At 36.6% G+C, this 107,750-nt stretch overlaps 9 protein-coding genes across 12 annotated transcripts in view; 7 read left to right on the forward strand and 2 right to left on the reverse strand.

The window, feature by feature from the left end:
• Positions 1-4,509: 4,509 nt before the first annotated feature.
• Positions 4,510-9,146, forward strand: LOC147870096 (alpha,alpha-trehalose-phosphate synthase [UDP-forming] 5-like). The gene is made up of 5 exons (XM_087336930.1): positions 4,510-4,839; positions 4,944-5,013; positions 5,101-7,377; positions 7,524-7,797; positions 8,389-9,146. Exons 3-5 carry the CDS (start codon positions 5,369-5,371, stop codon positions 8,686-8,688), a joined length of 2,583 nt encoding a protein of 860 aa, XP_087193056.1. The 5' UTR covers positions 4,510-4,839; positions 4,944-5,013; positions 5,101-5,368; the 3' UTR covers positions 8,689-9,146.
• A 4,022-nt stretch (positions 9,147-13,168) lies between these two features.
• Positions 13,169-17,612, forward strand: LOC147870097 (uncharacterized). Its single transcript, XM_087329424.1, has 8 exons — positions 13,169-13,420; positions 13,568-13,686; positions 14,083-14,248; positions 14,346-14,476; positions 14,589-14,704; positions 14,822-15,135; positions 15,561-16,120; positions 16,205-17,612. Exons 1-8 carry the CDS (start codon positions 13,275-13,277, stop codon positions 17,227-17,229), a joined length of 2,577 nt encoding a protein of 858 aa, XP_087185550.1. The 5' UTR covers positions 13,169-13,274; the 3' UTR covers positions 17,230-17,612.
• Positions 17,613-18,729: 1,117 nt separating this feature from the next.
• Positions 18,730-21,898, forward strand: LOC147870098 (mRNA splicing factor, thioredoxin-like U5 snRNP). 2 transcript variants are annotated; one of them, XM_087336949.1, is made up of 6 exons: positions 18,730-19,102; positions 19,225-19,277; positions 20,410-20,562; positions 20,689-20,846; positions 20,977-21,043; positions 21,448-21,898. In XM_087336949.1, exons 3-6 carry the CDS (start codon positions 20,431-20,433, stop codon positions 21,511-21,513), a joined length of 423 nt encoding a protein of 140 aa, XP_087193075.1. In that variant the 5' UTR covers positions 18,730-19,102; positions 19,225-19,277; positions 20,410-20,430; the 3' UTR covers positions 21,514-21,898. The 2 variants fall into 2 exon arrangements, with proteins under 2 accessions (XP_087193075.1, XP_087193067.1); XM_087336941.1 differs by having other exon boundaries at positions 18,740-19,102; positions 21,437-21,898.
• A 10,900-nt stretch (positions 21,899-32,798) lies between these two features.
• On the forward strand, positions 32,799-38,802 carry LOC147870099 (transcription factor HHO2-like). The gene is made up of 6 exons (XM_087336959.1): positions 32,799-34,344; positions 35,206-35,476; positions 35,916-36,175; positions 36,516-37,008; positions 37,525-37,601; positions 37,802-38,802. Exons 2-6 carry the CDS (start codon positions 35,227-35,229, stop codon positions 38,405-38,407), a joined length of 1,686 nt encoding a protein of 561 aa, XP_087193085.1. The 5' UTR covers positions 32,799-34,344; positions 35,206-35,226; the 3' UTR covers positions 38,408-38,802.
• A 2,011-nt stretch (positions 38,803-40,813) lies between these two features.
• LOC147870100 (uncharacterized) lies at positions 40,814-57,947 on the forward strand. Its single transcript, XM_087329541.1, has 22 exons — positions 40,814-41,565; positions 45,313-45,567; positions 45,651-45,775; positions 47,930-47,974; positions 48,067-48,148; positions 48,230-48,298; positions 48,375-48,545; positions 49,319-49,384; positions 50,408-50,476; positions 50,547-50,717; positions 50,857-50,924; positions 51,023-51,064; positions 51,183-51,390; positions 51,726-51,891; positions 51,984-52,087; positions 52,180-52,215; positions 53,131-53,220; positions 53,354-53,405; positions 55,823-55,893; positions 55,967-56,028; positions 57,366-57,417; positions 57,505-57,947. Exons 1-22 carry the CDS (start codon positions 41,368-41,370, stop codon positions 57,586-57,588), a joined length of 2,286 nt encoding a protein of 761 aa, XP_087185667.1. The 5' UTR covers positions 40,814-41,367; the 3' UTR covers positions 57,589-57,947.
• Positions 57,948-59,853: 1,906 nt separating this feature from the next.
• LOC147870101 (uncharacterized protein At5g01610-like) lies at positions 59,854-61,011 on the reverse strand. Its single transcript, XM_087336990.1, has 3 exons — positions 60,705-61,011; positions 60,452-60,506; positions 59,854-60,269 (listed from the first exon to the last, which is right to left on the reverse strand). The coding sequence occupies exons 1-3, from the start codon at positions 60,834-60,836 to the stop codon at positions 59,890-59,892; spliced, it is 567 nt and encodes a 188-aa protein (XP_087193116.1). The 5' UTR covers positions 60,837-61,011; the 3' UTR covers positions 59,854-59,889.
• Positions 61,012-63,429: 2,418 nt separating this feature from the next.
• On the reverse strand, positions 63,430-68,494 carry LOC147870102 (ATP-dependent caseinolytic (Clp) protease/crotonase family protein). Of its 2 annotated transcripts, XM_087336973.1 has the most exons (15): positions 68,358-68,494; positions 67,977-68,060; positions 67,777-67,845; positions 67,354-67,417; positions 67,178-67,254; positions 66,979-67,062; positions 66,217-66,301; positions 65,813-65,898; positions 65,604-65,725; positions 65,376-65,436; positions 64,399-64,497; positions 64,182-64,283; positions 63,979-64,020; positions 63,772-63,884; positions 63,430-63,650 (listed from the first exon to the last, which is right to left on the reverse strand). In XM_087336973.1, exons 1-15 carry the CDS (start codon positions 68,382-68,384, stop codon positions 63,623-63,625), a joined length of 1,143 nt encoding a protein of 380 aa, XP_087193099.1. In that variant the 5' UTR covers positions 68,385-68,494; the 3' UTR covers positions 63,430-63,622. The 2 variants fall into 2 exon arrangements, with proteins under 2 accessions (XP_087193099.1, XP_087193108.1); XM_087336982.1 differs by lacking the exons at positions 67,977-68,060; positions 68,358-68,494 and having other exon boundaries at positions 67,354-67,427; positions 67,777-67,842.
• A 1,826-nt stretch (positions 68,495-70,320) lies between these two features.
• On the forward strand, positions 70,321-87,811 carry TPP2 (tripeptidyl peptidase ii). 2 transcript variants are annotated; one of them, XM_087336992.1, is made up of 34 exons: positions 70,321-70,734; positions 72,294-72,372; positions 72,467-72,540; positions 72,755-72,864; positions 73,766-73,846; positions 74,199-74,285; positions 74,400-74,539; positions 74,890-75,040; positions 75,127-75,249; positions 75,359-75,442; positions 77,359-77,546; positions 77,704-77,878; positions 77,979-78,100; positions 79,048-79,127; positions 79,291-79,352; positions 80,925-81,079; positions 81,567-81,745; positions 81,823-81,935; positions 82,117-82,287; positions 82,390-82,518; positions 82,956-83,056; positions 83,142-83,259; positions 83,484-83,563; positions 83,633-83,705; positions 84,141-84,226; positions 84,608-84,659; positions 84,772-84,909; positions 85,028-85,096; positions 85,228-85,320; positions 85,396-85,491; positions 85,573-85,671; positions 85,769-85,864; positions 86,636-86,899; positions 87,395-87,811. In XM_087336992.1, exons 1-34 carry the CDS (start codon positions 70,338-70,340, stop codon positions 87,554-87,556), a joined length of 4,227 nt encoding a protein of 1,408 aa, XP_087193118.1. In that variant the 5' UTR covers positions 70,321-70,337; the 3' UTR covers positions 87,557-87,811. The 2 variants fall into 2 exon arrangements, with proteins under 2 accessions (XP_087193118.1, XP_087193121.1); XM_087336995.1 differs by having other exon boundaries at positions 79,294-79,352.
• Positions 87,812-105,612: 17,801 nt separating this feature from the next.
• The window catches only part of GHR1 (Leucine-rich receptor-like protein kinase family protein), a 5,363-nt gene continuing 3,225 nt past the window's right edge, over positions 105,613-107,750 (forward strand). Inside the window, exons 1-2 of the mRNA XM_087337002.1 lie at positions 105,613-106,813; positions 107,517-107,750. The exon at positions 107,517-107,750 is cut by the window's right edge and continues 1,392 nt beyond it. Coding sequence (XP_087193128.1) covers positions 105,817-106,813; positions 107,517-107,750 — 1,231 coding nt within the window. The 5' untranslated portion in view covers positions 105,613-105,816. The remainder of the gene's footprint in view (positions 106,814-107,516) is intronic.

Raw genomic sequence — 107,750 nt, forward strand, 5'->3', positions numbered from 1 at the left:
TCCTTGTCAGTAAACGGATATTAGGGTTGGACCAAAATCATCAAATGTTGAACATAAGGTGTTGAAACAAAGAGCCAACCATGTTAGTATTTTCCACTCATATGTATGCAAGATCACAGGTTGGGATAGATGCATGATGCTAGACTGAGCAGTATTTTGCCACCAACACAAATGCCCACAAGCTTCAACTAAGGTAGGAACTAAACAATATGCAACAAAAAAGAATGTTTATCAATAAATACACCTTGATAAAAACTCTCGTGGCTCACTATCCTCAATTGATGCAAGAGTCACTAGCAAGAGATGGTGCAAATAATTTCATTCTATTTTCAACTAAAACAAAACAATAGAATAAGATTATTATAATCATTGTTTTACTTTTACAAATTAAATTTACTATTTCAGTATTTTTTTTAAGGCTCACCAAAGCACACTTGGTAAAGTTCAAGGCTTGCCAAAATTCACTTGTAGAAATTGGGGCTTCATTGAAAATTTGGCTTCGCTACCGAAATCTTGGTTATGCCGAAGTTCAAGCTTCACCAAAATTCTGGCTTCGCCGAAGCTCGACCTTTGTTGTCGTATTGGCTTTGCTTCAAAGTGGAGATTGCCCTTCCCAAAAATTTAGGACTAGGTCCAAAATTTGAAAGTCAATATGTCTTAAATTCGATGAGGTGGATGTTGCCTCAAGGAACGTGTATTGGCGACTGTTTTGCAATTGAATTGGTCTTTAACTTTTTAACAAATACTCCAGTACTTTGTCAAGAATTGTTTTTTGGGGATTTACTCAACTAACTGCACAAGAGTTAATGAATAAATCAACACAAAAAACGAGAGAGAGAGAGAGAGAGAGAGAGAGAGAGAGAGAGAGAGAGAGAAATTAGAATATAATGGAGTAGATTTTTTTATCATCCATGAGGAGGCCAATTTTGACAAATAAACTTATCACCTTGGATGTGACTCTTTTATAACACAGGGGTTACTACACGGTAGTAAAAATTATCCATGTGAAAATAATTCACGTACGTATACGGTATGTGCTCAACTTTCTTAGTGGAAATTTGAGTATGACAAATATCATGCCCGTCTAACAAGTCATCATAGGGAGCGGGATAGAATTGACAATTTAAAGGAATAACTAAAAATCTAAAAACATTTCCTATTGATAATAAGAAAAAAGAAAAAGAAAAAATAGTGCATTACACATATAGTGTAAAAATTGTATATATGCTTCTTTCACTACCAGTGTTTTGTACATTGCATGAGCTTACAAAAAGAGCAATCATAAGTTTGTTAGCAACCATTGACTCCTTGGCAACGACACCAAATGTTAAGTTAATTATTGAAACCGCCCACTTGACATACGATAGGAATATACATCATTGGTTTAATGCTATAGGAATTGGGTGAGCAAACACCCTATTGTTGGCAAGAGAGCCAAAAAAGGGTGCTTTAGAATATGCCGACAAAGGGAGCTTGCTCAATGAGCCGTCATTCCTAACCCCACTCCATCAAATACAAATTAAAGTTAGAACACATGTGATCAAAGGCAGATGTGCACAAGAAATCAATAATGACAACATGCTCTTATTAAACAAGAGAAAAACATACCACACTAATTTTGGATTAAGTCATCGATTAAGACAAGGTCAATGTTTTTTGGGGGAGAGAATAGAGTAGAATGTTTATTGCCCACAAGAAGACCAATTTTGACCAATGGAACCAATCTCTATGGGAAAATAATGCAACAACTTATTTCCCCGCCCTTCTTGATGGAGATTTGAAGTATGCCATGGAAATTATCATGCTCGTCTAACAAGTCACCCCTCGTAAATTATCCTATATGTCGAGTATTCAAGAAATAAGTGACATTCATCATGTGCTAGGTTTTCATTACATTATGCATATTCTCATATTACTTGTAATTCCTCCTTTATATGGTAGATTTTGGGTGAATCTTTGTAAACTTTGAGGAATACTAATTCAGAATCCTAAATTTCAGCCATTTGGCAATAATCTCTCCTTGGTTATTTCCCAACAAGTAAGGGGACTTTTGCAAGCAGCAAGACACCCAAACAAATCCATAGTTTTTGCATTGACATCTATTTTCTCTACTTTATTTGTTAAATTTATGTTGTTTGTTTCCATCCATTATTTATAACTAAAATTGATAATAACATATGATATTTTCACGTTTCAAATGCATAATCACGAAATTAATGCTAACTCCAATATCGTTAAATTAATTAATTGTAGTATGACCATATGTCATCATAAACATGCCTATGTTTCCACGTAAAGCTCATGATCGAGCTATTATTCTCTTATATGCAATGCATATACACATGTCCAAGCATAACACTATAAATTTATAATGTGGAGATCCTAGTAAATGTGGCAAACGATAGCCACTCGTTAGTTATCGCCAAACAAACGATAGTTGCGTCATCAATGCTTATCTATTTAGAAAAACAAATTATCCATCTACACATTGGACAAACAAGTGCATGACCATCATACCAACCATATTATCATATACACTGTAGCTAATAATCGTGTCTGACCAATGGTTAAAGTATGTGTGTGTGTGAGTATAAATCTTAAGTCTTGAGTTGAAGGATATTCACCTAAAAACCACACACTTTTTAGTTGAGTTGAAATCTCGTGAATTCGTGAAGGAACAACATTTGGTAGTGTGTATGAGTTGGACACCCTAGATTTGACAATTTTGCGAACAAGATTACTTTGTAATTAGTAAGGATGCACCAACATTCCTTGAAGACGGTGATGCACAAGGAGTGAAGACGATGATCTTGTTGTACTTGTCAAAGATGGCTTTTTTCACTTATCCCCATTCCTTTTCACAACACCACAAATATATATTTCCAATGCCATTTCTAAATTACGAAAATGCGTCCTTTTCTTGAGCTCATCATTACGTGTAATAGAAAGTGTTTCATATTAAGGCTTCTGGCGCTTAAATTTGTTTCAAGAAATTGAAACTACCGTACCCTTTATCGATTACCATAAATTGCAACATCTATTGTACTTCTCAAGTTGAATTCCTATGTGACAACTTTGCGAACAAGCTGTATCCAGCAATGCATATGTGTGTCTATTGTTTGATACCCTTTTTACGATCAATGGTGTTGAGCAAGTGACAATCGTAGCATGATGAGATGTGTGTGTATGTGCAATATATTTTTCCTACGACTTTACTCCTCCTTTGAAAGCGTCAACTACCATTGTTGCCCTTCTAACTAAACAATGATGCGTCTGTTTAGCACAAATAATGGTTTGATTCCTTCACATAAAAAAGGCAACACTCAAACACATTCACGAGGCTTCTTAGTAGGTGATCAAGTTTAGAAGCGTAGCATGGATGCTCATGTGACAAGAAGCACATGGTGGTGGACGAGCTTGTTATGACCACAATTGAGATAAATTTAAGGAGCATCAAAGACTTACCATATATAAATGATACGACGAATTTATATTATACAAAACCACCAAAAATAGAAAAATTGGGACTATCTTCTAACTTTAGATAAACATTTAGCTTATTTTTGGTGAATCCCTCAACAAACTTGACAATTATAAATCATGAGAATATAGTCACACGAGAGTGAAATTCTCCCCATTGGTAACCACAATTTAACGAGGCTGCAAACAAACCCTAGGCCCATCTCAAGAACATGATGCATATGCTTCTATGTAGCTTCCAATTATTGGCACAATGAGAAATATTCACATTGGACAAGACGGCCACACTTTTGGAGATATATTCAGTTAGCGATGATGATTTGTCCTCGACCTTGCATGTATGAACATGTGTGGAATCCTGATCACATTCTAATGGCAATGTCTTTCTTATTGGGTCGTGTAGAAATTAGGTCCTCGCCTATTTTAAAAACAAACAACTGCCTTTCTCCACAAGATAGGGTAGGGAGGTCCCTGAATGCAAGGCGGACAACAAAGAACGGGGGTCGAAGGACATATAGGGCTAGCAATCAACCCATGGTCGCACTTTGGTTTTATAGGTAAAGGACCTTGTGTGTGTAATAACACTAGGATTTATGTATGAACACCTCATTGATGACTCCTCAATGACACCATTTCACAAAGTATAGACATTCAGGTATGTGTGGATAGAGGGAGCAAAAGATGATTCTCAGGAAAAAGGCATGTATGGAAGTGCATTGACTCTCCTTTGAATGATAGATAGGTAGACAAGATGGAGATGGATGGTTACCTCCTTCCTTCTTGATTTAGTATATAGTAGTAGAGAGTCAGTCAAATTGGTCATCATACATACATAGATACATAGATACATATGTTATAACTTATGTATGTATATGCCTTGTCAATCTATCTATCCTCCTGATGGCTTCTTTGCATCCATAATACATACATACATACATACATACATCCATATCACACATTTTGCTTCAGGGAAAATAAAAAACCTTCTCCTTTCTTCTTTTCCTTCATCTTTTTAATATTTCTTTTTAACTCTCACTTTCAGCTCAATCTTTTGCTTCCTCTGTTTCTCTTCTCTCTTCCATGTTTCTACCCTTTCTTTCTCTTCCTACCCTAATTCTCTCAAAACCCATTTGATTTTATCCCTGACTTTTGCTTCCTGACCTCATTCTTCCACTTCCTCTTTCATCATTGCTTGGGCTGCTTTTACAGCTTCCCTTCTATACTCTCATTTCTCCAAACCCCTCATGTTGTGCTAGTTATTTTTCTTGCTTCTTTTGTTTGCTGTCAATTGAAGAAAAATTTACCTCCAAATCGCCTTGGACTTTCTATGGAAAATTTCTAGATCAAGAAAAATTTCAGGTTAGCTCTTGCATTTTCTGTTCAATGTTCAGAAATGCATTCGAGATATGCTGGGTTTTTGGCTGAAATTGAGTAAGATTGATGATTTTTTATGCCTCTGCTAGGGTTTCCGAGCACTTGGTTAAGTAAGAGAGATGATATACAGAGTTAAAAAACAGATCAAACAAAATTCAGGTTAGTTCTACATTTTTTTGGTTCAGAAATGTATTCAAGTTTGTTAGTTTTTTTCGTCTAATTGAGTTTGGTTTTTGCGTCCTTTAGGGGTCGATGCACTTAAGTGAAAGAAGAGAGGGAAAGAGAAAGAGTTCAGATCAGCAAAATCTAGTTTTTGTTGCATTTCCCATTCACAAATGCCATCAATGCTGGGTTCTGTAATGAAATTGTTTATTTTCCATTTGATTGTTAAGATATTCTAGGGTTTTTGAAGCAATTGGTTAAGTAAGAAACAGAGATTTCTAGGGATACTCTAGGAGACAGATATTTTGAGGGTTGCAAAACACAGAGAGAGAGAGAGTGAGAGAGAGGAGCAATGGTCTCAAGATCATATGCTAATCTGCTAGACTTAACGGGTGACTACAACCCGCCTATGTTTTCTTCAACAACAAGAGGAGGAACAAGAAAGCTTCCTCGTTCGCTCACCGTCCCCGGAATTTTGTCCGATCTTCTTCATGATGATGAATATACCAACAGTGTAAATTCAGATGCTACCTCTTCGGTATGTCAAGAGAGATGCATCATAGTGGCCAACATCCTGCCACTCAACGTAGAGCGAAGGGCTGATGGGAATTCATGGTCTTTCAGCTGGGATGAAGAATCCTTGCTCTGGCAGCTGAAGGATGGTCTCCCTGATGACATGGAGGTAATCTACATCGGTTTCCTGAAGTGCGAAGTCGAGCCTGCAGAGCAAGAAGAGGTTGCCACCCATCTCCACGATATTTTCAACTGTGTTCCAGCGTTTATTCCTGAGGACATTCGGAGTAGATTCTATCATGGATTCTGCAAGAGGATGCTATGGCCTCTCTTTCATTACATGCTTCCACTCACATCAGATCATGGAAACCGATTTGATCGCCTTTTATGGCAAGCATATGTTTCGGTTAACAAGACATTTGCAGCTAAAGTCATGGAGGTGATAGTCCCCGAGGATGATTTCGTATGGGTTCATGATTATCACCTAATGCTTTTGCCTACTTTGCTTCGGAAGAAGTGCAACCGTGTACAGTTGGGCTTTTTCCTTCATAGCCCTTTTCCTTCATCAGAAATATACCGTACACTTCCAGTTCGAGATGAACTACTCCGAGGGCTTTTGAATGCTGATGTCATAGGTTTTCACACATTTGATTACGCAAGACATTTCTTGTCATGCTGTAGCCGGATGCTAGGTCTCGAGTATGAATCAAAAAGGGGATATATAGGTTTGGAATACTACGGTCGCAATGTGACTATCAAGATTATGCCGGTTGGTATTCATATGAAACAACTTCAGGTAGGATTGAACCTCCCTGAGACTGAAGATAAAATTGCTGAGCTGAACGAACAATTCAAAGGGAAGATTGTATTGTTGGGGCTTGACGACATGGATATATTCAAAGGCATTGGATTGAAGCTTCTCGCACTAGAGGAGTTATTGAAGGAACATCCTGGCCGAAGGGGAAAAGTAGTAATGGTGCAGATTGTTAATCCAGCTAGGGGCAAAGGGAAAGATGTGGAAGATGTTACAATGGAAGTTTATGGGGCGGTTGACAGAATAAATAAGCAGTTCAGAACTGAAGGGTATGAGCCAGTTGTCCTTCTAGAAAGGTCTTTGCCTTTCTATGAAAGACTTGCATATTATACTGTTGCTGAATGCTGTGTTGTGACAGCTGTCCGCGATGGGATGAACCTGATACCATATGAATATATAGTGAGTAGGCAGGGGTGTGAGAAGCTCGACTCTCGCTTTGCCTCTGTTGAAGATCCTCCAAAGAAAAGTTTGCTTGTCGTGTCAGAGTTTATCGGATGTTCGCCTTCTTTAAGTGGAGCTATCCGGATAAATCCTTGGAATATAGTAGCTGTGGCAGACGCATTGAATACGGCTATCACAATGAATGAGGCTGAAAAACAAATGAGGCACGACAAGCATTTCAAGTATGTAAGCACACATGATGTTGCATATTGGGCACGGAGCTTTATGCATGACTTAGAAAGGGCATGTAAAGACCACATTAAAACAAGGTGTTGGGGTATAGGCTTTGGGTTGAATTTCCGTGTGGTAGCTCTCGATCCGAACTTCAAGAAGCTATCACGAGAACATATTATATCAGCCTATAAAAGGACGAAAAGTCGAGCCATTCTACTGGATTATGATGGTACAATGGTGTCACAAACATCAATCAATAAAAGTCCTGGTTCACAGGTCCTGTCTATCTTGAATAGCCTGTGCGATGATACAAAAAATGTTACATTTATCGTAAGTGGACGCAGCCGGGAGGATCTTTCTGGTTGGTTCTCACCATGCAGGTCCCTTGGCATTGCAGCAGAGCATGGCTACTATCTGAGGTATGACACTTACTACACAGTTGTTTTAGTTACTGCACTAAGAAATGTAGCAGATGTGCCTACAAATTTGGTTAGATGTATATGCTCTTTGAAGCGATGTATAGTACGATGTTTGATGAAACACTGATTTTTCGGATCTTATGTAGATGGAACCAGGATGCAAATTGGGAAATCTGTGTACCAGCAGCAGAGTTTGAATGGAAACAAGTGGCAGAGCCAATCATGAAGTTGTATACAGAGAGCACTGATGGTTCGTTTATTGAGGCAAAAGAGAGTGCAATTGTGTGGCATCATCAACATGCAGACCCGGATTTTGGTGCTTGGCAATCAAAAGAATTGCTAGATCATCTCGAAAGCGTCCTAGGAAATGAGCCGGTGGCTGTAATGCGTGGTAAAAATATCGTGGAAGTGAAACCCCAGGTAATTGTTGTTAGCTTGTGTTAAACCGAAGTTGTTAATTCTTTCCAGCACATGCATTGGAGTCCCCTAATAGGGGTATGTATATACCCCATACTAGAAAAGCTTATCGTGATATAGTATGATGATATATAAGGCTGTTAGATGTGCAAACTTTGAATAGATACGTAGAAAATTGCAAATTGTAGCGTTTGCTTTTTACTAATTCGTATCCTCTACATCCTCATGCACTAAACTGTCTATCAAGCCCCTATTGTAGTACACAAATATTCCACTGGTACTTCTAGTGCTTCCTGGTGTGTTTTATTGAGGATGGAGTACTGACTCCCATCTATATCTGTGTACATTGGGGGAATCTGCGGCCAATGGACTGATGTGTCTCTGTAGACATACCAATATATGTATCCGTGAAGATATATTCAAAATACATGGTATTTGTCCCTAGTGACTCACTGTATTCCATAGTTATGCGAAGGATCTCAATAATTGGTCTTGCACAGAATTGGTGTATATATGATGAGGTTTCAAAGCATTAATTCTTCTTTTGGGTGGTTTTAGCAAACCTCATTTGGTAAACATTTCTTTTTTCGACAGGGTGTAAGTAAAGGTATGGTAACGAAGAAGCTTCTTGCATCGATGGGGGCCCAAGGCATGCCTCCGGATTTTGTTCTATGCATAGGTGATGACAAGTCAGACGAAGATATGTTCGAGAGCATTGTTGATGCCACTGTGGCTCCTAGCGTAGAGATATTTGCATGTACAGTGGGAAGAAAGCCAAGTAAAGCCAAATATTATCTCGAAGATATAGGGGATGTTATACACATGCTCGAAGGCCTAGCTGAAGCCTCTCAAACTTCTCAAACGTTGCATAATTTGTCATCCAAGAATCAGTAAGAAAACTGAGGTTTATGTGGTTCACATTCATTGGATTATTTCATCATGGGGAGAAAGGGGGATCGAAATGCAATATTGAATGCAGAAAAGTGGTCCATCCGAAGTGCAAATTCTCATCATTTTTTCGAGAGTTGGATCACAAAAATGTGGTTGGCAGTTCTTTAAACCACGGTCAGCAGACTCAAGTTCCCGTGGTAAATGTGGAAATAAAGGAAACACAATAAAAATTGTATTACAAGCATATATTGAACACTTAGCAGTTGTCCAGAGGTTTCAAGTGTTCAATAATTGTCCACATAGTGTAATATATAGTTAGATAGGTGCAGGAATAAGTTGAAGGTTCAAAATTTGTTTTACATTTTTTAATCTTTCATAATATCATCTTTCTAATGTGCTAAATCTAACTACATTGATCCTTAGCTTCCCATTCAAAAAGAGCGTTCTTCATTGTTTTGTAATGTAAGTGGTATGTGCGAAAGCTCTGCACAAAGGCACTCATGGCTAAATATGTATGTCATTCTTGATTCTCTTTATCAGAAGTGATGTTCGTGAACCATTTAAAAAGTTGAAGATTGTAGTGGAAATGCTTTGAGTAATGTTTTTCTTTATACTCCAAAACGAACTCATTAATGTATCACCATATTGGCTAGGCCTCTATTAACAATCGTGCATGATTAGATGTGTTTGATCTCTTCACTGCTGTAGATGATTAAAAGTCTATGATAGTCTTAGCCTTGGATACATATTAGGGGGCCATCATTGTTATTGTTGTGCTCATTGGAATGAAGACACCTAGTTGAATTGTAATTGTATGAAGAGGCTCCATATAATACAAAATGCTCATGTCAATTGCAATAGGGTCTACTATTTAGTTTACGGTTAATCATGGGAGGACTCATCACATTCATGTCAAGGCGTCATACCATTAAGTGTGATTTTTTGTTGAATATTTAAATGTGACAAATTTGGGGTACATTTTTATAAATACATAGGACATGATTGTCATTTTTAAATAAAGAAAAAATATCATCCCATCGCCATTGAATCACTTCATCGAATGCAAAAGCTCTTTTTAATTCGATATTTCTACAAATACAATTGGGTAATGATCTTCGAGCAGTTATATGTGGTACTTAATTACTTGTATGGTCCATCCATATCTTTTCTTCTACGTTGTAAGAGTTATTTGAGTAGTTATATGGTCTATTCATCTCTTTTTTCTCTTCTTTACACAATACTTGAGCAATTATACACTTTACTCATATGTTTGTTCTCTCTTTCGGGGAACTTATATAATTCTTTGATTTTTTTCCAAGCAATTAGAAGAAAAAAGGAAAAGGAACAGTTCAGATTTTGTTTGGCCTTGAGGTTTTTCTTTGTAGATTAGAAATGAAAATACAAGTTCATGCACTGTATTCTTCGTTTTCCAAATGCAAGGTTTTACTTATTTTTTGTTGTTTTTGTCTTTTGTTGATAATAATAAAACTTTACCTTCACCTCGTCAATGTATTTGTTTTTTTTTTTCACTTCTTTCGTAATAAGGAGGAAATAACACGTGAGTTTAGGCCTTACATTCGATGGAGAAATTTTTATTATTTCGTCTCTCGAAACAATTCGTCAAATACAAGTCCTCCTTGTTTTCACAATAATAGTGTAAAGAAATGAGTTAAGATGCAAACCATTTTTCTACAAATTATTATGAGGATAGAAACAACAAATCCCCTTGTAAAAACTGATTGAGGGTCGTGTCATTTCATATCCCTTGCAGTTTATTTGGTAATGAGTGTATTATTAAAAGTTGGTCAGCTATGGGCAATACAGTGATGCTTTCTTGGAATTCAATTAAAAACTAGCGTCACAAGCATTTTGTGTTCAGACCTTGTGTTCACCCAAATTTGCCAGTTCGAAAGTTTTGTCATTTAATTCCAAGAATTTTTTTTTGTGTATATTGTAACTTGCAAGTGAACATAAGTTAGGGACTTAAATATTTTCTTTAATATTACAAACCAAGGGCTTTCTTTTCTGTTTTTAAAATGCATTATGTCTCCATTTTTTCTTGGTTACATATGTTATTCGAGCAATTACACATTCTACACATGGGCATTTCGAGATGTAACAAAAGATTAGAGGGAAATTGGATGTTTCAAATACCGGAACCATATTTCAGAATATTACAATAAACTTTACTTATCCAAAATTGATCAATCATCAAAAGGTGCACTAGTTGTTTAATCATGCGTGAGTTATTGTTGGGGTGATGGAGACTCGAGAGTAAAAACACAAACTTTTTAAAGCTCTCCAACCATACGAAAGATACTTGCCGTTTGCAATACCAAGCTCGTTGCAAAAAATCATCCCCTTCATACTTGTTGAAGAGACAATGGTTGTTTGTAAAAAAAGGGGTGCATGGTTTGATTTTATTAAACCATATTTATTCATACTAAACCTATGTTGGATGTTCATCATTCGTGTGGAGTTTGCGCAAGCACATACGCGTGTGCATAGTTTTAATGCTTATATACATAAGTTGCTAGTTAATTTACTATACAAATGGATAAAGCACAACAAATGTCAAAGCTAGTACTTTTAATTTAATTTGTAGATGTTGAAAGCAAATGTACATGTCTCTATTCATTACGAATATAGTTCCTTTCCCAGTTCCAAATTTGACGGTTGACTACAACGAAATCAGTGTGGGGTTATGGTCGCAAAACACCTACGCATTGTACACTTCGTGCATTCACATTGTTTATGTAACTATAAATTTGTCACAATGAGGCTTTAACTTCTTGTCCTACTCTTGGAGAGTTTTAACTTCTTGTCATAAGCTGTAATGCTTCCTTTCAATTTAATCTTTACAAATAAAAGTTGTACTATTACTCCTTACTTACAAACATCTTGTTTTGTGGTAACAACCTCTTGATTCGATCATTAAACTGGAATAACACAATGTTGATGGTAACAAAAGGCCTCCTTTCACCTAGCTTTCAACAATTAATATCCTTGAAAACGGCACACATTACTAGTTTTTCTGTTGTATATTTGCATGCGCATCGTGGAGCGATCTCTAAACCTAGGTTTGTAACTTAGGAAGGACATGCACAATATAAATCCGATGTTACGGAGGAGGAGTTTGAAGCAATGTTGGAAAAAGCTTTTGCCGATTATTACTGTAGTTGGGCATAAAAAGGCATCCACAATTTCAACACGAGGCACACAAATGAATGCAAATGAAATGACTGAACGGAGGCACGATCACTACGCTACGGAAAGAGTGTTACGAAAACATCATAGACTTGTATGAACCAGTCTTGTTTTGATTGATTTGTCAAATGAATGAAAATACACATCCATCAATCCATACAAATGTGAAGGCAAAATAATACACACATGCATACAAAATGAAGGATCGGAAGTAGTACAATGGAAGAACGAGCACTCTCAATGTGTGTGTGTGTGTGCAGAAAATTCTTATCCCAACACAACACCCCCCCCCCCCCCCCCCCCCTCCTCCCTCCAAAATAAATAAATACAAATAAAAATAGATTATATTTATAGCATAATTATGCCTTCTAGCAACAAATGTAATGCCTCATAAACCAAATAACAAAATACAAATATTTGCTCCATTTTCTTTTATTTATTTACTTATTCGCTGCATATTTTATTTAACCAGAAAACGCTCAAAAAAAGGAATATATACATATTATATATATATATATATATAAAACAAACCAAACCAAAGTAGTGAAGAAAAGAAAAGCAAAGGAAAGGAAAGGAAAGAGGTCAACAAAATCAAATATATAAATAAATAAAACAAAAACAGAACAAAGTCGAAATAAATAAATTAAAACAAACGGACAACAAAATCAAATCCCCACTCAATATACATATTTAACAATAAATTAAATTAAATTAAATGAAGCATAAAAACAAAACAAAATTTTAAAAATGGGAGGCAAAAGCCTGGTTTTGTGTGGTGGTGGTTTTGAGGGGCGGTTTTAGGAGAGAGAGAGAGAGAGAGAGAGATTTTGAAAATCAGCGGTTTTGGATGTTTTATGTGTCTCAGGAAGGAATCCTGCCGGAGATTCATTCCGCCTCTGCAGATTCCGTCCTCTCTCTCTCTCTCTCTCTCTCTCTCTCTCTCTCAGAGAGAGCAGAAACCCAGACATATGTACATAAATACATACAGACAAAAGACGAAGAAGCTCCATAGCCAGGAGGACAAGACTTCTCTCTCTCTTTTCTCTCACATTTCTGAGCGAGCTCGCCATTACCAGTCTTAGTCTCCACCTTCCCTTTCATTCTCTTTCCCGCTCCACCATAAATATTTAAACCCTATCGACGCCGTGCAAGAACAACCCCCCCCCCCCCCCAAACCCTAAAACCCTGTCTAAACCCTCACGGATCAAGGTTCAATTGTGTAATCCTGAAACCCTAAAACCTTGCAAATGTTGTCTAAACCCTCAACCTTTAAGCCGTATCAAACCCCCAAACGCTTCAAACCTTAAACTCTATTCATCTACCTCTAGCCTTAAACCTCCCATTTCTCTTTCTCTTTTCAAACCCTAATATTTCATAAAGGCATGAATTCCGTTACAGAGATGGATGTTCGGTTTCCATTGACCGTGAAAAGGGATGAATTCGAAGCAGAAGAAGACGCTGCTTCTAGAAGAAACGGTGAACGTGGCCATGAAGTTTCTTTTCTTTGGTCTCAACTTCATCATCTAGGGTGAGTGACGATTCAAAAAAACTCGATAAATGCATCGATACCTCAATGAGCTAATTTTGTTTCGGTGTTTTTTTTTTCTGTGTCTTAACTTGTTAGTTGTCGTTTGTTTAGCTAAATGATTCTTGTTTTCTTCATCGAATGGTGTAGGAATCTGGGGTTTGATCCTGGACACTTCCGTATCGATCCTTATGGAAATGTTTTGTACTGGTTCGCAGACCCATCTTCTCCCCTTGCTTGGGAAGTGGACCATTGGTTCCCATCATCAAGTAAATATATTCTTAAGATTAATCAAAGGACTTAAACTCTTTTTCAAAGATAGATCTTAATTCAATACAAAAATGTCTTTAAATTTGGTGTAAGAATGTTTTATTTATCCTTAAATTATGATAAAGAAACACCTTGAGTTTGATAAAAGAAATACCCTTCAATCGGATTACTAATGACTTAACATTTGATTACACATGTCTTATCTTCGATTTCATTACAAAGCACCTTACATTTTATCATCAGATACATTACGTGTCTATCAAAAGCTACGGCATTTTTAAGAAATTCTTGAATTGATAAAAAAACTCCGGCCTTAGAGTAATCTAGTCGTTTTGTTTGTTTTCGTAGATACACGTTCTCATATTTTTTGTTGTTATTTTTCTCACGGTTCCTAGGAAGGGGAGACAAGAGAGTGATGGGAAACGTAAGGTTGATTCAATGGCAAGTAGCCCAGCTTAAACAGGAAAAGCTTGAATTTCTGATGCCTTCTTGGGATCTTCAAGTGGGCATATCAGTCAATCAGTTCCTTGTCATATACGCATCCAAGAATGCTGATTTCAGGTCATCTCGCGCTTTCTCTCAATCAAATTTTCTCATTTCTTTTTAAGCTTTCCATGGGTTTTGGTTCATATGTGAGCTGACAGTCAATGGTTTTCAGGAAGAGGGCCTTCTCATTGCTCTTCCTCACCAATGATGCGGATGATGCTCATCAACAATATATCTGGCCTCTCCACTTTAAACAGAGATATGGAAAGGAAACAGTAAAAGGAAGGGAAAACGACGATCAAGGTAATAACTATGTATATAAATTGAGTGAGAGAGACAATATACTTACCTATGAGTCACTATGAAAAATCGTAAGAGGGAATCTAGCTTAAAGCATACGTGGTCCTCTATCTAGGTGCCTCCTTGAAATGGCCGAACATTGAAAAAAAAGCATTGGTTGATCATGTCGAAAATGTGGTCGAGATTATGGGGAAGAAGCCAATCCGTAATCCTTATACATGTGAAATGAAGGTATTTCTTTAATCTCATTGTACTTACTTACAAAAAGGGACCTTATGTTATGGAGAAGACTTGTGTTGCATTGTATCATCAGTGAAATCCTTTTGTTGATGATCACCTCCACAATAGGATCGGATTCTGCACGAACTGGCAGAAGAGCTAGTACAAAGTTACACATTGCTAAGTTCATCCATAGAGCAACAAAGTGAAACTGGAAGGGAGCTGAGCCTAGAAGTGGAGCGAAAGAAAGAACAAGTTCTTTTGATGGAGAAAGAGTTAAAGAGAACGCGGCATCATAATGAGAGAGAAATGTTAGCTCTCCGAGAGCTCGAGAGCACTCTTGAAAAGCACAAGCAGCAGTTGGAGAAGCAACAGCATTGGTCAGAAATGCAGTCACAATATCGTGAATGCCTTGAACGCATTATCCGAGATACGTTACATCAGTAAGCATGTTTGCCCACATTTCTCAACAAGATTTTAGACTAGCAATATCATCAGTAAGAATATATTCTATTCGAATATCCTATCAACATCAGATGTACTTAATTTAACATATCATACATATGCTACTCAAGAAGTCTACCAGCATCATATATACTGTATTTGAAATGTGGAGTAGAAATATCATACATTTGCTACTCAAGAAGTCTACCAGCATCATATATACTTTATTCATATATTGCCAGGCATTTTTGAATGTCGAGTAATATCATATACTTTTTAAAAATGCTACTCAAAACGCCAGCAAAAACACGTGCACCATTCAAAATGCCTTGGCAATGTCAGCTACAGTGTTCAAAATGTGGTGATATCATATTCTCTAATTTGTAGATGTAATGCTAATCCATTTTTTTAACCTATGTTGTAGGAGTTTGATCTTTAGAGAGCAAGCGAGACTTAATGAGGCAGCTTGTGATTCCTTATTAGTCAAAATTCAGTCTCATAAAATGAGTTGTAAAAAAGCTGAACTAGATCTTATTGAACGCTTGAAACAAAGGCAGGACCTAGAGTTGGAGAGGGTTATACAAGAAGGATTCAGAAGTCTCAAACACAATCTGGATAAAAAGGAAAGTGTTATGAATGGACAGGAATTAGTTATGGATCAAGAGGAAGGTCTTATCGATGAAAATCAAAATATGGTTAGTGATAAAGTATTATGTATAGATGATGTAGGTTCAAATTCAACTTCAATGAAGGATGAAGAAAAACATGTACATGGGGATACAACACAAATGAGAACTAGTAGGAGTTACACAGATACTTTAGGGACTCAATTAAGGTCGTCATTGATGTGGATGGATACCATAATAGAAGAGGACGAGGATAGAGAAGCCAAAGAATCAGAATCAGAATCAGAATCAGAATCACAAAGATCTCCTACAAAGAGGCAATGTGCAGAAAAGATCATTTTACCAAATGGTAATAAATCTTTCATCTAAAATTTGTTTGAAATGATTTGTTAACAAGTGAATCTCATCGTTTGAATGGTTTGTTGTCATGAAATATTGAAAGGTGACTGTCACGATCGTCCTGGATACCAAGAACCAAAACCATTCACAGATGAAACAGATGAGGCAAATACGAAGACAAGTGAAGAAGAGAAACAACTCAATAAGCTTCTGCAGGAGGTTTTAACTCTTGAGGGACAGCCATATGATGCACCTCCTCACACATTCAATCCTCTGGAGAGCGAGGAAGACCGAAAGACTCGGTTGGGGAAGCTGAATGTAGATAAGTGGTTACAAAGATTGCTTCTAAACAGTGGATCTGATGCCGAAAAAAATGTTGGAAAGTTGGGGAATCATCATGATAAACAAAGTTCAAACAAGGCTCGATGTACCAATGAAAAGCAAGAAGTATCCAACAGTACGAATTTCACACGGAATGAGGATAAGTCGAGAAAGGTGCTAGATGGGCTCTTCAGGATGATGAGTTTTCGCCATGAAGAGAAGATGCTGAAAAGTGATGCTACACCGGCTTGTGAAGGCTTTGTAAAGAGAAGGAGAGAAGACATGAGAGATGGTGAGAAGAAGAGGAAACACAGAATCAAGCATTTGGTGTATTCACAGTCACAATTTCAATCTCAACCTCAATTGCCATCCCCATTGCAATCACAATCACAATGTCAATCGCAATCATATGACCATCATCACCAAGAGAAGGCTGATGCAAAGTTGAAAGTGGATGGAGAAGAGGAGACCTCCAATTGCTCCAATTCAATCGATAGCATCAGCGTTTCTTCAGGCATTATACCATCTTATTCTAATGAAGTAGTAAAAAGAAGCTACAGCATGAGTTCTACTAGTGATCCATGGATTCAAACCATGCAGAATGGTTCCGAATCTACCACTAGTATCTTTGTCTTTGAGGAAGGTGAATGTGTAAATGAAGGATTGGAGGCTATATTCCATGATGGATATAATACCAAAAACATGGCTGGTGGCACAGGTCTGAAAGCCTCTCTGAGAACCTCATGCAAAAAAGCATGGAACCGAGCTCGATCTCGAAGAGAAATCCGATCAACTACCAAACAGTAAAGGTGCAACGATTGTAACCTCTCTTGATAGGTGATAGAAGAGAAATCCGATCAGCTACCAAATAGTGAAGGTGCAACGATTGTAACCTTTCTTGATTGGTGATAGATACCAATCTTTGTAAAGTTGAGGTTATTCTTTAAAGGTTTTATTCAGCTACAATTGGGTAGTTTCCTTGTGGTTCTTGTTCTATTGATTAATGGAGTGATCAATTATTTGTGAAGGTGAGGTGAGATCACAGCACATAGAGGATCCAGAGTCACTTTGCCCAATTCTACAATCGGTTCTATTTAGCAATTATCTATGGCTACTCCCATTCCTGAATGCCAAGTTAATTCTTGTTGTAAGTGTTTGTAAGCTTTCGAAATACACGAGCTTTATACAAATGCCGGGTGTTTTGACACTTGGACCTTTGCTCCAGAAAGTTTTGCTCTTTGGTAGTAATATGAGAAATGCCACCACTCCTAAATGATGTGTTAGAAATATGGGTTGTAAAGGGCATTAATTTAAAATTACACGCGTTGCTTAGGAAAAACAATTCGATTAGGTCATCAAACAATTCTTATATCCAGACTATCACAAGAGTAATATAAATATGTCACTAACATTGATGATAACAAAAGATCATTAGATTAGTGAATTGGCTGTAGACTCTTCATATATATATATATATAGTACATTCTTATTATCTCCTATGACAAGGCAAATGAAGGCTCCTTTCAAAGAACAATCCAAATGTCCCAATTAATGCTCTATTCAGTTTTTTATTTCATCAAAAGAGTTGAAGCTTATGCAGTCCTCTATCCTTAGTTAGAACCATATATTAATGTAATAGAGTTTAAAGTTGATACAACCCTAGATCAACAAACGCTTCTATTGGTTACAACCCAAAATCAACTTCTTTATTGCATCATCTATTGTTACTATCCTCCTTGTTCTTTAGTATTGTTTATCTTGATCCAACCTTGAATTCTTTTCTTACATCTCCATAGTTTTCCAAGTTAAGTTTGCATTATTTAAATTCCCCCCTCCTCCACATATACCCCAACCGCTACTAATAAAGATCACAAACAATACGCTTTGAGGGAATCATAAAGTTCATTAATTGTATTTCATGTTGTGGATTGGGAGGCCTTGGAGCTTAGATGGTATAAAGTGCGTAGTGCATGCGCCTATACATCTACTTTGAGGTACATATATCCCCCCCCAAGGAGTCTATGTAGGAGACAAGCCACATTGGTACAATATGCAAGGCCGTACGGAAATGTATGTTGAATCTATACATATTTGTTTGTTTGTTTGTATCTTTGATTGGGTGTAGTTTTGGGAGTTTTCTTCATGTATACAGAAATATGTTCAAAGATGGAAAGCAGGATTTGAGCCCACGACCTTGGAGGTGTTGGTTGTACCCTGCTCAAGAGAGAGCAGGACCTTCACTTACCATCGGAATTACAATCGACAAAAGAAAAACAGAGACGCCGCCGGAGGGTCGATCTGTTTGTTGATACCTCAGCTTCTGAGACAGAGAGTCCATCGATCTGTTTGTCGATACCTCAGCTTCTGAGACAGAGAGTCCATCGATCTGTTTGTTGATTCCCCAGCTTCTGAGACAGAGAATCGATCGATCTGTTTGTTGATTCCTCAGCCTCTGAGACAGAGAATCGATCGATCTGTTTGTTGAGTCCTCAGCTTCTGAGACAGAGAATCGATCGATCTGTTTGTTGATTCCTCAGCCTCTGAGACTGAGAATCGATCGATCTGTTTGTTGATTCCTCAGCTTCTGAGACAGAGAATCGATCGATCTGTTTTGTCTCTGTGTGCGTGCGTGTCATGTGTTAGAGAGAGATGGAGAGATGAGAGACCATACGTTTTGCAGGTAATGCTCACTAAAATAACAACTCTGCTTTTTTAACCTCTCTCTCTATGTTTCCTTTTTAGTGTTCCTACTCGAAGCATCATTTTGATGGGAAATAATTAAAAAACGTTCCTTTCTTTCAGGTCCTGTGTTTTTGCAATCTAGGAAGAGTATAGCGTGACTACTCCTCATAGAAGTGAGTCTTTCTTTCCTTCATACAAGTTTGCTTCCTCTGTCTTTCATATTTGTTTTTGGTTCGAATTCTCTCAAAACCCATTGTTTTTACGTCTGTCTTTTTCCTGTGGAGCTCTTTTTGTTTTCCCTTTCTTCCGCTTATTTATTTTCAATATTTTCTCCTATATTTTTTCATCTTTTGTTTGCTGGAAGAGATGGTCCTTTAAATAGCCCAGATTTATTCTGATAAAACTAGAGCATAGCACAAGCACAAACATCTGCGTGAACATGAGGAGTAGAAGCACAAATGTGTGCATGACGATGACACGAAGCTGAGGATGGGGGATAAGGAGGAGTATCAAAAGCCCAACCATGAAGATGCGCATGAGAATGGGCATGATGATAAGGAGGAAGAGGATTCGTGCTCAATCTGGGGCAATCATATAATGTAACCTCCAATGCATTCTAAGTGATCATGTGCATATACTTCAATGCATAAATAAGTTGCCTCCTCAAGCAATATCCCTCTAAGAGGTGTTGGTTGTACTTCATCTGGAGGTGCCCTATATCTGCATATCTCTATATCCAACTGATGTGATGAGGTGCAGATATTTCTGCTTGTGTATCTCTATCTATGAGACAAATGGATATTTGTTTATCCAGGGCATAGGCTAAATTGATCCTCAGTGATGTGGATAAGATCATCTTCGTAAAATTTCTCCATAAGTTCAGTCCATGCCCTCTGATGACCTTGTTAATCTGTAAAGGAGTTTTTGCACAAAGTAGTATGGGAAGATGCTTTATCTATGCAGAAATGAAAGCAATGAAAACCATGATTTCACTTGGTCAATAGCAAAATAAAGCACGGTCCTTGCTTACTAATTGTCTCTGGGACTACAGAGCCAACCTCTATCAGAGCCTCAAGGAGGAGCATGAAGGCTTCATCCTGAATCATTCTGGAGATCATGAGTTCAAAGATATCAGCGTCAATCTTCACGCATGGGAAATGCCTCTAGATTTGCAATGATGGTTCAGACTAGGCTCTCAAATCTGGTCCCGAAACCCTCAGTGGAAGTCCACAAAGAGAGAGTAAAAGAATGCATGTCTCTGTGTATATGTGTGCCCCAAACCCTATTGTCTTTTCATTGTACCAGGAGGACATCTAGATTTAAACAATGAGCTATCTTCTCCCTAGCTTGTCGAGAAAGGAAGATGTGGACAAGGCTATCTGTGATACACTTGACAAAGTGCTTGTCTTGCGTTTTGGGAGATCATCCGATGTTGTTTGCATGCAAATGGATGAGATTGTAAAACTCTACAACCTCAGTTTTCCATTTTTTGTTATGTGGTTTCAGATCTCATGCATTATATTATGCAAACAAATATTATGTATACATAAGAGAATGACTATTATGAGATAAGAATATGTACAGCTCGCCAAATCAGCGAGGGATGTCTCCAAATTTGCCTCTGTTAAACTCGTGGATGTTGATGCGGAAGAAATACAAGCTTATGTGCAATACTTCGACATCACATGGATTCCAGCAACTGTATTCTTCTTTAACGCACAGCATATGAAGATGGATTCTGGGTAATAATTATAGACAGGTTGATTGTTGCAAATTTACTTTCATGGCACATTTTCTGTGATAGATCACTTGATCAAATGGCGAAGAGTTCATTTTAACTGCATATTATATGCTGTTTTACTGCTTCTACAGTTCACCTGATCATACAAAGTGGATAGGGGCATTTCATACCAAACAAGATTTTGTTGATGTTGTGGAGGTTCGATCTTCTACTCTCACAAGTGTAATATACGAATTTGAATGATGAATAGTCGGTTCATTGATGCAGAAGACTAATTACACACTACTTGTTAATTGTGATTAATTAGTTAATGAGATGCACTGGTCTGTACTATTTTATATATATATATTTAATGTATGTATATATATCTATAATATCGAAAATTTTGGAATTAATGATATTGTCTTCTTGATTTCCAAGGTTATAACAAAGGATATTAAATTGGGTAGAGAAAAGATTTATTAATATAAAAATATCCAGTTACCATATTAGTTACATAAAATGAATGACTTTATTTGTTGGTTGTAGCTGATTACCTTTTAGAATAACTTAAATAATATAGCATCTAATTACATTTCAACTTATTGATAGACTATCTTCAGAGGAGCTATGAAGGGGAAGATGATTGTTACTTGTCCACTGCCACCCGAAAGAGTGCCAAAGTATGAACTTCTCTATAAGGGAATATAAAATACACTTCTAGGTCATATGTTTTCATGACAGGCGAAGGTGTATGACGTGAGAATGATCTTGTAAAAAAAACCTTTTAGATCATACTTTTCCATCATATCAAAGTGTTGTAATGTTATACTTATGAAAGATGGTTAAATGTTGATTTTTAGACCACCATGCATGCTCTGTTGAGAGTTGAGCTAGTTTTTAAGGCAGAGGGTCCAAATCACTAGGCCAATGATGATTGCATGTTAAGCAATTTTGATGTGAATCAATTATATTCTTCCCTAATACATAAGATGATAATCAAGATGGAAGGCTCCAAACAAAGTTCTGTAAGGAGTAGCACTGTCTGCTTGGCTGACAAGGGCACTTTGTTTTGCCAGGAGTGTATTGATGATGGTGTTGCTATTATTTGTCATTGTAGAGGTGCTTGATTGGTGTTGTAGATGTGCTTGCAAATTATTTTTGGTATAACAATATCCAATGAAAAATGGTAATAGATGTTACATTTTATAGAGGATCATTCTGAAGTAAACTCCACGTATGGGTAGAATGCTGAGCAATAGGGATTAAGACTGAAAAGCAATGCACATTGTAGTGATGGGACCCAAAGCAATGAATCCTTGGAACACGCTATTGCCATTGATTCCTAATCATTTGGCATTCTATATTTTATTCCCGTATCATCTTTTAAAGAGTAGCTTTGCTTATAAGCTATAACAAACACATGAATATCTAGTTGTTTGTTATACGTGTAACTCTAGTTCTCTATGACAAGCTATATCTTATATAACAGCTAGGCCTCAATAATATATACAAGAATTCCTCAAGAAAATGTTAGAAATGAAATAATGAGATTTATATGAAATGCAAGAATGTCAAAGAAAGTATTTGTGGTGCTTGATGACAAAGGAACAAAAGGGAAGGTTACTTAAAATAGATATATAGCTTTGAGATCCTTGACAAATCATTTGTTGCAATGCTAAAAACAGGGTAACATATTGTTTGAGCGCTATAGGTGGACTTGAACTAACATGAAATATTAACTCCAAAAGTTATAATGACTTAGGTGCTCAAGAAGATTCAATTAGACTTGTTGGTTGCAAATCCAATAACTTGTTCAGAGGAACTATTTTTTTATGGAAGCTAGTTCTATATCATGTTGTGTAGATGGATAGCCAAGTTTTTCTTGGATGAAGTGATGCATGTTGGGCTCAAATGTGCATGTAATGGTCTCTAAGGTTGGATTCAATACAAGTGGAAGGAAAGACATCGTGAACTAAAAATCTGCGCACTCAATTCGTGTCACATGGAGGTTTTAATTGCTCATTACAAGCGGGATATTCTCCCCTTGTGTTTGTCTCCTCAACAACTTATTCAATATACCTACTCAAAATGTATCATGTCCTAATTTTCAGATTATCAGAGGATCCAACCCTTCATGCCCATGCTTAATCAATTGAGCCCACTCTTTAACATTTTCACTAGATTCTCCTTGTTGTAATGAGCAATTAAAACCTCCATGTTAAATGGTTTATAAATGTCCCTTCACCTCTAATAGATTCTTGTCTTGCTAAACCATTTTCATCTATTTGAAAACCTTTTAACTTTGCAACTCCTTCTGTCTTTCAAAAGTTCTTTCCATCTCTCTGACCTTTTTTTCGTTTCTCAAAATGCCCTCTTTGAAATCAATAGAATTTCATTATATTGTCCAATATTAGTATTTACTATGTAATAGTAAAACTGACAATAGAGGGAAACCTCAATCTCTCGTGAAAACCTCAAGAACCAAGTAAAGAATGTCCTTAAGTTGTAGACAATCGAATTGAAATTATATAAATGATGGGTTGAAAGAGTTTACTTCCTATAGTTGGTTTTGACAAAAAAAAACTTGTGATTTTGGGCCATCTTCCCAAAATCTTGACTATTGGAGGAGATAAACATTGGTTAATTTGCCATGCGGAATCTATCCAAATAACCAATTTATTTTCCCAAACCTTTCACCGGCAAATCTTGGTAAAGGTAATATATGTATTCTTTGTATAAATGGTTTGGTGAGTGAGTCCATACACAAATATGTGTGGCCAAATACAAAATTGTGCTTGAGATAATTTAGATCAGGCCCTTTGCATTAAAGTAAAATCACTATAAAAAAAATGAATGAATTATGATGTCATTTTTTAAGAGATGACACTTTTGAAGTGTACCTAAAAATCAGTCAATATTTGGTACCAACATAGTGCCAAACTCCTTTGCTCAAAATAAATTACGCTTGACAAACCTTCAATCCAAGGCCTTGAGGATAGTTCTAGAAGGTTTATACAAAGCTGAAATTTAGTTCAAATGGAAGTTGGACGAACCAGTCTCGTGTGAAAATGAATACTCTATGAACAAGGTTACTGTGGGACTTTTATTGGGTTTGAGATCTTTATTTGAACAAACAAACATGGAAATCTTGTGCGATTGATCATTAACAAACGATTGGTTTGCCCGCATGACCTAAGATCACCCGAGATTGATTTTAGGCACACACACACTATGCTTTTGGTGTGAGACATTAGATTCCCAACTTTATCTAATCTTAGTGTTCATGGTAGATTTTTGAGGACACTCCATATACTCTTGGGCATGAGGTGTACCAAAGATCACATAAGACCATTTTCGAACGGGATACCTAAATGCCATGAAGAAACACGAGCCATAAGATACTCGGGAGGTTAGAGCGATATGCGGAATTGAGATCCTGAGCCTTTTGTTCGAGAAATTACTGGCTAGGAGATGGGCACGAGTCGGTGACATAAGGTTTATGTCCACCCCGAGGAGGTGTGTGGGCACATGGAATGCCCCTTCCTTCACAAAATGTACGGTGGGGCCAAAAGAGAATTCAAGACCACGTTATGTTCGTCTCCAAAAGAATCCATGCCAAAAGTGTGTGCTGGTGATGATGATGATGATAAAAGTGCCACGTCCGCAATCCGAGATGCCTAGAATCAGGGGCCCGAATATTCGAGATTCCGGATCTGGAGCAGCTGCGCATATCCGCAGAGAATCCCAAGCAAAAATAAATAAAGTAAAAAAAAAATGGGGGCCTTATTCTTTTTAATTTTTGTTTTTTGTTTTCAAAAAGCGTGCGAATCTGCGTCGACGGGATCCGCATCTTTGACATGTGTGTACTGAATCCTCGAAGATTCCGCCCCACCCTCAATATTAAAGAACTATGTATGTATATCAATTTTGAAATTAAAAGGAAATTAGAAGACTCGTATCTGAATTTTTGGGCTTCCTACGTGTCACCAGGAGGGCCTTAGATCTTTGCACGTGTCAACATCTGCGCGCGTCGATTTTTTTCTTTCTACTAGTGGGTCCGTTTCACACTTGGGGCCCCGGCCGGCCGCCCCCCCCCCCCCCCCCACTTTGATTTCGTCAACAATACTTCACGTGGACATCCTTCTCTTTCTTGGGCCGCATCTCTTTTTTAACAAGAAAGTGCAAAAGCTTGGCTTTTCAACCACTCCACCTACATGTGTCTTTCAAGGAAACATACCCATCCCATACCTCATGCATTATGATCTATAGTGCATGCTCCCTCTCTCCTCCTCTTAATTATGTTCACCTAAATTATATACCATAAAATTTGGCTCACTCCATGCATTCAAAGTTGTGCTACATCTCACATTGATGTTCGTACAATTAGCAATGGCTCCTTGGATGCATCGCGCGAAGGGAGCAAACAATCTACTTTCCCATGCTTGAGGCCTTCGTTTTCCGAAGACAAAAGCACCTAGAATAAGCTCAACACAGTATGAAAAGTCAATGTGGAAGTAGCTACATTAGATGTATCCATATAGTCAAAAGCATTAGGCCCCACGAAGATCTTATTGAACCGGCACAAAGAAGTCTAAAGAAAAACATTGAACTTGGCTTAGAATTTATCCTTATTTTCATATTCAATGCCATGTGGGCTTGTTGCCAACGACTCTAACTAACACCTAGAGAAAAAAAAACATTCATAATTTGTAGTTGTCTAAAGTTAAGATGACATTGACTACATTGTACCATAATTACAAGGTAGATAGAAGACACCCCATCCCTTTCATGATTTTGGGCACATGTCGAGAAGGAAAAGAAGTTTTCCAATTGTTGTACAAAACTTAGCTAATGTATGGTCGAAGACAACATTACATTGTAGCATCTAGGCTCTTTGACAACATAGATTTGGAGTTTGATGTATGTCTCTAATTACAGGGTAGATAGAAGACATCCCCCATCCCTTTCATGAATTTGGGCACATGTCGAGAAGGAATAGAAGTTTTCGAATTGTTGTACAAAACTTAGCTAATGTATGGTCGAAGACAACATTACATTGTAGCATCTAGGCTCTTTGACAACATAGATTTGGAGTTTGGTGTATGTCTCTAATGTAGGGATTCAATACCAAGTAGTAGATGACAAGGAATTGAAACCAACCTCGTGCTACGTTACCATCTATAATGTCACCACACTTACGCGTGTTCAAAATAACGCCCATGAGTCACATACATTTCAACATTTTGATGCATGTGGGTCGTTGGGTCCATATATGTATGGGCAAAATACTTTCTTCTTCTTCTTTTTTCCAAAAAAAGATACTACATTAGTATTAGAAAACGCCATAAGGCTATACATACAATATATACCACATATCCCCAGTATTTTTCTAAATTCTAACCATTGGCTTAAATAAATACTTTGATCTTGAGTAAATACTAAAACCACTCCACCTTATCAACAATCCGTCTATAAAATATGCATATGTCCCACATGGCATGAAACTCCAAATGTTTAAGCTCCGCTTGGTGAGTATTACCTTTTATACTATCCAACAAGCCTCTGAGATTATGCACAATCTCTATCCAAATTCCCGAAATTATTTGGGAAGGTCTCTTAGTCACTTTTTCAAATACCTTCAAACATTGAGCCTTCCAAATATACCAAATTGTAACACTACTTACCAATTCCCATATTTGCGGTTTATGAGTTTGTATTTGTGGATTCAAAGGAATCAATTTATTTTCCATCAAACCATATCTCATCACATGGGCAACATACTTTCTTGTCTTGTTTTATAGTTTTAAAAGATAAATTTTGGAAGACCTCTCTTTGGAAGGTTCAATGACTATCCAGTCGGTGGATCGTAATCAACCAAGCAAAGCATGCTTGAACTAAGAGCTTTGGTTTCTCAAGAACCACCAAAATTATAGCACAGATACACATTGCTTTTCCAATTTCTATCATCAAGTTAATGAAAAGGCAATTGAACATACATTAATTTAACCGACAATCAAATTCCACCTTTTATGCATACCTAATACATTATTTTCACAAGCACACCTATATAATAAAATGCAAATACACGATCAAAACACGTCATCATTCATATCTGCTTATAAAAGCATCCATCATATTTATTCATTCAATTTAAACTCTAGAAATTATCAAAGCTTTTGTTGCAAGTACCACTAAGGGGACATATAAAAATCATTGTTATCAACAGGGGTACATAATACATCATATTCATTGATTTTTTTATCAATTCGAATAAATAATCAAATATAACATTGGAATTAATAATATTGGTGACCGGGCCCATGTAATATTGGTTTGAAACATTTCGGTGGTCTACCTTTCTAAAGCATAATGGATTCCACGATGCAAGGAAAATTTGTGGCTACTAATAGGCAAAACGTGTCATGAAGTATAGGCAACGTATTGGTATTGGTATTATTTCTAGTTCCTTATCTTAATTGCTACTGAGTGGTCTTCCATGGCAAACATTGCTTTGGTATGTGATCCAATGCACCAACACAAGTGATCTCTTGCACATTTTACTTTTCACCTTAGGTACTTGCTCCCTTTATTGTAAGTAATCAATACATGTGTCAAAACATTTGTATAACACGGAGCCTTCTCGTACTAGTAGTGGTCTCTCCAATGTTTGCACGCGTGTCAAAACATGAGTGCTTATGAGCTTGATAATGTTTTGCACATATGCTAGAGCTTGTGCGCTTTGGAGCTCGACAATGTTTGCACACATGTCAAAATTGTGTGCCTTGAATCTTGACAAAGATTGAGAGTGCCTCCGAATGGTATGTTTTTAACTATAGATGATGTTTAATTTAAGTGCTCATAAAATAATGATGCACATAACCATTCCACTTCTCTACTTAGGAACATTCAACATACTCAAACATATAAGCATTACTAGCAATGAGATTCTCTTCTCTTGTCTTGTGCACTAAATGATAGAACGTTCAGGGAGAGTTCATTGATGTAGAAGGAAAACTAGATTTTATTTAAGAAAGTCTAGAACACGAGGTTTTTGTAAGTATGACTTGATTGCAATGGATGTAGAGAGATTACATAGGGAGATTTTTATTATGAAAATTCAAAACATGCGGGGTTTTCTAAGTAGGAGTTGATTGCAATGGATTTAGTCGTTCACACATGAATGTGATCAGTGGAAATTATCAAAATGTAGTCCTATTGGAATGAGGGAGTAATATAAAAAACTAAAGTTGAATGACTCTAACAATGTTAACTGAGGATATATTAATCATAAAAGAAGAAGTTATCCCAATCCAATTCATTCCAACAAACTTCATTTGTTGTTAATGAATGAGATGTACATTTTGCATCAAATGTTTAATAATGATTAAGTTTTTCATGAAAAGTGCGATACATCAATGTATGTATTATATATATGTCCAAAAACAAAACTTCTTGCATTAGTCATAAAATTTTATAGATCAATATATTGCGCAAATCAACGTGATAAGTATGACAAGAGCATGTCGTGCAATGTTGATTAACAATATAAATTCTAATCACATCAAGAAATAAGTTATATACCTTTAAAGCAATATTATAAGTTGTATACTTTACGTTATTATACTTGGTTTGTAGTTGTATTTCTAAAATTATGACGTGTATACTTCAATTTTTCTTCTAAAATTAAGAAACCATGGAGAGCAAGACTTTTGTGTCAATAACCACGTTGCAACGGAGCACATGTCGTAGTTATAGACCATTGCATGTCACTTTTGCAAGACGAGGAGAATAAAGAGTAAGGATAAATATGTCGGTTGTATATGTATTGATTATTTATTAAGCATGCACATCATTGCTAAAAAATGGGCACACTATAATATTACTCATGGGCAGACCTATGAATCATCAAATTCGATTTAGTATTGAGCTACATATATCATATATACAATTTTACAAAAGTTGGAGCTCCAATAAACTCAAACTCAAGGCAAATGACCACCTTGAACCCCTCCCCTCGCTAAGAACGATGAATTTGGTCGAAATACATGTTTTGTGCTCAACATTATAGATCCATTCAAAGCATTGTAATAAAGGTACATACCATCGCCCTTCATTCAATCACATATGATAACATATACCTTAATTATTATAGACTATTTCATAAAAGACATACAAAATCTTTATTGATTTTAATGATCTATAAAGGTCTCCAAAAAAGCAAACACTCCATACAAGGTATAGAAAATGTACCTTCCAGTTAGTTAGTAAAGAAATATAAAATAAATAAGGGGTAATTGGGGGTTTTAATGCCATATACTTCCATAAAGAATACAAATGACTAAATCAGAGCTTGAATGCACTAAAATTGTGGGTTAAAGAAAGAAATGTTAAGAGGAACACCACTTTAGTTGAGGACCATTCAAGAATGAAAATAGAAGGTGTCCTTCTTGAATTTTATTGCAAGGTGTCATTCGTTGTGGATGCCACACATTTTTCAAATGTTTCTTTGAATCACGTCGTTTGTATGAGTAATGTGAATACTGGAAATGTGAACTAGCTTTATCCAAAGGATAGTGCGATTTATATGGTAGGAGAGTACTTGCGAGCATTTTCAAATTTGTGTATTGTTTAGCTTAGACTATAGATAATCAATACAATTGTCAATGACAATGGGAGGTGAAAACTCCTCCAAGTATGCACTTATCAATGATTAAAGAATCCTACTTCAAGTTGATTACATGAACTCAAGGATGTTAGAAATACATATGTTGATCCCATAATGATGCAATTGAATCATAAGGAACTTTTAATGATGAAGATGGTGAATAGTGGAATGGGATCATGAATGTATTATTCGATGGAGCATGTGTGACATTAAGAAACAGAGTTTTATTCGTAAAACAAGTGACTAAAAAATTATACAGATGCTATGGATTAACATAATTAAAATAGGGGCATTTTCAATTGAGTTTGATCAATGAGAATGAAGATGTTATGAAAGTGATGAATATTGAGATGCGAACGATGATAAATAATACAATATAATAGTGAATTTCATATTGCTCCATAAAACAATATAATTCAACCTCAAAATTTCAAGCACTATTAGACTCAATCATGCGATGCTTTTGCGTTCTTGATCCGTATATAATTCACTTTTACAAAATAAGCGAGGATTATCAATAGAGTAGTATGCGTAGACATTGAGTTTCTCTTTAGGGGTTTTTGGAAACCCACTTTTTACACATTGCTTGCACACGAAAGCATGCAATAATAACGTAGCTTTGGACCATGTAAGAAAAGGATGCCTCTACTTGTAAAATAAACAGGTTTTATCTAGGCCTTGAGTTCACATGATACGATGGGTTTGTGCGAGGTGCCATTATCTCCCCTTCAATTTGAGCATTTGAATAGATATATAATATACAATTAGTCATGTTCATGCAATGTACCTTGCAATTTACAATGTGTTTGTTCCTCCATATGTCCTCCTTTTTTGTAAAGATATACATACATGAGATAGAAAAAAGTGTGATTTGACTTCTACTAGACATACATATGCTGAAATATCTTAGCTATTCACATTCACATGTTCAAGATATGTATGCCAACAACCTTTGTTGACCTTTCGATAGTCTTGATGGGAATAAAGCAACACTTATCACTAGTAAATTCAATCCCACCCAAAATATATCCTTGCTTAATGTGAATGGAAGGTTCATTTTTTTTGTTCGTGTCACTACTGGTAAAGGTTTCATGATGGACACGAATCCTTCGTTGAAAAGAGATATCCGATTATTTGTAGGAAATATACCTCAAGGAAGTTGCGTGGAAGATAAAAACAACATTGCCAGCGACATGTTACTAAGAAGCAAGGGGACCTATGTGAAAGTAATGTCACGTTCATTTTGCAAGTGATTAACTAATATAATCTGGTAACATGTGTTGGATATTAGAGTATGTTGACCTACGAAGCACCATCTAAGTGATAGAAATATGCATGGTGCATTATGATCACATAAAGGCTTAACATTCCACATCATTGTAACCTATTGACAATGCTAATATTGTCGGCACTCGTGCTCTTGGGTTTTTGCACCTTTACCACTGGTTGTTCAATGTCTAAGAGTTGTACGAACAAGATCTAATTATGATGTGGAGTTTTCCATGCATAATTATATTTGTGTCACGTTCATTTATGCATCATGGTTACAACGATATTTTGTGCACAAATTTGGTTTAACACATTAAACTTAATATGAGTGACTTGGTGAGTGTTGAATTATGGTTTGGAATAGGTATAAAGTAGAGCAATGTCGGTATGTATGCATTGAGCAACATTATTCTTTTGGATTGTAAGAAACCGGAGGATGTGGAAATAAAAGAAAAAGGCAACTTCTCTAGCAGTGTAGCCCGATTGCCGAGTCTTGACTAATCGACATATCGTAGAAGGAACCGATATTTGACTTGTTGGCATATTGTAGAAGGACTAATGTTTGGGGCAGAGGAGATAGTTGCGGGTGTCCACGAAAGAAAACTCTTTGTTCGAAGTTTTTTTCGGAGGTTGCATAATGGCTAGAAAGCGTAAAGCATATATATAGATGAAGAAGGGAACGGAAATGTGCAGAATCGGCGTTAGATGCTGGTGTACGTAATTGTTCTCGCAATTTCGTTAGTAATTGTCATGGGCAGGAAGATGGACGGACACAAGGGGACCGGGCGGAAGAGGGATGAGAGAAGCAAGAAAAAGGTAATGGATTGGGTGGTAAACAAGAAGAGGGGGCAGGGTGTGATTATGTATGTATGGATTGGAGAGGTATTTTAACATAAAAACAAAGGAAACACAGAAAGAAAGGGGGTGGTGGAAGAAGCGTGTGAAAGGCCTCTTAGGAGGGAGGCGCCACGTCAGCACTTGTGCAGTTCATATCTCAACAGGATATATATGATTTTTATGCGGAGGACCGACGAGACCCCCCCCCCCCTTTTAAAATAATAATAATTTGTCATTATTATTAATATAATCAAACTGCTCAGGAATAAAATAAAAAACCAATCAATAAATATGAAAAGAAATAAAAAAAAAACCTCACTTTTTAAATTTTTTTATCCATCCGAAAAAATTCAGAGTATCTCAACAATATAAAAGAAAATCGAATTTATTGTTTTGCTTTTTTATTTTTATTGGGGTTCATTTTTCCGTGGTTAAAAGAAAAAGCAAAAAGCAAAAAAAAATAAAAAATGAAGGAGCGTCTGATTTCCAATTCCGTAAAATTTGAACGATTAAAAAGAGTGTGAAAAGACGAAAGAAATAAAATAACAAAGAAAAAAAAAACAAACAAACAAACAAAAAGAAACCAAAATTTGAAAGAGAAAATTAGATATTTTGTTTTATAATCTTTAGGTGCGAATTACGTGAAAATTACAGGATATCCGCAGATTTACATTTCTTTTAATTCCTTTTCAGCGTCGATTTTATTTATTTAATTTCTAGTTTCTTCTTCTTCTTCTTCTTTCTTATGTAATTTGAAATCCTTTCGTTTTGCTCCATTTTTCTTGAGAGGTGTAATAAATTGTAATCTTCTTCTCTGCGAAGAGACTGAATCAGGAAGAAGAAAAAACATTTTTTTCTGCAGACACATGATGGATCCAGCACCTCAGTCAGACGCAGAGTTTAATAATGAAGTGACTGTGAAGACAGAGAGAGAAGAAGAAGAAGAACCGAAATCCAAACATGTGCACAAAAAAACCCTACTGTTGTAGCCTCATTCATCTCTCCTTTTGGTTTAATAACCCCCCTCATAGCAACAACCATCAGCACACCAACATCAGAATTTGAAGATCTCCATGGAACCTCGCTGCCTTTGAACTGTAGCAGATGTAGCTCCCAAAACACCACATTTACTTGGCCTTTTTCTAAAGAAGCATGAAGAGCTTCTTTTTTTGAAGGTTTGATTTTTGGTTCCCACTGTAGCAGATGCACCAGAAAGGTTCAGAACTTGAAGATCTCAGTAGCTTTTTTCATAACTGTGCAGGAAAAGCCGGAAGAAATCTCAGAAGACATTAAAAGAAAAAGGATGTGATGAGACTATTTGTCAGAATTGGAAGATCTCCGTAGCGTTTGAACTTTCGCAACCAGAAGAAGAAGAAGAAGAAACAAGAGAAGTAACATTAAAGCAGACGAACGTATATGTATAATTTTCAGAAGAATTTGAAGATCCCAATAGTTTTGTTTTGTAACTTTAGTTGATGTAGCAGAAACATCATTAAAGGAGGAGGTTTTCAATGTATTTGTTGAGAATTTGAAGGTCTTCATAGCACCAACATTAAAATTGACGTGAACTAAAGAAGATATCCATTGCAGCTGATTTCAACTGTAGCAGAGGTGATTGTCGTAGCAGCAAACTACATTAGAAGAATAGAAAGTATCAATATATATGGTCAGGGGAATCGGATCAAGTTGTCTATAGCTAGATTTAACTGTAGCAGCAAATACAGCATTAAAACCGAGTTTGAGATTCGCTCAGTAGAATTTGAGGAATTCCATGGCATCTAACTGTAGTTGATGTATTTGGCAAAACTACATTAAAATAGAAGGAGAGGATCTGCATAGCTTTTTATCTGTAGAAGACGTACCAGCACAAACAACGACTACAACAGAGATGGTAGAGATCGTTATCAAAGTAAAGAGGTTTCTATAGCGTGTTTTTTATGACTGTGGCAGAAATTGTAGCGGATGGCGTAAGCAACCGCCACTAAAGGAAAACACGATCTAAATCTCCATTGATGCTTATACTTACTGTAAAGGAATGGAACTGGGATTGAGTTGCAGTAGGAGTGGTTAAAAAGCAAACAGCAAGAGAAGGAGAAAGAGAAATACAGGAGATCTTATAATAATTCAAAGAAAAATGACTTTCCATGGCTTCTTCTTTCAGACGAAACCAGAAGGAACGGGGGCAATCTGTTCGATCAGAAGAAAATCTCCATCGCTGATTTAGCTTCAATCTCTTTCTTACATAGCAGAAGCGGCCAAGAAACCAGGAGTTGCAGTAAGAAGGGGGGGCTTATCTTGCTAATTGAATCATTTAAACTGTAACAGTGTACTAATAGGCGACAAGGAATTGCTGTCAGAAGGGAAAATTTTCCATTGCTAAGAGTATCAGAAGGAAAACTGGTTTACATATGTAAAGAAGGAAGGTGGCCTCTGTCGCAACGAATACATTCAAAGTAATTATAAGCCAAGCTTCGTCAGGTGTCCCCATAGCCAAACTCATTATCGGAATGAGCAAGGCAGAGAAAACAAGATAGCAAGAACTAGGCACAGAAAACAAAGCGCCGAAGGCAAGACAGAGAAGATAAGACAGACGAATGCGGAGAGGAGAAAAAATTTGTTAATGCATATCTACCTCCATCCATATATTCTCTGATCCGGTATTACGGACATGGCCAATTCAATTCTGAGATGAGGCAGGCAGACTAAATTCGAGCTTTGAAAAACAGAAAAGAAAGCTTGGTTCTCTGTGAGTTTTCATCTCTCTCTCTCTCTCTCTCTCCCCCTCTCTCTCTCTGCTTTTAACACTTGTTCCTCTCTCTGTGGATCTATATTCTGTTCTCTCTCTCTCTCTCTCTCTCTCTCTCTCTCTATCCCCCCTAGCCCCTCCTTTATCTCCTTCATACGCTTCTTGTGAAAATTCTTGCTCTCCTTTTTCACTCCATCTCTTTCTCTTTCTCTCTCTCTCTCAGCACTGTGACAAAATATTCCAAACTTTATTCCTTCCTTCGTCTTGTTAACTTCTTTTTCTGCTGCTGCTTCTTGACTTGGACTGATCTTCAGGACATATATAGTTAGCTTCTCTCATTGTTTATTCTAATTTCGTGAGAAGCAGGCATTAATTCAGCAGAAATTAACATCAGACAGTGTGGAAATGATGGTGGGCAGATGAAAATTCTCATTAGTGCCATCGTTATTCTTAGTTTTCTCCTTCTTCTTCACTTTCATTAGTAATCTTAGACTTCTTTTTTCTCCTCATTACTTCCACCAGAAATCGTAGTGTTCTTATTCTTCTTCATTACTTACACCATTCATTAATCTAAGTGTTCGTATTCTTCCATTTTACTTCTACCATTCTCTTCTTCTTCTTCCTTATTCCTATTAATATTAATTTCTTCTAGGTAATCCTTTCACATTCATCATCACTATCTTTTTCTTCACATCCACCGTTATCCTTTGTCACTTTCACCTTCATCTGTTGGTGCTCTTCTTACCCCGATGTACAGCCAACCTTTTCTGATCCAAGCTGAAAGTTTGTGTATCTGGGAGGAGAAGAGCGAGCGCTGACCCTATTATAACAAGTTAATATATCTTCTTCCTCCTCCTGAAGGAACTGACGATTACGAGGGCAATGGGATCTCCCACAACCTTAGTTCTGGAATGCAGGAGGCCATCTGCTGCTTATACTGCTACTACTTCCACAACTAATTCTGGCTGCAGATCATCAAACTTTACTTATGATCACCATAACATTGACGATGATGATCAAGGCAAACAAATTCACAGAATTGAAGAGTATTTAAATGCTCTGGAAGAAGAGCGAAGAAAGATCGAAGTTTTTAAGCGAGAGCTTCCCTTATGTATGCAGCTATTGCAAGATGGTAATGAGCTAGTATGCTTAAATTTGAAAAATCAAAGTGATTTAAATGCTTATTTTCTTGTTGGTTATCTAGTAGTGTATATGCGTATTTTACTTGCTTAAGTAAATAAAGGTAAACACACAGACACACATATTTTATTAGAAATGAGAATGGTGCTTAAAATCGAGCTATCGGAGTTCCAGATTTTTCCAGTTTGGCAGTTAAATGATGGTTATCTAGTAATGTGTGTAAACACACACATATGTGTGTGTGTGTATATGTATATATATATACACACGCCTATATTCCTCACGGTGAATATGTTTTAATTTGGTTAGAAATAGGAAGGCGTGTTTTTAAAATGGGTATAATTATAGCGATCTATGTGTGTTCAATGATTTGATTGGAAATGGGAGTGTCTGATTCACTGCACGTCTTTGATTTCTATTTACTTCTGCAGCTATTCAATCTTACAAAGAAAGGCTTTGTTTCTATAAGCCTGCTGGGCCTATCACAAAGGCCAAGGAACCTAACCACCATGATCAGAGTGTGATTAAGGATGCTATCGTGCTTGAAGAGTGCACACAGATGAAGATTATTAAGCCTGCTGATGGTTCTTACACAGATCAAACTGCAGAAGAGAAGAACATTTGCAAGCCAACCATTAGCTGGATGAAAGTAGATTGTATTGATATGCAAAGAGAAGTCAATAGCAAAGAAGTAAGTATATCAGTGTTTATTTGCAAATATATGGTTCTTCTTGTGCAACTCTATGATGCCCAAAATACGAAAAAATTACAAATTTGAGATTGTTTTATGCTCTATTTATATTGTTGATCGATTATGGTTACTCTTTTGCTCAATTGTTGTAATTTTAACCTTGTGCTAATCTTCCTCAGTAACTAGTTTTAATTAGGATTTAATAATCATATGTCAGTTGAAGAGGCTTCATTGGAATTAGTGGCATTTTCAGAATCAGGTTAAACTAGAGGGGAAGGAGTTTTCCTTTTTGATGATGTGCCCTATAAAACAATGTTCATTCTTCTCGTTTATCATGCAGATGTGTAAATCAGATTTAACAATAAGAAAGAATTATGGGCTACAATGTGTGCAAGAACAAGCCTTTAGCACTTCCTCAAAGCCATTTTTCCACTCCAAGAACAAGTCAGGGGGAGCATTTATGCCTTTTAATAGAGACAAGTTGCAAGCTGTTGTGCAACCGAGGGCAAGACCTGGAGCACTCAATCCATCAGATCTCGCATTCACACCATCAGACGCCAAAGTTTATTGTAATAGCTCCACTAATAGCAATTGCAATAATTTGTCGCTCTCTGAGAGCCCTCCTCCTCCCTCATCATCATTGCTCAAACTGATGAAAATCAAGCCAAAAGTAGAGAATAACGTTAAGGAGTTGATTGAGTTTAAGCAGACAAGTATGAAAGGAACTGATGGCTCAAATGGTACCTCAATCCCTCGAAAAGCTCGGCGATGTTGGTCGCCAGAGCTGCATCATCGCTTTGTGAATGCATTGCATCAACTTGGAGGCCCTCAAGGTATGCCAATTGATGATGATGAATTTGTAATGTCTTTACGAAGGTCTTTGCCTATGAATTTTCTGCATTGATTGTAGGGATAAACATTGAAATATTCAAGTTTTCAAAACTTACCTGTCTATCCCCTGTAGTGAAAAATTTAATTGTACAGGGGTATCCCCACTGCCATGTTGTCAATGCATTGCATCAGATTGGTGGCCCTCGGGTACGATTATGAAACATTCGGTCTACAGGATGTATGTATAGATATGTCTCTGGCAAACAGCAAAATACGCCACCCCTAACTTGCATATTTACCAGAATACCTGTTAGGGTGTGATGATATGATGCCTTCTATTTGGTACATACGTTCTTTCACATTTTTGCATTGATTATTGCATCCATTTAGATGTCCTGAGTATATGATGATGATATGATCCCTGCAATCCGATTCATGATGTGCACATTTTCTTCACCTTTCCGTTTGCATAGATTGTATAATGGTTTTTCATGTAATTGGGTCTTTGTTCTTCACAGTGGCAACTCCGAAGCAGATCAGGGAATTGATGAAGGTGGAGGGGCTTACAAATGATGAAGTGAAGAGTCATCTTCAGGTAAAAAAAACACTATACTGAATAGTTTTTGAAAACTTTTTAAAACAAAAAAAAATGTCTCTTTGGAAACAATATTCTGATATACTGGACATGTAAATCAATATGTTTCATGGGCGGATAGAAATCTAATGGGTTCGAACGCCTCCGGAGTATCAGGAATGCTAAATTATGCCTTGTTCTCCCATTTGTGAAAATTACAGAAATACAGATTGCATACAAGGAGGCCTAGTCCATCCCCGGCTGTATCTGCCCACACACCGCAAGTGGTCTTGGTAGGAGGAATATGGGTGCCTCCAGAGTATGCTTTACACAATTCTACACATAATTCAATACAGAATGCAATAGATCAATCCCCTGCTTTGTATAGTGTTTCACGACCAAATGCATATCAAACTCCAGCTACTTCAACATCTCAAGAGATGTGTTCGCAGCTTGAGTCACCGGAACAAATCAATCTACAATACTGTTCCTCAGCTCCAGCTCATTCGCAAAACTCTCTGAGAGGCCCTACTATGAGAAACAATGGTCAATCTTCTTTAGTAGTATATGCACATTCGGACGATGTTGTTGGTAGAGAAGAAAGTGTTGGTGATGATGATGATGAAAATTCTAGCTATAAGGGTTTATATATTAATGAAGCTACTAGAGTTCGGCAGAATGGGGCACATGTGGATATGGAGAATGAGGATAGAAGCCACACCGAGAGCATCAATGCGAATCGATCACATTGCACGAGTGACGATGACTCAGATACAGAAATTGAAGATAGACGGGATTGTGACGGAACAAGTTTGGAGTTATCTTAACATTTTGGAAAAGTTATGTGTTCACCACTCTATCCATATGCAATTCACTGCAAGAACAACTCGATCTTTGGGAATCAAGGAAAAATGTAGCCACATAGTTTTGGGAAAGATGACAAAGTTGCAAAACATGAGATGAGATAATCTGAAGTTTGGACTTAGCTTTGAAGCCAACCTTTGGCTAAGGATGATTGGTTCTACATTTTGTTTCTAAAAATTCTTATATAAGAGATAGGTACCTGACACTGTTATATCAAATTGTATATTTGTTTTCTTGGGGTGGTGGGGGTTGCTGGGGGCAGGATTGTAAAATGACCATCGTCTCTAAAAGATGAAAAGGGAAATGAGTATCCAATAATGTATTTTACATCGAATAGAGGTTTAAATTTTTGTTAAAACATCATAGTTAAAGAAGTGTGTTATGTCCTAATGTTGTCTGTAAATGGTCCATAACTAGAAGCCAACTAGGCTGGAACAGCTAAGGCTTGTCACAATGAACAGAAAGGAAGCCTTTCTTCAATGAGTTGCTCAAGACGTGGAGTGTGAAGCCTATTATTATTTTGTTTTTTGATGGAGGAACTACAAATTATGAACAACTTAGGGAACATATGAAGTTTAAAATTGAAACATGAAGAGACATGACATTTACAAATTTAGTATCTACCTCATTTCAAGCTGCAACACTCTTGTTATCACTTTTAGGTTTTTGTTAACAAAATTGTTTCTATGTATTGCTAGTTTGAGATCATGCACGCTAATATTTCAATAACACTATTCTAGTTAAAATGAGGCTTTACAAAAGACTGAGAATAATCAAGAATGATATTTTACAAATTCAATTTCCACAACCCAAGAATTGAAATCACCTAGTTTGTTCATCGATCCAACATTTGATATATGTCCATGGCATTGATTGTGGACCTATCATCAATTCCACATTATATGAGTGAAAAGTGAAGACGAGAACACCATGTTTTGTACCATATCTCGTCTAACATACTTTGTGGATGACTACAAGTCAATTGTTTGCCTTGCACATTACATGTGTGAGAACAAATACAAAATCATCATTTCAATCAAACTTTACACTTGGAAAGATGACTTTAAAAATTTAGTGTTTCATTTTATAAAACATCCATCCTTCTTGTAAGAGATCATGTGCACATATATTTCAATATTATACTTACCTTAAATAGTGCATGTTCAATTGATTGAAAATGACAAGTTGAGCTTGTGCTAAGGTATGGGTATAAACAATGATTAATGATAATGTATGGTTTTATATCTCTACTTGAGCATATTATATATATATGTTCATCAATATTATAGTCGAGCATATTATATATATATGTTCATCAATATTATAGTCGAGCATATTATATATATATGTTCATCAATAGTATAGTCACTAGTGGATTATGATAATAATGAAGACATTATGTGGCAAACCACAATATGAAAATGTTGCATTTAAATTTTTATCTTACTTGCATTCTAAGCTTTCATAAAAATGCAACCTTTTGATGCAATCATCCAATGATGCTTCTTCGAGGGCAACAATGGATGATACCCCAACTACTATGACCCTTTGTTTATCGTAGAAACTAGCTTCTGCTTTTGTTTGGCTTATGGTAGACACCCTCCACAGAATCACAATGGACAAACTTATGCATGATAGGAGAGAGTTTAGGTGGCTTGATCCACATGATTTAGTTTTGTTCTATGGGCAAATTTGCATTTCGTAACCTTAAGCTCATGGTGTTGAATGTTGAATAAATGGACTAATTGTTATAAACCCTTTTGTAATTTAGCTTAAAATCATGCACACTTCTTGTTTGCTCCTTAAAAAATAAATGGTGTTCCGTTCCAAGGTTGTAGCCCAAGGTTTCAAGTCCTTACATCATGACATCACAACAAATGCTTTGTGTATCCATAGCAGTAGAGGAAAAAATGAAAAAATGAAAAAAGAAGAAAAAATGAAAAAATGAGAAAAATGAGAAAAAAGAAGAAAAAAGAGAAAAAATGAGAAAAAGAGAAAAAATGAGAAAAAAGAGAAAAAATGAGAAAAAAGAGAAAAAAAGGAAAAAACAAGAGAAAAAAAGGAAAAAAGAAGAAGCAGAACTTAAGAATGCACACAAATATATATGTATGTATGTAATGTAGTCTCTCTGTCTGTCTCTGTCTCTGTCTCTGTCTCTGCGATTCTCAACAATAGCAGTAGCAGTAGCAGTAGCAGGCAGTAAGTACGTACACGCAGAAAAGAGGAGAACCCATTTCCTCTTTGCCCGTCTCTGATGATCGGTGGTGGGTCTGGTCTCCCTTCTCCTGCTTTTCTTCTCTCCATGGCTTTGCCGCCGATCCATCCAACCTTCAAATTTCAACCCATTTCTTCATCCCTGCCCCATCCCAGTCTATTTCCTCCTTTCCCGCTCTTTCTCTTCCTCACTCGATAGTATTGCTCCCCATCCTCTTTGTGATTGATTACACTCCATCTTCATCGCCATCTTTTTGAATTTTGAATTTAGAGTCGGGTTACTGATTCTCTCGTATGGCAATTTTCGAAGCATAAAAATATAGAAAAATGCTGATGCGATTGATCGGAATTGGGATTCATTGAAAAGAAGTGGAAGCTTGATTATGATATGTTACGTAGGATTTCAAGCAAAAGCGCTCCTTCCGTTTCCAGTTTCTTACGGATGTTAATACTTTTTTGGCGAAGTTAAATTAATTTCTTCTTCTTCTTGTGTTTGTACATAAAGCTCTTGAAAGACACAAAATGTCAAGGCATGGAAGAGATTGAAGAGAGAAATTGCATAGATTTACATCCATTTTGAAGATGTATCAACCCAGAAATTATTCTTTGAAACTTTCAATTGTGATGTATCAACCTTGAAGTTATTCATTGAAAACCAGTTTCATGATGAATTGAGTGGAGCGAATTATTCATAGAAACAAATTCATTCATGGAGAGGAAACCCTCCGCTGTGGCTGATCCGAGGATCAGCAAAAAGAGCTATTCGCTGTCAGCTTCAGATTATAAACTTCTCGAAGAAATTGGCAAAGGAGTTAGTGCATTTGTTTATAGAGCTAGATGTATACCCCTCAACGAGTTCATTGCAATCAAAGCCCTTAGTTTAGATGGATGCGATAGCAACAACTTGGTAAGTCTTGTAATGGTCTATTAAAAGCTCAATTAACTTTGTGATTTTAATATTTAGATAGAAAACGTGTTTCGTGTTAAGTTTTTGAAACTCAAGATGAAACTTGAAAACAGGGTTGTGAGTCACATTAAGTAAAAGTAGATAATTTTTTCTAAAATTTTGAAATTGAATGCGAATAAAGAAGGTCAACATGATGATGAAACCTGGTTGCAAGTCATATTAGCTAAAACTAGACAAAAAATCTGTCTAGATATGGGAAATGAAACTTTCGAAGGGGTAGAGTGGTCACCTTAGGTATACAAAGTTGATTGCATCTGATGAGTTTTCTAACAATAGTTTAATTATGAGGTTGGTTGTATCACGTCTAGCAGTGTGATAAGGAAGATCATTTATACATCAATTTCAGTTTCCAATTGTCTGCTAGCTCTATCTTGCAAAGCTAACATGTGCCCAATGCCGAAGTTGTAATCTTTTGATGATGCCTACGTAAGGCTTATTTCAGTTTCCTATGTATCTGGGCATGTGTCTTTGCTCAGTATTCTTCTGAACATAATTCCTTTCTTTCAAGGAATTTCTCTTAGGAATTTCTTCTGAACATCATTTATACATCAATTTCAGTTTCCAATTGTCTGCTAGCTCTATCTTGCAAAGCTAACATGTACCCAATGCCGAAGTTGTAATCTTAAGGCTTATTTCAGTTTCCTATGTATCTGGGCATGTGTCTTTGCTCAGTATTCTTCTAAACATAATTCCTTGCTTTCAAGGAATTTCTCTTAGAAGTGTTGGAAGATGCAAAGTCAAAGGAGGTTTGAAGATATAAAGAAAGAGATAAAACAGAGTGAGATGGAAGTAGGGGCCGAGTTTTGGCATATACTTATTTTGCTGCAAATAACATTGGAAATTACTTAGCCCTATTAAGACTACCTTAGAAATTTATCCATTACCAGGAAATTACAGTATTGGGTATAACCATGAGGGATACTATAATAAGAAAGAGGAAAACGAAAATATGAAGTAGATTCAGATGAAGAGAAAGAAAGAAAGCTATAATAATGTCTTTTGAAAGCCCAAAATGGCCTATAAGACTGAACAAGAGATTGTTATATTTTTAAATGTTTTCTCGTCTTTGAGAATGACAAACAAAAATAATTATAACTAAAAATAGTTTGCTAAAGAATCTAGATATCCAAGTGCGTAAGGTTCTGAACTTAGATAAACATGGGCCACTCCAAGATGGAGAGATCACTGAAGTGAGTGAAGCGCCCTTATTGCTGGGTGATAATGGCCTTTATTTGTTGATGGCAAGGATGATGAGGCTGTGGTCAAGACCTCACTTGTGTAGTTCTTGATTGACTTGTAGCATGAGGAGTAATGTAGCTCAAGAAAGTCATGTTTGTTTTCTGTCACTGAGGTGTTATGGTTGTATTATTGTTCTTCTGAGCATTGTTGGTCTCCATATTGATTCATCCCATGATGGCACAATTGGCAGACATATTCATTCATAGATTTTAAACATACCTGCCTATGTCAATTTCTTGCATATGTCAAGATGTCGTGAGCTGCCCTATCAAACTGTGCGGGGCACATGAGATAATGTGTATCCATGTAAGAGGGCCCAAACATAAATCCATCTGTCAATGTTTATAAAAGAATGCTCTATAGTGACTCATCTTCCTACCAAGAGATGTTGTGGGGCTGATCCACATGCTTTCATCATTCAATTTAGTGATATGAATTAATCACTCTATATTCATCCACTTTAGTCATGTTCAAGTGTGGTCAAGCCAAGCCATATCGGAATAGGGGTGGTGTGTTGATACTTATGCCTTATGACTCGAACCATTCTTTCATTTCAGCATACCAACAATGATTATCTCCAAGTTCAGCAAGAAACTTTGATAGCATAGGTGCCAATCTTGAGTACCTTCGCTTAGGGAGCTCTCAAATCAATTGAATTTCAGTCATTGGTTGGAATATGGCCTTGGTCACTACTGGCCTGCCGCCATCGTTGCCATGAACACCCATCCTTTGCTTCTTATTCTGCTGGCCTCTTCAGATCTGTCCCATTATGGGGCCTACGAAGGCTTGGACCCCATTTTCATCTGTAGAGAAGAGTTGGTGTTACAAGTATAACCACCACAAATTAGTTTGGTTCATGGAACTATATACATGCACATTGTCTTTCAAGGGCACCAAAGGCTTCATATCCATGAGTAAGTCGAGCAGAAATAGCCTCCCATAGGTAGAACCGTCCTATGAATGTTGCTCTTAGATATGTATAGGATTGTGTGTATGCTACCTCTTCCTCTCCCAAGAGCAATTCTACTTTTGATCCCGTTACTGATGGTTGAGTGGTGTTAAACAACATCACTTTAGTTTTGTCAAGGTTGACGAAAAAATCACTATCAATGCAAATGATTTTAAAGCATTTAGATGTCCGTTTTGCCCTTTTGGAGATTAATACAATGTCCGAAACATATTGTAATGTCAGTATAGCACCGTTGTGGAGCATGCTCCTGAACCACCCAATCTCTTTATGTAATTAGATACCTCAACTTAATTAAGACCGAAGAGTGCGGATGATAGTGGGCATCCTTGTTTTGCTTTAATCATGCTAGCCAACCTCCAACAACCCAATGGCAGTTGCACTTTTTTTCTTGATACTGATTCATATAGTGCATGGGTTTCCCATTGCATATCTACTGGGATTCCAAGGGTTTCTGGTTGGTGGACGAGTTGAGTAGGTTACACAATGTTGAAAGGTTTCTAGTGATCCACAAAGTAACAGTAGATTCTCCTTTTATGGGCCTTTCCCTCCTCAATAAGGACTTGGAGCATCAATATGTTATTGAATGTTCGTTTCAGAAACCTACCTTTCTGTCTGAACAGAAATCATTTCTCTCTTGTCAATAACTATGCCTCCTTCATCCTTATCATTGACAAATAAAGGCTGTTATCATCCAGTACTGAAGGTGCTTGCTCACTTTGGAGATCACTTCATCTTGGAGCAGCTCATGTTGGAAGTTTTTCAAATGCAGAAGTTTCAGTATATCTAAATTCATGGTTTGTTCTTAAAGATGAGACAATATTTTATGATGTAATCTCTTGTTCGCTCTTAAAGAGAGAGAGAGAGAGAGAGAGAGAGAGAGAGAGAGAGAGATGGTAGACATGGAGTAAAGCATATCTACAAAAGTTGAAGGGAGTACTAATGTGGCAATTTTCTTTATTGGAGCAAGTGGAAATTCTTTCCTCGGTCGAGTGTTCGTCTTGCCTAGTGGCAATTCAACATGTTCCACTACCCATGTAGTGTAGTGTAGTTAGTGGGTGACCATAATCCATTGTCACACCTATTGTAAGTAGTGTTTTTTACACACATTTATTAATATAATTGTTTGTTTTTGCCAAAAAAGAGGAAAGAATTTCCACTTGCTCCAATAAAGAAAATTGCCACATTAGTACTCCCTTCAACTTTTGTAGATATGCTTTCACTCCATGTCTACTGTCGCTCTCTCTCTCTCTCAAGGCTGCTCTTGCTTGCTCATGTGCACAAATCCCCCCAATCACTTATTGTTGCAAGCGTAAAATGACGTTCTTCATCATATCAACTATTTTATGGGGCCTTACCTCGTGGACAATATGGCAATATATTTCTGAAAATATTACTTGTTTCCCTCTGCTCTTTGGAATGTCATGTTTATGTCCTCAGACTGCTTTGAAGTAGTCACTAATGTCTGGGAGATTGTTTAGGATAATATCCGAAGGGAAGTGCAAACTATGAGCTTGATCAGCCATCCTAATGTTGTCAAAGCTTACTGCTCTTTTATGGTGGAGAAATCTCTGTGGGTTGTCATGCCATTCATGGCAGGTGGTTCATGTTTACACATCATGAAAGCAGCATATCCTGATGGCTTTGAAGAACCTATTATTGCCTCTTTCTTAAAAGAGACATTGAAGGCTTTGGAGTATCTACATCACCAGGGTTATATCCATAGAGATGTGAAGGTTAGTTCTTTGCTTTTGCTATTTGTTGAACGAATTTGTATAAGCTAAGGTGTCATAGAGATTATCTTTTAGCTGCATTGCAGGCAGGAAATATATTGGTTGATGGAAATGGTGCTATCAAACTTGGAGACTTTGGTGTGTCAGCATGTATGTTCAACACATGGGATAGGCAAAGGTCGAGGAATACTTTTGCAGGAACTCCATGCTGGTGGTTTTCTAGCCAACTCTATGCATTAAATCTTTGGTTGTTGCACGTTTCTACAAAAGAAATTAACCCTTTTCTATTGATATACATTGTTTTTCAAAATAAGAAATAGGTTTTCATTGACTTCTTCTGCATTATGTCTAGTTTATTGTTCACAAGCTGTTAGAATATTAACTTGAGTTTTCCTATACCAAACTCAATTATGTCTAGTTAGGCCCCTGCTCCATGGACCACGATGTCACCACCATTGTTGTCGACAGGTAAAAGCCATTATCTCCTACCATCGCAAAAGCTTCCATTGCTTCGGAGACCACGCCATTCTGGATCAACCTATGCTAGAGACATTTCGAAAACAAAAATTATAATATATCTGAGTTGTAAATCTTACATGTGCCGATAATAAGATTCTTTAGTCTCTTTTTATCTTATTTACTTTTTTTACTTAGTAACATTTATTTACTTTGATTTGTTGTTCTCAAAGATGAGACAACACTTAAGATGTAATCTCTTGTTTAGTCTTATAGGCCACTTTGGCCTCTTAAAAAATGTTAATATATCTTCATTTCTTTCTTTCTTTCTCAAAGATATATAGATTTTAATATCAAATATGACCCATGAACCAAAGTTTTTTTTTGAAACATTGTCATATAATGGAAAATGACTCTTGATGCTGAAAAATGTGTCAGGGGAGATATGCTCCTCCAAGTAGGGGGAGATGCAGCCTATTATGATGGAAAAGAATAATAGCATTCAAGCACACATGTAAACTATCAATGGGAGGAGAAAAGTCATGTGAGGCTGTCACGAGGAACAAAAGGCTAATGAAACCAAAGAATAGGATAGCGATAGCAAACAAGTATAGTGACATCAGCTTCTACCATCTACAATTCGACCTTAGAAGATGAACAAAGGAGAAGGATGGGATCACTTCATATTTGAGTCATGGGCATTAAAGAACATAACAATGTGGAAGAGAATGTGAAAGAAATGCATGCTTTTATGGAATGGAGCCCAAACATTTAAAATCATGGAGAGCAGGCAAGAAGGGGAATGATCCAGAGGCTTAAAGAACAGGACCCTTATCCTCTGCGTTCCCACTTTGGAAGCTAAGAACTTCTTGGTGAAACATGTTTCTCTCAAGAACATGGGTATCTTCCTTGGGGATGACATCACATTATCTCAGATTTGCATGGGAGTGCACACCAGACATAAGAGTAGATATAAAGAAAGAAAAATATATTACACAAATCTTGTAGAATGTCTGATAAAATAAAGCAAATTAAATTGTGCATAAACTAGGTAGCAGCTGTTATGTAACTAGGTTGCTTTCAAATTACAATGATATAGAGACCATAGAGAGATACCACCATGAGAGCTGGACCAGACCACATATCCCTATTCAAGAACATATCATTTACTTTAGAGACAGCACTCTGGAAGACTTGAGGTCAGCACAACAGCCTGTTCCATCTCTGCAACGTTCTGCTTGATGGAACCTTCTTGATAATGTTTTTCAGTTCAGTCACTCTCAACACTCTCGGATGTGCGTCTCTTCACATTATCGGTGGTAATTGCATCAATGGATCCAGATAAACAAAGTATGTCACCAAACCACTCTGGACTAGGTACCTAACGCAGATGATATTTGATGTTATGCACGGAAACCCATGTGCAATCTTCTGGGATAATTTTGATTGGGTGTAACTTATTTGATCTCATAGGTCTCGTTGGCAGATCTCAGTGGATATAACTTATTACAGAAAATTTTGTTTTTATTTCTTCTTATCACATCTTACCAGATTTAACTTATTTGGTCTCATAGGTATATTGTCTTTTTGAAGACTTTAATGCAACATATCATTTCCTTTCTGGTCCAGGCTACAAGTGATATTCTGGATAAGTTGTAAGACTAATTTTTTTATTAGCAGCTAGCCTAAAAAATTTCTGTATTAATTACAATGCTCTCTGTATATATCCATCACTGACTAAAGGTTCTAAAATTCACAACTAAGAGATAAAATTCTGTGCCATGATACTTACTGTCTAGAACCAAGCATGATATCGTGGTACTACACTTCTTATTTAGACTGTAGTGTTAACACTTTGACTTAGTGAATGTTACTGATTCTTGTGTTTGTCTCCATTTTGGCATTCTAGGATGGCACCTGAAGTTATGGAGCAAGTTCATGGTTATGACTTTAAGTGAGTAAAGCTTATTTGAAATTATTATCACGTCGATTGGTATCAGGAGTTCAGTTGATCATAAAACCTTTACTGGTTGCATGATGTTACAGGGCAGATATATGGTCTTTTGGGATCACGGCATTGGAGCTTGCTCATGGACATGCACCCTTCTCCAAGTATCCTCCTGTGAAGGTCGTTTCTGTACGATGGCATTTTTCTGTTTTTAACGATCTGTTTGGTTGTGTATTAATACTTTGTTATTCATTGTTATAGGTACTTCTAATGACTCTTCAAAATGCACCACCTAGCTTTGATTATGAAAGGGACAAAAGATTCTCAAAGGTAAAAAACATTCTGTCTTAACACGTTTTACCTATGACCTATGTAAGGTAACCATAGAAAAGATTTTGGTATGCAGTCATTTAAAGAGATGGTAGCAATGTGTCTGGTAAAAGACCCATCCAAGCGTCCAAGTGCTGAAAAGCTGCTAAAGCATTCGTTTTTTAAGCATGCAAAGACTGCTGATTACATTGCCCGGACAATTCTGGATCCTCTTCCACCGCTATGGGAGCGTGTTCAGGATGTGAAGGTAATTTATATATCAAATTCACATTTTTGTAAGCATTAATATCTGTGCACATTTCTTGTGTTGCAATGATCAATAGTTTTGTATCGTACTCAATGGAACAGATAAAAAAAATTGGCTCTTGAGTACCTGCTTCTCTCTTGTATGCTGAACTTGCATCTTGATGTATTATTTGGCCAAATGCATTTCAAATTTCTTCTCTTCATAGTGTATCTATCTTCTCCCTCTCCATGGTTTCTTCAAATGAATGGGCTTGATGTAATTTAAGTTCTCACAAACAAAAAGAGGGACATGATTTCATAAGTGACAGGCTTCAATCTTATAGCATCAGATACAACAAAGAAATGTAAGAGTGTCAGTGTAAACCTAGATGCTTCCAGGCAGCCTGTTGCAAAACATCATGAGTATGTAGAAATTTTGGATCCATGTACATACAACAAATTATGTAAGCCCTTGTAAGCTGTCAACTGGTCAAATAAACTGAGCCTCCATTTTTCAATATATTTGTTGTCAGTACAACCTCTATATGCATTGATGTTTCTACATCTAAGCAGATATGTGTTTTCTTGTTTCTTTGTTGTAGTTTGTAACGTTAAACCTCTTATTTAATTCTTATATATAATATCCTTTATTTCATATCCATGCACAAACATCCACACACATTTGTGTTCATGTACACACATGCATGCACACCATGCTTTATCTTTTATCCTTGATTTTGTATATACTTTTCTCATGAAATACTGAAACATGAAGTAATGTGAACTCTTGGACAGATGAGAGATGAAGCAAGGCTTGCCGAGAAAAAGATGCCTTATGGTGAGCAGGAAGCAAGATCGCAGGTATGTATCTCGTTAAACAAACATCTTTCTATATTCTATGTAAGTGTTATAATTTCGATAAACATTGGTTTTTTCATGGATATGAAGAGGTATTAAAAGATTCCCTTTTGCCATTGAAATTTTTATAGAAGCAATATTCATAGACAGGGTTTGCAATTCCTTTTCCTTGTTAATTGTGCTTATTATGAGCCACATTTATAGTCATTGACTCTGATAACACAAGTAATGATGCGTAACACATTGTTTGCGAAAGAGATATGCTTGCAATTATTCAGACTTTCTTTCAACAGACAATGGCACCTCTACTTTATTGCCTTGTTGTAATCGCATTCAACATCTTAAACAAACGTGTGCCTGAAAATTTTCATCTTTCTATCTTGTTTTCTTTAGCTTTTCTTGACAGTGTGGTGAAAACTAGACCTTGATACCTCTTGCCTCAAGGTTCTGAGTCGCTTCTTCTGTAATAGGTCTTTTTGGTAAAATCTGTACTTCTTACTATTTGATTTTGGGTGGTTTGATTCTCAAACCAGTGCAAGGGCTGTCTTGCCTTTTGAAATCATCATGATTTACGTTGCTAGACAAGAATAGGAATTTTTAGCAATATTTATATGGGATGTTGGTGTGCAGACCTAGAACTAGTTACTAATGTTAGATATAAGTCTACCTTTAGTCCTGTTCCTGAAGTATTTGAGAGTAAAATTTGGAGATGTCTGTTTCTTGAGGTAAATTTCTTAAAATTATATGGTTGCAATCCCACTATTTTTATCCTCATAACTGTTTCAGTGTAGGATGTGATCTCTCTCTCAGTCACATATTGTCCTCTTAAAAGATGTCTTTCTTTCTTTCTTGGATTGATCTCTGTTTCTTTTATTTTAATATTTAGTGTTATTTGTATTCATTATGTATGTGGCGAATTGTATTGTGAGTGCTTCTCTGTTTGCGTTTGTCTATATTGATAATCTCAGAATATCATCGTTATATAATAAAAGAAGCCACTCTGATTATATTATCTTCTGCAATTAGAATGAATACAAGCGGGGAGTGAGCTCTTGGAATTTTGATTTGGAAGACTTGAAAACCCAGGCAGCTTTGGTAAGATAGCCACATCGAGAATTCTAAGATGCAATTTTAGTGTGAGAAACTAATGTTTGTTATATGTCAGAATGAAGTTGAACCCGCAATCAAGGATTATATTAACAAAGACAGGGATATTTCTGATATATATTCTGCTTCATCACCACCATTTGTGCCATCACTAAGAACAGTGGTAGAGAGCAATAGTTGCCAATCAACAGGAGGGGTTTACCTCACAGAGGCAGAAATTGCAAATTCTGTAAGTTAATTTAGCTCTCCATTGTGTCAGCTTTCTTTTTACTTCTGTCAGATGGGGAATACCAGAAAATTTATCTGCCTACCTCCTGAACTTTTTTTGTTATTTCATTTTGATGGGATTTTATTGCTTTGCTTATCAGGCATGTGAGCATGCTAATTGTGTATGGTCAGGACCTATGCCTCCTTCTAAACCTTGCAATGATTCCAAGTAAACCTTCCACATCTTTAATTAGCTAAATCCAATCAGTAGGAACATTGTTTTCTTTAAACATGTGGAATAAATTGGAGTTGTATTTATTGTAATAGACCCTGGCATCCTCTAACAGGAAAGAAGGAACCCAAACACTTGTGAGTATTATGATCCTTTACTTGTTTATCTGTACCTTTAATTAATGACCAAGTGAGATAGAATTACAACAATGGCCTATGATTGGGTGTTTTTTATTGTTTGTATGGATGTAAGCAGTGGTCGTTTTGATGTATTCGATGATGATCCTGAACAAGATATTCTAGAGTCATGTAATGGTAATGCCGATTTGCATAATGATGTGGAAAAAGAGAATGTGAGCATTGTTTCAGTTACAGATCAAAGCATAGAGTTCAATCATGCTGAAGAGAGGGTTGATGAACAAGATAATGCTAATCAAAAGTATAATCACAGGTCAACAAGAAAGGTCTGAATGATACGCAGAAAGGCAGGTATGATTCTGAAATACAATGTAGTATGTACTTACTTTTGATATAAAGTAGAGAATTGTTAACTGGGAGTCAGAGAATGAAATACATGTTGGATAATGAAGGATTGTTTAATTTTCCATTGAAAAGGTCACACTTCATATAAGACTATATGATTAATTTGCAATACTGCTCAAGTTCTTTATGATGGAAATGGAATGACATGATTGAAACGTGCTTTGCTTATGTTTAAAAGGCAATTTCAAACATTTAAACATGCATTTGCTATAGAAAAGCAGATACCAGCGATGATCTAAACTGCTAAAACTGATTGTTTGTGAGCAGAGGACTTCAACCTATTGGAAAATCTATAGATGATGATGTTGGCCTTCCACAACCATCAAACCCAGCAAAGGTCTCTACTGGGCCTTCAATATTCTCTGTGACATGCTTTGAAAGTCACTGCCCAAATGGAATAGTAGTAACTACAAAACTTGGAGGTACATGATAAAAATGGACTGGAACTTAAACTGAATCTGTAGTAAATTCAGAACGCTTGTTTTATCCCCTAAATATATAATAATGATTTCAGATCATAAATCTCAGAAGGAGCCCTCAGAGGAGAAGCTAAAAGGCCAGGCCGTTTTCCAAAAGGGTCGGTTTTCTGTCACTTCTCAAGATGAAGATATACAAGAGGCAAGAAAATTGGATTTCATATGGGTTACCCTCATAGTCTCGCTTCTTTAATGGGAAATTCATTTCCATCATCAATTTTGAAAATTCTGCAGCATGGACCTAATTCTCGGAAAAATGCAAGTACACAAGTAAGACGAAAGGGTCAATGAAACTAATTAAGTGTCTCTGGCAATTCTGAATCTTTCTGTACCACGTCTTATGTAGACTTCTGTTCAGACATCTATAGTTCACAAGACAGCTAGTCTGAATGATGGGCTTTTAGAACAGAAACATGCTGTATGTCACCTACCTTCTCTATTTCTTGAAAACAGAAATATTCAAATTTTGGTTTCAAACTGTTAGCTTTGGATACCTATAGTTTTTATCAATTTCAATGCTAGTAATTATCTTCAATTGCCAGCTAAAGAGAATCAAGTTGCCTATTTTAGCATTCGGCCATATTTTGTTCCTGTCATGAATTGATTATTTGCTTGATATGAGGAAAAATCCAACACCTATTCATCTCCCCATTCTATTTACTCTTCTCATTATCTTCATTCTGGACCCAAACCTTACCTATCCATTCTGCCATTAAACTAGTAAGAACTACATTTATGTCCAAATACCTCAGTCATTCACTTAATATTCACTCTGCATTGTTTCATATCACAGTCTTTCACCATTCAGGCACTAGAATGAATTGAGAATCTTAAGTGTTTCACTAATGAGAGTCTTTGGTACCTTATATTTAGTTCTACTTATTTATTTTGGCTTGTTATTCTCAATGACAAGACAACATTTTGAGATATAATCTCATATCCGGACTTAAGAGGCCATTTTTGCCTCTTAAAAGATGTTAATATTTCTTCTTTAATTGAGAGGAGAAATGAATGTAAGGTATGATAGGCCATTTTGGCTTCTTCGACATGCTAATTCATCTTTTTCAGTGGAAAGTCTAAAACATGAATCGATATTTTCCATTGTCTTTATCAAAATTTTAACATCAATGAAATATTATGTATATTTCATCAAAACCTTTTTCTCATAGGTGATCCTTTTTATAGGGACCACCCACAGCTGCAACAAGTGTGCTGAATGCAACAACATTGATCCAAACACTACAAACCCTTTTGAGTCAAACAGGTCTGCAACAGGTTGGTAGCATTATTTTAAAAAAGCTAATTGTCAAATGGATATTCACTGCATATATATTTTCTTTATATGCTTGCAGTTTTTGGAACTATTTTTTCCATCCTATTGTTCAATTCTTGTGCTTTATCATTTCAGGAGTTGATTGTAAATTTGTTGAACAGCGTCAACCCTTCAGAACAGCCTTTATGTGAGTTTATCTGTACTTCTAGTTGACCTAACCTGATGGAATTTAGCTTATGAAACTGAGTCCCTAAGTTGTGACTCCATCAGTTAGAAGAATTCAATTTCTTAAATATATTAGTCTGCATTCAGAGTGGGCTCTGGTAGAAAGAAGATGTGGGGATTGATCTTACTTGTAGTTTCTTCTATAAAGAAAAGGAAAAAGTTATGGGCTCATGAAAAGAATGTACATTGGCACTTATATCATCAAAATTGTTAGCAGGACATGAGATGATCATTGCTGGTATGCTGGAATGTAGGAATAGTCCCAATCACATGCTATAAGTATAAATGCAGAACTCTCATTCCAATATAGGTTGGATTGTCTACAATTGGCCCAAAAAGGAAGAGAGTAGAGTGATCCAAATTGATATCATTAAATTGTAATGGAAGATTGGGATACGCCCCATGTTGTTGCATTGTGGGCTCTCATTTGAGAGTTTTTTTTGGTTTTATCATCAAACCTTCTTATATAGATACACATCTCTCTCATGTTCTCCATAGCGTGATAGGCTAACACAGAACCTTCACATCAGTTTGAGATTGAAATATAGGTTATGTCATGTTATCCATATTGAAAAAACTATAAGTTCTTGGTTTCCTAAAGATCTATGAGAATGATCTTCATGGATGTAGTGGAATGATTTGGGGATGGTTTACGTATGAGTATTGGTGAGGGGACATCGTAACTGAGGTTGGTTGGTGCCTGGTTATGGCAATAATGGTAATCAAATACTAATGATACGCAATGAAGGTTTAGATTAAGAAAAGAAATATTTGAGGGTTCTTACCCACTCCAACCACCCCAAGCCAAGGACAAGAGATGAACACAAAACGCCATTAGTGTCCCATACCACCAAATATAACCTTATGCTATACCTTGGAAGAGAGCTTTACCTCACCAATAGAGTCTTGGCATTGTCTCTGCATGCCACAATGACGGGGGTAGTTAGTCCCCCTTATAAAGCTCAACTCCTTAGGCTCCCAGACCACCACATGTTCACATGTGTTGTTGATCCTTATGGGTTTGTCCCAAGTCGTAGGATAACTGATTTCCCAATCATCCTATTCTTAAACCATTGAAATTAGCTTTAGAATTGATCCCTCAGCTTATGCCGATAAGGTTAAGTCCATGTGAGCAATGATCCCCATGATCCAACAATTGTATGACCCATATGCCTTGTATTATGATACCCAGAGTCTCCATTAATGTCTCATTCTTTTACCTGCTCTCTGTTGATGCCTCAGCATGTTGTTTGTGGAGATATCGGCCTCTTCGAGAAATCAGTATGTGCAATTGCAGTGCATCCCGTGTGGTAAAAGAAAGGTTGATTCCCGATGCATTTGAAACTCATGGAAGCTTTGGCCAAGGTGCTATGGGTTAGCCCTCTCGATCATTTGTCAAATGGTGGCAATTTGTTGACAGAGGGGGACATACTTCTCTCTGATGTGCTTTGTAAGCTGGGCACTTGCACACAAAATGCTCTTCACACTCAACCTCTCTTTCACATCATTTGCAAAAATATTTGGCTCTAGATATGGAAGTGCTAGTCCTACTTTGCTAGTGGGAGGAAAACAAGCACTATGGAGGCATGTAGACATCCATATATATATATACCTCAGTCATTGAATGAATCCATCATGTGAGAAGCTCATGAAATGATCATTGTAGTAGGCAATCTTTTGCATATAGAATTGACATAGTTCTTACTGCAATATCTTGTTCTATTCATCATTTTGGAGAGGTATATGGTATCAGAAGAGTGGCAAGTTCTCGACGATGAGGACATTGATATTGAACCACTGCATCACCTATGAGTATCATGATCCTTCTCGCTATTCTGTTGTCACCATTTCCTTTGATGCTTCAAACACAAACATCCTACATGTAATTCTTTAAAATGGCATTGTTCAGATCCAGTTGATGAGGTTAGACTAGCTAGGGTTTTGAGATGATGTTGTAGACCTGCATGAAGATTCATAGATGAGGATTGCGTCATCAATGAAAAGAAGAATGTGGACCAAATCTGAGATTTCCTTGGTTAGGTAGGTCTCATGACCTATAGAGAGCTCAAATGGTCCTTGTGCTAGAAAGGCCACCTATGAAAGTCATGTTGAACATGTGTGCATGGCCAGGGGAAAGTGTGCTTACAACATATATGAAATGTCTCTTTGCAACCCTGTGTGGTCAGATGACCTTCCATGTTGAGGGTTGTATGAAGTGAAGAAAGTGGAGATGGTAGGGAGAGACGCTGATGATTGTGGTATTGTAAAATCTGAAGTAAAATTTACATGTGAAATGCCCATCCTCTTAATATTAGTATCTGTTTTTAGTAACCTTTAACTAAATTTTGCGTTTTTGAATACCTTTGCTACTCAATGCAGCTCAAAAATCGAGCAGCCACACTGCAAAAAACATTTCAAGAAATGTGCGATTGATCTCTTTGGAATCCAAAGTAAGTTTTGTGATTGCTAGTGTACAGTCAAGAGGGAATGAACAAGTTGCTAATCATAGAGCTGCAAAAGCAGATGGAGATGATATCTGAGAGAGAGAGGAACCTTTTATCACTAGTTGGGGAGTTGCAATGCAGGTAACAATGATGTGTCAGACATTTGTATTATATGAAATCTTTAATCTTGGCAAATTTGATATCATATGATCAGAATGAAAGAACAAAACATATAATCATTGTATCCTTTTTTATTAACATATTTTAAGAGGCTGAAATGGCCTATGAAACTGAACAGGAATTCACTTTTTTAAATGTTGTCTCATCTTTGAGAACACCAACCGGATAATCTTGTTATCGAAGCTCTTATTAGCATTCTGAACTTGGATGGACTGAAAGTTTTGCCTTCAAAAGATCGACAGTGTGAGCTGGAAGATGGATAGATCTCCAAAGTGAGGGAAGCGCAGTAAGTCTTGGGTGAAAATGGCCTTAATTTGTCAATAACTGGGGCTATGGTTCATATGGACATGGCCTACATGCACAGAAAATAACTATCTTCAGATCTATTATAACCCTATTTGTTTAGCCCTTGATTGAACAATAGCGTGGGACGCACAGGTGATGGTGTTAAAGAAGGTTGTATTTGTACAACTTTTGTGTCTCTTGATTTTTAATGACAACATTCTCACATCCGATTCCTTCTTCAAGAAGAAAATATTGTCTTCCTCTGAACTCTTATAGACTGGGCAATGACATACACAATATTCCTTGGATTCAACTTCTTGATTGCAATGCTGGCAGATATCCTCTAAAGCTATATGTGGATATCCTCCGATCTCTATCCTTAGTTGATGGGAGGATGTCCAGACCTCCAATATTTCTGTGCAAAGGGCATGTGAGATTTGTATCTTGAATGATGAAACTATTGAGGGATATATGTAAGAAAGGAAATTATAGGCAGTGATCTCTCTACCTAGGTTACACTTTTCGTGTGCACATGATCACTGGAATGGAGGACTATTTTGCCAACAGTTGTGCTTAGGGTACTCTTTGTTTTTATATGATCATCACAACGAAAGACTATAATTTCCAACATTAGCTTCCCAATAGTTTCATAATCACAACTAGACAAAAAATGTATTGTTTCATGTTAGCATGTTCGCGTTAGCACAGTCATGATGCCAGTTCTGTTTGGCTACTTAATTGCACTGCCAGAGACCATTATTAAAAGGAGGGAAGAAGAAGAAATAAAAAAGAGTAGAAGAATAGAGCAGAGGAAAAAGAGGTGGCAAGAAGAGAGTGTGAGCCCTGACATTTTTTAATCACTTTTTGGTGTGGAGAATAGTTTAGGCTTTGCATGATCCTATGGAGTCTTAGTACTGTGTTCAGTTCTAGAATAATGGTGTTTCTTTTACAACAAAGTTATGCTATAAGTAACTCTATGTATTGTGACCATTTCTTTCTTTTGCCTCATACAGTGTCACTGTACTGGTGGAAGAACTTCAAGTTGTGAAGTTGCGAAATGTACAGGTATTTATGATGACAAAAGCTCAACAAATCCCATTTGTGATGCTATATTCTATCATGAATATATGTGTATGTTTATGATTAGCACAGCTTGAGCGTCAATTAAATGCAATCTTCAATAAAGAGGAGGAAGAGAGAATAAGGAAAGAAGAGGCAGCAAATGATGATGACTGAAAAATAGCAGTGCAACTGATGATGATGACTGCATCCTTCGTTAATATACAAGTATACATCCTTGTTATATAATGGATATTTGCCTCTTCAAGCTTTTATAGTTTTATAAAGAAGTCATAGATATGGAGAACTGAATTAAGGTTTGTTTTCTGTCTTTAGAGAGTTTTATTTTTCTTCTTATATTCGTCAAAGCAATTGAGTTATTCATTGAGCCATATTCAAAAACAAATGTGCTCTTGACAATAAAAAGAAAAAGCTGGGTTCGATGAATTTGTAACCATGCTTAAAAGCTCATTTACAAGTATTCTTTGGTCTCTTTATAAAACGGCTATCAATCTAAATCATAAATCCGTTTTTTGCCTTCTGATGTATAGTACTCAATATATTACTACATGTTTTGTTTATCTGCAATAAGTGATTCCAGAATATCTACGAATTATTGTTTCATATTTGTAATTTAGAGAGATAAGGAAAAAAAAAATTTAACCTCAATGATTGAATTCCTTGCATTCTTTTGATATAGTGCCAACCTTTGGGATGGTTGTATATGATGAATGCTAATTGATTTGAGATTGTGATGGATTATGTGATAAATTAGCTTACCTTAGAAGGTTAAATTAAGTTCTTTTAGATAACAAGTACAACGTATGATGGTGTTTAACAGTGAACTGAGATATATCTTGAAAGAATGGTTCAGTTTTGTAAGTTTAATGATTATGAGAGTTCGATTTGTCTTTTCTGTATCCGCTTACTTTCCACTGAGCTGGACCATTTTGTTTGTATATACAGAATTAGGATGTGCTAATAACTTGGCTTGCCAGTCAAGTTTGTTGTTCGGGTCGTATAACATGTTCAGAATTTCTATAAAATTAAAACCTAAAATAAAACTAGATTTAATACAGCTGCGACAACGCCATATTTGGATTTCACTATATGCATCTCATTTTCTTAAAAAGATTCTCCCCCATCATAATGCCATAAAATGCCCATTAACACATAGCCAACCTTTTTCGGACATTATTATTTATGCATGGTTTTAACAAACTTTGACAAATGATGTCGCTAGACTCCTGTGATGGAATGCTTAAAGTTTCTTTGGAAAGATGTCATGAGTTTATGATCATTGTTTGGCGGAGCCCTTAAGCCAATGTAATTATGCCTTTCCACGGGTTGGATTTTGTCTCATTGGGTATTTTCTGACTGGACTTTAAAAGTTCTATATTTTTACTCTAAAAAATCGAAATCCTGTCACTTCTTCCTCATCTCTTGCAAGATTGCAGGTCGTGAGCTCTGGCCCTACTACAACCTATGAAGCACAACTCTAGGTGCCCCATTCTTCTCCTCACCTAGACTCTCTCAGGGTAGACCTAGCGTCTCCCTCAACTTTCTTTTTCATATAGAGGGAAGCTCTTGTCATCAAGGTCTAGATGGTTGGCAAATATCCATGTTTGATGGGCAATTAAATAGTGACTAAACCAATGATACCGCTTCTAATTTTTCATTTAGAAATACATTTGAACAATATCTGTTTTGCAATGTGTTACATGGTACAGCATCTATTAAATTTTACTTTGAAAAGAGTTCAAAACAATTGATTCCTTGTTATGGATGACACGAACAGTGGTAAATGTTCAACACGAATTCTAGAAATATGACTAAGTTGAGGAGCAAGACGATTTCCTATAAAGGTCAAAAAGCTTACCCAACATTACAAATTAGAATGGCATATACAATCTCAGCATTGGTATGGTATACAAATTGTGTACCTAGCATGAAAAAACTGGCTCCATCTGTTTAGGATTTACAGTCTCTTTAGCTACATCATAAGATGGCGAAAGAACGTGTATAGCATTTGTGACATAAAAATGTGCACCAAGCTACTATCATAAAATGAACTATGACCACGAGGGTTTGAGTACACAGGCGCTCACCTGCAAGAAATGATGTTGATTGAATATTTAGGTTATTTGTACAAAAAGAATTAAACCAGTTGTTTGAGATCACCTTGGAATACATGATCAATAAATCTGGTTAGTTGCATTTACCAATAAATATTGGTCAAACAATTGCTCCATGAATGAGCAGCCTACTAACAAGGCATCCAAATTGTAGTCATCTTAGAATCTTCACGTTTGTGTGACCTTTATGGTTTACAGTTTATAGTCTCCAGAACAATTGTACATTGCAAGGATTAGGAATTGGGGTACAATCATTTATGCAAGGATTTGAGGTTATTGAACAATCATACACTAGAAACATTAGCAATTTAGGAAGCAATTCAGGGTTTGATCATCCATTGCATTAGAAAACCTCTCCTTCAATCCCATCTCTTACCACATCATAAGCATCCCAAGGCCTAGATTTCCTCATACCTGCCATGAAACACACTTTTTTTGCATTTGAATCCTCTATCGTTATGGAAGTCACCTTCACCCACACTAAGATCTTTGTTTTCATTCCTTCAATATTCATAAATTTTCCCTGTGAAAGGGTTCCTGACACTTTCATTGCATATCTCACGATAGATGAGTCTTTGAATCCCATTTCCAAAATTGAAGGCAAAAAGACAGTTAATTTTGATGAATTTTCCTCCCACTCATAGTGCGTAGCATTCTTTGGGAAAATTCCTTTGGGAAGCCCATATGATGACAATAATTCCGACAATGGCTTTTGCATCTTGCCTATGTCAACACGATACATTTTAGCCTTTAAGTTCACAAATCAATGGAATTATGAAAGGGAACAAGAAACAAAAATAAAAAAGCATTTGGTTTCGGAGCAAAAGATTAGATCAATTATCAAAACACGTAGTAAATGCACCTTGACAAATATTTGCGAAAGGAAAAGGTTTGATTATATTTACCTCTCAATCGATTAAATAAGCGTTTCGCACCTTCTTCAACACTATTCAACACTGTCTGCAAGGGCAATTCGAAAATGCAAAATCAAATTTGAGTCCATATAGCTATTATCTCTGAAAGTTGTGTCCATTGAATCTCTCTCTCTCTCTCTCTCTCTCCAAAATTTGGAGAGGATACAGAGGCACATATTCATAGCGGATACAGAAAAGGCCGGAGAAGATAATGCTTCATGATTATATAGCAATACAAACTTACATCATCGTCACCTGTTGCTGCTGCTGCTGCGGATGATGATGATGATGATGATGATGATGATGATGAGAACAGCTCTAGTTTTGTTCGTCGAGAGACAAGGAGGCTGCCTGCTCTGACGAGGATACTGTCCATTTCTTCTGGTCTGTGTGGGAGAGCGAGTTCATATGGTTGAAGGAAGGCAGAGATGGCAATTGAGCTCGCGTTCCCTCATTGCCAACTAGTGATGACGATGACACTGATGAGGACATCTCAACTGACACTGCTTCAAAAAGAGAAAGGAAAGGAGATGGAGATGATATGGAGATGATGGAGATGAAGATTCGCCCACAAAATGCCCCTCGGACCATTTTTTCTGCCGGTGCCAAATTTCGCATGTTTCCCACAAAATGTCTTTCGATTTTCATGATTTCACCGCGAAATGGTCTTCAGTTTTCATGATTTCACCGCGAAATGCCCTTCGATTTTTGTACTTCCCTACGGCTGCAAGGATTTGACCAATGGGCATTTCGGGAAAATAACAAAAACCATGGGTGGATGGGTGTCCATTTCGAACCACCGGAAAAGATAACATAACAATTGACAAGTAATAGTTGGCTTAGTAGATCTTGTAGGTCTACCCATTCTGGGTCCCACCCATGTGTGCTTGGGAAACATGTTCTTGGGTGCTCGATTTTCCTAGCAAGTTGTCATGCATGAAATGTTAAAAAATTGTGGGAGACACAACAAATCTTTAGGTAATATAGAGCATGCTTGTTATCCTTTCGAGACTTGGTTCTCTTGTATAAATATTTCCGAGAACATCACCTCACTGAATGAGGGCATCTTTTTCTCGAAAGAGAGTTCCCAATTGTATTGATGTAAACCAATATTGGTCTTCTATTCTCATTTTGCACCGAAGTTCTTTGTAGTTCCTCAACCAATACTCTTTTTTCAAAGATTGAGTCTTCGTTCAAACTAAAAGAGAAAGTCTACCTTTGAACCCATACCACATCAAATATGATCAAGGGAATTATTTTATCTACTCCTTATCCTCATTGTGTAGATGATTTTCATATCAATTCTAATTGAGGGCACTCTCTCAAGGTTTGTTTCTTGTTGGAGAGTGATCTATTATGAGTGAACTTGTAACTACGTTACTATGACTTTATTCAAGCTATAGTAGGCCCATATATATCGGCAAAGGAACATGTGCCGTTACACTCAATTTAATTGACAAACAAGGCATAGCTAAGGAAGAAGTTCTAACATCAGAATAGGTAGAACATTTATTTGAGTATCAATTGATTCAAGAAGGTTGTTTGACCACATTTTATGGCTAGATAAAAGTGTGTAACCTACATAAGAAATGGAGCAATAGAGAAAGTTGTGGCCATTCACGTGGGTGAGGTGTTCCAGAATAAGCTTGAAGCATAAAAAATGTTAATCAATCAACCGTGTAATCTAGGAGTATACTTTAGGTTGAATGTTTGTTAATGTTCAATATCAAGTTAAATCTATTGTTTTCCTCATTGTGGATTATGCTACCATGTTGTCAACCTTTACCCAATCATGTAGGTTGAGTTAAAACATTAGCCATTTGGGCAACCTTTTGATGGTCTCAAAGCTTTGTGACCACAAACCATCATGTATAGGAATAACATTCCTTCATCTCTTGTACAATCTTATTTACTCTATAATGTGTATAACTTGAGGTTTAGATTATTCATCTCACAACTATCTCTACTATGACTAGAATTGAGAGGTCACCAACACACCTATATTACCCATGCGGTTTTCACTCTCTGAGTTGCCACTTTATTACAATGCAAGTGTTGAGATATCAAGCTCAACTAGGTTTAGTCATTTGGTCAACCATGTAACTTAGTAATTACATAACTAGAATCTAGTTAGAAGTTTTCACTATAAAGCCTTAAAAAGGATTCTGAACTTGAATGGGATACATTCTAGATCCTCCACTACCAAATTCATTTAATATAGGACTTATATTCTTGTACCTATATTCTCCACCCTTGCACATGAGATCTATATATACCTCGTTGTGGGTATTTTTGTAACTTTATGCTTATAAATATAAAAAAGTCTTTAAGCTAGACTTGTGTCAATCATCCCCCATTGTGGCGTTCATAAGTGTATCTCTCTCTCTCTCTCTCTCTCTCTCTCTCTCTCTCTCTCTCTCTCTCACACACACACACACACACACACTCACTCACATATCACATAGTCTTCTATTGCTTAATCACATACGTGATTAACTACTCACATAATTAGATAATAATTAACCCTTAGTTAATTACCTAATTATTAACAATAAGTGAAAGAACATTGTTCGTTAAAACCTTATTCTGTTAATTCATGATGCTTGTGTAGTGTTGTGACACCATTTCAAGTTGAAAAGAAAATACACCCATGCCTCTTAAGTTCGTGGTAGCTTAGTCAAGATGATTGTTTTTGTCATTATTCTTTTTATTACATTGCTAAAATTTCATTGGAGTATAGTTTGAAATTAAAGGCATTATATTTTCATAATTCATACCATAGTCAAACTTTTATTCATGAGAAAATTATGTAAGTTGACATTAAAGAACATATTTTCATAATTTGTGTGATGTTTACTTATGAGAGAATGATGTAAGATTTCGTCTTCATGGTATGGTGAAAGAGGTAAGAGGAATGAATGTATTGCGAAAAAAGTTTGCATTTAAATACATGAGTCAAAAAAGCCTCTCAAATCTTGTAAAAATTAACAGAAGCTATTGCTGCCATCAATCATTTAGTCCATGAATAACTTGTGATGCTGATATAAAATCTTTGGGTTTCAACTTCCACGTTATACTCATTATACTGATGGTCAACACAGAAACTTCAGATTTTGATTCCCATGTTATTAGACTCCAACAGTGGCACAATGCATAATATTGCTAAACTCGTTCATATTTTCCTCCCCATCTAGATAACACAAGGGGAAAATAAGTTGTAAGCAGCATTTCTTTCATTCTGTTATGAGTTTCAATCGTAAAGAGGCAACAGAGTAAAGGTAAGGAAATGTGAGGCCATGTAGTTGGTTTACCTTGGTATATTTTCTCCATCAGGAAGTTGAAGCTCTTCTAAAGGATTCTCAAAACTTTTAAAAACAGGGTCAAGCTTCTCTTCCGTGACATCTATGAAGGATACAGGATCCCACTAACGATATAGAAAACCCAAAAATATTAAAATATTATTTATTAACAAGTAGTTGCCCATGTGAATGTAAAAAATATTGATTAGAGAATCAAACCTTTGGAGCATTGTCTTTCTCAATTACAACAGCACGTATGCCCTGCATCCAAATTCAAGGTTCCTCCCTCAAAAAACAAAGCTAATTGAATATGGTTATGTGCTATATACCTCTTATAAAAATTAATAGTTGTTTAGAGACCAAGGGTTCGAGGGATAGAAATATATCTGTAAATATATGTATATTAGAGAGTTGAAGCATACCTCATACAGATCATTTGAAGCTAAACAGCCTAGTGCATTCATCGTAAGTCTGTATTCTTTGCGCACAGCATCAGCAAAAGATTGAGTTCTTCCCTCTCGAGCCTGAAGGCATGCAGAAAAATATGAGGTACTTAGTAACAATCGCAGGAAATAGGAAGAAAGAAAACAAAGCATTCTCAGCATTTTATTGAGTTCGAGAAGAGAGTGAGATCATTACAGATCGAAAGGTCATCTTAACACCAATTGGTGAAGACCTTTTCAGAACTTTGATCGACTCTTTTATCCATTCCGCGTCAGACTTCAAGCTCTCTGCAATCTGTTTGGCATCCAACGACACTCCATGACTATCAACCAACCCTAGGCATTTTATAAACAATCCTTGGCACTTCAAAATATTTTTTCCATGCATCAAAAACAGGAAAAAAAATTCAATAAACAACAATGGAAACTATTTTTCACGTTGCTTTAACTCTCCCACAAGACTGTTAATTATAACATAGTACTAGCCCCTCCCTTTTCCACTCTCAAAACTTTCAATTCGTTACAGTATAATCAGGAAATTAAAAGTTAATGTCAACACTTTCATGGACACGCATCACATGAATTTGTAAGAGAATATGAGAAGATGGAAAGTGGTGTTCATGTAGCAAAGAATGTAGAGAGAAAATGCATGATAGACAAATAAAGATATGGTGTCCACCAGCGTGATCACAAAGTAGATTTTAGATGGAGATCTGGACGACTAAAAGCTTTTCCAAAAAAGTGCTACTAGTATGTTTATACTCGACTCAAGATTCCTCCCTCGATCATCGTGTAATAGGTGGTTTGGTGGGTAGGTAAGTGTTTCCTAATATTTGGCAGATAGGTACATAAGTGCCACTACCTATGAACTCAGTTCATCCCACTGCCATAGTAGTAACGAGGAAATAGTATAAAACAGCTTCTCAGAGGCAGAGCCCCTGAGGGGAGCGCAATGCCCCAGACCCACAAATATGGTAGGGATTAGCTCACAACTATCTACAGCTGCACCAATCTCATTGGCATTCAAGCCACGATGCACCGATAGCTTCTCCTCATATGGAGGCCATTCAAAGTGCAATACATCATGTTATGTTAGCTAGTTACTAGAGGTTATCAATGAGTATATTCTAACAGCATTCACATCAGTCAAAATGTGTAAAAGCAAATACTCACAAGGGCCTCAAGAATGTCTTCTACACTGCCCTTTGAGAAGATGCCATTCAAAGTATCCAGGCTGTAACACCAACAAAGTATACCCAAGTGAGAATATGTCTTTCGCTTGGTATCAAAATCATTTGCCTCAGTAGTATTCATATTGATTAACATGAATATATAGTTTACCAATGAGTAGAACAAAGATCATCAAATGCCTAGATAACACAATAGTTTGAAGGACCATACTTGTGAAGCGCACTCTTTTCTCCGATCTTGGCAGTTGACGCAAACTTGGCAATCACTTCTGAAATACTAGACTCATCTGAGGTGTTGATATTTACAAGTGATTCTTCAAGTTCTTGTAGTTTCTAGATCAATGACCATGGTGTCATAGTTATTGAAAGGAAAAACGCATGGAATCAACGGTTCACTTCATATAATGAGCATTATGATACCTCGGAATGGACAAAGTGAGTTGCAAGGCCACAAGAGATCATATCTGCTCCATCAATGCGTGCACCCGTTATTGCCAAATAATCACCTAAAATGGAATACAAACTAAAATTAACCAATACTACACCAAGGCTGGCAAAAAAGAGGATTTCTCGTTGTGTATACATACACACAAACATAAATACATAAATACAGTTATAAGACCAGAATTCTTAAGCTTACAGGTTAAATAAAGTAAAAGTGTCAGAGAGAATGAAAGATGCATGATAATAAATAAATAAATAGAGAACCAAAGTCAACAACTACAAAAATATGTTGAGTGCATATCTATACAACATGATAAGTTCATCTCAAGGAGCACAAATATTATGCATAGCATGAAGTAGAGTCTCTTTCATCAACTTACCAACATAACCCGGCAAATGCGAAAGAAAGAATGAGGCACCGACATCTGTATGAAATCCTATGGCAGCCTCTGGCATTGAAAAGACCTGATGGAAAATTTATGATATAGTTTGATGGTCACTAATTTATGGCAATAATCTGCTTTTTCATCATCCAAATGGCCCAAAAATGCCAGTTGATTCCATTTAATAGAAATGTTTGATCACAAAGTTTGCATAGGCTAAACTAGGAAACATTGAAGAAACATCAATGACAGGGTCTCATGTAGCATTAACAGTTTGAAGAACTTTGAAATTAGAAATAAAATCAGTTAAAAGACAGAGAGCATGACATAAACCAAATAGGTTGTAGTAGTTTCATACACAACTGGAATCCTGGTGTCACGTTAAACTTGTGAAAGTTTTTAAGTTTCAGGATTTCTTGATCCTGAGGTTACAAGCCAGTTTGGATCATTTCTACCCTAGTTAACTCCATTAAGGTATGTGATTCCCAAACTAATTATCAGTCTTTAATCGATTCCATTAATGCACAACACCAGCTCTGGTCACAAATATACAGAGGAAATCAGAGAAGTAAACCATCAACTTTCAAGCATTTTGATGATTACTCTAACCAACATGAACCTTTACGATGCCATCATCAATCAATAATCAAATAAAAAAGTAAAAGAAAATAACCAACAAACATTCCCTTTTACCATTATAGTCTATCTACCTAAACCTTACACATGTGTCTATAGAGCGTATATAAACAAATTACTCACAGTTTTCTCTGTAACAACTCTAAATCGACAAGGTATACTCAATCCCGCACCTCCACCCATGACAAGCCCATTTAGCAACGCCACCTATGGAAATGTTAAGAAAAGAAAAATGGGCAGAGAAAGAAAAACCAATATAAATAGCCTAAAAAGAATCGCTGACCATGAATATTAATGACCCAAGTTAAAGAAAGATCATTACCACTGGCTTCTTATATGAGTGAAGATGAAAATCCAGCCAATATTTTTTGTAAACCACTTCTCGGCACATTCCATCATCTAGAAAGTTTACAGTAAATAAATAAGTATATATATTTATATATCAAGCATATTGTTTTTTATTGAAATTTCTACTAAAGATAGCACCAAACATCACACCTTCTCTTCCATGTTTATAGAACATACGGAGGTCACCTCCAGCACAAAATGCTCGTCCAGTACCCTGTTGATTGCTTCATTAAGACCCATCATTATACTACCTGATTGATTGCTATACACAAATACTTAAAGAATTCAACAATTAAACCATCCCACATTGAGAGACCTATTATGGCTTTCGTTCCAATGATGCACCAAAATGTGCATGTTTACGCTAATAATGGATTGATATATGAGAATTCTTAAAGAATTAAACAATTAGATATAAACTTCATATCGCTTTCCTTTCAATGGTGCATCAAACCTCACGTTTATCATTTAAAGCCAGATGATATACTATACTTATTTGCCCCACTATCCTAATCCTGGAGTATTTTTGAAAGTTCAACATTAACAATGAGCATGTTGATATAACTTAAATACCTTCAAGATTATCAGCTTCACATCATCATCCGCCTCCCACTTCTCATAAACCTCAATCAACCTTCTCACCTAAAAACACATGAAACTGACTATTTGAAGTTTGAACTAATCCACATCATTTTTTAGTGTACAATTACATGAGTGGAATATATGCCTTCAACAAAAAGAAGGTATATTTAACATATATTCTTTATACATACCATAGGAAGGGTGATGCAATTGAGCTTGTGAGGCCTGTTTAAAGTTAAGATTCTGGTTCCATTCCTCTCTTCTTCGATGAGACCCTGGTGTGGCCGATCCAGCTCATCAGTCAATAAGAAACATTATAGATAGCAAAACCTATATAGAAATCCAAATTGCTGCTGCCGAACTACCTAAACCAAACCCATACAGATATACACTTTCTTTGGTGAAACATAGGTATTTTTACATATACATACACGTTCATAAGGCATACATACACACGCACACGTTCGAGACAGACGTACATCAGTGTCTATAAATGTATATGTCGATATGAATGTACATAATATCCCGATTAATTCCTAAATGGAGTGAACGGAAGAAGGGGGGGAGCGTACCACTTCCACCAGGTAATCAGACGACATTGCAGCAACCGTCCGAATGTCTGTGTGTGTGTGTTAGAGAGAGATGTAGTGTTGTGTGAGAATGGCAATAATTGTTCTGTTCGGGGCCTTTTTATCCAATGGAGGGGACGAGAGAGAGAGAGAGAGAAAGAGAGGGAGAGGGAGAGGGTAGAGCGCGTGTATTGTAATAATTACCCGCCCGTGGGAGGAAGAAAGAAGATCACGAGATTTCTTCTTCTGCTTCTTCTTCTTCTTTTGCTGCTTCTCCGCGAGTCATTCATTTAACACACAACACACATACATACATACTCTGTTTTGGAGAGTGTCTACGTTTTCTTACTCTGTTTTGGATAAATCCATACTCTGTTTCTTACTCTGTTTTGGATAAATACTGAAATCTTGTCCTCCTTCCTCCTTTTTCTTCATGGAAAATGTAGGTTCTTCATGACCATAGACTGCCATCCAAGTTCCTTGTTTAGTTGATATTGCACTTTAGGAATACGTATATGCAATGTTTCAGCAAGCAGCTTATTCTTTCGTGTGACACCTCCTATGTCCATAGCTCTAACTTCGACATCCCGAGTTCATTTGCTAACCATGAAAAGTGTTTTGATGCTTGGAAGGATGTGACGAGATAAAGAATTGGACCATTTTACAACAACAATACATTGATCAATGTAATCGATGGAAATGATATGATATGCGCATAGAAATATAAACGAAGTGTTAGTCGTCTTCTAGCTCTTCTAGTTGAGGAAGCGAAATGTAGGCCTTTGCATGGGTACCACGGGAAGCATGTTTTTAGTCTGATTTCCTTTGAGATGTGTGAAGTAAAAATATAATTTTGGACAAAGAGTTCTATTTCTTTTCGATATGATTCAGGGTGACCAACCTTCGACAACTTTGGTAGCTTATTGTATTGAGAAGGTTGGGGTAAATTTTGGAAAAATAAACGTATGATCAGCATGTGACATATTATAGATCAATGGTAGCCAATATATATGTTGACTTCTTGCAAAGGTATACTAATGTAGTGTGACATCCTTTGTCATGTAAAGAGGTTTAATTTTTTATGCAAAGGGGGGTATCTTGGACATCAAGTGAGCGAATACTCCTTCGAAAAATTGTTCCATTGTATAGCAAGTGATGGATTGATTTCAATGCAAAACAATGTTTATTAACAAATTATTGGCAATGGCATGAGGTAGTGAATACATGGAGCATACAAGAGTATTGTTGTTCTCGAATTTCATTACCTTGTTCATCTTTTATGACAAAAGGCTAAATATTATGAGACAAATATCTCTTGTGATAAACTAATTAGCTCATTCCTTGTAGGGTTCAACAGGTCAGGGATGAGCACATAATAGCCAATGATAGATAAAGAAAACGATATACAAAGCATAACGAGTGCATTTTGTCTCGAGGTGAATGTACATCTACTTTTCAAGAGAATGAATCAGTATGCACCAAAAATAACGGCAATAAGTTGATCTTATGTACTAGTGTCCTCGATGGATGTCATCCATATATACATACATATATGAGATGCTTTTGACGGGAAGCTACTATGGCATCTCTCTTAGAGAGGCCAAACTATAACCACAAAGGGTATACCAACAATACACATAAAAAAAGTCCACGATTTGGTTAGAAAGAGACATTCACTCCACTGATATACTTATTATATATACACACAAGGGCCAAAACAGTATCCACAGAGGGGCTACGAAGAGGGGGTCGGCAACACGAGCAAGAACAAAGCCGATAAACGTGTTCATGAGAGTGTCTCGCATCAAGGGTTTCAAACCTTATCGGTGTCGGTCGGATCAGATCGGATGGGTGTGGCTAGAAGTGGCCAGAGAAATAGGAAGAGATGTTGTTATATTGTCCCCCAACATTGTGCATTGTGTGTGTGTGTGTGTGTTTGGGGGAGGAGACCGAGCCATTATCACTCTTTAAGGCCATTTCTAAATGAATCCAACATTAACCTGGCCTTGCTTAAGGTCCCTCCATCACCATTACCACCAAACCTCCTCCACTTTCAACTTGAGCAAACACAGGTTCAGGTCTGTGCTTGGCAGAACAGGGGAAGCAAGTTCAAGAACAGGTGGAGGGAGAACAAGAACAGGGGAAGGAATAAGAGGAAACTTCTCGGTAGTAATGGGAGGTCCTTCTTCTTCTTCTGTCTCCAATGAAGGAGATCTCACCCTCGACAATAGCAACATCAATATAAGTGACAGTGATAATAGAAGCATTGGCGCGCATGCATTTCTTTCTGGAGTCATGCCAAAGAAAGAGATAGGAGTGGAGCGATTCCTAGCTGCCCATCCCGAGTATGATGGAAGAGGCATACTCATTGCTATTTTTGGTATGATCTATCTCTTTCTCTCTGTTTGTACGTGTCCATATGCATAGACGTGAATGTGTGGTATGGAAGTAATGTGATTTGATAGATCAATGCAAGCCTGTGCCGTCAAATGTGCTTCTTTATATATCAACAGAAAGCTATCTATTTGCAAATATGTACATGCATGAATGTATGGTATGGAAATAATGTGATTTGATAGATCAATGCAAATTGTGTGGAATCAAATGTGCTTCTATAGATATATCAACAGAGAGTTGTCTATTTGCATATATGTATATGCATGAATGTGACCATATGGGGCTTCAATAGATCACTATATTTGGATTGTGTACATCCCTGAATGTATAAGGCCCAGTGCTTCAAACGGATACCATATTTAAGATGATGGAAATTGCAAGGACCATGGACATATGGCGTACAAATAGAGGACAATGTTCCTATCCAAGAAGTGGGGGTATGCATATATTCCTGAATTGTGGAGGCACAGTTATTTGAAAGTTTACCATGTCTATGATAGAAATTGTACTGATCATGGTCATAACACGTACAAGTATGGGTTTGATGATGGGACAATGTTCCTATCCAAGCAATGGAGATGCTTGACTAAGTACAAGAGGTCCTGGGGTCAAGTCTCAGTAAAATTCCATGTGCCCTATAGTAAAATTCTCGTTATAATGAAACTGGTATTTATGGCAGATTACTACGATGGGTTTAGGTTTCAGGGATGAGCATAGCTTCCATGAAAAATATCAACTTTTTGTCATTGGTAAAATTGATTAATCATTTCCGGCCATTTCTAGTGTTGCGGGGTCATATTGCACATTTCCAGTCAGCAAAAAAATAAAATAATTTGATATTTTTTTGAATTCCCTTAGGTGGATGCTAGTGACAATTGTTAGGCAAAGTGCTGAATAAGAAGGATGTAAGACTCCAACCCTGTGTGTAAGATAGATTGTATCACTCAATACAGAGGCTATGATGTAGGATATTCCTATATTTCCTCCTTTTCTATTCCAAAAACCCAGGTGGCCAATATGTGGGTGATCTAGGTGGTGAGAATGGCAAGGTGTCAACTAGGTGGCCAACCTATGCGGTGCAAATGACACTAGCTAATAGGCTCATTATAGCTGGAGTACCTAGGTACATCTAGAACTGTGTTTCTTGCTCTGGACATGCTTAGTAGGTCTATGGTAAGGTGGCAAATCAACATCTACTTTTCCTGGTTTTCTTACAAGAAACTGCGTATCAGAGTGTGGGATTCAGGAATCATAGCTCAGCTTCATCATTATGGTATCTAAACTGTTAACCAACACAATGATAGGGCACTTGTTGGCAGAAACTGCAACTCACTTTGAAGCAAATGCCACTTCGGCCCAATATTTCTCTCCAAGAGCTGAGGCATATGTCGCTAGTTGCGTTGATTCCACTAAGGTGCCACTAGCAATGTAGTGTTGACATGAAGCTGAAATTTGTTTTGGAAAGTGCTTTCTTATTGCATTCCCCTTTTTCTTTGTTTATGAAATTCTTCTTATTCTTTTATTTATTTATTTCTATATCAGACTCTGGAGTAGATCCAGCTGCAGCTGGGCTACAAATAACATCGGATGGTAAACCAAAATTCGTAGATATTTTGGACTGGTATGTTCCTAGATTGCTATTAGTTCAAATCTGATCTATATATCATTTAAAATAGGGTTAATTATATGTATGTATATCTTCTGTTAATTTACAGCACAGGTAGTGGGGATGTTGATACTTCTACTGTAGTGAAAGCAGATGATGATGGATACATCAAAGGTGCCTCAGGTATTGAAAAAGTTATTGCACATGCTAGTCTCCTTCTTATTATTTTAATATGCTTCAAATTATTCTGTTTGTAGTTTGCTAAAACATAATACTCTTATTGTGAGCTTCAGCTATGATATTAGTAATCATAACTGCTTGTAGGTACATTATATAGGCATCATGGTATTTTTTGTTGGTGTTGATGCTCATTGTGAGAGATTTCATTGTATTGTAGGTGCTCGTTTACAATTAAATCCCACATGGAAAAATCCTACAGGGGAATGGCATATTGGATATAAGCTAGCTTATGAACTGTTCACTGAGACACTCGTGTCTCGTTTAAAGGTGACAATCTCATCTCTGCTATATTAATTCGTGTGGTTGTGCATGAGTAATGCAATCAAATTTGAGATGTATTTCAGTATTGATTGTTCTCGTTAGCTGCAAAATTTACAGTTACCTCTTTGGAGACTTAACACCTGCAAAATAATAGTTTTGCATCGTCAGTCGAATGTGCTATCGGAATAACTCAAAGGGCTCCTCCCTCCTATACTATAGGAAAATGCATCTCTATGTCTATGGATGGCACTTTGATAATGTTTTCTTTTTGCCCCAGCATGAAGGCTTCTTCTTATCAACTCAAAATGGAATCTTTTACCTAGTTGTATTTCCACAACCATAATTTCAAGACAGATTTAACAAAAAATGGAAAATCATGAACTGTGATGAAGACTTGTGAGACATTCTATGCAAGGTGTTTGGTACCCACAGCCCCAGATCTACACTATTGTCACCATTCAGTCAACATCCTCTGAATAGGAGATGATTGTAGAAGTTTGGGAATCCTAAATTACCTTTAGCATTTACCTTTAGCAACCGTTACAAATGAAAATGGAAAACTTCCTAACGTCCTTATGTTTGAAATGTAAAGGTATATATGTTTCTGAATCAAAGAGAAAAACTATTGTGACTTGTGTTTTCTAGATTTTGGTCTCAATGGACAATCTAAAGAAAGTTTTTAATGATGTAAAGCTTCATAAATCAAATTAAGCATGCATCTGAATGTGGTGAGAAACATTTTGGTTCATAGCTTGTTGAGCTTGATCTGCTAGGCCTGTAACTGGCTGTTTTTAATGGCATTGGTTTGTTCCAGATCTAATAAAATGTGTACAATCAGATTGTTAAGAAGGAAATTGGAAGAAAACTAAAATTTGTTAAATTTTTTATTTATATTTTCATTCCACAGCAAGAGCGAAAGAAGAAATGGGATGAGAAACATATGGACGCTGTTACAGAAGCACTGAGACGATTGTCAACATTTGACCAGGTAAACAGGCATAAAAGATTTGAAGTGTATAGTTTCTTACATTATTAATTTTGTAAACCAGATCAACCAATAAAAAGAACTTGTAGAGGACTGAAATGTCTAATTTTTAAATTGATTAAAAGATTCTTGATGCTGTAACCTCGTGGGTTGTTCTTTATGCTCGTGGCTTTTCTGGCATCCTTATATCATTATCTTATTTTGTGTTTAGCTGTTTGCTTAAGTCTTCTATTGCGCTTCATTGTTCTTCTGTATTGTGTCTTCCTGGAGGCATGATTCAAATTTCTTAAATACCTACATGCACATAATATGTTATATAACTTATAAATAGCTGTGTGCATAATTTGATTTGCAGCACAATCCAAAACCTACAGATAGCACTTTGAAGAAGGAACGCGAGGATTTGCAGAATCAGCTTGATCTCCTCCAGAAGTTATCAGAGGTATAAACCAAACTGTCATCTGCTATCTATAATTAAACACTAACTGTGATAATGTAGTGAGCCAGTTCTTGCTGTGAATTATGTAGATAATACATCTATTCTGATGCATTGCAGAATTATGATGACAAGGGGCCCATAATTGATGCAGTTGTTTGGAATGATGGTGATGCCTGGAGAGTAGCTCTTGATACACAAGAGATGGATGATTGTGGGCGTGGAAAGTTGGCTGATTTCATTCCTTTAACTAATTACAGGTAAGTATGTTATCTTCTTCTTATTAGAAGGTTTTTGGATTGGTATTTCATTTGCTTGGCTCACAACATTTCTCACATTTGCTCACGTTGAGAACATTTTATTTGTGTGTATGTGTATGCATGCATGCATGTGTGTGTGTGTATGTACGTATGTGTATATGTATGTGTATATGTATGTATGTATGCATGTTGGTATGCATCTCTTGATATATATTCAAGAATATAGCAAGGTGGTTTTCAAGTTTCAAGAATCAAGGTTGTTTTTTTATTTAGAACACTGGAAAATGATTAAATTCTTCAGTTCAACTGAGATATAGTCCACTGACAACGAGAACCTGATTTCTTTACAGGATTGAAAGGAAGTACGGGGTATTCAGCAATATTGATGCATGCTCATTTGTGACGAATATTTATGAGAATGGAAATATTCTGAGCATTGTCACTGATAGCTCTCCTCATGGAACACATGTAGCTGGGATTACAGCTGCTTATCATCCAGAGGTCTTTATTCTCATACATGGCAAATTCCACTGATTCTTTTGTTGTAATCGTTAATAGTTTATTTTCATTGGGAAACTGCAAAACAGGAACCTTTACTGTGTGGAGTTGCTCCGGGTGCCCAATTGATATCATGCAAAATAGGGGATTCACGATTAGGCTCCATGGAGACAGGGACTGGCCTGATCCGAGGCCTAATCTCTGTTGTTGAGGTGATGAACTTTTCTAACTTACCATCAAATCTTGGGAAGACATGCATTTGCATATAATGTTTGTTTCCACTTTTAACTTCCTGAGCATGTGTTTCACTGTGGAATACAGAATAAATGCCATTTAATCAACATGAGCTATGGAGAACCAACTTCTTCACCTGATTATGGGCGGTTTGTGGAGCTTGCAAATGAAGTAAGAATCATACATCCTGCAATTGTGGGACTGCTTTTTATGGGATGCTAAGTAGGAAGGGTACTGTAGTAGTGTGAAGTATACAAACCTAATCTATAAGATGTAGTACCTGTAGAACAATCAATGCAACATATACCAAATAGGGATATGAAGAATTAATGTGATGTTAATGTGTGTGAAAAGGTGTGCAAAGCTTAGTGTGAGCATGGTTATTTCCCCTGTTTCCCACTGTCAGAACTATGAGAACATATAAGAAAATGTGCCAATCTCCCTCTTTGCCATAAACATATGCATTCTGTGCATATAACCTTCCTGCTTTTACCTAGTTCTCTCCATTTAAAACCTGTCTCAACTTCTTTGATGCAGGATTCGTATCTCAAACCATCCATGACTAGCTGTCATCCAACTAACAATAACTGACATTATGCTTGAGAAGAGATTAAGAGTGCAGAACATTTGACACAGTAAACCAGTTGACCCCAAAACTTGGTGTCACCCTGTTTCTTTATCCTTCCAACCAAAATTAAAGGTTTAGAAAAAGAATAGGTGTCACCCTGTTTCTTTATCCTTCCAACCAAAATTAAAGGTTTAGAAAAAGAATAGTGTTTTGGCAAGCGAAAGATAAGTCTCAAGAAACAGGAAACCAAAGGAGAATCCCAACCGACATGTGCTGTTGAAAATTCTACTATGAAAATAATGCAGGTTTTTAGGAGATTTTCAGGAAGCCACCATATAGTCTTGTACATTTACAAATCAAGCAGCGAGCAGATCTTAAACTTGCTTCTCAAATTCCTTATTTCAATACCCTGATGTCTGAAATGTAAATATAGCAGATCAGCCCTAATCACGGATCAGCAAAATGCAGTCCAGAAACCCAAAATTCTGATGTAAAAACAGCAAATCAGCAAATCAGCAAAAACCATAATTTCTGCTAAAAAGGAATTTCACATCATAAACCCTATCTGAGTAGCCAATAGTGGTCTAAAATCCTAATTTGTTTGATCGAGAAGGAGAATCAGGAAGAGGTTAGCGCTCTCTTTGTGAGACATTTTCTTATTCAAGCCAAAACTCTTCCTTATAGCAGTTTTTCTAGCATGAGCTAGCCTCTATTTGATGATCTGTATCCATTTCAGAACTATTAATGCAAACAACTAATTACTCATCAGAGAAAAGCAGACCAGAAACTCAGACTTTTGATATTATAGCAGCAAATCAGAAACCAAAATATCAGCTGGAAAATAATCACAGAGCATAAAACCTAATTTCTGATTACCCAACAATGGAGAAAATTCCTAATTTTTATGATCTAGAAGGAGATCCATGGAAGAGGTTAGTACTCTTTGTGAGAAATTTTTCTCCTTCAACCCAATTCTCTTGCACAAATAGCAGTTTATCTAGCATGATCTAGCCGCTATACCAAGAATTTATACATTTCATCATTATTTGTGTTCATACCCTTATATTAATGTCCACATTGAAAATGATCATTAAATCCAGAGTTTAAACACATCATACCACTGTGACAGGCATCATCACTTCCGACATTTGCTCAAGTAAATATTCGGGTTGAACTCGGGCTTACATGACTGAAACTCAGAGTGGATGAACCCATGTAATTAATCTTTGGCAAAAAACAATAGTTGTATGACAGCATCATTCTCCCCACATACTTTCAGAGGGGTATCCTATAGACAAGTGTAAATAATTATGTTTGTTTTAGCAAAATGAAAAGAACTCCTGAAACCTCTTGCCCCATGGATACGATTGCCATCAGTTTATTATATCAATGGATGCAGATATGATTGAGACAGAGCTAAATCTAGCAATGCATGTAATTTCTGCAAAGAATTTTGGTTTAATTAGTTGATGATCCCAGTGGTAGTAATTGCATGAATGTTTTTGCCATTCTATTGCAGGTGGTTAACAAGCATGGTGTCATCTTTGTAAGCAGTGCTGGTAATGCAGGTCCTTCACTGAATACAGTAGGTGCACCCGGAGGAACCTCTTCAAGCATCATAGGCATTGGAGCATATGTGTCACCTAGTATGGCTATTTCAGCCCATTCAATAGTTGAGCCACCTCTTGAGGGCCTCCAATACACCTGGTAAATGATAAATCAAAGAGCAAGTTCATCAAGTTCATCTTTACGAAATTAATAGATATATTACATGTATACAACATGTTATTGCATCATCAACAACCTGGCGTTGTCTTATATGGTGATCACACGAGTATATCTTCTTAATCATAGCTAGTTTCAGGTCAAGCAGAGGCCCAACAGCAGATGGAGATATTGGGGTGTGCCTGAGTGCTCCTGGTGCAGCTATTGCACCCGTACCTCAATGGACCCTGCAACGCCGCATGCTGATGAATGGAACATCCATGTCTTCTCCATGTGCCTGTGGTGGCATCGCACTTATACTGAGTGCCCTAAAGGTGGATACTACCTTTGGGACCTATAACTAAGCATTGACATCTATGGAAAATGCTTATGCATGAAACATGTTTCATGGAAATCCTCATTTACCTTTTATAGGCTGAAGGGCAACCAATCAGTCCATGGGTAGTACGCAAGGCCTTGGAAAATACTGCTGCATCTATAGGGAATGCTCCTGAAGATGTCTTAACAACTGGTTTTGGTCTCCTACAGGTTGACAGGTGCCTATCCCTTTATTTATAAACTCTAATGGTTCATTCATAAGCAATCATGTATATCATGTTATTTGTATATATGCTAGTCCACAATGTGTACAAATAGACTGCAATACTGCTGGGATATAAAAGGCCCAAATAGACAGGAAACAGAAGCAGAAAACAGCAAACTACTACAAGTAGGAGAAAATTATATCATGGCTGGTTCTGCTGAAAAATGCTTTAGATTAAAAGCTATAAGATCTACTAGTGATTGTCAATGTACACCATGTAGAAAGAGTTGAATTGGATGTTGGAGGAATGATTGACTCTATGAGCATGCCAATGACACACACAGGCATGCATGCATGCGAAACATGCATAGACAGTTTAAGAATAGTTATGTTCAGTAACGGGTGAAATACATATGATATATGGATTTTTAGAGTGTAAGATTTAATATCCAGAAGAATTTAAATAGATAGGTAGGTCTGCACCTTGTTAATATGGTGGAGAGATGCTGAGACTTATAGATGTTGGCAGAGTACCAATCACCGTCTCTTGTCAGAATCTTACATGTATAGATGACGAGATTCTTTAGTCATATCTTATTTTATTTCTATTTACTTTCTTTCCTTAATTACGTTTATTTTTTTGTGCTTGTTCTCAAATACAAGATAACATTTTAAGATGAAATCTCTTGTTTAGTCTTATAAATCATTTTGGCCTCTTAAGAGAGTTTAATATATATTTCTTTCAGCCATTGGAATATGCATATGTGAGACAGCACCCTTGATCATGTATAAATTTTTTGTCTAAAGGAAACATTACCTGACTTGCTTTATCATATCCTGTTTTTCTCATCGTAAGATGTTATTTATTATTCAGTTCATAGGCAATTTTGGCCACATAAAAGATGCTAATATGTATATATATATGTACATTTCACTGTCTTCTTCGTTTATATGTATCAGGGCCTATGAATATCTACAGAAGTACAAGGGGAGGCCTCCTGTTTGGTATCAAGTTCAGGTTTCTCGAAATGGGAATTCAGGTAACCTTTCGTAAGCTGGAGAGCCAACTCAAATAAGTTATCGTTTTCGAATCATTAAGCCTTTTCTGACTTAGGTTTCCTTTTTGTGTTATGTTTTTATGTCTTATCCTTCTGGTTTTGTTGCACCTATAATTCCTCTAATAATCCATCCAACTTTATACAGCAGATAAATCGGTACGAGGAATTTATCTTCGAGAACCTTCTGAATGCAGTCAATCTAGTGAGGTGAGAGTTTTTCCACTGCTTATTTGAGTAGAGATGCAATATACTTGCTGGAAAAGTTAAGAACGTTTTCATGTTTCCCACAATGATGTGCTGCTGTTAAATAATAGGCATGATTTAGAGCTAAAGGATGTGGCTATTCATCTATCATAAAATGTGATGCACAAGAGCTTTACATATCATACAAGAATAATCTAGCATGTTGCAACCTATCAACCTTTGTTTAGTAAGACTGAGAGAGTTATACCTCATGTCACATTAATCTTATCTACATTTTCTAATACCTTTGTTGCGTATACAAAGTATTTATGAGTACAACTGTTGTACAAGTTGGTTGGTGTAGTTGTTACATGCTTGGATGTGAAGAGTCCAAATCCTTTTTTCTTGGGTTTGTTTCTTCAACGCTTTCTCCAACATATTAGCATCTTTCTATGAAACAGATAATGCATTTATCAGGACTTGTTAACAAATTAATACTTCATTGATGGTAGAAATATGCATCATGTGGAGATGCTAAAAATTGTAACTATTATGTACAAGTTGGATTTTGCAAGTATGAGAAATACACACCAAAGTTCTGGAAACATTGCTCAATTTACACAAAATGTCCAATGCCTGATGAATAACATACATAGAGAAGACAAGGTCATAGTCGAACTGCAAACTGAAATGTGTCAATGTAAGGAGCTTCATTTACAACCATGGTCATCATCATATTTATCGAAGACAATTTGAGTGAAAGTGACGGCTGGCTAGTACCTCTGTGTGGTGCTTAAAAAAATACTTACTAATCTCACAAATTATTTGTAGTTGCACTATTGTTCCCTATCACAGATGTGACGATGGCGATTTTTGTTTTGAAACGCATTTGCTTCGTAGAAAGTAAATTGTTGTTTACCTTAGTTTTAAAATACCAATAAGAAACAAGGTAAACATAAATACTTTCCAAAAATCAGAATCACAATTAATTTGCATGAAATGGCTAGAAATGCAAACCAAAAAATGATAAAAAAGACTGATACATAGAAACACGCTTCCAGGAAACAACTTATGATTTTCTTCAGATTCATGAAGGAAATATGCTTTCTTCCACTGCTTTTGAGCTTGATATGCATAATGAAGTTTGTTTCATTTTTGGTTTATCGTCATATTCGAATTTACCTATTTCAGGGTTTTCTATTTAGTTGGTTTCCTCTCCTTTTCAATAATCAGAAGAGATTATTATCTCTGTCATGCGATAATAATATTATAACTTCCTATTTCTGTTAGTTACATTGATATCTAGCATAAAATTATGATGCCTGATACTAGCCAGGATTTCTCAATTCATTTTTAAAAATTTGTGTCTCTCTCATAGATTGCGAGCATACCTTATTGCTCACTCTAGAGTTGGATACCTCTCCTAGTTTGCAATTTGCAAAAATCTCTTTATTATGTCTGTGTACTCTTGTCTAATAGCTCACGAGGCCATGGTTTATTGACAGTAATATATAGTTTCATTCGTTTCATAAGTTGATGCATGGCATGTTGTTTCTTGGTGTTTACTGAGTAATGTTATGTATGTTGGTGAAATAGTGGTTGGTGCAAGTCAAGCCAAAGTTTCATGAAGATACAGACAAGATAAATATTATCATCCCTTTTGAGGAGAAGATACAGCTTGAAAGTCGCGATCCAAGTTGGTTAAAATGCCCTGAATATGTTTTGCTGACACACAATGGGCGCTCTTTCAAGTATATATTCTCTTCACTCTTGAACTTACTGGAATTTGAGATTTATTTATTCATTATTATTTGATGGGGACTCTCAATCCAAAGGAATCTGTATTATAAGGTCATTATGACCTGTACATAATAGTTTTCTATTGAGTGTAAGGAGAACTACAAATCATTGTTGACATGGGAATACATCTAATGAAGGATTGTGGTATAGGGGAAGAATAGAATCATTGTGACAGTAACAGGATAACAGATAAGCAGCTGCAAATTAATTAATTAAACTTAAAAGGGAAATAGTAGTAAGATGCTAGATGTTAGCCATGAAGGTTCGTAGCAATTTAGCCCACAAGATTTTTTGGTTGATATGTTGATCAGAGATAGAAATCTGTTGGTAGTAGCATAACTTCACATGTCCATACTGAATTCTCTGAAAGTTTGTCTTTTGCTTGCTGGAAAGAAGTTTCCTATCTTTTTCCTTGAACTAATTCATTTGTGAATAAAGTGTACTTGTAGATCCTACACAGTTGACTCCTGGTCTCCATTACTCGGAAGTATATGGAATTGATTGTGATGCCCCTTGGAGAGGACCAGTATTTCGAATCCCTATCACCGTCCTTAAGCCATTTGAACTAACAAACAAACCTCCAATTATTAAATTTTCTGGGTTAACCTTCATTCCTGGTAAATCTCTATACCTGCTTTCTTGTCCTGGAGAGCATTTTATAGAATAATGAGATTTTGAGGACTCTACAAAACAGGGCATATCGAACGGAGATTTATCGTGGTGCCTGCTGGGGCGACCTGGGCAGAAGCTGCAATGAAAGTCTCTGGCTTCGATACTCCACGCCGATTTTATCTTAATGTAGTTCAGGTATGAAATAAGCCTTGCTTGCTTTCAAAAAATCTGAGCTTCACATGGTCCAGCATAATGCTAATAAAATCTGATTCCATTTGCTGGATCCATGGAAGAAGTTAATTCTAAGTTTATTTTTTGAGACACAGGTAGCTTTTTTGTTCCATACTCACCCCCCTGCCTCTTTGTTTTTTTATAGCTTTTTCCACAAAAGCGACCTGGTGTATTAGATAGGATATTCCTCCTTTCTGGGCCATCTGTTAAGAACCTGAATTTTGAAGTTCAGGGAGGAGTGACAATGGAACTTACCATTGCCCAATTCTGGTCTAGTGGACATGGAAGTCAAACTCCTGCCATTGCTGATGTAGAGGTTTGTAGAAATTGCCATATTTAGTATGGTGACGTGAGAAATTTCCATTTGAATGTGTTTGCAAATGCCTAATTTGTTTCTGGTTTTATCTACATCAACCAGATTATGTTTCATGGACTTGTGCCAAGCAAAACTGAAATATGTTTAAATGGTAGTGATATAGTTACAAGAGTTGACATCAGTTCTCTTCTAGGTGTTGAAATTCTGTCTCCAAAAGCCACATTGCACAAGGTAAAAAACATTTATGCTCATTTTTTTTCTCTTAAGAAGATTTGATGAGTTAAAGCATAATGTCTGTGATATTATTTATATATTTTATAAAAGCCACATTGATTTTGTATGAAAGAATGTTTTTCTCTGAAATCAATATATACACTATTTCATGAAATGATGGCTTCTAGCATAAGGTTGCTCAACTCCTTTGTAGTATAATAATGGGATATACATGCATTTATGTTAAATTATAGTTAACTTTATTACGAAATATCCTTCCAATTCACAATAAATTGTCAATGAATCAGTTCCACAGGAATATATCTCATTTACTTTACAAATGTGGGGAAATCAAGTAATTATCTAATAAATGTCTGTAGGATTATCTTGTAATTATTTGCATGTGCAGACAGACATTGATTTTTTATGGAACTGTTAATTGATTTTGCTTTCAGGTCAGGATTCCTTACAGACCCATTGAGAGTAAGCTTCAACCTTTGCCATCAGACCGAGATAAGCTGCCCAATGGACACCAAATCTTGTCGTTAATATTGACGTAGGAAGTGTGGATTCTATTTTGTTATTACTTGAATGAGATTCACAAACTGACAGAATGCATTTATATGATTAACTGCATACAGGTATAAATTCAATCTCTCAGAGGCTTGTAAAGTCACTCCAAGGTTCCCCATTCTCAATAGACGGATTTATGATAATGAGTTTGAGTGCCAATTTTATATGATATCAGATGTTAATAAGGTTATAAAGTCTTTATTGTGTCAATACTTTTATAAAATTGTCCATAACAATATCTTTTAGTTTATTTAGAAAACAAGCACTAAGATTTAAACCTATCAAATTCAAGCCCTTATTCAAATGGGTTGTTAATGTAGAATAGGAAATAACATTTTACTCTCAACCTAGATTGTCTTTGGAATAAATTGAACGAGGTATACTTAAAGATTTTTCATATGAATTTACAGAGGGTTCATTCGATGGGTGATGTATATCCCAAAGGAATCAAGCTTCCTAAAGGAGATTACACTTTGCGTTTGCATTTGAGGTTGGTGTCATTTAACTTAATTATTAATTATGGCTCTAGAACTGAGGTATTAATATATCTGAAATACAGGCACGACAATATGACATATCTGGAGAAATTAAAAAAGAGTGTGATTTTCATTGATAAAAGCTTAGAGGAGAAGGTAAGCAACTTTCTGCTATTTTTATCTTGAAGAAAAACATTCAAAATGCTTCGGCTGTATTTGGTCACTTTCATTGTGATTCTAGGCAATGGAATGCCCACGAAGAAAGAGTAGACAGATGCAAATCATGAATTTCCAATTGCGAGTTATGAGCCAAGTTTGAACCAAGAAGGATGATCTTTACAATATTGATAAAATTTACACTCCCTATCAAGGAGAAGTTGCAATTGAAAGCTAAAGTGGAGATTGGTCATTTTCCAGGGAATCTATTACTAGGTCTATTGACGACGTTAGCTTGGCAGAATTTTAATTCTAAAGATGGATTTGATATATGATTTTGCGAAATTCAACTAATATAGCACAGATCTAAATTTTATTATTTTTCAAGACATCCACTGCTCATCACAACTAATGCGTGAAGATGTTTTTCTTCAGAACTGGATTCAGTTGCCTTTATTTTCACGTATTGATGGGGGAATAACAGGTGGTTTTAACTTCAAATCAACAACTTTAATGTGTGGGTATGTTTGTTTGGTTTTGTTCTTGTAGTTCTCTAGCTACATGTAATGGTAATGTCTTGTTTTATTTTCCATTACTCATGGTTTACGATCATATATAGTGAAGATAACCTTCTTGTGGCCATTGTTACCTCATTCCTCAGGTGGATAATTATGTGATATTCATATGATTTGCTGAAAGTAGCTTGCATCTATATACGTAGTTAAAGTGTACAACTTACATGAGACCATTATGGAATAAATACAAATATAAATATGAAGCATGTGAGAAATTGTGATTCTCACAATGAAACAATATTTATAAATTATGTTAAAGAAGTTATTTACCTTCGTTTATATGTGGTTAGATGCAGCAATTTTAAGTTGTTTGTACTTATTGAACAGTGAAACTCAAGTGCTCCATATTGCATCTCCGCCAGAGGATAAACTACCAAAGGTATTCCAAATTAGCATGACTCCCTAATATGGATTTTATTAAATTGCATAAAACTATTATTATATTTAACATCACGCCTTAAATATATTATATATGTATGTATATTTTACAGGATGTGCCTCTGGGCAGTGTGCTTATTGGGAAGATAATATATGGAAAAATTTCATCAGGCAATGGCAAGGGGACAAAGAACAATGAAGGTTGTCCAGCTTCTTATCAAATTGTGTGTGTAGTTCCACCACCAGTGAAGGTAATATTTATTCCTTGTTACTTATGTATAGTTCAATGTGGTTTTTTAGTCCCTTAGACTAAGTTAGTTGAAATTCAAGTTGTAAGAAGGATGCTTAATGCAAAAGTGGAAACTACAGAATGAAGACAAACCAAAAGAGAAAGATGCATCAGTAAAGAAATCTTGCGAGAAAATCTGTAATGAACAGGTGAGCTGTAGATGAGATGATTGTTGCATCTACTTGTATTGTTTCTGAACAATGCATTAGATAGCCCTTCACTTATATCTAAAATTGTTTATAGCAATGATCTCATATGCCCACATGATTTTCATGCTTAGATTAGAGATGCAAAACTAAAAGTCCTATCAAGTCTTCCACGAGGGACACTAGAGGAGCGGAAAGTATGGAATGAATTAGCATCAACTCTCAAGGTATTCCTTGGTTATGTTATACTGCATCTGCTGGATATTCAAGAAGAAAACTCTAGTTTGCTTCTGGGTTTACAGGTAGAATATCCTAATGAGTTAAAGTTACTCCATGAGATATTGTCAAAAGTATCAGCAACTCAGAAGAAAGAAGATGGAAAGAATGGCATCAATGAGGTATTTGCCAGGAAAAAATTCTGGTTCTTGTATACACACGTTCTTCAAGATTGATGACCCTTTCGTCATACTCCAATGTAGGTGATTCAGGCTGCAGATGACATCATCAATGTTGTAGACAAAGAAGCGTTAGCAAAGTTTTATGGGGTGAATTCTGCATCCGATGAACCAGAGGCCATGGTTAGATTTGCGTTGTGCTGTATTTTGGAAGTAATTCATTTTACGTGTTAACTTTTTGCTTTTTTTCAACTCACATTTCACTCTGCTGACTTTTCAGCAACTACAGCAAGAGATGGAAAAACAACGTGATGCATTGGTTGATGCTCTTTACAAAAAAGGCTTAGCGATAGCTGAACTAGAGGATGAATCGTTGGTAACTTCTTGAGCTAAACATTTTTCAATATTTTGGACCAGTGTTTAGGGTTTTAACTGTTAATTTGCATTGTGGAAGGTTTTTGACCCTTTTGAAAGGCGTAGCTCTCCATAAAGTCATCTCATGTGGCTTAGGGACTGTTTTGAAACATGTTTGTGTGTGATATAAACTCATGGCTAGGCATGTATAGTGTGAGTAAATAGATGATGGATTAGTCATAATTAGATATAGGATGGTTCCTTTTTAAGAGTCATTGATGTCATTGGGTCATCCGCTGGTTCATCCTGAGTCCCTGTTCAAGAACCTTACGACAATAGAACCATAGTGCTACCAAAGACCATCAAGGTGGTAGATGGCATTAAGATGCAGTATAGTATTATGCGGGTACATCAAAACAGCAGCAGAGCCAAGGGAATATCTTGAAAAGCATCTGGGCTATTCCTTCCTATTGAGCACTCCTTTTTCTTGAAGAATGGAAAGAGAGGTTGTCCCCCCATTCATTCTTGAAGAAGTGGAAGCCTTGGGGCACCAGGCAATTTCATGCGATAATGCAACTTACATGGGAGTTGCTAGATACAGATACTCATTATTACTACATTTATATGGGTGTTCAAAGTTCATCTTAAGAGATGGTTTACAAGCTTTTGGGAAAACTCCTTTTTTATGTTTGAATTTTTATCCACGAATGTTTTAAATAGCAATTCTATCGTACATCACACATGAATGCCTTGACAAACCATCACGCATGTTTAAAAATAATAATAATTTCAGGTTGATATAGAGCTTGTAGAAGAAGGCGACAACAAGACGGAAGAGGTCAATGAGAGTGTAGATCCACCTGATGCTAAAGCTGGTGAATCCGTTTCCAAAGAAGAAAAGGTTCCATCAAATGAAACAAGTGATAATGGCCAAACTGGGAAGTTTGACGATACATACAATGAGCTTCGGAAATGGGTGGACATAACATCGACAAAATACAGCTTGTTGAACGTAATATACGAGAAGAGATCCGGGCGTATAGGCACTGCTATTAAGGTCAGAAACTACTTGGAAAACATGGAACACCATATCAAATAATTGGGGGAAACAGTAAAATAGATCCTTCTAATGTTACCAGAATAGCCTTACGTTCTGAAAAATAACCAGAATACCCCTCTGTACTACAAAGTTTATTACCATTGGAGGGGTATTCTGATAGGTGCATTAAAATAGTTCAATAACAACATATTATTGGAAAGATATCAAAATTAGTGAATGCTTCAACTATCATGTCTATGATTAAATACTCAAGATATATGCTCAAACCAAGGTCAACAATTCCGTTCCATGCCCGTGCCCAAATTAGTGGTATCCTCCCAATTGATCTAGTAAGATTGATTTTAAATATATGTATCAGCAAATTTATTTCCAGTTAAGGAAATTCTGAAAATCATTATGCATCAATGACATTAATGCTTATGTGGGGACAATCTAATCTAGTAATAGTATTTGAAACCAATTCAGATTGATGAAAGTTCTTTTGCTTAATAGGTCTTGAATGAGTTGATACAAGATGAGGCAAAGCCACCACCTAAGAAGAGTCTCTATGAATTACAAATAAAACTGATCGAGCTGAAAGGTTGGCTGCATTGGGCTGCATATGCGAGGAAATGGATGGGGGTTAGATATCCAGAAAAGCTACCACCCTTCTAAAAAACTATGTCAGTAGTCAATCTCTCTCTATATATCTATACATTGATTGAGATTGATTTTTTGTACAAGTGGAAGATGCATTAAGAGTTTTCTTGATATTCATATATACAGCAAATGCTTGAAGGAAACTCTCAAATTGAACATTTTGTGAGAACCTATTTACATGAATTATGTTATTTTCTCACAATGCATCAAAAATTGATTTATAATAAAATTCCAGAAGTTGTTAAACCAAAGTAACTATTTTTTATGTTTTGTTTGTGTAAGAGAGGGGGCAAGAGTTTTTATGCTTTTGTGAAGCAGAGAAAATTGTGTAATCCATGCCCATGCCCTTCCCTTGGTCAACACCCACCTCAGGCATTATACACTACTTGCATCATTGCATAGTTATCTCCATTTTTCTCAATTATATTTTTGGATTTAAGCCAAAGTTTGATCAATTCATCTGGCATTTTTTTGGAAAAGAAAATAAAAATAAAAATAAAAATTCATCTGGCATATTTTCAGAGATTACAGAAAAGTTTGTGTTTTATAGATTTCTCAAAATTCGTTAAAGCCAGTTTTGTTTTGAATATATATATACATATTTAAGTATTTATTGTGCTATTTGATCATTGGTAGTTTCATCTGCATCATAAATTATTCAGGTTGAAATAAATTTACCTTATATTTATGCATTTGTAGACAGATATGAGCCAGTTATAAATGGAATGTACAAAACACATATTAGACAGATATGGTCCCAACATATCATGTAGAACATCCAAAGTTGGATTTTGGTGAAGCTTCACAGACTTTGTACCTTGTGCGTCATTGCAATGTCTTTACACATGGAGATGTTAGAGACATACACTAAATGCTAAAGGACTACATAAAATATTACTTAAATCACTAAATATAATAATTGTCTGAGCTCAGTAAGGAAAATAGGTAAGAGGTGAAACCAAATTATCATGACATATGGAACCAGAATGGAAAAGCAGTACATGACATTGCTCTTTCACGAGAAGCATGCATATGTGTTTATTTGTGATGTGTTCATCCCCATGGTTCATGATTGTGAGCCTTTATAATGTGTGCATTTTACACGAGCTTAGTCTCTTGGTTAGAAAAGAAAATTGCAGATACCACAACATTTAACAATTTTAAAGGAATTAACAGTTGTGAGATTGTGAACCATATCATATGTTTTCCTAGGTCAATTGATTACAAAAGCCTTGAGCATAAACATTCATGACCAAACCATAGATTTCACTTCCACATGTTGTTGAGGTATACTAGTTTGGCATGTTATATTTATGTACTAGTTTTCCTAGGTCAATTGATTACGAAAGCCTTGAGCATAAACATGTACTCATGACCAAACCATAGATTTCACTTACACATTTTGTTGAGGTAGACTAGTTTGGCATATTAAGTTACTATACTCTTTTATTCTATGGGCATAACCTTAATTATGGTATTGTTGCGTCTCTCCATGTTGATTATCCCTTGCATGTATGTGGAACACTAGTAGCATTTTTGTGTCAAATATGTGACATTGGATGTTGGTTAATATGCATAGAATGCATAGTTTTTTTATAATAATGAAGTCAAAATGCACAATGTTTTATGCACCAATCACGTCATAGTTTTTCAATGATGTTTACCTCAATTTCCATAGGTAAATTCAGTAGTTTGGACAATATGCCTCCAAGGATAACTTTGTCTCTCACAAGTACATAGAAATCACATTCTCATGCATCACGTCTTTCCTTGGTGAAATAATGTAATTGGAAAGGTCTATATGTCCTTTCAGCAAAAGAAGAATTTTCAATCTAGTGCAAGAACAAAGAGATTTTAGATCATTTCATTAATGTAATTGTAAATAGATTTTTTGATATAGTTGGTGCTCTTAGAAACAACTAAATGTGCGATGTTTAAGGTTTACTGATTAGGAAAATTGGCTTACATATCTATTTGCCTAAGTTGACAATGGGGATACAAAGAGATCTGCATAGTTGTCTGTGCAGATATGACAATAATCTCAAAAGATTGGACAAGTTTGGGCCATTATTACCACATCCTTCATGTCTCATATATGAACTTACAAGTTACATGCAATCATTTCTCATTGTTTAATGTGTGCATATTCTTAGTTCTAGATATGCATTGTTAATAGTTATGTACAAGATGGTGATATCTTGAAGTCAACACAATGCATACATGTTTACTACTACTTGCATTATATCAAGAGACACTAGTATGTGTCTTATTCTATAATACCCCCTCCCATGTAAGAAAAAGTCAAAAAACCTTATATTTATCAAATTTTGGCCAATGCCACATACACTAGGTGTGAGGACTCAGGAGGTCTCCTTTAGGTTTTCAAACAATGTCCTTGTATTTGACAAGACAAGAGCCTAAAGTAGTTTCTGATGTCAAATAATACTTCAAATACAAAGCTCTATTATTTGAAATTTACTACCTAGACATAAAAAGGCTCGTATTTGTGATAACAAGGGAGACCATTCAAGTAGAAAGAATCCATTTTCCATAAAGAGTATTCACCGTTTGAAAATATAGGCTTGTAAAATCCATCTTATAAAAATTGATGCAATGGTAATTCTTTTCATAATTGACATTAAAGTTTTGGGTTCAAATCTCAATTCTTGCGGTTGATGCTACCATTATTTTGGTAATTGTTCATAATTTTACGTCAAGATCATGTGTACAATTACTTTCGTCCTAATCAAATTGGCTTTATAACAATGGATGTTGGCATTTTTTCATGAGCGTTGAAAGTAAAAACGATAGCGTTCTATTTAAAAGGCAAAGCTAAGAAAACTATTACTATGGCACAATTTATTGTTTATCTACTATAAATATGCCATGTACAAGTGTAATTTAATATGGCAATGCTGTTAAGCCTTGTTTGTATTTTCATTCGGTGTAAAAACTTTGCATAAGTTTACTTTGAGGTGGCGCATACTATTACGTTTTAACAAATGGTTTTATGCCATGGATGGGCATTGCCATTTTTCCTAATAATTGCGTCAAGCATTAGATAGCAAAGTCATGAAAGCTACAAGTATATCCTAATTTATTGTTTCCGAGTTGTGTATGTATATGATAAATGAAATCAACAATTTCGTATCCGAGTTTTCCCAGACTTTACCAGTACAACGAAGTGGTATTTTATGTGAAAATGCACTTGGAATTACTTTTCGTGACATTCGTATTTCATAATATTTAATAACTTTGTGCTTGCCAATTATTTCCTTGTCTATGCCAAAACACTTCTATTGAAAAACACATGTAACCACATGGTTGTTTGAAGTATCATGTCTTTTCATCGTTCATAACATATTATAATCATTTGTGGAAGCAATTGTTAACTTATTTTACATCAAACAATTTTATTTAGATAGTGCCATGTTAACACCTCAATAATAAGAGATCCTAGATGAGGATAACTAAGGTTTGTTACATCGTTGATGGAAATGCGGAACTTGAGCTTTTAACAACAAGGGAGTCAACATCAAAATGTATGCGTTTAGCAATCCCATGTTCATGATTCTAATTAAAAAGTTTGTTTTATTGAAATGGAGTTCATTGAAGTTTAACTAAACCACTTTCTCATATCTTTCAAATTAAAAACACACCTTTGTATTATACATACATATATGAAAAAATAATTTGTCTATTGGGTTTACACGCACAAGGAAGGCCTTTCAATGTAGAAGTATTAAAACTTGATAATGTAGCTAAACACCACTTGAACACTAAGGTACGATGCAGTTACTATAGTACTCAAATAGAGGTAAATCCACTGAATTTTTTAAATCTTTTTCCTTTCATAGATTTAAAAAATGCATGGGAGTTATATCCATCTTTACAATTTTAGAAATGCCAAACTTTGATGTAAGTACAAATTACTAGGTTGATATCCTCAAGTTCCATGTGCACAAATTCAGATGGCCAATTTTTTTATTACCAATGTTGATAAGATTCTACTAAAAGAAATCCATCATGCCTTTACCATACATTAATCGAAAAAGATGCAAGTGCTTTAATTTGCACTTATCGTGGTCGTAATGTTATTAAAACTTTAAGTACTTGAGATTTATGATCTCTCCACAGTAAGAATCATTATCTAACAAACTCGGATGTTAACCAAAGTTAGTTTAGAAACATGGTTATGTTAGTGGTATAGTTTTCTATTCACAACTTAATCATTTGATTGAATAATTACCATGTATCTTTACCCACAAACCGTTGATATATACATCCACTTTAAATTGTCTATCCATCTAATTCACCCTAAATGTGTATTTGAGCAATGCATGGATGTTATTCCAATCGTTTTTCATTACCGATGTTGATAAGATTCTATTAAAAAGAAACCCTCATGCCTTTACCATACATTAATAAAAAAAGATGTAAGTACTTTAATTTGCACTTATCGTGGACGTAGTATTATTAAAGCTTTAAATACTTGGATTCATGATCTCTCCACGATGAGAATCATTTATCTAATAAACTTGGACGTTAACCAAAGTTAGTTTTGAAACATGGTTAGGTTAGTGGTATAGTCTTCTATTCACAACTAAAACATTTGACAAACCTGGAGATTTCAGCCAATAACATGGAATGGATCTCGAGTTCCATAACCAATAGGGCAAACAAGTACTTTAACAATTTGCCCATCACTTCGAATGGAGATAACTGGAGAGTGATGTGGATGAATGCTAAAATGATCTGTGGGAGGATCAATGATTCATGCATTAAAAAACAGTTGCCACTAAGCATAGAAGAGAGGGTAGATTGCCTCCATGAGGAGGAAATAGAGGATGCAATGCGACAGGATGTTGTGTTGGGATGGGAGAGGCTCAGTAAGGGCGGTTGGGCGTGGACTCAAGGGGAGGGGCTATGTCTGTCATGGGAGACTTCACTCATGTTTTGATGAAATTACTCACATGGAACATACAAGGTCTAGGGGGTAGCAAATGTATGTTGGAGAGGAAGAACTTCCGATAGGAGTTCAAATACCCAAGTTTCAAGGGGGGCCCGAATATATTGTTGCTGCAAGAGCACCATCTAAGTGCGCACAGGATCTTGAATATTGGCAATCCTCTTGAGGGGGATTGACAGACGTTCTGGTCCCCAGCTCAAGGTGAGCACGGTAGGAAAGGGGGTGTCTGTACATCTATAAGGAAATCTTCAGGTGTCGTTGTGGTGGGTCAGGACACCATAGTGGAGGGGCGTGCCATCTATGTGACTATTAGATGGGCCCAATGTATAATTGGCATAATAAATGTGTATGCGCCCAATTCGTCAACGAACTGGGCCCTTTTTTGGAGGCAATTGGCCGATGGTTTGCCGATGGCAGATGCATGGATCCTTGTTGGGTATTTTAACATGACTTTGTACAAAGAGGACAAAGTAGGGGGAATGTCAATGGTGGTGCAAGGGGTTGAGCTAGTTGCGTTTGATTTGCTGATGGGTCAAATGGGGGTGAAAGATGCCTAGCATGTAATAAAAAAGTCTCGAAGTTCGTTAAGTTTTTCGAGAGCAAGTTGCAGTATGCATGGCTTTTGCATGTCTCGCATAGACGGAATATACATCAGTCCGGAACTAGAAAAATTTGGAACCAATGTTGAAATCATTGCAGGTTCAGCCTACTCCGATCATATGCCGGTTAAGATGACGCTAGAAATGCAGAGGAGACCAACAAGGGACTGCAATGTGAGGATCAACAAAAAACTTTTTGATGATGCGAAGGTGAGTAGAAACATAAGGCGTATATGGGAAAGCAATTTGGCTAGGTGTGGCACACTTGATAAACTTCGAGGGAAGATTATCGAAACGTCAACTTATCTCCATAGGACGACAAAAATTAGAATTGTGAGGTCTAAGGAGGAAGAAATGTGTTTAAGGAGATCAATGACGGCTACCCAAAGGCTTCTACATAAAGATCCCCCATGCCAATGGTCTAGGGCAGGCCTCAAGGCTGCCAGAGAAACGTTGCAATGCTTGATTGCAACAAAAAATACGATGCTATTTAGGAGTTCGGAGGCATGGTGGAGCAAAAATGGGGATAAGGTGAATAAACAATTTTTCATGCATAAACAACCTAGAACAAACTATAGCTACAATCTGAAGCTGGTTAAGGAAGATGGCTCTATGTCAGAGGATATTTCAGAGATCTTGGAGGCGATCACCTCACACTATCATGAGTTGCTTTCGGATAGTTACGATAGCCCCGAACAACCTGCTATGATAGAATATGTGCTAGAGGGAATGCAACACAAAATTTCAGATGCGGCACAAGCTAATTTGGCGAGGCCTCTCTTGGAGGAGGAGGTGGCTGATGCTTTGGCAAGTATTTGTAGAATGTCCTGTCCAGCCTCCGATGGATTATCAAGAGGATTTTTCGAAAAATTTTGGGACGTGATCAAGGTAGATTTCGTTGATGGGCTAAAAGAGGCATGGGATGTTGGGTACTTACCTGAGCAATTTCAGGCAAATACATGGTGGTTGTTCAGTTCAGCTCTAAAGTTGAAAGAACTGGCTAGCATGGAGGATAGGGTGGTTCGTGCCATAATGAAGGCATGGTCAAGTTTAAGAGAAGGGTTGGTCTTAATGCAACCGAAAACACTAGATGAACAACTACGACAACCGTTGTTTTAGAACCCTAGGATTAGAAGTGAAGATGGTATGATGCTTGAACAACAAAAGTACTTGCCTTGGGGGAGGATGCTAGGGTACAAGATTCGGTCAGTACAGGATTGGGAAGTCTTCAACATGAAGAGGCAGGCGGGTCAAGCCGTTACTTATAGGATTACTGGAAAACTAGAGAAGGTAAGCCAACTGATAGATGGGGTTGTTGATGGATTGGATAAGTTGAGGGTGATGGTCGGGCTGGTTTGTAGGTGAGGGTGATGCACAACTTATCCGTGGTAGGTGCTCAACTAGCGGGGATCGTTTCTGGGGTAAACTAAGTTCTTTGACAGATGATGGTAGGTGCATGGCAGTGCGGGTGGCAGTGTTGGCAGGTAAGTGGTGGCAATTGAACCCAGACCCTAAGACACTTAAGACACTAGATCATGATTGTAAATTAGGGTTTTACGATAACAAGCCCTTATATGATTTGGAGTGGGATCCATTGGAGGTTTGGTGGCAGACTCCAGGAACAAAAATCTTGAAAAAGTTTTTTGAATACAATACCAAGCTAGGAAGACGACTCATTGGCTCAAAAACCGTGGGTGCTGGAATGATTCGCAATAGTTGGAAGGATAAAGGCATTTCAGACACCGATTTGAAGTCGTTTTGGAGGAGACTATGGCATTGGATATGCCAGAAAAAATTAAGGCTTGGTTGTGGCTTCTTAGCCACAAGGCGGTACCTATAGGCGAGTGGTTGAGCTCCCATGGTGGTGAGGCTAGTTGTAAGTTATGTGGACAAGCTTTGGAATCAATCTCTCACTATTTTTGGAATTGTACAAAGGCGATTAGCATTTGGAGTAGAAGCCTTTGAATCGTAGCAGCCTGTGGTGTGAAAGGGAACGTTGTGTGGGGCTCAATACAAGGATTGTCCCTAAAAGGGGAAAGCTGAGGTGAACGGTTAAACCCACAAGGGCATGGATTTATAGTGCAGGGTGGTAGCGTGTTCCAATGTGATGGGATGAGACCAGCCACAAATTCTTAATCTTTTGAGGAGATTTGGCTTATGGTGGCGTGTTTGACGGCCTGGCACATTTGGATCAAGCGTTGTAAGTTTGTTTTTCAGCAGCAAAAGCTCTCATGTTGGGAGATGATGTTAAATATCTGGTTTGATCTTGTGGCTTGGTTGCGTGGTCGGTATGATTCGATTCAAGGGGATTCAGAAGAAGCAGAAAGGGCAAGGTCCAAGTTCTTATTGAAATGGAGTAGCTCTCCCATACTAGTCAAATCTTCATCGCGGCCTAAGTGGAATTACCATGCACCTAGGTGGTTGTTTCCACCGATGGCTCCCAATATTGTACATGGGTTGTATTTATGTATGTATAGCTGACACAAGCGTGCGTTAGTATAGTCATGTTACCCGGATAATGTTGTTAGAAAAGAGTTAGTTGGGAGTTGTAGAATCGGGGTAAAATAGGGTTTGATTCAATTTTATATGAGTTAAGGATCGGTTGAGTTTTGTTGTTGTTTTTGTTTGATAGTTTTGGAGTTGTTTCTCCAAGTTGTATATGTTGATCCCATTGTGGATTTGGACAAACTCTGTTGTATTCTATTTGCTAACTAATGCAAAGTAGTGGTTTTTGGAAAAAAAAAAAAAAAACATTTGATTGATTAATTACCATGCATCGCTACCCACAAACCATTTATATATACGTCCACTTTAAATTGTCTATCCATCTAATTCATCCGAAATGTGTATTTGAACAATGCATGGATGTTATCCCAATTGTTTTTAATTATGCTTAGGGAGCTATTTGACACTACTCTCCTCTTCATAGAGCTCTTCATCACCAAAATCTAGTATAAAAACGTCAAAGTAGGTGTAGCTAGAACGTATTTCAATTCCAAATCTATTTGTACAAAAAATGTGGGTACATGCAGAATTGTTTATAGTTAAATGTATATATTGTTGAGTTTGTACTTGTGAACTCTTTCATCAAGACATTAGCATTGATATGTAGCATTATATCTGAATAACAATTTTATTTGAATATATGGAAAATTGCAAGTCATAATACCATTTTAACTACCACCTTGACACGGAAAGGATTATTAAGTAGAAATAGCTATCTCATGAGGTCTAAAGAACACAAAAAAGATTCACAACAAGGTTTAAAGAATACCAAAATATTTTGGTATGTATAAGTACTTACGTTTTGAACCTTAGGATGAAAATATCAAATCTATCAATTACATTCTTTGATCAAAAAATAAATTTAAATGTTGAATTTCACAATAAATAAGAGGTGCAACAACAATGTATGACAATTTTGAGAAACTAGACTGCAATTGGGGTCCTTGCACAGGAAGACATCAAGAGATATGTCTAACATATTTGTGCTAACATGCAACTAAACGCGCATGAAGTTGTCGTTTTAATGTCACAATAGACCAATTGTGATCGATGAGGTAGATCCCATGGCAAGGATCAAAGTTGGGTTCTCTCAAAATAGTGATTTTGATGTTGCGATGTAATCCACTAAGCCAACCACCAATCTAAGGCTATATGGTTTTTCCTATTTGCAAGTTTTGTACAATTTTCCTAAGGTGAAGGTTTTGTTTTTTCAAGAAAGATGCACCTTAATATATTACTTGAGAACTCTACATAGAGAAAACAAAAGGAGACATTTCATCTCACTTCTATTGCGATACAAAGGCTAGTATAAGCATCTAATCAAACAAAGGATGTCATATATGAAACAAGTAGAGCAATAACTACGAGCTATTCAACAGAAAAGAAGGTATGGTATAATTCCACCTCAGACCAAAAGTTGTGTCCGAAAATAAATGAAGCCCTTGCCATTGTTTCTTAAAGGTCACTTGACGTTGCCATGGAACGTCAGTCGAACCCTGCAAATCATCATATTGACCACGTATTGTGTGGACAAATAACATCCAAAATTCAATAAGCATGGTGCAGAGATGTATGTGAGCATTGTTCAAAACAACATCACATCTCGCTTTCCATGTTATCCAAAGAGCCAACGACGTAATAGTACGCCAAATAACCAGATTTTCAATTCTGAACCGTTGAATAGAAGATGGAAATGAGGTGAGATAGAGGTGTCCATGGGAAAAGTGAAAGACATGAGAAGTGTGCAAACTTTCATACCTCATAAAATCTTCATAAAAGACACCCCATAATATTGCACCCCATGAGAAAATAGAACGAGAATAATGTTGTCTCAGCAATAAAAACAACTTACTCCAAAATTGCTTGATCTTGGAACGTAACCAAAACACATGTAGAATAGATTCCACATGTGCACCACAATGCATTCCACAAGCATATTGTTGATTTTGCCTCAACCAATCACCAATAAGAAGACTGTAATGCATCAACAGCCAACGAAAACAAATAACTTTTTTCGGCAATTGCATACGCCACAACCATTTCCAAAATTTTGCAAGTTGCAATGCATGCACAATATTCACAATCCAATGCTTCATGGCAACAGGGCATTTGTATTTTGATTGCAACAACAAATTTCTACTTAGCTTAACCAAATATTGAAAAAACTCCAAATGTTTACCATTTCCACCAACACTCGGCTTTTTCCATTGATAATCAGCGGAACCCAGTCCAAATTGTGAAGAGGTTTTTTTTTTTAAAACCCACAATGAGCAACACAACAAGCATTCTTGAAAGGGTGGATCCAAAAATCATTTTTTTCGAAATCATGCAACTACTCGAATAGTTGAAACATTGGCGATGCAGAAAATACATGCCACAACCTACCGTCATCATCCACATTAAAGTATATAGCATCACCCGCAGTGTTAGTTACTTTAGCTCCGAAAATAATTTTTAAAGGAGAGAAATAATCAAACCAAATCTGATTACTAGAGGGGGACCATGAAGCCATAATTTGTCATAATGCCACTTGCATATCATTGCACATAATAGAACCTCCTCGAACTAAATGCATCGACAAAGATTGTAACGCGTGATTCATAACATAGCAACCCCTACAACTAATGCATGAAAGTAGGAATATGCCACAAATCAATAACTTCATATTTGAAAATTAGTTTCTCCCACCTACGCAATTCCAAACCCAAGATAGTAACAGAAGAACCACCTAATCTATCAATTGGGCTTTCAATCATGTTCCAATCACCACACATACACCAATGTTGTGCCAAAAGAAGATCTTGCAATAACATATTCCACAAACAAATTCTTCCGGTACAAAATTCAGAGCATAGACATTCAAAATACCAATCAATTTTCCATAAATAAGAATAAACATATATTGAACTCTCCAACCATGCAAGACTCCTTTAGCTTGCACATGAGACTGCCATAGCATTCTACGTGCAATACTGACTACCTTGAGTACCAAAGGGTCCAAAAGCCGGAACCCAATCATAAATCCAACTACCACGTAGTAAATTATTTCTAATCAATGTGATCCTTCTCGAATTAAGATGGTATTCTTGAAAGCATTGCATATCAAGTCTACCTATAGAAGATAAAGGTACAGAATTCAGAGCATAGACATTCAAAATACCAATCAATTTTCCATAAATAAGAATAAACATATATTGAACTCTCCAACCATGCAAGACTCCTTTAGCTTGCACATGAGACTGCCATAGCATTCTACGTGCAATACTGACTACCTTGAGTACCAAAGGGTCCAAAAGCCGGAACCCAATCATAAATCCAACTACCACGTAGTAAATTATTTCTAATCAATGTGATCCTTCTCGAATTAAGATGGTATTCTTGAAAGCATTGCATATCAAGTCTACCTATAGAAGATAAAGGTAGTTCTTGATTCAAGTAACATTTTACTCTATTACAACGACTCGCACCTAATCCTTGAAGGTTCCAAGATAAAAGGTTAAAATAATCCATATCAAGATTGATATGGAGAATACTCTTATCAGTCAAAACTCATTGTCTCTCCTTTTGAGAAGATGTTATTGCTCTTGTTATTCTTTTTTCCATATAGGAATCCTTGAACAAAACACGATGGTTTTTATGCACTCTATTTTTGCTACTCCCAAGCGCTTCTATAGCATCCTTCGCAGATGTAAAAACATAAGGCAACTACCCGACCTCCAAATGCAAAATAGCCGAATATGATCGAGCATCTACCTTTGGATCTTTATGCTCAAAAAAGGTTATCATTTCCTAAACTGACATTTTAACTTTCGTTAGAACTTGTTTTGGCACTGGGTCAATGACTGGAACAATTACCAAAGAGGAAGCACAAACCAACATATCTATATCTTTCCACAAAGCGTCCATACTACATTCAGGCAATGCAAAGGGAGAGGGAATAACTGAAATAATCTCCATAGATGGAGCGGAAACCGACATTCCTATATCTTGTCTCAAAGTGTCCCTACTACATTCAGGCAATGCAAATTGAGGGGGATTGGAGCAAAGCATATCAACACTTTTCCCCTTCCCCACTTTATTTGAAGATGTATCAAAAGCCTTCTTTTGTTGAATTTCATGAGGCAACATGGTAGTGACACCCATATTACTTTGATCATTCATAGCAGTTATAGGCTTAACATGGGCAGCAAAACAATCTATTGCCAAATGGCTGATTTTTTTACAAGAAAAACACTCGGTGGGCAAACCAAAATAAATCACTTTCTAAATTTTCTAAAACATATTACCTTTAAGCTTCAGAAGACGAATCCAATTAGGTAAGTCTGCATCCTTTTTTGCAGAGAAACTTGACAAATAGAGCTCCTCCTTTTTCGATAGTGTCCCTAAACGTAGATGTGTTAACATGTAGAACTCTTCCTATTGCTACCCCAATTTTGTGAAACACCTCCCTCCACTCCTTATCTAGGCCTGGAAAAACAGTCGTACATGTAAAGTATCATGTTGCATCCGCCTATAGAACTGTTGTATCAAAATCGTGGGTCCATGGGACAAAAAGAACCCATGCACCTAACATGTATACCGAGTGAATGGAAAGGAGATTGTGAACAAAAGAATGGACCTCTGCAAACTCCAATTGATAGCAACCTCGGTCCATAAGATGTATATCAATAATCTTCTCGAATTTCTCCTGTAACGTTGCCTGAAGAAGATGACAGATATCCTCTCTACACGGTCGTTTTCCCAAGACTTGGGCAACAACCGAGCACTGCTCAAATCACTTAACTTAATTGAAGACAACGAGGTCATCCTCCGGGGCCAACTGAACATCGATAGTACCCTCGATCGTAGGATAAGCAGGAGCCGATTCACTGGATCACTCTCGTTGACGATGACAGTGTAGACATAAAATATCTTCTTGTCATGTATACGTAAGTTTGAATCCCTATTTCCTAGTTAAATCGTTCTCTTGCTCTTTCTCGTTCTCTTTTCCCTTCCATGTCCTTCTCCTTCCTCCTCCCCAACCACCGCCACCACTAAGTTTTCTACTTCTACTTCTTTGCCTGAGCTGTGACGGGAAAAAAAAAACAATTTGGAAAGAAAGCAAACTTGTTGGAACAAATGGTCTACAACTATTGTGCAACAGAGCAACGGAATGAACTTCTCTCCCAATGGTTGCTTTCCTTCTTATCCTGCGTATATAGTGAGGCTTAGGGAAGGGATGGTGAGGAGTTACTTTGTAGGGAGCGCAACCATGACAGAGGATCCTATACATGAGAGATTGTACGTGCTAATAATTGATAATCAAGACCATATATTTGACTTTGAGTGTAAGGTGTACAATGTTTGATTATGTATATTTGAATTCTCTACCATATCACAATTTTAAGACATATTCCTTTGCACCAAGGGTTTTTTTTTTTCCAAAACAAAATATCCTTCCATTTCTTTTCAAAAAACCTATCAGGTACAACCTACAAAATAGATGGAAAAGAAGAGAAAAAAGACTATCCCAATGGCTAGCCATGGATCCTTCATTTAACCACAAAATCGTTTAAGATTATAGAATCTTAGTGCATGTGTTGTGTGGACTCTATCGTAAATGTGGCTAGAACTAATCGGGTAAGATGGGATGTTTAGGGCTTTGATGGTTTGGGTGATGAACATTTTGAGGGAGAAAGAAGAAGATAATACACAAACATACAACTCGCAATGATTTGCCACAATCTGTGCTCCCTTTGAGAGCAAAGATGGTACACAAATCAATATATAATACACAAATATTATAGATTGATGGGGGGGGGGGGATGCCTAGGTATATCTATCTTATTACTACATTGAGAAATAGAAATGTGACACTGCGATCCACCTAAATGTAGGAATAAACATACCTTGTGGTCTCAAAGACTTGCCTAAATTAACTTCAAGAGACCATGTCCAAATTGGTGAGAACTATTCTTAATTATGGGTATATTATTCAAGTCATATATATGAAAAAAGGATGAAGTTTAATCATTAAAATCAATGATGCAACACACTATGATATCAATTAGCAAAGGTGATGTTGCGTTAGGAAATAATCCTAAATTGCAAACACCAAGCTTAGACATTTCTTTATAAATCTCAAGTTGGAGGTGCCTCTAGAGCGGAAATATAGCAAGTAGATGTTTAATGCAACACCTTTTATCTTTCTCGACCAAAAGATATTTACAACGATTTAATAAGAAGCAATAACGTGGGTGGAAGATGGTTAGTATTTTGAAAGACAAGTTGCAAAGGAAAGACAATGTCCACGTTTTGGGGTAACATGTAATTGTCAACCTAATGTACACACTGATTAAACTTAGTTACTTTCTTTCTATCGTCCTACCATCACTTTGAATTACACATGTAATGAGGTGAGAGCATGTAACACATCTTTCACTATTTTCGAGCATCATAATTCAATCATACCAACATGTTCATATGATGACAAGTTAATTTATTTGAAGTTCTACACACTATAACTTTTATCTCCAACTCACCACTACAAGGTTTATGAAAAAAATGCCCAAAATAGTGAACTCAACGATGAAGAGTAAAGGTGTATTTATTTAGGAAAAGAGGTAAATTTTCTCAAGAATACCCGGTGTTACATTTATGTACGAATAAAGTGCATATAAGTTGAAGCTACCGTTGTATCAAATCCCATGGTGTAATCATGTTTCAATGTTCTACTATAGTATATACTTTGTTTTCTCAAATGTGCTCTCTCTGTTTAATATTGATCTATGCATTCTCAAATTACCTTGCACACAACACATTTGTTGTTGAGTATCTCTTACAGATAAAAAATAGTTAAACAAGTATAGAAATAGCGAATTATTTCATGGATGGCACAATCTCACACATTTATTTTTATTTTTTTAACAAAAGATACACCCTAGTATTATAAAATCATAAGCAATACAAAAGTTGATGGCTCTTTCGGTGAAAAGAACAACCCCACCAAAACAAAGCTAATGCTAACCATAAATTCATCCATCCATTCATGAGGAGAAAGGGACCTAAAAACATTTTCGATTCATGGATATTTGCAGCCTCCATGGCACAATCTCGCACATTAGTGCGTCCATGTTGCGATTAATGTTGATTTGGCACAAGAGTTATCGTGTGCTATGTTGCAATTAATTCCAATGGCATTAATAATACATATATCAAAATTTAAGGAATAAGTTGGAACCTATGGTGGTTTTAAAATGATGTATGTCAATGATTCATAATGGCTTAGGTGAATCATTGAAAGACAATGTTATGACACAAGAGTTATCATGTGCTATAATGTGGTTAATGCCAAATTATGTCATTAAACATAGGAAACTTTGGTGTTCTTGATATATTTTGCTTCGTCTTAGGAGACCATGATTTGTTTTGGGTAAATTTTAATATTTTATTGATGTAGTTTAGTCTACCTATAGTTTAATGGATGCTCTAGAAGAGAGGTTTGGGACTTGTTGGCCTTAGAACCCCTTTAGTATGACAGCATGGAGTTGGGCTAATGGATCATATCCTCATTTTATCTTTCAATATTCACAACATAGATGAAAGCAGACTCTTGGTTGGATTGCATATATGTAATGCATAATGGTACATTCTTGTCAAAAGTGTCATAACATCTATTTTACGCACTGAGAGGCTTGGGACTTGTGAGCCTTAGAAGCTTTCAAGTATGACACCTGGAATTGGATTAATTGATCGGATCATGCTTTAACCCTTCCATCAATATTCAGTAGATGATTATAGACTCTACACCAGATTGCATAAATGTAATTCATAATGATACATTCTTGCGGAAAGTGTTGATTATGCATGTACGTTGGGGGTATGCTTCATTTGATGATTTTTCTATTGTCCCGAAATGCACATATCAATGGTGAAGAGTGTGAAACCTTTATTGGGAAGGCAACCCCTTAGATTTTACTCTTTCTTTCTTTGACATGATGATTTTAATCATTTATGGGACAATTGATAGAAGATTTCACAAGACGTGTTAGGATTTGCACTGTAACTTTTGTCTCTCTAATATTCAACATACCCACCATTATGATTTCTCCTACATTGTGGCACTCATACAACTATTGTTAAACAAGTGTAATATCTTGTTGTTGTTCACCCCAACAAATCGTGTATTTTTGGATGTATATGCTGACTTATGTCAAACTCTAGTAGGATTTAATGCAGAAATCCATATGAGACATAAATTTCTGCATGTTATGCCAAATGGTGGATCAAACCATGGCAAAACTATGATAATTGAAACTTGCACATGGATGTCTACTTTGGCTTATAAGGGTTTCTTTGATGAGACATGGAGTACAAATGCTTGCATGTTTCAACCGAATTATGTTTATTCTTTTGATGGTTTCTTGCTTACATTTTTTATTGTTGCAATGATGGTTCATATCATGTTGCTCATATGATGACTTTGTATTATGGTAGTGGGTTTATTTAGAAAGCAACGTGTAATAGATCCAAAGGTGGACAATCTAGAGTTGTTGAGTTGGAGAGTTAGATTAGGGAGGGATAATCACCTAGTGGTCTAGTGTGATATTACAAAGTGACTGAGGTCCTCAACTACACAACATGATGTTTTGATCTCTTTCTTCTTGTACTCTCTAGGGAGACAAGGAAACACCTTCTAATTCGGCGAAAAGTTATGAGTATAGTTAGTTACAACAACTTCGCATCATAATTAGGCACAACTTTGTGAACCTTTTTTTATCACACTCATAGACCTTAGGTATCAATCACCAAATGGTTTCATTTCATTAGTAGAATTACCAATGGAAACTTGGGTAGCTTGTAGCGAAGCATGATCCCACATGCACTAGTGATGACTCTACGCCAACATCACATCTAAACTCTTGATGACCATGTGCACCTCACAATGTATTTCATATAGTGACATTGTAGCTTTCACACATACTTGCATACGGGTTTTTTTTTGCTTGGGGGAAAAGTGTGTGTTGTTTGATACTTGAACTTGGGTATTCATGTTGTAATATACGAGGGTGAGATATCACAACTACGGGAATTCTAAAGGCACTTGCCTTTGATAGAGAGCCCTATGTCCATCATGAAGATGTTGTGTTATGGGACAATGGTTTGGGATACGTGGTGGCAAGATGGAGTCTACATAGGATAGACAATTAGCTATCATATGGAGCAAGGCGAGCAATGCTTGAAAGCTAAGAGCACTTCTTCTTCTTCGAGGGTTGTCTAGGGGGGGGGGGGAAGTCAAGTGACTTGTCAAGGAAAGGGGAGAAGCGTTGGTCACGATTTGGGATCATTCTCGGCGTTTCTTCGATTTGGTTGGTAGTAGTAGTTAGAGACTCCAGACAGAGACAGAGAAACCCAAAATAGTAGGAGGAAAAGGGGATGAGAGAGGGGGGGGGGCAGGGGATGAGGGAGAAATATAGAGAGAAAGAGAGAACATTGGATGAGAGAGAAATATATATATATAGAGAGAGAGAGAGAGAGGGAACAGGGGATGAGAGAGAAATGTAGAAAGCGAGAGAGGGAACAGGGGATGTGAGAGAAATGTAGAGAGAGAAAGAGAGAGGGAACAGGGGATGAAAGAGAAATGTAGAGAGCGAGAGAGAGGGAACAGGGGATGAGAGAGAAATATAGAGAGAGAGAGAAGGAACGGGGATTCGGGAATGAGAGAGAAATGTAGAGAGACAAAGAGAGAGGGAACAGGGGATGAAAGAGAAGTGTAGAGAGCGAGAGAGAGGGAACAGGGATGAAAGAGAAATGTAGAGAGCGAGAGAGAGGAGAGGGAACAGGGGACGAGAGAGAAATGTAGAGAGAGAGAAGGAACGGGGATTCGGGAATGAGAGAGAAATGTAGAGAGAGAGAGAGAGAGGGAACAGGGGATGAGAGAGAATGAACCCTCTCTCTCTCTCTCTGACTCCATCTTACTTGAAATTTGAGTGTACTTTCTTTGCAATCTGACAAAAAGCTTAATTTCCCTCTTTCACTTGCATTGAGCTCACCTCCTCTTCCTCCTCCTTCTTTGTCTTCGTCTTCGTCTTCTTAGCTATGGAACCTTAAGCATAGAACCCTAGGGCTTGGCTTCTAAACCAAAGAACAGGTCGAAGATACAATGGGATTGATACATGTTCCTGACAATTCGAACCTAACGAGAAGAATGAAGGAAAAGAATTATGAACCCTAATTTATTTAAGATGAATAAAACCTCAGTTCTAGGGTTTCTTCTCCACTTCTACTTCTTCTTCTTCTTCTTCTTCAAGTCACCAGGCTTAACTGTATTCTCTACTTCAAGTAATACTACGAACAACAGCAATAGCGTGCAAGAAGGAGAGATTCTATTAGAGCTACTCAAAGGAATGCAATTTAACAAGAATTCGTGTATAAGCGTTACATGGGAAAGCTATGAGAGCTCTTGCCCCAGCTCTTTCTGTGGAGTGACGTGCAACGATGAAGGTTATGTGGTAGGCTTAGATCTATCCAACCAAAGTCTGCAAGGATCGATAAAACCTAACATTTTAAGCAAACTCACCAAACTCTCTTCACTGGATTTATCTGCAAACCTCCTATCTGGGCAGTTGCCACAAGACATTGGAGAAATAACTACCCTTCAAAGGCTTGACCTCTCCTCTAACCTCCTCTCTGGACCCCTACCATCGAGCATCAGCGCTTTAAAGACTCTCCTCTACATTAACATTTCATCTAATTTGATCTCGGGTTCAATCCCGAGTGATCTCTCCCAGCTCAAATCATTGCAAACCCTTGATTTGCATGGGAATCTACTTGGTGGGGAGATTGATCCTTCGCTTCTAGGGTTGTCTTCTCTCTCAAGGGTAGATTTGAGCAACAATAAGCTTCAAGGCTTCATTCCATGGCAACCCAATGACACCCTTCCTGTGTTAAGAACTGTGGAATATGTAAACCTCAGCCATAATTTGCTCACTGGACCTTTGGCCCCACCCAAGTTTTCGTCAGTCTTCGCAGAGAGGTTGAAGGTGTTGGATATGAGTTACAATCAACTCTCGGGAGATCTACCTGACTTTGAGTTTGTTATTGCACTAACTACTCTTAAGTTGAACGAGAACTTGTTCACGGGATCCGTACCATCGACTCTCCTATCAGCAACACTTGGTCTGCTCGAAGAATTGGATCTTAGCAAGAATAACCTTAGTGGTACCAGTGCCATATCCTTCCTTTCTTCTTTGTGTGTAGTTCTTCTACAAGTACTAGCTAGTAGTATGAAATCGGTATTATAAAATTTGAGTGTAGATTAGATAGAAAAATCAGTCTTGAGTCTTTTATTAACATACTCCTCAAATTTGAGTGTACATTGAGATGTGCATTGTAATATGACAGCAGCATTTTCTGCACCATAATGTTTTAGTGTATAATATGCTTTGTGGGATAGTTGAGTGCACCATATCATGGTCAGCATAGATTAGATGGTGTCCTTTTCAATGGGATTGTAGATCTTTGCACTACTGCAAGTATATTTTCAATAGAATGTATTTATCAATGCTATTTGATAGCAGATGGCTCCACTTGGAGTCGATGGACCTATAGAATGTTAGAGACTGTAACAATCAGAGTGATCTAACTCCATATTAGTTGTCAATCACAAGGCTCTGCTCATTAATAACTACAATTGTAGTGAAATGCATATTAGATTATTAAAGTTCCTACACATTTAAGATTTATACCATGCAATTGTACATTTTGTAAATGGGATCAATGGAGAAAGAACAGCTTTTGTTTTCCTTTTTCTAGCATAGTCTATTCTATGCATTCATTTTGAACAATCACATTACAGATCTTATTCAAAGTTTTGGTCCTTTGATCTTCTTGAGAATAGGCATTCTTATCTTTCTTGATACAGGAAATGTAGATCGAATATCTTCCACGTCATTGAAATATCTCAACCTGTCCTTCAACGCACTATCAGGAGAGCTTCCAAAGAAGTTAGGTTCATGCTCCATTGTGGATCTCAGCCATAATGACTTCAATGGAGATTTAACGGTACTAAGTTATTGGACTGATATGCTTGAAATTCTGGATTTAAGCTCCAATAAGCTAATTGGCCAGTTAACGGAGGATATCTATATGTTTGTGA

This window comes from Azolla caroliniana, unplaced genomic scaffold, assembly GCF_043228905.1.
Source record: "Azolla caroliniana isolate FFs.n. ecotype wild unplaced genomic scaffold, voAzoCaro1.0.p SCAF_1, whole genome shotgun sequence".
In the NCBI taxonomy this organism is placed as follows: domain Eukaryota; kingdom Viridiplantae; phylum Streptophyta; class Polypodiopsida; order Salviniales; family Salviniaceae; genus Azolla; species Azolla caroliniana.

Bases quoted from the DNA above. Each gene is read 5' to 3' on its own strand.
- LOC147870099 (XM_087336959.1), top strand. From the start codon at position 35,227: ATGGGATCTCCCACAACCTTAGTTCTGGAATGCAGGAGGCCATCTGCT. The intron at 37,009-37,524 runs GTATGCCAATTG...TGTTCTTCACAG, and splicing joins TCAACTTGGAGGCCCTCAAG to TGGCAACTCCGAAGCAGATC. The intron at 37,602-37,801 runs GTAAAAAAAACA...TGAAAATTACAG, and splicing joins AAGTGAAGAGTCATCTTCAG to AAATACAGATTGCATACAAG.
- LOC147870100 (XM_087329541.1), top strand. From the start codon at position 41,368: ATGGAGAGGAAACCCTCCGCTGTGGCTGATCCGAGGATCAGCAAAAAG. The intron at 48,149-48,229 runs GTCGTTTCTGTA...TCATTGTTATAG, and splicing joins CCAAGTATCCTCCTGTGAAG to GTACTTCTAATGACTCTTCA. The intron at 55,894-55,966 runs GTAAGTTTTGTG...CTGCAAAAGCAG, and splicing joins TGATCTCTTTGGAATCCAAA to ATGGAGATGATATCTGAGAG.
- TPP2 (XM_087336992.1), top strand. From the start codon at position 70,338: ATGAATCCAACATTAACCTGGCCTTGCTTAAGGTCCCTCCATCACCAT. The intron at 77,879-77,978 runs GTGGATACTACC...TACCTTTTATAG, and splicing joins TTATACTGAGTGCCCTAAAG to GCTGAAGGGCAACCAATCAG. The intron at 83,706-84,140 runs GTAAGCAACTTT...GTTTTTCTTCAG, and splicing joins ATAAAAGCTTAGAGGAGAAG to AACTGGATTCAGTTGCCTTT.
- LOC147870102 (XM_087336973.1), bottom strand. From the start codon at position 68,384: ATGTCGTCTGATTACCTGGTGGAAGTG. The intron at 68,061-68,357 runs GTACGCTCCCCC...CGGCCACACCAG, and splicing joins CTGATTACCTGGTGGAAGTG to GGTCTCATCGAAGAAGAGAG. The intron at 65,899-66,216 runs GTAAGTTGATGA...ATTCCATTTTAG, and splicing joins GCATTTGCCGGGTTATGTTG to GTGATTATTTGGCAATAACG.
- LOC147870096 (XM_087336930.1), top strand. From the start codon at position 5,369: ATGGTCTCAAGATCATATGCTAATCTGCTAGACTTAACGGGTGACTAC. The intron at 7,378-7,523 runs GTATGACACTTA...GATCTTATGTAG, and splicing joins GAGCATGGCTACTATCTGAG to ATGGAACCAGGATGCAAATT. The intron at 7,798-8,388 runs GTAATTGTTGTT...TTTTTTCGACAG, and splicing joins TCGTGGAAGTGAAACCCCAG to GGTGTAAGTAAAGGTATGGT.
- LOC147870097 (XM_087329424.1), top strand. From the start codon at position 13,275: ATGAATTCCGTTACAGAGATGGATGTTCGGTTTCCATTGACCGTGAAA. The intron at 13,421-13,567 runs GTGAGTGACGAT...CGAATGGTGTAG, and splicing joins TCTCAACTTCATCATCTAGG to GAATCTGGGGTTTGATCCTG. The intron at 15,136-15,560 runs GTAAGCATGTTT...CCTATGTTGTAG, and splicing joins ATCCGAGATACGTTACATCA to GAGTTTGATCTTTAGAGAGC.
- LOC147870098 (XM_087336941.1), top strand. From the start codon at position 20,431: ATGAGCTATCTTCTCCCTAGCTTGTCGAGAAAGGAAGATGTGGACAAG. The intron at 20,847-20,976 runs GTAATAATTATA...CTGCTTCTACAG, and splicing joins CATATGAAGATGGATTCTGG to TTCACCTGATCATACAAAGT. The intron at 21,044-21,436 runs GTTCGATCTTCT...ACTTATTGATAG, and splicing joins ATTTTGTTGATGTTGTGGAG to ACTATCTTCAGAGGAGCTAT.
- LOC147870101 (XM_087336990.1), bottom strand. From the start codon at position 60,836: ATGGACAGTATCCTCGTCAGAGCAGGCAGCCTCCTTGTCTCTCGACGA. The intron at 60,507-60,704 runs GTAAGTTTGTAT...TTGCCCTTGCAG, and splicing joins CAGCAACAGGTGACGATGAT to ACAGTGTTGAATAGTGTTGA. The intron at 60,270-60,451 runs GTAAATATAATC...GTGTTGACATAG, and splicing joins CTTATTTAATCGATTGAGAG to GCAAGATGCAAAAGCCATTG.